A 144,179-nucleotide genomic window follows, 5' to 3' on the forward strand; every position below is an offset into this window, starting at 1 on the left:
GAGGAGCGCTGAACTTTCCACACAATACGCCTTCAGGAAAATTTAGCTGACTCCACTATATGGGGCGCTTATCTTGAAGTAAGACACTCTGCACAGGCTGGGAAAACTTGATCTACTAGCATTTATACAGTAGCAGCCCAAAAAACTACAGCCCGAGACACTGACTGGATTGTTTCACATGAGACTGTTGTATCAGAAATATGAGCAATAACAAAATCATTTAAAAAGGTGTGTTAAAACTCTGGAAAACATAGCTGCCAACAGAGGCACAAGGAAAACCAGATTTGAGCTACTTTTGGCTGCATTTAGTTTTTTAATGAGCATCATCCACGGCCTGTTTTCCTTTGTTTATGCCACAATATATATATGTATATATATATATATATATATATATACATATATGTATTACATTTTCACTTCTTTGTTGTTCACTGCTTTATCTCAGTGTTAGACAGCCTTTTCTGACTGGAAACTCACTCTCAATCCACAAAAGTCCATACAGGAAATCAGCAATTCTACCTCGAGGGGACACAGGAGCTGTTGGTCTGCTGCTGTCTTGTCCGTGTCACTGAGGTTCATCTGAACACAGGATTGCACACACTGGAGTGATAAGACATTTGAACTTATTAATGGAGGCAGCAGTGAATCAACCTTCTCGGCTACACACCTGCAACGTCTCATCTCCTCAGCAGCTCATAGAGCCTGGCCTTCCCTCTACACTGTGTCAGAACATTCTGCTTTCTCACAGTGACCTTGTGCCTCCAGAGCTCCTCCACCAGTGCCACACAGTCCACAAAGCTCAACTGAATAAATCTTGACTAAACCATCCCCCAGTCTTTTCCCCCAGAACAGCAGTTAACTTCACGCCAACGTGAACCTGTAAAGATATTGTATTTTTAGGACATACTGTATATAAAAGCAGTGCTCATGCTTGGATTAAACAATAATTGGAGGAGCCAGAGGCCTAAAACTCAGTCTTCTTCCTCATTATACTATACTTGTCAGCTGCTTCACTGTCGGCCATTAATCATTTGTGACACTTTACCTATGTGATCTTTGCAGGACGTCCAATCAGCAGCATCTGTAGGCTAATGCGTCTGTGCCAGATGTAGAGAAAGAAAGATTTCTTACCCTTCATCAGAAAGAAAGAAAGAAAGAAAGAAAAACAAGAGTGTTTAGATGCCATTGGTCTCATGTTGCCTGGCCTCCCGACCATCCCCCTGAACGTACCCATTCCATTCCCTTTTCCCCTGTATTTATGTGGGCACATTATTCTGTTTGGACTTTTTGTTGATCTTGGACACGTTCGTTGCGAATTACTGATTTTTTTATAATATATAATATAATATACAGAACCAACAAAGTATATATTGATGCAGAACGGAAGATCGATAAATGCACAGACAGATCGAAATATTGTATAATAATAAATCATGACAAAAATATAGTTTAAATAAGAGACAAAGTTACAAAAAAGAAGGTCAGGCAGAGATTTTAGGGAAAAACTTTTCATAATGACTCAGTAATGTGATGCTTTTTTTTTTGTTGTTTATCAAATTGAGATTTGAACAAGGATTTTAGTTCCAGTAAGGATCTCTCTAAGGAAGTCATTTAGCAAATGTTTGTTTGAGAAACATTGGCCTCTTGAGAAAACACTGGCTTATCTGTTTCCATCTGGCATCAGTGCAGGTCGGACTCAAGTGTCTTTTCACAAGTTGAACTAACTCTTGAGGAATAGCACGGCTTACAGTGTTAAATTCTCTGGATTTAAATGTTCATAAAATAGCACATTATCAGTTTCATCAAAGAGATAAAGGGTGTTTGATGTCTCTTTCAAACCATTTATGAAAAAAATAAGGATAAGTTTCTAATAGGAATATTGTTGTTATTCCAGAGCAGAGGTGGTGGCGTACTGATTGACGACATATCCACACGTGACGACATTCAAATCCTGCTCCTCCTTCCTGCTCCCCCTCATATCCGCTATTATCCACTCCTCACTTTCATCTGGAATAGTCCCTTCACTTTTCAAAACTGCCGCTGTCACCCCCATATTAAAGAAACCCGGTTCAGACCCCAACAATTACAATAACCTCCGGCCCATTTCTAATTTACCTTTCATTTCCAAAATCCTTGAAAAAACTGTTGCCACCCAACTTCACTCTCACCTATCCCTCCATTCACTCTACGAGCATTTCCAGTCTGGTTTCCGCCCCCGTCACAGCACAGAGACCGGCCTAATCAAAATCACCAACGACCTCCTCACTGCAGCTGATTCTGGTTCTGTCTCCATCCTCAACCTCCTTGATCTGAGTGCTGCCATCGACAACATCTCACACCCCATCCTCCTCAGTAGACTCTCCTCCATTGGCCTCTCCCACACTCCCCTCAGCTGGTTCCACTCTTACCTCACAGACGGCACTCAGTTTGTACAGCTCAAATCTTTCACTTCAAAACCCTCCCCAGTCACGACAGGTGTGCCCCAGGGATCTGTCCTGGGGCCCCTTCTCTTCATCATCTATCTCCTCCCCCTTGGCCACATCCTCCGTAAATTCAATATCCAGTTCCACTGCTTCGCGGATGACACCCAGCTCTACCTTTCTTGCAAACCAAATTCCACACTGCCACCCCCCTCCCTCACCTCTTGTCTCTCTGAGTTAAAAACCTGGTTCACCTCAAACTTTCTTAAATTAAACTGGAATAAAACTGAAATCCTCCTCCTCGGCACTTAATCCACCCTATCTAAAGCTAACAGCTTCTCTCTCACCATTGACAGCTCCTCAGTTTCCCCCTCCCCTCAGGTAAAGAGTCTGGGCGTCATCCTCGACAGCACACTCTCCTTTCACTCACACATCAACATCACTACCCGCACTGCTTATTTTCATCTCCGTAACATCAACAGACTCCGCCCCTCCCTCATCCCCCCACTCCACCGCCGTCCTTGTTCACAGCCTCGTCACCTCCCGTCTTGATTACTACAATTCTCTCCTCTTCGGCCTCCCTCAAAAGTCTCTTCATAAAATCCGACTGGTCCAAAACTCAGCCGCCCGTATCATCACAAAGACCCCCTCACACCACCACATCGCCCCCGTCCTCCAGCACCTCCACTGGCTCCCTGTAAAACACCGCATCAACTACAAACTCCTCCTGTACACATACATGGCCATCCACAACCTTGCCCCTCCCTACCTGTCTGACCTCCTGCAAGTCATCACCCCCACTCGTTCCCTCAGATCCTTCTCCTCCCTCCACCTCTCTGTGCCCCCTGCCCGCCTTAGCACTATGGGGGGCAGAGCCTTCAGCCACTCTGCTCCCCAGCTCTGGAACACACTACCACCTGACCTCCGTAACTGTGACTCTCTCCACCTCTTCAAATCAAGACTCAAAACTCACCTTTTCCGGACCGCCTACTCCCTCTAACCTCCCTGCTTTTACCGTCACTTCCCTATTTTATTGTGTTGATTTTATTTGTTTTTTGGTTTTCCTCTAATTGTGTAATTTTAATTCATTTTGTTTGTAAAGTGTCCTTGAGTGACCTGAAAGTCGCTTTTAAATTAAATGTAGTATTATTATTATTATTACATACGACGTTCTCCTTGGCAGGTTTTTATTCTTCGTGGCACGATCCACTCTCCATGTTCTTAGGCAAGACGACACTTAACCCCACGTTGCTCCAGGCGGCTGTACTGGCAGCGTGTGAATGGGTATGAAATGTGTGTGTTTAAAAAAACTGCTGCACGTAGATATGCACTGTATGAAAATGTGAGTGAATGGGTGAATGGCAAAAATGTATTAAGTAAAGCAACTTTTGAATGGTCATCAACAGAGCCCTGCAGGTTAACTGTGGTTTCATGAATCGTCCAGCAGATGGCAGAATCACCCAGGCTGTGACTCTGGATGCTTCTGTCCACTGCGACTATGAGGATGGACTCAGCTCTCGGATTGTGATCTGTTTGTTTAGCCCATTATCAGCCTGAGTCCCAGTCCAATAACCTGCAGATAAACAGGAGCAGAGGCAGTGAAAAGCTGTTCTGTTGCAGTTTGCCTGATTATCTCCTTTACTGCAAGTAAATGATAAGGAGAAATCCAATCTTTCTTTCATTTATTGATCTTTTTTTTTTCCTCTTTTGCATACAAAACCAATGAGAAAGTGATATCCTGGTAACTATAGAAACCATAGGGATGATGTACACTTGTATCACAGAAAATACACTCTGCATTCATAATAATACAGCACCTTTTAAAATTTTGAAATGGTTCTACTTTCAGAATAGGGTTTGACAACCATCTTCTGGGTTATTTGGGCTGGTTGTTATGTTAATATGCAGGATTTTTTGTGTGTGTCTCTGCCTAAAAGCTTTTTTTTTTTTTTCCCCTGTCCATGGTTATCTTTTCAATTTCCTCAAAACAAACATATATTTCTTCCACCTCTGGAGTGAAATAATTCCACTTTCCCTGAGTCTGAGGTTTTGAGAAATGTGGCAGAAATGAGACTAAAGAGGCACATTCATGCACTGACATCAGCTAAATAGGAAAATTCAAGATATAAAAGGAGCAAATAAGTTAATACGTTTAACATGTGAAATTACAATTTAAGAAATTAATAACACTGAAGAACAATTTGAAGAACACTTACAGAAAAAAAACTATTAAGTTAAGAGATTCTTAAATTAATCCTCTGCAGAGTATAATTAAAAAATCTCCATTGAATCATATTGAAGCAACAATTTAAACCGTTTGTCCTTTTCAACAAAACAAATTACACAAATGGTAAATAATATTATTCAATAAAAATCATACCTTAAACAAACAGTCCTTACGCAGTATATATACAGCAGCTATAAATACTGAGAGCAATATTGCCATGCATGATGAATATATCACTAATATGGTGATATATTAATCTCACATATTGGAAAATCCAGATTAGGCAAACTGGACACTCAACATGGATCATATATGTGAGTGTGAGAGTGAATGGTTGGCCTGTCATGGACTGGTGTCCTGTCCAGGGTGAAGCCTGCCTTTCGCCCTACGTCACCCTCATGTGGAGGATAAAGCAGTAGAAAATGGATGGATTGCAAAATAGTAAAATGTTTACATACTTGTAAATACAGCACATGTTTAAATACTTTTATACTTTATAATCGCTGTTCCATCCTTCAGTTATATAACTGTTATTGTACATTTTGAAATGTTTGCTTTGGCATTTTCTGTTTATTTTATATTGCATATGTCATTATAATGTACAAATATAATTTGTGTATGTATATATATGATTTAATCTAATCTAATCTATACTGTGTGTTTTCTTTAACTATTAGAAGTACATTTATACCTCTGAATAGATTTCCTTTACAAATTCTCACTTTTTTTTTTTCAACTTTAAATCAGAGGTCTCAATCTCCGGCTGCGGGCCACATGTTGCCCCCCTCCTAATTGATCTCATTGACCCACCACTTAAATGTGGTATTTATAGATTCACTTAACTAATAAATGCGTTTTTTTATTGTGAATTATACAAAACAGTGTAAAAATATTGTCAGAATCATGAACCTCCTCATGATCAGATGTGAAACTCATGTGACCCCATTGTAATCTGAGTGCAAGACCCCTGATTTAAATTTTCCTGAGAGACAGAATGTGATCAGTATAGTAACAGATTTTAGATTTTGGAGGGGATGAGGTGTTGGAGGAGTAACTGAGACAGGAAGACAGAGGGTATATAAGGGTTATATTGAGCCTGACAATACGGGTCCTAAACGGGTTTTTCTGTGCTTTTCATGGTGGCTTCACGCGTGTCTGCCCATAGCCTTTCTGGGCTACCTGGGTACTAAGTGGGTACTGAATGGGCATTATGCAGGCGCATATGGTTTCAGTAACACCGGTGGGGCCACCATGAAAACCGTGGGACCCAAACTGTCAGCTCTAATTTAACCCTAATGGTATCCACACGGACATTAGCTTCGAAATGAGCAGCGGTGATTTGTGACTGTGTGCCCGAGAATGAGCTGTGGCAGAGCCGCGGCGCGCAGCAGCTACCCCGGGTCCTCCCTCCATCCTTCTCTCCTCTGCCTCACACACAGAGCGAGAGAGAGAGAGGGAGAGAGAGAGAGAGAGAGAGAGAGAGGAGGAGGAGGATCTTCACCACGCTGCACCGGTGCACCACGGGGTGCGCATTCAAACTGACCAGCGCGTCTCTCACTCAGCAGCAGCAGCAGCAGACTCTCGCACCTCCACTGCAGCTTCAGGAGAACAGGAGAACAGGAGAAGTGGAGAACAGGAACAGTAAGCAGGTAGGTTTCCATTCTCTTCTTCATTATCTGCACGCGTCCATGCTGTTCAGACTGAGGCTTTCAGCTCATTCCCAGGCTCTGACGCGGTGTTTCTGCTCAGGTCAGTGAGGTTTACTGTGGTCATCTCAGCTGGACTTGTCTACATTCCCCCACAGATACATAACACTCTCCAGCAGCAGCAGCAGCAGAAGCAGCAGCAGTAGCAGCAGTAGTGCTTTAACGTTAGATCACATTTCAGGAGCAACACATCACATCTAAAGGGCAAATGTTGTGTGAGCCGCAGCTGCTGCTGGTGCAGTCACTGGGTTCAAATGTGTGAAAAGTTTGAATTCAGCTTCCATGTGTTCAGGAAAAAACCAAACCGCTGCAAAAATCCTGTAGCTACTGTTGCAATATGCCAGATTATTTCCTGCACATGAGGGAAAAAAGGACACAGGGGACACAGAGCTGATATTTCATGACAACATTTTAAGCCTTGAACTGATTTTTGAATATTCTGATATTGATTTAGTGTTCCTTTAATTGCTTATACTTTTTAAAAAAGAATAATAATAATTAAGTATGTACTCTTTTTGTGGATTGCTGGGAAAAGTGAACATATTTTGGATCAGATCCCCACAAGGCAACAATAGTGCAAGTGTAAGAAGACAATAACAGCACAATGTCACATCAAATATGTTTTCTTTTGCTTAAATAAAGAACTTAATGGAACATTTAAATTTACCAAGTAAGGTGAAACAAGAATAGACCAACCTTAGATGCAACGTTTAAACATAGATCCATGCCTATATGATAAAAGTCAACACCATTTATACTCTCATTTATTTATTCTTTTATTCACATATTATTCTATTAGTATTCTGATTTTTTTGTTTGACTGGATTGACATTTTAAGGACATTTCTGCCTACAGTCATTTGTGTATATCACACTATACTTTAAGTGAAGACAGCAGCAGATGTATAAATATGAATATGAATGACAAGTCGAGTCAATAAGAACTTTATTGTCCTTAAATGAACGGAATTACCATCTCTCCTTATTGTCCAAACTGCAAAGATAAATAAGAAGATGTTAACAACTTGATGAAAGTGGCGCAATGATTTTAAAACCAATAAAATACTTTGTTTGAATAATGTGAATGCAGTCGTTAAAGTAAAAGCATGGCATTGATATGTATTAAAATGTATAAACACATCACTGAAATAAATGTAAATCAAGCCAAAATAATGTCACCAATATAAAGGAAATTATACTATGTTCTTCTTTTTTTTCTTTGTGAAAGCAACCACAAGAGGCAACACATTTAATGGATCAGAATATACATTCATTAACCTTTGCACTTTAAAGCATAGACAAACAACCAGTTTTAAATGAAGCTTATATAAGTGGATTTTCTTTTAATGTAATTTTCTCTAGAAGCAAAGGTGGCCGTCCCAGGATTAAATGTTGTTGTTTCTGCAAACCACTCACTGAAAAATATGGACACAAAATAAGGACATTTCTGTACCTGATGGACTTTTATTGTAAGTCGCTTTGGATAAAAGCGTCTGCTAAATGACATGTAATGTAATGTAATGTACACATTTAGAGAAAGTTCCCTTTATTAGTCCAATGTTGTGCTTGGAGAAGCCAGAAATGTACCTTTTGACAACCAGAAAGGCTCCTAAGTGAATTCAATCAAAAAAAGGAACACATTACCATTTTCACCCCAAGGTTACAGACACACACATGTTTTAGGGCTCTGAACTGTATTTAAAATGGTCAAATTTCATGTGGTTTATTCATGAACAGGTAAAAAATAGGGTATTTGTACCTGTTTATACACACCAGGGCTGCAACGATTGTTTGATTATAAATGGATTACCAAATTAATCGCCACCTATTTTGATTACTGATTTATCAATTGGAGTCTTTTTTCAATATTTTATTCAAGCGTTCTGATTTTACACCTTAAATGTGAATATAAGCTGGTTTCTTTGCTCTATATAACAAATAGATCATTAAAACTGAATACATTCTGTCTGTTTGCATGTTCTCCCCCTGTGTGCATGGGTTTTCCGCCCACAGTCCAAAAGCATGCAATATGGGGATCAAGTAAATTGGTCACTCTAAATTGACCCTGAGTGTGAGAGTGAATGGTTGTTTGTCTCTATATGTGGCCCTGCGATGGACTGACAGACTCCAGGGTGTAGCCCGCCTATTGCCCTATGTCAGCACCCCCCACGACCCTCCTGTGAAGGATAAAGCGGTAGAAAATGCATGGATGGATGGATGGATGCTTGGGACGATATGCAACCAACAATGATATCAGAAGCTATATATAGTGGCGTGCACCCAGCTGCAGAGGTGATTTTATCGCTTCTGTAGTGAAATCTATGCAAAATAAATAGACATAAAAGCTCAGAATGAGACCATACACATTCACTACGCACTATGAGTGTAAATAAATGTAAAAATAATGTAAATAATAATCAGCAATCAGCATTGTAGCTGAGTCATGTTGTGGGCTGTTTATTATTTGTTACACAGTTGGAGAATGATGTCTTTGAAATCACTTGAAAAGAGTACAAATGTGTTGTTAACCGCTATGAGAACACAAAAAGTTGTCTATAGAAAATAATAACTATAGAGGGCAAAAGTGCTGAGGTCAGCTGACTGTTTTAGTCATTAGAAATATATGTTATATATTATATCTATATATTATAACATGAAACAAGATATTGTCTTAGACTTTGGATATTGTCATATCATGATAAGGCATCTGTGATGACTTTTCCTGGTTTCAATCATCATCATATTTATTACAGTGAAAAATACACAAATTTAATATATATTAATAATAATAAAGAATACATGGAATCCACAAAATAAAAAAAAAGTCACTTATTAACACTAATTTAATTTTAAGCCTGATCATTTGTGCTATAGCAGAATTTGACCATATTTATAGTCAATTTCATAGTTTCTAACGCATGTAAATATCCTTCATTTAACACTACAAAGTCAAAGAAATAAACCAGGTATTATCTATGATGTATTATTATTATTATAAGTGTATTTCTGGCATGTAATACAGATCATGAACGGTAGATGTAGATTTACAGTGTGTTGTCACTCTCTGCTGAGAAACACACACATCTCAAAAGAAAACTTTTCATGAGTCCAAAACAACAACAACAACCTGTGTGCAGCTTTATATCCTCATACTGTATATCTCACATATTGCAGTATAGCCGACAGAGCGAGTTGTCTTTCAACTACAAGGTTGTGTGTTCGATTCCCGGCTCCGCTATAGGCTACATGCCGACGTGTCCTTGGGCAAGACATTTAACCCCCCGGCAGCTTGTGAAAGAAGATTAGTGAATGAAGATGCACTTTGAGTGGTCATCAAGTCTTGAAACACTATATAACTACAGACCATTTGCCATATTGATATCGAATGATATAAAAATATGATATCATATGATGATAATACTTTTTTCCCATATTACCTAGCCCAGTTGCAGATATCTGTTAATACATTTTAAAGCCAATATTGGCTGATACCAATATGATGGATGCGTAATATCATCCAATATCAACTTTCACTCACACTCTCCCACCCTCACTCACACATTTTATTTCAAATGCCTAAAACAATTTGGCAAAATGTGACATTCAAACATGTTTTCTCTCCACAGAATGCACAAATTCACCATCACCCATAGTTTGACAAAAAAGTGAGATTGCAACGTTCTTCGTAACGTAAATAAACCGAGAGACAGAGCTGTGATGTAAAAGCTGCTCGTAAATGCGAGGAAAGAGAGAGAGAGAGAGCCTCAATCAGACTGCCTCTCTTCACTTCCTGCATTTATCAGCTGCTCTGCAGACTCTGTGAGAGAAACACTTCAGTACAGCTGGATCTTTGTGCTCTGCTCTTTTCTCTGGCTGGATTACAGATCGGACTTGTGGCCGATTTGATGCAGGATACCCCCATGTTACTGTCTGTCTTTAAGGAGTGTCTCCTCTTCACACATGGACCAAACTTTTGCCTTCCCTCCCAAACTAGATGGGCTCTGTGTTATTTCACGAAACCACAACAAAATAGTAAAAATGAAGTTTCCTCTACTTTCTCCAGGCACTTTTTGTTCAGACAGTACTCAATTTGGACTTTTTGTCATTCTTTTGTTGTAATGATAATAATAATAATAATAACAATAATAATTCATTTAATTATTCTGAGCCCTGAGTCCTTTGTTTCTGGTTGTCTGTTTTCCTTGTTTCCTGCTTTATTTTGTAGTTTTTTTCTTTGTGTTTTACTTCCTGGCGTGTCGTCCCTCTTGAGTGCCTGCCCTGCCCTAATAAGTTTCACCTGTGTTTCCCCACTGTCTTCAGGATATTTTCCTCTTTGTGTTTTACTTTTGCCTTCCCTTCCTCCTTTGATCGCTTTTTCCTTTGTTATGTTCTTAGCCTGCATTTATGAAATAACTGCATTTACCTCTCAATTTGTCTCAGAATTCTGAGATTAATACTTACCATTTTCTCCGAATTGTGACGTTAGTCTCAGAATCCTAACTTTAATGTCAGAATAGTGGCTTTTTTCTATCCTTCACTAAGGTTGTTGTAGCCCGTTAATGCAACATTATAGTTTTATGGCTGTCAATTTCTGTGACCTTTGACATTTTGAAAAAAAAGGATGGTTTTATGGATTAGCAATTTTCCAAAGAGTGAAACTCATTCATACTTTTTTGACTAAATCTGGTATCATTTTTAACTTAATTTATAACTTTTTAACAGCATTATACCTGAAAAGGGTTTTTATCAATATTGCATTTCTAAACACTTTTTTGCACTATACTGTATACTGCCATCAACCTAAATAAACAATATTAAAAGTAAAAAAAATCATATAATGCCGTTGATTATTATTATTATTATTATCATCATTATTATTATTATTATTATTATTAATATTAATAATAATCATAATAATAATAATACTGATAAAAACAACAATAACAATCATAATAATAATAATATTTGCTATATACGTGAATGTCTTAAGTGTAGTTTTTGGCCGCATGTGTCATGTGTGTGTTTCTCTCTTAGCAGCATAATCAAAAATATCAACATAGATATTCTGGGGATGTAGGTTAGCGCCCTAGGAAAAATGTAATAATTTTGTTGGTAACCTAGATACAGATTAGGGATTTAAGTTTTAAAACAATTGTTAACCTTGTGAGATAGATATATAGTATAATTAATTAATCCATGACATAACATTAATTAAACATGCAACTTATCTATTATACTTCTCTGAATAACTCTTTCAGTTTTAGTCCTAGAGGATTTGATTAGATTCCTTGGCTCAGCATTCGATTCAAAAATCGATTTCTGATTCAAAATCATTTGAGGGTCTGCTCTGCTGTTGTGTGCTAAGAACATTTATGTTGTCTTGAAATCAGAGGAAAGTGTTCATGTGCAACATTCGGGAGCTTTTATATTTGGAAAAAGGGCAACGTAAACACAAGCAAATTCAAGAAAAAAATGCATTTATGTATAAGATAACATGTCATGTGAGGGTATGACATTCCTGGGCTCGATTGGAAGCTTTTTTTTCCTACTATGCTGTGAGGGTGCAGGTCTTTAAACGCTGCCAATCAATCTATTTTTGGAAGTTTTGAAAATATTTAGAATGTTTGAGGATAAGAATCATGAGTCAACAAACTCTTTACTTTATATTATAGCAAACACATATAATAAAAGGTGACACCAGATGGTTTGTTGTTTAAGAAACAGCTGAAACTGAAATATTTTCAGATGAAAAAAAAGAAATTCCATGAAAGAAAAGTCTGCAGTGAAGAAATGCTCTGCATTTCTGATTGAGCTCACATAGCATCCATGTCAACCTCTTTAGGAGCTGCTTTACAGTTGTTTAGTGGCATTGTTCAGTATTTTCAGAGGCTTGTTTCATTAGGAGTTCCAGATCCTGTCGGATTAGGATTCAGTTCAAAATATCTGTTTATTGCTAAGCTGTGAGGACAATTATAAAATCCTCTCATCCTCTTCGCCCATTATAAAAGGCAGTGTAAGTAACATTTGCAGACTTCTTTGCACAGGATTAAATGATAACAGTCGCTCTCGGCAGCTTATATAAATAATGCCACAGAAGAGGAAACAAAATGTACAGATTCTATTAGTTTTTTTTTTTTTCAAAGCCTTGGGTTAAACTTATCTCATAAATGCCGAGAGACGAATCTAAATCCAAAACTCGGCTTTAACAGATCAGATAAGAGACAAGAGCATATCAGTGTCCTGGCAATGCAAGTAACTGTAACTGGTTTCAAATTGATTTTAAAAATGGTCTTGCACCTATATAATTGAATTACTTACCGAGCTGCTGCCTACACTCCTCAGACATGACCCTCCTCACTGTTCTTATTTAGTGACTTTTTACATGTTTTTCTGTTTTATCTTATGTATTATTTTTTATTGTGTTTCGGGCTGCAACTAACAATTATTGTTATGGACCACTTGTTTGGTTCGTGAAATGTTTATCAGTGTTCACTAAACATGGAGATGTTGATGCTGAGTTCCAATGATTTCTTTGTTATATGGAGCAAAGAACGTATTCACGTTTCAGAAGCTGGAAACTCAGGAAGAATGTTTTTTATTATTGAAAAAACACTCAAAGCGATTCATCGTTTATCAAAATAGTTGACGATATTTAGTAATTGATCCATAATTGATTAATAGAATAATCATTTGCACCCCTGATTGTGCCGTTTTTATATCGACTGAGTGCACTATTATTGTAACTGTGTGCCATATGAAAAATGTATTATTATTATTGCTATTAAATGCATTTGATAGATACTTTGACTGGATTCAAATTGTGGTACAGTTAGACTGGGCTATACAAATTCTCCCATTTACCAAATTACTTGAAACATATCATTTTCAGTCTGCTAAACCGATTTGGGTTTTTCTATGGCCGAGGCAGATTTAAAAACAATCAGATTTTCATTTTGTCCTCCATCTGATAAAACTAAATAGTTTAATAATGACAAATAATAGTAACCATAACTTAACTTCAGTAACCAGTAACTGCAGTCGATGTTTTGTGTCTGCAAATATTTACAGTATTTACAATAAAATAATTATTTATAAACTAAACCAACAAATGAACAATTATTTAGTTTTTGAGAGTAAAAATCTGTAATTTTAAATAACTATTGCCTATTATTACAAAATGGCCCAAATGATTAAAATAAATAACAATATTTCTCATTAAATTGGATTGCATAATTATTTGGATCAATATTTAGGTCATGATTATTACTATAACTGTTTTGATCTAAATGGCTTTGGTATCCTTCGATGTCATGCTCCTGCTAATGAACAAATGTGGGTGTTACCTTCAAAAGATGTGCAGAATTGTTGATAAAAAGAATCAAATATAAGAAAGTTGTGAGTGGTCCGAAGTTGTTGTTACATGTTCCCGTCGTCCACATGATGGAGAAAACAACAGAGATACATTCAAATAGGCCTGCACAGACCTGCACACACGTTACTGCCTGCACTCCTGAAACACATCCCTGAAGCATGCTGGGATTCGCCTGTGACACACACAAAAGAAAAGCCAGCAGTGTGAAGTGTGTATCTGTCACGTCAGTGTGCTGTCAGCGTGTGAGGTCGCAGTGAATGAGGAATGGAGATGGCACGGCGACATCGCGCCGCAGTCCTGGCGTACTTTGCCAAGAATTGTCGCTCCCCAAATTATCACCTCCTTCTCCAAGCGTTGCTGTCACTGCAGCAGCTCTCCGCTCCGCTCTGTCCAAACTGCCACAGTCTCCCAAAACTCAGCTGCGGTGCAATGTATTAATGGGTGACACACACACACACACACACACACACACACACACATAATGGCCTCACACAGCATGAATGGCCACACTAATAGGAAAACTGACCACCGCTTTTTTTGATCTTTGACTCGTGACCAGCAGATACGATACTCAGTATCGGTTCAATACTGATACTAAGTTTAATATTTGATAGTCAAAATAAGTGGATAGGATATCAGAAAGATAAAAATGTAAAATCCAATACAATCCCTGTAAAAAATCATTCATATCCCATTCTTTGCTATGTACTGACTGTAGAAATTTAAAAGTAAATATAGGAGGAAAATGCATCAACACACAATGTAAAATGATATCGGACTGATATTGGTATCTGTAGATACTGGAGACATGACATCAGTATCTGTAGATAATTGCCCTTGTTTGCGCCATCTTTGGTTGTGTAGTCTACAAAACAATGAATTAGATAAGTAAAAAAAAACTTCAATGATTAAATTAATCGTCATCGTTTTTTTAATAATTACAAGAAGTTAAAAAAGGTAAGAAGATTTTTCAGCTTCTTAAGTGTGACTATTTTTCATGGTTTCTTCGCTGCATGAATCAAAGAAAACACAATAAAACTGTATAATTTTGGTTTGTGGACAAAACAAGATACCGTATCTGAGAGGTTTGGGAATTGTTTTCCAGGTTTGGGACATTTTTTTACACCAAACTATTCATCAATCAATTGAGAAAATGATTGACAGGAGAATTGATTATGTGTAGCGTGAGAAAGGAAGTGAGTCTACTCCTGCTCCTTATCTCTGCTCCAGGATACATTAGCTGCTGCTAATAAGCATAACACACCTGAAAACCGGAGGTTGGTATTAGATGTTATGTTCGTCACAGGAGAGGATAAAAAAAGTGTGTGAATTTAAAAAGACAACATCTCTTCTTCTGCTATAGCACTGATTTCTGATCCATTTCCAATTGAGTGCACATACATTTAGCAGATTTTATTTTAAAATTAAATTATAAGATATTTAGTGTGAAAGCACGAAATGTCATACTGTTGTCTGACTGACTGTCAAAAATGGAGAAATGAACCACAAATGTCAAGCAAATCAGCAAATAGGCAGGAAATGCTCGTGTGAGAATCTGAAAGAGGAGAGTGACTGGCATTTTGTCCCATAAATTACATAAATGTTCATGAATCTTTTTTATTTTATTTTTTTATTTGAACTATTCCTTAAAAAAAACAAAAAAAAAAACAAGCAAGTTTATAACTATGCTTAATGTCAGCTCTTGTCTGTTCTGTGTCTCAGGTGCAGAGAAGCTGCAAAGAATAAGAGTATAAGGAGGAGGTGATGCGACTGTGAGTTCTGTGAGAGTTTGAGTCTGTCACCCAAATCACCAGCAGTAGCAGCTAAAGCACACACCGTCCCCCTGACTCTTTGCGCCCGTTCACCTCTGCTCTGCTCTGGTTTGCTCTGTGCCATGGCCTTCACCCTGTCAGAGATCATGGCGGCGAGGCGGCAGCAGTCACAGGCTCAGTCACACGGTGCTCAGCGCGGCGGCAGGACGACAGTGGAGGTGGACGAGTACAGCACCAACCCCACTCAGGCCTTCACCTTCTACAACATCAACCAGGGGCGCTTCCAGCCACCGCACGTCCACATGTGAGTAAATATGTACCGACTCTTCACACATGCGGTGTCACACACTGGGACTTCATATTGACTTCCTGTCTGTTCAGGAGAATGTGATGATGTTTCCAATGGGTCTGAGGAATATGTGAATGTGGGCCACATTAGGGTTAGTTTTGGGCTGACTATTGAATATTGCTGTGTTTCCTCCAATGGTGTGGTTTGGTTTGGTACAGTTTGGAATGGTAAAGCCCTGGGTCAGGAGTACCTTTACTTGCCTCGACGTCCATGGGATAGTCGCAAGGGATTAGCGTTTATCTGTCGCACAATCGGCTGACTGTCATGGGTGGAGCTGGTCTAATTGTACCGTACCATTTTACTCTGCTAACCCAAGGGAAGGTTACTTTGGTACTTTTCCCTAATAGAAAAGCAAAAAAAAACATACCATACTGTACCAAACCAAACCATTCCATTCAGTGGAAACACGGCTCATGGGTCCAAAGAGGATTTGTCCACGGTTTCCATGATGGCTCCATCAGTGTTTGCATGTTCATGAAACCTTATGGCCCCTGAATAATTTGCCCACTTCAAGCCCATTCCCACTTAGTAGTGGAAAGGCACAGAGTAAGAAAACACGGGAAACTGCGACCCACATTGTCAGCTTGAATAGAACCCTCATTGGGTCCACATGGACATGCTGACTGGGAACTGCTATTATCAGTGTTAATATTGTTCACACAATTCTATTTGACTGACTTCTTAACATGGTTGAACTCACTGGTACTGTTTTGATCCAGTGTAAATCTTATCTTACTGATATAAATGATATCATGAACATTAATGAGTCGACTGTGGAGTAGCACACAGGGGTCCATTTTAGGCGCTACCCTTTATGATCCGTCTTGATGATGTCATCAGGAGACATAATATATAATGCTGATGATACACAGCTTTACATTGCTGTGTCTTCTGACGACCCAGGGCCGATTGATGCCCTCTTTAATTGTTCTTTTGGACGTCAGAGAATTTTCTATACATAATAAGTCAAGGTTATCAGTACAGGAGCCCACAGAGATCAAGTGAGTGCAAAACTACAAGCCCTAGCTTTTAATGCACCTAAAAAAAAATGTTTTTGATGCAGATTTGAAATTTTATTAAAATTTCTTTCTAAAATTGTTTTTACCTTGACAACAGTGGCTCCTGACGGCTGTGTTGGCAGCTTGTGAATGGTTATGAAAGATGAGTGATTGAAAATGCGCTACACAGATGCGCTGTATGAAAGTGTGAGTGATTGGGTGTGAATTGGTGAATGGCAAAACTGTAGTGTACAGCAGTTTTGAGTGGTCATCAAGACTAGAAAAGCGCCATATAAATACAGACCATTACCATTTACTTCCTTTTGTTTCATAAGACTTCTTTCATCCAAGCTGTTGATCCACTGCTGCCTTCATCAATAAGTCCAAAAGTGTTATTTTCTAACTTCAGTTTAAAAAAAACAAAAATAAAAAAAAAAATGCTTGGATTTATCTAGGTGATACAAACTTAATGAGGCAGCAATAGACAAACAGCTCCTGTCTGTCACTGAATTTCTCTATGGAATTTGGTGCAGGAGAGTAAGCAAGATGTCGGAAAACTTCAAAACGAGTGCCCATCAGCTCAGCTCTATGTGTCAGTATCTAATAAACTCACACTTGAAAAAATACAAACTATTACTTTAACTTTAACTGATAGCTGTTTGACATTTCTGATCCTCAAAAGTGAAATTAAATACCATATTTAATTGACCTACAAAGACACATTTGCATTATTCTCCCATGAAGAAGAACCAAGCAGCCCAAATATTCCACATTTTTATTCACATTCTTACAATCCATGCATTGTGAAGTATGAAATTTAGAGGATTTTTGCATTGTATCTGATTTCATATTTTTAATTTTCTGAGGTCTGATGCAGTGGTTTTAGCCAGTATCAGACTGATACAAATTCTTAGTATAATATGAGCTCATTCCTAATTTAACTGCATTGTATTCCAAAGTCTTTGAACCATTGATTTTAAGAAATATATTTTCTAAATTAACTCTCTTATGTATTTTATTTCTTTTCTGACTTCTTGCTGACATTCCTATATATGTGTCTATCTGCTTCCCTACTTCCATTCATTTCTTTCTTTCACTCTTGCTGTGGAGAAGGAGGGGGAGGAGGAGGAGGAGGAGGATGAGGAGGAGGAAGCAGACCTGGGTGTTAACGTACCTGGAGGAAAACTTATTAAACTGGGCCACGGTTATTCACCAGCTCCTCTCCCTCTGGAGACCCGTGGACGTGCACAGTTGCTAGAAATCCCACAGGACTGTGCTCCTTTTCTATATCTGCACTTTATTCTTTCTTTTTTTTTATCTATCTCTGCGCATTTCTCTTTCTGTCTCTTTTGGTGCTCTGCTTTTATTGTGGTCTCTTACTGGCTTCTCGCTGTCTCTTCTGTCTGAGACTATGGGGATGATGATTTTTGCAGGATACTAATTCAACCTTACATTGTCATCCTCTTACCACAGAGAGTTTGCACACAGCCCAGTGTCTCTTTCTCCAGTATTATATTAGTGCAGCGTCCCCCTTTTCCTTCCTTTCTACCTTAACTTTTTTCTCGTCCTCTGTGGTTTTTATTCTCCTCAGGGTGGACCCAATGCCCCATGATGCTCCCAAGCCACCAGGCTACACGCGCTTTGTTTGCATCTCAGACACGCACTCCCGCACAGATGCGATCCAGATGCCGTACGGGGATGTGTTCATCCATGCTGGAGACTTCACCGAGCTAGGACTCCCCTCCGAGGTCAAGAAGTTTAACGACTGGCTAGGTCAGCATCTTTTAAACTTCTCATTCTGGACATCTATCGGTACAGCTGGGGTCAGTGATAGGTTACTTCCTCCCTTTGCAAAATTTCCAAGTTTTTTTAAGAAAAACTTTTAAAAGGAGAAGGATTCTTTGAAGTTGTCAGCATCTCGAGGCTACTTTCATTTTCATTTTTCTCATAATTTAAAGGGTTGTACCAGATTAAGACTCCTCTGAAAAGCATGTCATATGTTTTTTGAATTGATTTCCCCCACTTTTTATATTGAAATGTCTTTACTCTCTGGCGAGTCAAAGAACAGTGGGACTACACCACAAACTTGAGTTGACTTCTGAATAGTACAAAGCAAACTTTTCAGTTTTTTTGGCATCAGAACTCATGAATGCAACGCTTTGAAAATACCTCAAATGGGAGTTATTAAAATGTTTCCATTGAAAAATCCACTTCCACAGATTGAATACTGATAAAACAGATAAACCATATGGAATGATTGTTCCTAGTGATGGACTGGAGTCTTTGTAAGCCTATTTAACTGCATTATGGATGCCTGCAAAGAAGAAAAACTAAGATCTAGGAATCTTAACAGGAACCTTGTACTGCACTGCAGGGCCCAAACAATAGTCCTTTGTGATACAAATGTATTTCTGTGGAACTTCCAGTATGTTTTTCTTTATTCCTTTTACATATGATGTGGTGTGGTGTGAGTCTGGTTTGTGTTACTCTCCTCTTAGCTCTGACACAGGCTGTGCAGAGACTCCCCACTTCATACAGTGTGGTGTAACACTGACAGCAGCCTGAGGGTCGAACAGCAGAAACAAACCGCTGAGTAAAAACAGACTGAAATAAAGATCCGTCTTCGATTTCCACAAATGATCAAGGGGTTGATCAGAACTCAGGGGGGTGCAGTGGCTCAGTGGTTAAGACCGGTACCCTGTCTGCGGAAAACATCATGGTCGCAAGTTGGACTCCATCCCTGGCTGATTATACTCAATTCCATTGCTAAATGACATGTAATGTAATGTAATGATCTTAAAGCTGCCATAGGTGATATATTTTTAATGGGGGCGTTCATTACAGCCTAGAAGCACATCAGTGCACCATGTGATGAAGTTACCATATGGTCCAGCAGAGGGTGCTGTGAGCACAGCTTGGCCTTTGATCTACTTTCAAATGCCCTCTTGAACCATCAGCAAAAACAAGACAGCGGTGTCATGTTGTTTCGCTGTGCAAATGGTGGATTTAAGTAAGTCAATTGGCCTCCTAAGTGTTCACTACACATTCATGACATCAAAGCATCTGAAAATTGGCACGTGGGGGCAAGTATTTCTAAATTCTTAGCAAGTAAATCTGCTGACTCACATGTAAGCTTAGCTGTTAGCTCCACCTGAGTGAGGCGAGCGTGAGTAATTCAAATTCACGTTTGAGTGTGTCGGAAGTGTGTCACGCATTATTTTAAGTTTCTTTTTTATGTTAACTAGTAAATTATTATACCCACATAAACATTGTAATATGTTAATCAAATTGTATTTAAATCTACTCAAAAACCAATCTACCTGTTCTCAAACTTTTTAATTTAGGCACAATAATGAAACACACACAGCATTTAAAACATGTACTGACATATAAATGTGTCATTTTAAGTGCAAAAATAGAAATACAACCATTCAGTGTCAAATTAAAATCCAAATTGAGGTGAAATCATATACAATCCAGAGCAAAGCAAACTTATACATTGATTAAATAAATAAATAAATAAATAAATAAAGAAATAAAGAAAGAAATCAGAGATCAAATGTGTCAATGGAGGAGCAGGAAAGCTGTAGACCATCCATCTTGTGATTTTAGAGCCAGTTTTTCCATCATTCTCTGCAACACTTTCAACGGCCCTGGTCAGTAGATGTAGATGACTTTTAATTCACTTGTTTGTCAGATACTGTATGTTATTGAAACTGGATACAGTGCATCTCTGCGCTCACCGACTGGAAACAAATTGACTTCACATGCCTCGTTAGCAGGAAGCTGATGAATGTGTGACTCTATAGGAGTCTGAGTGAGCGGAGTGGCTCCGTTATCGCTGTCATTATCATCATTGTCATCGGCTTCATCAACACGACGCAGACCTCCCCGCAAAACGGCACATGCCTGTTAGCAGGTGCACGGGCCTTTGTGTGTTTATCTGGGGAGGGGAGATAGGGGGAGAACTTGTTGTTCTTTCCCTCCTCTCTCTCTCTCTCTCTCTCTGTCACTCTCACATACGCACAAGAGCTACAGGGAGTGTGGGCTGCAAATCAGCTAGCCCACACTCCAGCAGCGAGAGAGGCAATGGGAGAGACGGCGAAGAATAGATAAAGCGTGCCAAAAGTGCCTGCTGCTGCCTCTGAAGTCTCCCCCCCCCTCCAAACCCCCCCACTCTGTTATTTTCTCCCAGCAACTCTGCCATCTCTCTCTCTTCCTCTCATCCACTCGTATAAATATTTATAATCCGGTTATTCCTATTCTTCTTCGTCCTATTTCATTACCCCCTGCACCCTCTCTCGCTCTCTTTCACACACACACTCATTCTGTAGATGAGTGTAACTCCTGCTGTTTAGTGTGTACCATGCAGATTTATACAGAGCTGGTTTAGCGTATCCATTTCCTCCGAGTCTCTGTGCAAACTGTGCCTCGGACACGTGACGCCATCTGCTGCCAAACTTCCTGCTCTTTCAACATTATTCCTCTGGCTGAATATTCTCTCACGTTTTAAAAAAACAACTAAATAATGATAATTGTTGGTGGTTAGCACTGTTGCCTCACAGCAAGAAGGTGCTGAGTTTGATTCCTGATCTGGGACCTTCCAGGCTCTCCGGTTTCCTCCCAACTTTAAAACATGTAGACACATTCAGTCAGGTTGATCCATTGTGGCAACACTCTCAGTGTCGCAGTGGCTCTGATCAACCATCTGTCTGACCTTGTTATTTCAGTTGTATAATTAGAATAAAATCCTTTTCTTAATCCTTAATTTTATTCCCATTCTTTGCTCTTCTCTCCCTGTCCTTTCCTCTTTCAACCTCATTGTCCTTCAGCATCCCTTTTCCACTTTCCACTCTTTCTCTCTCCAAATTCTCCAAAAAAAATAAAACACCCCCACCCACACCAATTTACTGCTCTTTCTCTCGTGCACCTCTCGCTCACTCTGTGGCAGCTTGGTGCGATTCTTCTTCCCCCAGCTCTTATTTTTAGCAGGAAGTCACTTGGCTCTTGGGGGCCGCTGGCTGCTGCTCAAGGCTTTGTCAATGATAGCGAACGTTGTAGAAAAGGAGAAGAAAAGAGGGGAGGAATGAAGATGCAGGAAATGAAATTCATGCAGGGAGAAATGAAGGGAGAGGAGCTGGAAAGTGAGACACATGACACATGTGTAACAGGAGGAGGAGGTTTTAAAAGGGAGAGTGTCACTGTTTCTCCCCAGAGGGAAGCTGTCTTACCTGGGTAAACTCGCAGCTCAGCCGCCCTGGAGGCTGATGCCAAACTTCTGCCCTCTGTTGTCATGGTGATCCCAGCAGGTCCAGCTGTCAGTCACTGTATGAGGACTGTGAGTGAGTGAGTGTGTGTTTCATGTTTGTCACATTTGGCAAATTTCTGTTCCCTCCACACTTCTGGAAGGGAAGTGTGTTCTACTTAAAGCTCAGGTCGGTAAGTGTCAAAAAGTAATAATAGCAGGCTACATTTATCACCCACCTATCCCTCCCATTCACCAGTGTACAGACTGGGTATTAGTTATCGTCACCTTTATTTTCATTCAGTAAAAATAATCACTTCAGTTCTGCGTGATATAGAAGGAAATAATGAACAGAATAAAAATAACCCATGAAAAAGTAAATGACACATCATTTATAGTTATATAAATAAAGATACTTCTACGATGAATTCCTCAGAGCCAGTCTCAGAGACTGGAAACAGTTCAATAAAGCCACACACACACACACACACACACACACACACACATTCACCGACTTATGAATATTTATGAGCTTATGGATATTTTTTATTATATTCATATCATTATTTGTAATAATAAATCACATTAATCAAATTGTACAAATATATACCCACACATCAGAAATTTCATCATTTCATTTTATTCATCACAACGTCAACATTTTCAGTAAGCATACAACGTAACTATCATTAACTTCATCAATACGATACAACAAACGATCTAATATTTTAAGCCTAGAATATCATTTGTGAGGTATCACATTTAAAATAATCAGTCATATATAATGTGTCTCTTATCAGAGGCAACAAAGCTTACCTCACATATAGCTGGAAATTAACCTCTTTTTTCCCCCCTGTAAAAGTCTGTTTTGAATATTACTTTAATAAAAGTTTCACATGGAAAATATTTAAAAATAACCACAGTTCTTAATACTGTGTCTGACAAGAACCAACAAATCCTTCCTAACATGTAATGTAAAATTAGCAAATGTCTGTTTTTGAAAAGCACATTACTTTAATGAGATATCTAATTATGTTTCTTGAACTAAGCACAGAAAGAAAGAAAGAAAGAAAGTGTGCTCTCAGCCGCTCGCTGCAGTTTTCTGCACAGTAGATAATAATATCCCTAACATACTGTATAATGTCAACTATACGTCTAATATTAAAGCATACATTAATGTGAATCACATCAAAAATATTTTATATTATTTGTTTGAAAATACACTTTTTGTTTTCAAAGATCAGAATACTGTAGAATATGTGTTTGCGCTCCCTCACTTGTTGTGGTTTTGTTTGTGATGGGCCGTGGGCGGGCCTTAGGAAGCTGCCTGCTGATTGGCTACCGAGTTTTGGAGCAACAAATCAATGGACTGAAAGTAGCTAGTGTTAGGAGTCGCTGTCCGTCTGGAAAGTATCTCAAGTTTAACACATTTTTGAATTGATAAAAATTGTTTTAACACATTAATGAAATCAAAGTATCTTTGGATATTTTCAGATGTCCAAATAGTGTTGAGCTAAAGTTATTTGGTTTTATTTTGTAGATTTGCTCATTTAGTGCACGTTTGCACATTATGTTCTAACATGTTTTTTTTCATGTTCAAAAACACTTCCATACAAAAAGTGCAAATGAATACTAGGCCACTTTTGTGATGTTATCCTTCTCTAAGGTTAAAAAAACAAGAGTAACTCAGGTTTGGTGTAAAGTACACAAATGAATACAATTTATAGTTTTACATTCGTATCAATAATAGTCAAGCACCGCCTACTCAAATTCAGCTGAGGGCCCCCCAACTATCGGATCTTGCAAATAAAAATCAACATGAATCGGAAAATGTTATTTTGAACCCAGTCCTACTGCAAACAGGTTGGAGTAGGAGTGAAAAGACAAAGTAGCAACGAAAAAGTTTCCGAAATGATTTATTCTGATTTGACGGGATAAACTCCTCTTGTCTCCGCCCATTAACTGACAAAATTGTTGCATTTAACTGCATTTTGTCAGTTAAATAAATGATTAATCGAACCTCTAAATTAATCATCAGTTTGAATAATTTAAACATGGTGGTTTGTGGACAAAATAAGACTTTTGAGAACTTGAGACTTTTTTTCATTTTGAGGTTTGGGAAACATCTGACATTTTATTGACCAAAGTACTCGATTAATTGAGAAAACAATCGACATGCTAATCCATTATGAAAATAATTGTTAAGTGTAGCCGTAATACACACAAATCGTCAGGTCAGGACTCAGAGGAAGTACTTGGTCATGTCCAACAATGCTACGATAAACAAAAAAAACACTCTCAAGGAGGCTAAAGACTATGAAAACGCTAAGAGCAGAAAATCACTCTCAAAGGAGGCTAAACTACAGATAAAGTAACAGGTTCTAAGTGACAAAATTGATAGACAAAAACTCACAAATGCTGGAGTGGAGATGCATCACATTGTCACTTCTATTCAATGTAATCACGATGCTTTCCCACCACCCCCTGAAGTGGTTTATAACGATCCATCCTTTATGGATCGTTATTTATGGATCGGGTGTATTTGCAATCCAATCACAGAAAAGTTACTTTAACATCAGGTGTAAAGGGGGATACTGTTGCAGAAAGAAGCATTAGATTGTTGGTGATGAATGCTGACAGCATGGGACAGGTCAGAGGAGCAGGAGACGAGAGAAGCTCAGATCGGGGAAAGAAAAGGAATAGGTTAGTGAGGGCAAGGAGCAGCAGCACTTCATACCAGTTCGCTCCTATAATGGCTGCTTTGATCAGGCTCTCACACACACTGTGTGTGCGCGCGCGCCTTTGAACACACTCACGCGAAACATGGATTTCATAAGCCGAGGCAACTCTTTCCTCAGTGTTTGCATGTTTGTTTGTGAGCACCGACTTCACTGTGGACACTGTGGAGTGGTGTCTTTGTTCAGATCATGTGAAAGTGTGAGTGGTAGGGCAGAGGAGAATGCTGTGTTCAGATATGGATCACACTGTGACCTAGAATGTTCTCAGAGGGCAAGAGAAGAATTCATTCTTAAAAGCTTCGTTCACTTCCTCTTCTTCTTTTGACTTCCACTGAGCCAGGTTTGATTCCTGGCTCTGCTAGTCTACATGATGATGTGTCCCTGGGCAAGACACTTAACCCCATGTTGCTCCTGATGGCTGAAACGTGCGTGATCGTAGGAATGTGTGAGTGAAATGGCAGCTTTGAGTTGTCATCAAGGATTGAAAAAAAAAATATTCTCGTTTTAATATGATATTAAATCAGATTTACTCATAATATAAATCCTGGTGATTTGGAAACATTCCTTTTATTTCATCCAGCAGCTTCGGCATGCAGTGTGATTGACTGGATGCCTTGTCTATCATATTCAACTTGTTGTCTATTTGTTTCAATATTTATTCATTTCAGTGTATTTATTTTTTGATGTTGTAATTGGCTGGTTGTTTAATGCAAGACTACTGGACCAGGCGGGGGGCGGGGGGCGGGGCGGGGATGGACAGAAGAGAAAGAGAGACAAAAAAGACAAGCACCAAAGGCAGCCCAGGTTGGACAAGACAACATAATACAATGACAGTAACAATGTCAGAAATAATATTCATAAAAGAAAGAACAATAATTGTTAACAACCACATGGAAAAAGGGTAACCGAGCCTACAGCGGCTGTAGAATCATCCCTTTTGGCCGTTTAATACCTCACTATGTACAGGAAATGAATATTAACAATGGAAATATTCACTTTCTGGCACCCAATGTGGGACTCTGCTCCAAAGTTCTGCACACCTTGGTTGTATCCAGTGTATATGGAAGTTTATGCCTTTGCACCTGGTCTTGTTTGTTTGGTGCAAATTTGAAAACTGGTAGTAGACAGACCATGATGCGATTATATTCCGCTAGTCCTCATAATTTATCATTCCTTCGCATTGTGCTTGATGGGAGAGCGTCATACATCCAAATTATCCGCACGTTTGTCCCGTATATTCACGACGCGTTCGGAGACCTTTACAGTTGCCTTTCTACATTCTGTTAGAGAGGTCTGATCCTTCTCTTCTGACCTCTGGCATGAGTTGACAACTGCCGTATGTTTTTCTTTTTCATTCGTCATTCTCTGTAATATATATTCTCTGGATATTGTTGTGCATGAAAATCCCAGTAGATTAGCAGTTTCTGAGGTACTCGTACCATCAACCGTACCACGTTCAAAGTCATTCACATCATTTTGGTTTGAGCTTCAGCAGCTCATTTTCACCATGTCTTCATGTCTAAATGCATTGAGTTACTGCCATGTGATTGGCTGAGGGGATATTTGCGTTAGCGAGCAATTAAACCGACGTAACTTATTCTTTCAGTTTGTCTGCCTCTATTTTGCCCTTTCCTTTCTGTCGGCTTCTGTTTCACCAAATGTCCATGAACATCCATGAAACCTCTGGGCTCTCCCTCTTTTCCAAACCATCTCAACTCTCTTACTTTATCTCCAAACTGTTCAACCTGAGCTGTCCCTCAAATATGCTCATTTCTAGTTCTGTCCACCCTGGTCACCACCCTGGCCAGTTCTGACAGCGAATTTTAAATGTAGTTTTAGTTATAGTCTTATGACAGCACAACAGCTGAGCTGATAAGATAGCGTTAGTGAGCACACTTTACCGAACCTTTGAATGGTTTCCTGGATCGCCCCCAAATGTCGCTTCGGGTTTGTTGTGTTTTTCCTGGTTTACAAAGGCTTTTGACTATCGTAACAGTCATCAGTCAGTCATCATCTACCGCTTCATCCTCCACCAGAGGGTCGCGGGGGGTGCTGTGCCAATCTCAGCTACATCGGGCGATAGGCGGGGTACAACCTGGACAGTTCGCCAGTCCTTCGCTGGGCCACACACAGATAGAGACAAACAACCATTCACTCACACTCACGGTCAATTTTAGAGTGTCCAATTGACCTAATCCCCACATTGCATGTTTTTGGACTGTGGGAGGAAGCCGGAGAACCCGGAGAGAACCCACGCATACACGGGGAGAACATGCAGAAAGGCCCTTTTTCCAACCGGGGCTCGAACCCGGGTCTTCTCGCTGCAAGACGAGAGTGCTAACCACTACATCACCGTGTAGCCACTATCGTAACATTGTACGTGAAATTCGACCATAATGTCGTCTCTTCATTCATTGACAAAGGTAGTAGTTTTTGTCAAAATGATGCCCTTTCACATTTGCTGCTATCCTTCTGTCAGACATCCCCCTCCCGACGCTCAATTCAATTCAATTCAATTCAATTCAGTTTTATTTGTATAGCGCCAAATCATAACATACATTATCTCAAGGCACTGTACATAGACAACATCACTCCATCCTGCATCCATTCTGTTGAGTCTTGTTCGTATACTGTAGACTCCAGGCGTTTATAGCTGAGTTCATAGGGATGTTAGAAATGATCATATGTATGGTCATTTTCAAATGTAAACCATATGTATACCCTATGTGAACAAACGAGGTACAGTTTCACACTTTGCACATGAATTCAGTGTGACGGTGAGGCACATGAAGAAAGGATAAATTGTTGAAACAAGAGTGAGCCCAACTTTTGCTCTAATAAAAACACAACCACAGGCATCTCTCTCTCACACTCTCTCTCTCTCTCTCTCTGTGTGTGTGTGTGTGTTGCAGGTCCACAGCCTTTAGCTTCTCCTCTTCCACTCTTTATTTAGTACCTGCTCTGCTCTGTTCCCCTTTACTGTTGAATAATAAATAAGTGACAACCATGATGCGATCGCCGTGTAGGCACTTTAAATGTGAGTGTGTGTTTGTTTCTTGGCCCAGGAGAGGGAAAGTGTGTGTGACTCTCCTGTTGCCTTTGCATCTGTGTGTGTGTGTGTGTGATTTCTGACCCTCTCTCCTCTGTCAGTTCTTGTAGCCCTTCGACTCCCCTCTTTACCCCAACTCCTACCTTAGCACCCCTGCTCTTCACCTCCCAGTTTCCCTATCTCTCCTCAAGGCTTTTGCTGCCATTAGCTCAGTAACTGCGAAGGCATTAAACTTTCATGACTGCTGTCTTTTTCTGGCATGCTCTTCTATCTTCCTTTGTTCCCTCTCCTTCTCACCTCATTCCCGGGTTCCCTCGTTCCTTGCCTTGCCACCTCGCTCTCTCTCTCTTCCTCTCTTATATGGCCTTACATCCCAAATTTTTATTACGTTTCCTCCATCCCTTTCTCCACTCTTCTCCCCTAAGTTCTATCCTTCATCCTCCTTCTCTTCTGTTTACTCTGCAGTTCTTTTACGTTTTTTTTTACACCGTGAAATGCGACAGAATTTCAATTGACTGTAAATTGAAGCAAACCATTCCCCATCTGACACTCACTGCTTTTGTGTCTTCTATTTGCAAACTCGAAGGATTGCGTTTCTTGTCTGTGCGTGTGTGTAAGATGTGACAATGGTCTCATGATAGTCTTCATCATACTTTTCTCTTTCTCGCTCTCTGTCACAGAGTGGTTTTCTGGGTCAGCATCGGTGCGGATAATCCACTGCATGCAAACTGTTGCTGAATCTGCTCTCGCCACCTGTCTTACTCCGGTATCACACCGGATACATGCGCAGTGCACGGCAACAGCTTCTGTTATGTTTTACATAGAGTTTGCCTCTCTTGGGGTCGCCACAGCAGATCATAGGTTTAGGAATCACAGGTTTCCTCATGATACGATCAGCGATACATGGTCCATGATACCAATAATTCAATTCAATTCATTTTATTTGTATAGCGCCGAGTCACATACATAATCTCCAGGCACTGTACATCGAGATAATAATATCGCGATACATGATTCTGTCATAATCAATATATTGCCAGACAATCATATGGTGATACATCACAGCATCTGTCTAACTGAAGAAAAGAAAACGTGCAGGATTTCTCAATTTATTCACAACATAGAGAACAAAGTGCAGAAACATCTCTTAATGTAGCTTTCACTGCCATCATCCTGCTGTAAACTTCCTCTTCTTCAGCCACATTCATTTGAGCAGCACCGCCATGAGGAGACAGAGCCCGGCAAATGAAACTGGCAGCGACTGTTTACTTTAGAGCGCCTTCATTGGTTAACTTATATTACTAAATATACTTTATAGTATTTGCTCTGACTCACATATCAATTCTCGTTGAACGAGAAAGGACAACAAATCACCAAACTGATATTTTGATCCACCCTTAGCAGATCACCTGCTCTGTATGTGTATATATATACGCCGCTACTGTTTCATGCGCCCTGCATTGCTTGATGTACAAAGACTAGGCCTACGCAGAACAGACGTAGTGTTGTGGCCACTGTACACTGACTCTCTCCGCCGTTGACGTGAGAGTCCATGCAGAACAATGAGCGACTGACGTTAAGCAAATGAGAGCAAATTACGTGATGCCTGAGAAACGCAAATTCCAAGATCTAAGGCTTACCAAAGAAAATGACAAGACTGACTTGCCCAAGATCCCAAGGACAAACTTGACCAGATGCAGAGCGTCCAGCAGATCTATAAAGGTGCCCTCCCATCTATAAACTATAACTATAAGAAGCATGCAAGTGTTGATGACCTTAGCAAAGTTTTTGTGACAGAACTTACACAGTGGAGCTTTGAAGCAACATAGCAGACAGAAAAAACCCTCTTTTGTGGGCTGTGGATTCTGTGGAGTACTGGACTGGATTGTACTAGACTGGAGTGTGCATTAATAGATAAGGCAGGGAAATAAAAACAAACTATAAATAACGTTCACTTGCACAGCAGACAGTCATATAGAGGCTTTAATGGAAGCTGAAGTATTGGATGTTGATGAATGGATGGCAGTACTGGATGCTACAGTGTAGTTACTGAAGCAAGAAGAAAAACTCTGTTGGAAAAAGGAGAGGGTGAGGAGGAAGAGGAAAATGATAGACCATTTGAAAATAAAGGAGGAGGCTGGGAATCACTAACTTAATCAGCCTGTGGTGGAGCCGCCCCGAGGGTTGCTGGAAGAGGCTTGTTTGCCGCTGTGTGGGCTGTGAAAGAATATATGGCAGATGCCATTTTTTCAGCTGAATGAAGGGAAGATGGATAGATCTCATACACAGAGGGAGCGGGCACTGGAGGGAGATACAACATGCCCCCCATCAGGGGAAGCTGATGATGCAGACTGCTCCTGTGGAGGCAGCAGAGGCCATTTCACAGAACTTGTGATGAGACTGGCTCTGTCCTGTAGAGGAGGCTGGAAATGTTGGAGCTCTGTTGGACTATTGATGAAAACACAGTAGAGCAGTTTTAATTATTGTTGTTGCAGGTGAAGTGAATGGCTTTGCTCTTCAGGAGAAAAGATGCCATGATTTGGTCGCTGACGTTCAGATGAACAGGATATGATTTGAGGAGTGGTGGAGGTGTGGCCTTGCTCCCTTACTTTATTTGACTAATTAATGGGGTACTTCAGGTTGCTATTATACAAGGCAATGGCACATAAAAAGCAGCTGACTGTGCCGCGTGCTCCCGCTGTGACCAGTAACAGCATAAGACAGACAGTGAAAACATGTTTGCCAGCTGGGAGACAAATAAACACGGGTTTCATCCACTTAGAAAAAGAGACACCTAATAAAATCTATGCCTGCTTAAATCTATAACATCGTAAGAATATATCAATTGCTTTAAACGGTCTTATCCAACAAGAAAGGGAGTTTTGTTTTGCTTTGTGACCCGCTCGCTCTCCTGCACCAAGTGCCATAGAGAGAATCAACGTTTCTAGCTGGAGTGGCTGGTTTACTGCTACCTCGTTTGTTCATTTAGTTAAATAATTGTCTCTGTTGGCTGTCTAATGGTCAAATTAAGTAGGAAACATATTATAACCATATTGTAGACTTAAGCCATTCAGGCATTTCTTTAGCTAACACCTATATTGTCCTGGTGTCCCTGCTGGCAGCCATGTTGTCACTCGGCTTCAGTCGGCTTTTTTGTTGATACCTCATATAACCACACCTAAAAAAAACAGAACTTTAATTTCATACATGCACCCACAGTAAATGAATTGGGACTGATATTCGGTTTTACACTATTCACTTCACATTTTGCACTATTATACATTTACGCTTCCCGTCCATGCACTGTCAGTATTTCTTCTTTAGGTTTCTTATTTTACAAAAAAAACAACAATTTATCTTGCAGTGTACAATGACAATAAAGGCTTTCTATTCAATTCTATTCTTATTTTTATTGTGCATTCACATGGACCACAAAGTCACCTTTCACACAATTGAGGCCCCGTCACTTGCTTGTCATGACCTACAACCTGCAGATACCCAGCACTAGCTATAGTTAGTGGTATACAATAGCATACAATAGCTTAAATCATGTGAGGCATACACTTTTTGTGAACTTACTGGTTAGGGTTCCTTGTCATTGCTGTTCTCGCCCACCTTTAATGTGCTCATACAGCAACAGTCCTTTTTTGCTTCCATTTCTGAAACAATTATTGTCAAAGCTGGTTGGATCTCAAATCAACATGGATTTGTACATTTAAATATTTTAATTTGATGCAAATGTGTCATTATTTGCACATTTTGGTTTGCTTGGTGCAAATGATGAGAAATCAGGATATTATACAATGACACTGTTTTATCTCTGTGCATCAAATTTCATACTGGACTGCAATGATTGATCAATTGCTGAATTCATCGTCAACTATTTTGATTTATTCGAGTTTGAGTTCTCACTGGAAAAGAAAACCCTCAGTTGAAAAAAATCTTAAATCTCATCTTAAAACTGTTCCTATATGTAGATATGCACTCGCATATAAAGTAGTTAAGAAAGCAACACAAATGTAATGTAGTGCACGAGGGTTGTGGTTTAGCACTGGCTGAATGTGGCGTCAACAGGAATCCAGTTTTACATCAGACATGGGACGGATGGCTGGTGGCCACTTCTTAAATCCATCAGGAGCCCACGTCGTCGCTTTTCCGAAAGTCGCTGCTTAATCTTCAGCCACATTATCCCGGAGGCGACGTCGTCACAGTAGATGTGGAAGTGGAGCAGACAGCATGAAAGAGAGGAAGATGATGTGTAGGACAGAGGAAGAGGAGAGGGAGAGAGAGACCACCTACAAGGAGGCTTTATGATGTGCTGATCTGTCTTTGTCACTGGTTATGTGTGTGTCGATCCGTGTGTGTGTGTGTGTGTGTGTGTAGTGCATTATCCTCAGTGAGGACATTGTGAGGTGTGAGGAAAGCGCTGCTGTGCGCAGATAAAATGTGTGTTTTGGATGCGTTTAGCTCTGTAGGTGGTGTTTGTGTACGCTGTCTTATAATTGCCGGTTGTCTTTGTTTAGCGTCTGCTCATGTAAGTGTGTGTGTGTGTGTGTGTGTGTGTGTGTCTGAGATGAGACGTAGCAGGGTGTGGGCGGTGAGTTAAATGAAACAAGTGAGACTTAAGTTTAAGCTGAAGGTGGGAAGACAGAAGTCTTGATGCGTCTCCTTCTCCATCATTCATCTCCACCTCATCTCTCATCTTCCCGTTTTCTCCTCTCTCATGTTTCGCCTGACACACACGCACACACACACACACACACGCACACACACACACACACACACACACACTGTGAAGGAATTAGGACTGATCCGAGCTGAGTCTTTAGCCTGTCTGTCTTTGAACATCAGTGCTCATGCTTTTGAAGCTTCTCTGTGAATTGTTGCATTTCTGTTTATGCTCACATGGATAAAGGCTGACGCTGACGCCGTGCTGGGTTCTGTACATAAAAAAGACATACATAAACTCTGTGTGTGTGTGTGTGTGTGTGTGTGTGTGGGTGTGTGTGTGTGTGTGTGTGTGTGCCCACATGGCCCACTTGTGAGGACATTATAGTCGCTCAGAAGAATGTTGCAATTTCCCTTTTTGCAAATCCTAAGGAAGGTTCCATTTGCCAAAAAAAAAACTATTTGAATGTGACTTTTATTTATTTTTAACAACTCATGTTTATCAAATGATGTCATATGTATCAACATTTTTAAAGTGGAGCAGCTGTTAGTCAAGTGGGCAAAATACACATGATATGGACACAATTATTTGGCCACACATGTTAAGTATTGAATTCAGGCTTTGGACATTTCTATTCATTTCTTTTTTTATACATCTCTCTCGTGTGCTCATGATATGTAAGTAGTATCAATCGGAAACCAACCCATCATTGAGCTTTAAAAGTGCTAGTGCTAATGATCTAGAACACTAATAATCAGGAAGGTCATTCATCAGCATTAAGACATCATACAGCTGTGTGGTATGGAACGGTTCATTTCATTAAAATGGGACTTGTCATTCTCTGAGTTATCCTTATTATTATAGAAAGTTATGGATACTGTTTTCGCACATAATACTGTATGTATGTATGGATGGATGGATGAAGAAAATTGTAATTTCAACTCTAAATCTAGACGTCTTCCATTTAGACCAGAAATCTGAAAATAATATCTGGTTTTTATTATTAACTTTTTCACACGGCCCTAATCCCGGCATGCTTGCACTCATACTGACACACTCTGCTATAAATTTCATCATTTTTGTGTTGGCAGGAATTATTGGCTCCCTGTTTTCTGCAATTACACACACACACAACACATTGACTGGAATTAAGTTGCTTGGCAGGACATTGTGGGTACTAGGTTTTGGTATCTACACACACACACACTCTCTCACACACACTTGGGAATTAACTTTGTTTTGGCAGGCGGGACATTTCTGGCTTTTTTTTTGATTTTGCATGTGCACACACACACACACACACGCACACACACACACACAATAGGGGGCAATCCCTCCGTACACGCCAGAGCTTTCAGCAGGGCAGGGATTTTCCTCTTCAAAGAGCAGACCACCCATCAGCAGAACAATTGTGGCTGAACTGTGGTTCTCTCTCACACACACACACACACACACACACACACACTGCCTCGTAGAGGGAGGATGGATTTGTGTTGACAGTCAGACAAACATACACAGAAACTGACATTCAGGCAAAGCAGAAATCAGAGAGACGGTCAGAGGACTGGAGGGGGGAGCAGGCACTTGACAAAAGAGCAATGACACTGAACCTCAGTGGCTCTGCCAAGCAGAGGACTTTAAAAAGATGAGGGGACTGTGGAGGAAAGACTCATTTCCACTCCTGATGGCAGCCCCCTTCCATCCACAGACAAGCTACAGTTGTATGGTGACCATGCCGTTTCATTGTCCAACTGTCCTTGTCCCTCCTGGATACAAGCACTAGCGGCAAATCAATCTCTTGTGCGACACTTGGTCGCAATATGCCCCTTTTCCAGCTTGTTTGCATCAGGGTTTTTTCCTGTTCACCTGTTACATCACCAACCAAAATAATGTCATCTAGTTGTTAGCATGTTGATCATCATTCCTTATCTTCCTACCATCCATTCAGAATTTGTTCAGGTTTTCACACTGTTGTCTTCTTCCGGTAGCTGAATGCAAACTGGTTACAGACTTGCTAATTAACTTAGATATAGGGCTCAATTTTATCGATTCATTTCAATTCGTTGTTTCGGGCGATTCGTTTTTTTTCGTGAAAATCAGAAAATCGAATTTCCTCATGCCACTGCCGACGCTCTCCTTGGGCTCCCGTGGTTCACAATGGGCTGACTCCTCCCCCTGCTTCTCCCAAGACTCACACAGCCTGGTAACAAGAAGGGAAGCATGACAGCCAGCAAGGAGAAATGTCGCTCTCTGTGAGAGATAAAGCACTATAACCCACAAACACTCGCTAAAAAAAACAATCTCCAGCAGTAGAGTCCCGTATGACAGGAAAGGAACACAGTGGAAAGCTATTGTAGACGCGGTCATGATGCATATTGTTAAATATATATGGTGCCCAAAGATGGTGTTTATCCACATGCTGCAGATGTTTGGCTTCATGTATGTGCTACACATAAGTTGCCTTGCCTTAAGTGTACAAGTGCACACGGGCGAGGACAGACCTTGTGGAGGTGTTTTTTTACTCCACCACAACAGCATTTCTTCGCTCTCAAAAGTGAACATTTTCTCACAGTTTTTTTCATTTTCAAATCTAGTTGGCAAGGTCCCTGAGTTAAGACATCTGGACTAATGTCCGCTCATACACGTTGTGGTGGGAGGAAACCCATGCGGAACATAAAAAGTCCACACAGAAAGAGGGAATCAAACCCAGCACCTTGTTGCTGTGAGGCAACAGTGCTAACCACTAAGCCACCATGCTCATTAAAATACAGTAATGGTAATATGTATTTTAATTGTCTTGTTTTAGTCGGACAATAATTGAATAATTCTAACATCAGGGAACAGCCACCATGTTGTCCTCAGGCTTCCCCTTTGTTTATTCACTCCCTCACTCACTCACTCCCTCACTTACTCACTCCCTCACTCCCTCACTCACTCAGTCCTTTTGTTTTTGAGTTATTTAGTTTGACGTTGCTATCTGCCTCGTGCTGCCGCGCTGATTCACTTCCATGCAAATTAAAAGTATTTGTCGCTTTAAAGCAGCCTTTTGAATTCAAAGACAAAAAGATGGCCGGGTGACAAAAAGCATCCCGCATGTTGTGTGTGCATGTGTGTGTGTGTTTGAGACACACACACACACACATGCACACACACACACAGATGTACACATGGGTCCACCCACATCCTCTTCCTTTCTTCTTTCCTTTCTTGTGCCTTTTGTCACAGAAGCAACAAATTCATTTTTTTATTCGATGGAGAAATTATCTTGTGGCAAATGATTTCTTCTTTGTGGAGACAACAACAGACTGCATTGTTGAGTTCCTTTCATTTTTGAATGGTTATTATTTTCATATTGACAGACAGCAGTCTCAGACAGAGAATTACAATAAACAGATGCACTCACTGTCTGCGTGCTTTAAGTCTTATTCAGCCAGTTGGTATTCACACCTTGTCACTTGAAACTTTATTCAGGGGGGGGAAACTTTCACTAAATTCATCCATGAAATTTAAATCTAAGTCTGCAAAGTGTGTGTATTTGTGTCCAGCTGGTGGATTTTTATGTTTCTCCCTGCAGTATTTTCCATCAGTTTACATTTAGCCGTCAAACATCCTGAGTGAGAAACTGCATTTCGCATAATTTCAGAGAAGAGCCAGGGTTTATTTTTCTGTTTAATATATGAGCATCTTTTCTTTGTAGCCTCTCTGTCTCCCTCAGGCTCACACACTTATGTATTGACACTTGTGAACAGTTTAACCCCCTCTTCTTGACTGTGTTTGACTGTTTCTTTGCATATTACGCATTGCCGATTGCTGCTTCCTAGTTTTCTGTCTCCTTCTTGAATCATTGTTAATTGGTTTTATTTGCAAATGAGAGCAAATCTACAAAAAGCTTTTTACTGTTGATTGTACGTCGCCCAATCTTAGTTCGGATGGACTTGAGGGATGTCTATCAGTATCACCTGAGTATCATAGTGTATCTATTGAATCTGACAGCAAAGATGTGTAAACATGCAGTTGCTGCTATTTAATCCACGTGATTTGGACCGGCATCAGACGATGGACGCAGCCTCACTTCACATACAGTGTGTTCCAGGTCTTCAGGTAGATGTTATGCTCCGTGTGCCGCTAAGGGTTCCTTTCCTGGTGAGATTTGTCATCATTAAAGATACCGAGAACATGTGTCTAAGTTGGAACTTGGCAGTGAAATAAACCAACTAATTATCTCAGGTACACAGCTGATAACGTAGTAAATACAAATACTACATAGGGTAGTTCAGTGTGTAATATTTAGGGTAAGGGTAAGTGGCATACATGGAAAATACAATTGTTTGGTTAAAGTTTAGAATTGCTTTGAAAAAAAAAATGCTTAGAATAAGCATTTTCTATGTATTTCCGGGCAAGGTCCTTGCTTTAAGTCACTTAAATCACCTTTCTTCTTCATTCTGATGCTTGATTTGAACTTCAGGGGTTCATCTTGACCATGTCTGCATGATTAAATGCATTAAGTTGCTGCATTGTAAATGTCTCATTACACATTTCCACACTTACCATGTAGGTAATATTTGTTTCCAGAAGGTTGGTAAGGTAGGTAGGTAACCTACCTGGTTAAGGCAGATTATATCCCATCTTGAAACCTTCTTTTACAGCTAGATATTCAGTGACCACCTCTTCACTTCTCCTTTTCCCTAATTGGCAAAACATATTGAGAGGAGAACAGAGGAGAACTTTGGACATAAAGGCCATTGAAATGTGAACTAGCGTGATTATATGCCATTCACTATTCAGCGAATAGGCTCGCAGTGAAACTAGTAGTGGAGTACTAGGAGTACTTGTCCTGTGAGCTTCAGTTGGGGTTTGGTAAAAGATAATGACTAGATTTTTTGTTTGGACATTCCTTCCATCTCAGTTTATGAGAGGTGTATGAGCAAACACTGCTTGAGATGCCAAAGTCTGATGAAGAGGAATCAACAACATATTTTGATTGTGCAGTGACGAGTGTGACCGTGTGCCTTTGTTGAGGTGCAGCCCCTCATTTAGGAGACTTCTCTGTTGTCTGCTTGACAACTAAACACAAGTCCTTCCGCCAAACAAATGGGAGCAGTGCTGGGGAGAGGAGGAGGAGGAGGAGGAGGAGGAGGAGGAGGCGGCCTGGGCCCAAAATGCAGAGATGGGCACTCTGTGACAGCTGCTTTCATCTTGTTATTATTCCTCCTTCACACTCAAGGATTTTTGGGCTTCCTAAACTACTGCATTTTGGTCCCTCTCTCCTCCAAACCTCCTCTCTTTCGCTCTATCTGTCACCAGGCTGTGATTGGCTGTTGTGACAGAGCCATCGCCAGGCTGTCAGCCTCCTCTAAAGCTCACTTTAATTAGTCCTTTTCACTCACATGACACTCATGCACAGATGCATGCAAACTCACACACATTCTTGTGCAGCGTTATTAGTGAGGACACCCACAGGCATAATGGCTCCCCCTAGCCCCTTACCTTAACCTTAACCATCCCAGCTACATGTCTATTCCTAACTCTTAAAGCCCCTTAAAGTTGCCAGGACCAGCTGAAATTGCCTCACAAGGTCAAAATGTCCCCACATAAAATTTGAACCAACATTTTCCACACATCAGTCCACACTGCTAACATTGGTAAGGAACAATTACTAAATGAATCGTCAACTATTTTGAGTGTTTTAAAGAAAAATAGAAAACAAATGCATATTTTTCAGCTTCTAAAATGTGAATATCTTCTCGTTAGTTTGCTTCATATAACAAAGATATCGTTAAAACGGATTTTTGGTTTGTGGAAACAATAAGACATTTGAATACATCATCATTTCCATGATCGACATGTTTTAACATTTTATGGACCAAACGATGAATCGAGAAAATAATTATATAAAATAATAAAATAATTGACAGTTAAATTGTTGATGAAAATAACCATTAGTTGAAATTTTATCTCATGACATTGCAATGACTTCCATTCATTTGTACACCCTAAACAAAGCCTTATTTCTAACCTTAAACATAACCGAAACCTAACCATAATTAGAATCTTAGCCCTAACATTAAGCAGTTCCTCAGAAAGGAGATTTTGCAAATAATGTAGGACTATAATTATAAGACAAGGATTGAGTTATGGATACAATATGACAGTGATTACAGTATATGGACAGATAGGGATTAAAGACATTTTACATCACATACGTTGTTTTGCACATTATTAAAAGCTTAGTTGGAACTCAAAGAAAGAGCCATGTTTTAGTCGATCACAGTATCATCAGCACAGAATGAGTGTTTTCATTGGACACATTCTGATTCAGTCTGTTGTACATAACAAATAGTTCATGCCTAACCCTAACCTTAATGTAATCACAATACAAAACTTAGCACTACGTCTATCTAGAAATGAGACCTCACAAATCAGGTTCCGCCTCATTAGGACCAGGATTTGGTCTCCATGAGGACTACATGCCCTGACAAGGTCAACATTTATACCAGAAAAAGGGTCCTATAAAGGTAACAGATACAAAAACACAGAGAGAGAGAAAAAACCCTCACAGACATAAATGCTGACACTTAAATCAGCACGCTCAGCTGCATGCCATGTGTTCCTTGTAAAAAAAACAAAAGCCATCTTGACTCTAATCTCCATCACCAACCTTGTCTCACAAGTAAATTGCTCTATTTTTTTTTTTTTTTATAAAGATGTTAATTAGTTTTTGAAGGGAAAAAGAACAAAACATATAGGAAAATGAAAAACAAACACATAACACACAGAACATAGCTCATCTATTTTTAAAACAGCAGCCCACAGTCATGGTAAAATAATACAGCAGAGATCATAAGAAGAGTTAGGAAAAAAAAGAAAGGAGATGTATGATCATTCTGCAGCTCAGTACAGGGTCCAATAACTTAATCTCAATCTCTTAATATGTGTTTTTTTTTTCTTGCGGTCCTTTTGGCAGAAATGAGAAAATCTTGTTGTTATGAATGAGGTTCTTTTTTTAGTCTTCTGCAAAGCATGGGATATGTCGGATTTCAATGTTTCAGGTATTTAAAGGATAATTTAGGGTAGGTGGTGGTGTGTAACAATAGGGAGTAATTCATTAGCAGAGGATCCTGGCCAAGCTTATGATAACAAAATAACAAATAACAGTGTAATTTACGAAGACAAAAAATAAGAAAAAATATTTAAAGAAAATAGAACAAATCCACAAGCAGCATAAAATACAAAATGACTCTTTTGTTATGTCAAATTCATTTAGAATTGTTATGTGAGACCAGCGCTTCAAGATTCAGCTGATTTTGTAATTAGTTCCGAGCTGATGAAGCAGCAAAGTGAAATGTGTATGGACGTAATAAGCCAAGGATTGCCTTATAAATAAAATTTGATCTGCAGACAGATGGAGCAGTCATCCATCCCTGTCTTACAAAAAGCAGTGGTTATTAAAGATTTAAAGATTTCATCCATTGATGTAGATGCTGAAATCCCCCTTGCATGTACAGTACAGTACATCACGAGAATCAAACACAGACGTGAACGTTGCAGTAACAAGTCACTTTTTTTTGGCTTAGAAGAAAGACAAAGCCTGATTTTGAAATTTAAAAAATAAGTTTGTGATGAGCTAACAGGGGCAGCTAACAAGGTGCATTCAAAGACCCTGGAAAATTCCAACACTTCTGCGGGATCTTCAGCGTGTTGAGCCTCATAGTTAATCAAATACCCTAATCGTAACTATAAAAACACACGTCCTGATAACACATCAACAATCTGTAAGTAATCTTCCAACATTTGGTGTCAAACTGTTCTCTAGCATCATCTGTTGTTTGGCCCATTTCTCACTTTGTTATACGTACACATACACGGACGTGTTGTGTAGTGAAGGTTCTGCCCCTGCTGGCTTTGCGAGGTGCCTGATCAATCGGACACCACTGTGCCAGGTTCTGAATAGCCAATTAAATCCGCTGAGACAAAGAAGAGGATTGCTGGAGATGTGGAGGAGAGGGGTGATGAAAGCGTGAGGAGGAAAGATGAAGCAGCATCAGCTGCTGAATAAACGTTTTAATATTCTGCATTCCAAACTTCACAGCGATCACTCCGACTGCTTCCCCTCCTCGTCGCTCCTCCAGATAAAGATTCCCTGATGGATGCGCTCAGCTATGCTTCCACAAACAGAAGACAGCAGTGCAGTGGGTTGTGGCCTTGACTGATGGAGGGAAGCTAAGACAGATGTACAGATTTGCTAGAAATGAGGGGGAACAATGAGAAAGCCAGGCCGTCTGGGATGGGTTTCATGTCTTCCCTAATTTCCCTTTTCTTCCTTGTTCTTCCCCATGCCGCCTGTCAACCCCTCTTTTGTTAATTTCTCCGTTTTCACCACCTCATGTCTCTTTGTCCATGTCCTGATGTCTCTCTCCATTTTCTATGTCCTCCTCTGTCTGTCCGTCATCTTTCAGTCTAGCCTACTTCTCTCTCTTTGTTTTCCACCCTCCCCCTTTTTTTTGCCTCTTTGTTGATCTTCATTCCACCACATTATCTTTCGGGTTTACCTCATCCATCTTTATTTGTCATCAAACATCTGCACTTCACTGTATTTGTCCTCCCAATCCTTACATTACATTTTCCCAAAGTCTCCCAAGTCTTATGTTCCTGCAATGACTCTTTCCCCTCCTTCTCCCCCTGCCTTTTCTTTTACTCCCCTTCCTCCCCCTCTCCTCTCCTGCTACTGAAGGTACCCTGCCCTACGACATCAAGATCGTAATTGCCGGAAATCACGAGTTGACCTTCGACCAAGAGTTCATGGCTGACCTGATCAAGCAGGACTTCTACTACTTTCCCTCGGCATCCAAGCTGAAGCCGGAGAATTATGAGAATGTCCAGTCGCTGCTCACTAACTGCATCTACCTGCAGGATTCTGAGGTCACTGTACGGGGCTTCAAGATCTACGGCTCCCCCTGGTGAGTCACCACTACTACTACTACTGCTGCTGCTGCACCACAATCACAGGCCAATGTGCTCTTATTGATGAAGTACTTAGATAATTCATTACATCAATTCCACAACATATTTTGTTGTGGTCGTCCAAGACTTCACTTTGGTTTGGATAACATCATCACAACAGGGATTGTCTTGCTACTTGGCAGCCATTTTGGTTACACTTTCTCTTACCTAAATGACGCAATGTTGTGTGGGACATTTGGAATAATCAGTCAAATCTGATACTTGAAATAATTGGGGATTTTGTCCCAAAATAAGATATTCTTTTACTAGACTACATGGTTTCACCACATCCAACCTTTTTTATAGCTAAATCCAGCGATGTGATGCCTTTGACTTTGGCTCCAAATGCTACGATATGTGAACAAATCTCTTAAGCTGTGTCTCAGCTGAAGGGCCAACACAGTGAGCTTTCAAATCCAGTGAATCACTTCAGTGCTCCAACTTTGCGTCAGTACAACAACTTTGGGCTGATTGTGGCTTATTAGTTTTATTGTACTATATAATATTGTGCAACATGTAAACTGCAGGAAATGTGTATCATCGCTGTTGTGTTACGCGAGTGGTCAGTTAGACCTCAGTATAGCCGTCTCTGCTGTTGTTGAAGACAGAATTCTATTTATTGAGAACTTGCTCACTGCTGCTGAGAGATGAATGATGTTGCTCTTTGGCTTTTTGCTTAGTGTCTACAGAGAATTTCCGACAGGTGAACACAAACAAGTCCTGAGAGAAATTCCCCCACTCAGGTCAAAATGTATTGGCCATGTCTTTCCACACAGCATCAGTTGGTGTACGTCATTTGATTACCGCATAGCAGACAGGCCATGTAGATGGATGCACTTTGACCCTGGAAGATACAAAATCATGGATAGAAAAGCAATAACCCCCACAGTGTGTTGTACACCACTAGTCATGTGTTATTTTGAGATGAATCAATTTATCATCATAAATTACTGATGTACTGTGTGCCATGATGAAAATGCACACACAATGGGATTTGGTGTGGGGTGTGTGGGGTTTACAAAGCAACACAAACTTTGTTGTCAAGTTAAAGTTGCAAATATGTCTTTAAGATGGTGTGCAACTGAGCCGGCAGCTGTGCTGTCTGAGAACATCCCTCTCCATCTCATGGCAACTAGCCCTTTAATGTAATAAATTCATGACAAATCTGAGCTTTCATGTTGTTTCAATACAGAAACGGCATCTATTAAATAATGAGAGTGCCAAGTGGCGCCTCAGTGCATCAGTAGGTCATTGCCCCAGGCCTTGTAAAACAATAATCCAGCTGTGACTGAGGTGAAATGTTAGTGTTCTGACACAAAGCTTTGCCATTTCAAATTAATAATAAATCTGCTTTTTAATTCAGCTTCTGTGTGTGTGTTTAAGGGTAATTGGTTTGCTGTGATAGCAGGGTCCCCAGAGTTTATTGCCGAGGTCACAGTAGAGAGCTGCCTAAACTGGTTCAAAAGCAGGAGATGGGAATAAAAGAGCAAGAGCAAAAAAAGAAGTGAGGGAAGGGGAAAGTGAGAGAACCTGAGAAGGGAATGAAACAAATGAGAAGTCTAGGGAAGAAAGAAGATGTGGCAATGGATGAGAGAGAGCGGAATGTAGAGAGAGGCAGTGAAGAGGACGGTGATTGAAGAAGACATTATTATTTGTGTGTGTGTGTGTGTGTGAGAGAGAGCCTCGGCTCCACAGGGATTTAAGTTCTCCGTCAATGGTAAAAAAAAAATGAAAGGAGAGAAAACAGCTGCACATGTTTTTGTTGTGGTTTCATTTTGGCCATTCAATCTCATCATCTTCGAGGCATTAAACTGATGCGACTCTCAACCAACGAAGCTAGTCAAAGCCATGGTATTAGCCAATCAGAAGTAAGGCAGGCGGATCAGTTTTACCAAGGGTGGACTTGTGTGACTGCAAGGCTTGTATAGCTATGTTTGTTACGCTTGTATAGGCTTGTATAGCTACACCCATACATCTTGGCTTGTAGCTGGTAGGTCAGTGGTAGAGCATGTTGTTTTTCAACTCAAAGGTTGTGGGTTCAATTCCCTGCTCCACTAGTCTACATGCCTTGTGTCCTTGGCCAAAACACTTAACCCCACGTTGCTCCTGACGGCTGTGCCAGCAGAGTGGTCAAGACTAGAAAAGTGCTGTATAAATGTACCATTTAACTGGCAGTCAATGTGTCATGGAGCAACTCTTGTGTGAACAGAGGTGCTTTATTTTGGTACAGCAGAGCAAACATGTCCCACACAGACCCTCTGAGTTATTATTGCTGCTGTTACTTAGGAGTGGTAAGAGTAGGAGGCCATGGTCGGGACTATAATTTTCTCAGTCTGTTATCTCAAGATCACTATTATCCCATAATAACAAGAAGAATTAGTGCGTAATCACAAGATAAGAAGGCTCATTTTATCGCAACAATGAGATAAATGAATGCATTATCTTGAGATAACAAGGCACATTTTGTGTTAGACCTTGACTAAAGTACAACATTTTAAACTACTGGCAGGTGTCAGAGCCTATATGGTGTTGCTGGTACTCTTCACTGAAAGAAATATCAGTAAAGAAGGAACAACGTTATATTTTTGTTATCTTGTTATCAAGAGAAACAGGCCTTTTTATCTCAAGATAACACGTTAATGTATCTCGTTATCACAAGAAAACTAGCTTTGTTATCTCAAGATAACACATTTATCTTATGATCACAACAAAACGGGTGTTGTTATCTCGAGATAACATACTAGTTTATCTCATTATCTCGAGATAACATGTTAGTTTATCTCATTATCTCGAGATAACATGTTAGTTTATCTCATTATCTCGAGATAACATGTTAGTTTATCTCATTATCTCGAGATAACATGTTAGTTTATCTCATTATCTCGAGATAACATATTAGTTTATCTCATTATCTCGAGATAACATATTAGTTTATCTCATTATCTCGAGATAACATTAATTTATCACGTCATCACAAGAAAATGGACCTTGTTATCTTGATATACATTATTTTATCTCATTATCTTGAGAAAACTGACCTTGTTATCTCGAGATAACACGTTATTTTATCTCATAAACTCGAGAAAACATAATTTTATCTCGTTATCACAAGAAAACGGGCCTTGTTATCTTGAGATAACATATTATTGTATCTCGTTATCGCAAGAAAATGAGTCTTATTATCTCGAGATAACACATATTTTTTTTCCTAATCTCAAGAAAACGTTATTTTATCTCGTTATCACGAGAAAACTGGCCTTGTTATTTCGCCATAATGCACTACTTTATCTAATGCATGTGTGCGTGCAGGCAGCTCTTAACCCTGAGAAAAGCACTTTAAAGTTGTGGGGCCCCTCAAGGTTAAAATGTCCTCACAAAGATATGAATACAAGTGCACACACAAGCCACATTCTCGAGCAGAAGTAATGGGACAGTGTCTGTTCTGGTACCTCTGTTGCCATGGTGATGCCAGGCTGGCGCTCCTTTATGCCACCTAAACACATTTAGATATGTATATGAAATAAAACACAAGTCTATAACTGAAATAACTATGTCTGCTATAAATCTACTGATAAATAGATAATAGCAATACATTATTTTATAAATAATTCAAAGCGTTATTTATAATACAATATTCTATTATATGTATATGTGTGTAGTAGTTTTTTTCTGTTTTGCATATACACCCTTCTCAGATCAGTATTAACATTTTCAAAACCACATTAGAAAGTCCCTTGTTTACCACACCCCAGTTGTTTTTTTAAAAATGGCAAATCCTGTGGCTTATTCATGAAGCCGATTATTTACAATTACTTATGTCATGTTGCTCAAATATATTATACTGTTTCTCTATGGAATAGTCTTACCACCCAAATCAGTAAGGCATTTATTCACTATATAAGTCAACACATGGAAAATGGTTGTCATAATTTCCCTCATGTGAAGTACAATTTGTCTGCATTAGGCACATTTTCTATTAAACTTCCTTTTGTATAAATATGTCTTGAACTGATTATTTCCTCTGTGATGAAATAGAACCAGTCAGTTAAAGATTTATATATCTTATTTCTGACCGAGGGTTTAGACCACAATCTCAATGGTTTTAATAATGGTAAATCATATACATACATTTCTCTTCTTTGCATCAGATTATAAAGTAGTTCATATTTCGATGGTGTATCATTTTATTTTCTGTATCTGTGTATTTAAATCTCACATATGGACACATGTATGGACAATTTAAAATAAATAGATCACATATCACTGGGTTCACGACCCGGCTTGGAATAAGGATCTGTCTGCATGGAGCTGCATGTTCTCCCCATGTGTGTGTGGGTGGGTTTTCTCTGGGTTCTCTGGGTTCTTTTCTCAGACATTTTGTTTTCTTCAGTTCGACAGATATTGTGATGTATTGCTATATGATTGTCTTGCAATATATTGATTATCTCAGAATTGTTGTATTTGGATAGTATTGGTATTGTGGACCAAGTTTTGCGTATCGTATAATGAGGTAACCTGTGATCATATTATTGTTAATATTGACATCACCTCCAGAGTTTGAAATGATGTGGTCAGCACACGTAACACAGTCCACTCAGTCATGAAGCTCATTCATAAAGATCATGTCTTTTTTTATACTATTTAATCAACATGGAATAATTAAAGCAGACACCAGCCATATTTGTGTGCTCTTCAGCTGTAATCTGTCCGTCTGTCTGTCTGTCTGACTGTCTGACTGGATCTCTCTTTCTTTTCTGTCTGTCACCTCTCATTCTGCATTCTGTTGTCTGCCAATACAGTCGCAACTTCCCCTCTCCTTTAATTTCTCCATCCCTCCATCCATCTGGCTTCACGCCCCGCTTATTTCCTGTCTTGCCTCTCTGCAGAGGTATTGCAAAACCATGTGCTTCTCCAGTCCAACACACACACACACACACACACACACACACACACAAAGGTTTATGCAGCTAGTCCTCTTAGCACACTGCATTGACTCCCAGTCATTTGGACAACTTAAACAAAGCATTACCCGTAACCCTAACTATAACCAGGTAATGTCTATACCTTAACCTAACCACAATTCAAATCTTAGCCCTAACCTTTACCAATCCCTCATAAATGAGGTTCTGCCTCATTAGGACCAGGTTTTGGTCTCCATGAAGACTGACAAGGACAGTGTTTATGCCATCCAAGGTCCTAAAGAGGTAGTAAATTCAAATACAGAAACACACCTACACTTAACCTGAGATGCAGATCCATCATGGTGCTTTTTTGTTAAAAACCATCCAATTTGTCAAGGAAACGGCATTGGAACCTTCCTGTGATGCTAATGTGAATTTACAGGTTATTTGTCACAGTCGTATCTCTCAGCCGGCGCACTCTGAGAGTGAGAGCGATGATGGGACAAGTCACACGCTCTCTCTGTCTGAGAGCAGGTTCTGTGAATGGGAATCAGTGTTTTACTTTAATTACAGAGCACACTGCCAAAAAATACCTTCCCATATGAGTAAACTATGACGGTGGGCTGAACTGTTTGTGTTGTGGCTCCAACACAAACATTAGGAAACATTCAAGAAAACCAGCTGGATGTGCCTCAAAATGTCCCAGGTTCTCCTGTGACATGACCAGTCTGGTTTGCTTTTCATCGGGGATCTGTTGCACCCACCGAGAGGAATCCTTTGACATGCTAAGTTCATTGCGCGGAATGTTCTCTACTCCTTCACAGGAGAACATTCCTCTGCCCACTATTGCGCAGTTGATAAACCTGGAGCATCATCCTCTGATGTAGCATCCATGTCAGTATGAATTTCCTTGGGGACTAACCCTCTTTTCTGCAGTTTGGTAACACATTGGTGCCAAATTTTGCCCATGTTTACGAAATGTCTCTAGTCCTCAGCTATCAAATGTGGGTTTATCTTAAAGGGAACAATGCACTTAGTATCAGGAAAGTTTGAATATAACATCATTTTTCCTAAACTCGATTTATTATCAGTAATGATGTATGTCACTGAGGCAAACATTGTTACTGGCAGGATAAGGCGTAGACATGTCACAAAAACAACTCATCCACCAAGCAGTGGTCCACAGACAAAGACCAAATGTCTTGAGTTTTGTTGCTGATGTTGCAGTGTTATGAGGACACTCAGGTGTTTGGACAGGATGTTACAAAACCCAGGAAAAACCTGGTCCTTTTTTCACCCTATCAATCAAGGCGCATATTGTGCTTATAACCACATTCATAACCATGGTTACAATGACCAACTACAATTCCACATAAGTTATACTAGGACATTATTCAGGCATAAGCATGTTTAAATAAGGAAGGGATGTACATATCATTATGGAAACAATGCTCACAGTTGTTTAGATTTATACTCCAACCTGTTTGCATGACTCTTGCTTTACTTTTAGAATGTTGCTGTGGCCTCCATCTGTCTCGACATAAAACTAGATACGAGATACTTTTAATTTGTCTTAAGCTCAAAAAGGCTAGACCCCATTAGCATACAACAGCAGATGTACAAGGTGCAAACATAAAAGGATAAAAACGACATCAAATAAAGGCAGTGGCATGAAGTCAATCCCAACACAACAATTCCTGTGTGCAGCACGGGTGGGGGATGTTCTAAACACTATCATACAAAGGAACAAAGAGAGGCAGAGTCATCTGGAGCTGATATGCTTAATCACCATTGTGTGAACTCATTTTACAATGATTTGAATGTAGCACAAATGTGCATATATTTAAAGTTTAAGCATTATTTTGAGTTCTGGACTCACATACTGGACTCTGGCTATACTTCAGGCCCAAAACATGTGCATGCTTGTTCCTATTCCAGTCTTCCACCTTCGGAACATTCAGGCTTTACTCCAGTTAGCCTCTCAGGAGTCTATGGATAAGATTGTGGTGTGTAATTGTATGTCTGTATTAAAAGAAATCTGCTGACTAGTACAGAGCCCTTCCCACTCCTCTTCCTTAAAGTTACATTCTAGCCCTTCTTCCCAGGTGTGTTTCACATAGCGTTCTCCAGCCAATAAATTGAGATATTGAGAAGTGGATTAAATAAAATAAAACCTTTTAGTCCATCTAAAAGTAGCCATCCTTATAGTATAAAGTATAAAGGGTATGCAGAAAATAGTTTGACTAAGCTTGCAGGGCCACAAGGCAAAAAGACGTAGGTCTGACCGAGGGCATTTCTGGGTGGAATTTGCATGTTCGCCTCATGTGTGTGCATTGGTTTTCTCCAGGTTTCTTCCCACAGTCCAAAACATGCAGTGGTTAATTGAACATACTAAATTGACCGTAGGTGTGACTGGTGACCTGTCCCAGGTGTTCCTTTCCTTTCACCCTGTGTCAGCTGTGATGGCTCCAGCAGCCCTGTAACCCTCATGTGGAGCATAAAGCCGTAGACAATTAATGGTTGAATTGACTCTTTCTTTCCCACACCTCCTCTCTGTGCTTTGTGTTGCCTTGATTGTGGGAATTGCCCCACACATGTGGCTCATCTTGTAGCCAGGCATCCTGAGGGTTACAGATGTAGCTGCAAATGTCTGGTTGATGGTCTCCATGAAGTTGTCAGGGGGTTCAGGTCCTCTAAGTATAGGGGATTTTGAGTTCCTCCAGGCTTTCAAACGTGTTACAATGTTATGTCTTTCTTAGGTCAGCTGTCCCTGTGCTTATGGGCAATGTTGTTATTGGGGCTTGGTAGCCAAATATTGGAGTGTGGGAGTGATGATGAAATCTCCCTCTTTACCTGTCGTCCTGGCTCCTTGTTGGCGTAGCCTCCTGGATCTGTAATTATGATGATAATGAAATATTCCAGTAGCCCACTTTCATCAGGTTGCTCTCTGACCTCTTTGACCTCGCTGGCAATGTCTTGGCTGGTATAGACTTGTTAGTTGGGCTCACTCCTATCACATATAGCAAGACCAGCTGCTGAGCTATCCAAGTAAATATATTGCTAAGTCAAATTTGCAGAACTTGTCCACCACCTTTTATTCAAGATTATTAATGAACACATACATAAAACAAATTTGTGATTCAAACAGATATATTGGAAATGGCTGGTTTATTGATTGAAATAGCCAGAAAGTTAATACTCTGCGCAGACTGGCGCACATGATTTTAATTGTGAATTGGATTTGTATTTTTTTATTTTATTTTTTTTCAAGTGCCATGCATGTTTTAGATATTTCCCTTCCCCAACACCTGATTCAAATGAATGGTTTATTACCAGGCTGTTGCAGAGCTAAAATGTTGACACGCTGACCATTTAAATCAGGTATGATGAAGGGAAACATCTAAAACATGCAGGCCAATGGGTCCCCAGGACCTGGATTGGGAAACACAGGATTAGATCAGTATCATATCCTGCTTCGACCAATTCAGCAAACAATAATACATAATTTTCCCTTGGCAAGTGATCATCATTCTCTGCATTTGTGTGACCAATACCACGAATAAGAAAATTTTAAAAAAGCAGTTGAGTAGCTGGATGTAAAATAGGAATAGGAATATGATAACATTTGTGTATATAATTGCATGCCAAAAGTGTCTACTACAAAATCAGAGTTGGTGAAAATAAATAAAAGCTTCTGCTATTTCTGTGGTGTACAAATGAAAAGAAAAAAAGAAAAATTAAGTGCAAGCAAGGGAGATGTGCCGAAGCTTTGATTAATTTGCTAAACAAACACAGCCCAGGAAGTTAGAAATAACAATAAACAACAAAGAGCTAAGCAATACATAAAAAATGTTCCGTAGCTATAATTAGGCCACCATTTTTTATTAGAGCGTCAACTTCCTCCAACAAAGGAAATCTCGTACGTTTACTAGAGTATTAGTGATTGTTCCAGTAGTGAAAGTTGTATAAATGTGCGAAAGAGAATTATGTTCTCTTGGATACTTTTCCACACATTTCAAAGACCTAGAAATACAATGAATCATGTCTGGTTCAGTTATTAATTAACAAATGAGCTAAATCTTACAATAGCTGGACCGAAAGTTTTAAAAATAAATTTTTCAAATGAAACAATCACATAGACAATAGCTTCGCCGGCTGGTTTCACAAGATCTCGGGTGCTTAATATCTCAGAACTACTCACTGCTCATAATTTAGCAACTGAGATTCTCGACGGCATAGACCAATCTGGCAACCTTGGCAGATGACATCTCAGTCATTATTAATAATGAGCTGCATGGCCGGGACATGCAGCTCTGCACATTCATGGATCTGCTCCATATACAAGCGCAAACACACACGCGGCTGTGTTATTCTCGTTCTATACTTTCTTTTTTAATCAGCGGCTAATTAAGACGGTGGAAAGATGAGTGAAAACATCCTCCTTTTTAACAAAAGCCTTCATCACAACGATTAGACCTTCTTTGAATGTGCTACATTGCATTGTAATTAATGTGATTGTAGTAGTAGTAAATACTATGTCTATGTCTTGCTATGTGGAAAATCTTCACACACAATTTACAATCTGTTTTCCTGTTTTTTTTGGGTTTATTTTGTTTTGAAGGGTGGCCGTATGATGTCCCCATGCACCCGCTTCTGCAGGACCAGCATGAGATAGGCAGGTGATTAGTGAAACTATGGCAGCCAACAGGGACACAAGGAAAACATTTGAGCAACTTAACAAAAGGCTCACCTCATAAAAAATCTACGCTAGCTTAAGCCCACAATGGACCCCTTTGCATCTGACATTAGTTTTCTGTGAGCGGATTGCTGCTGCTAGAAATCTGACGTAAAGGTGGATGACCTGGATCGGATCTTTGGACACCGGGGACACATGTTAATACTAGGTGTAAGTGCATATGGTGACGCGCTTTCCAATTGCTTTCTGATCACAGAAAATGCATTCTAACGCCAGTTGTGAAGGGGTCAGTATTATTATTATGGTTGTTCTTCTTCTTCTCATCATTATTATTATTATTATTCCGGCTTCTCCCTTTAGTGGGCTCCACAGTGGATCCTCTGCCTCTATCCTGTCCACTCCCCTGTGACCTTTTCTGTTACACTAACTGTTGTCATGTCCTCCTTCACAACATCCATGAACCTTCTCCGTGGTCTCCCTCTTTCCCTGATGCCAGGAAGTGCCATCTTTCACATCCTTTGTCCAATATAATCACGATCAGTCCTCTGTACGTGACCAAACCACCTCAACCTTGACTGTCTTACTTTATCTGCTTGAGTATGCTAATTTCTAATCTCAGCATTTTCAGCTCAGGGTTTCAAAAATGTGTAGCTCTACACGACAACGCATGGAAACCGCATCAAGTGCTTTGCTCTGGAAGGACAGTTTATTTATAAAATGATGCCACTATCATGAGGTCTGTCCCGACCTGGCCCAAACCCGATGTCGGTGTTGGGGTACAGATGGTGGATGATGGCAAATAGTGTGTGAATGAACGCATACAGGAACAATGCTTTATGCAGAGTCACAATGCAGGAATGTAGCACTTTCCATCCACACAGAAATGGTGAACTAGTGTATGTTTGTGTGTGCACATGCTTTGTCTCTCTCTCCCTCTTTCTCTATGTGAGTTTGTGTTGTCTCTCTTGCCCTCCCTGACTTGTGTGCGTTTGTGCGCTCTCTTTCAGTGTCCACCAGTGTTTTCTGTGTGTGTTGTATTTCTCTCTTGTCTTTCTCCCTCTCTCCCATCATGTCTGATCTTTAATCTATCACCCACCACTTCGATCTGTTGTTTTTTTCTTTTGATTCGTGTAGTGCTTTGTTTCTTTTGTATTTCTGTTTCTCTTTAAAGATTTACTAACATGTTTAAAACATCAAGATGCCTTTTTTTTGTGCCAAATTTGTACTTCACAGGAGAGAAACTGTGTTTAAAGTTCAAATAATTTAATTTAAATATACTTTTTGTGCTGAATCAACATTCATTCCATGATTTTATATAAATAAATATCTGTTATAAGATTCAGGTTTATTTTTGCGATTAATCGGGATGATTACAGAAAATTGTGCAATTAATTTGTTATTTTTTTGATCAATTGACGGAACTATTTCTGGCCAAGATATAAGACTTTAATTGACTATAAAAAACATTTTTAAATATTTAATATGAAATATACAATATCAACATTTAAAATATGTATATTTTTACCTTTTTTTGTAATAAGCAAGATAAATGCTTTTAAGTTTCTTTACAAACACATGTATATTTGTACCCTTTTAAGTTACGTCAAACGTCAGAGTTTTGGGAACCTTGTTGAGAGAAAGAGTCGTGGAGATCATTCCCAGTCTTAATCAGGTCGGATGGGCTTCAACAGATTCTAGGAAACTTGAAGTTTGTGTCACTTTGTAAATAGCATTTTCTCACACCAAAGTCCACAGAGTAAATCTGTTTTAAGCTCGCAGGAACACAGGAGCTGCTGGTCTACCGCTGTCTCATTTAGTAAGCTTGTATCACTGAGTTAAATCCAAACGAAGGAAAAGTCAAAAAATAACACATTTGAACTTCATGATGGAGGTTTTTGCAAAGCAACACTAACTTTGTTTTCCTGTTGTAAAAAAGCTGTCTAACAGCAAGATAAAGTGTCAACAAATATTCTTCAGATATCGTGGACTTTTTAATAAGGTGTAGAGTGAGCTAAAAATCTGTTTTCAGCCATGTTTTCACTGAAAATGAGCACGCCAGCTTAACACATGAGCACAGCAGAATCACCACTAATTATGTGTCAGTCCCTAAAACAGGCATACTTAAACTTGGGGTTCCCAAACTTATCCCAGTAGTTTAAAATGATTAGGTAATTCACCATTAGCTTGTGATAATCAATATTTATGCCAAATCGTAATTGAATAGCACTGAGTTATTAATTGCTTGTTGGAGAAAACAGGGAAATGTGACAGGAAGTGCTGATCATGAAATGCTTGCATAATACTGTCCTACTTTTTCTCCGCTTACTTTGAAAAAACTTTTACACAAAGTTGCCAAAGTAATTCACAACTTATTCAGAAGTTGCAGGGTATGTCTGAGGTGAGAGCAGTTTTTTTCTTTCTTTTCAACAGTTTGAGTGTCCCAGGAGGTAAAGTCTTTTAGCACTTCTGAAGGAAGAAGTTACCACTTTTCTCATGGTGTTCAACATATTTAGGTCTCTCACTTTTACAATGAAACCTGGTGACTTATTTCTACACATCCACAGAGAGAGGATTAGATCATGAGGAACCTTTGTGGGTATCTGAGGAAGGGGTTTGGGGGTAATATTTGATTCTTTACAGCTCTTTCATAATAGATTTGGATTGTTTTGTGTGAAACAGAATCACCAAAGCTCTCCTTTAAACATTTAACCTTGATGCGAGACATGGTTTGAATTACGGGGAGGCGCGGCTCCCCCAAATAGTACACAATCTCCCCTGAAAGCCTACTTAACCCATTCATGGGAGCTCTGAAATATTGTGCTCATTTCATACCAATTTCTGAACATTTGTCAATGTCTTTTCTAATAAATGTAATGCTATTCCTGCTAACATCACCTCCATTTTAATGTTACGTTCCATCTTGAACTTTTCCACCGAGCTGCACAGTGATGTCTGTGGTGTGTACAGGAAATGCTATAGGGGTTAGGAATCATATCAGATTAGACCGTTTTCTTTTTCTGATTCAGTGTTGTTTGGACCATGACATTAAGATCACCATGAGTGTTTAATTTTGGGCATCTTTGCTCACGCCGCAAATGTTCAGTGACCTCTGCAGATATTTTCATTTTCACATAGGGCCTCTGTGGATAATCTCCGGAGAATCACCTGGACTTAAGTGCCTTTCGGAGTCAGTCACAGACAGACAGACAGAACAGAACACACGGGGGTTCAGATGAGGAGAAAGGAACATGGTGCTAAAGGGTTAAATCTCTTTAAATGTTTATAACAATGGTCCCAGAAGAGTTTGAGACAGGCAGGGAAGAGGGACAACTCCTTCACTAGCACACTAACACGCAGGGATAAGAGAGACAAGCTAGTGTGTTTGCATGTAGCGAGGGGGGAGAGAAAGTGAGAGACCCTCTTTTTTTTCCCTTTCTTTAAATGAAAACAGCAGAAATGTATCTTTTCCCCACCGCTCCGCACGGAATAATTAAGGATGGAGATGCAAAAGACTCCTTAATTAGATTTTTTAATTATTGAGGATTCACTTCTCCTTCTATAGTGGCCCAATTAAGAAAGCTCATCAAAAACTAAAGAGATGAAGAGAGGCCGTTTTTGTCTTCCTCCTCCTCCTCATCCTCTCTTCCCTCCCCCCATCCCTCCTCCTCCTCCCTCTCTTCCTCCGCGCTCTCATTTGACAGAAACAAACTACCTGTGCTGTGTTTGATAGCCTGGCCTCGTCGTTGAGTGGGAAATACAAGGAACTCTCAGCGATTAATTAACTTACTTTTCTTCCCCAGTCTCGGTGAAAGTAAAAGGAGAGAGGCGGGAGGGTGGAGGAGTGGAGAGGAAGATGTTAAAATGCAACTGCCAAGTTCTGCCTTTTAATGATAATGAGTCTGATAATGGTGGAGATGCCATGAAGGTAATTTGACCTTCTTTCTCTTCACCGAGCTTCAAGAGTTTGCTTTGTTCTCTCTCTGATGAGCAGAGACTTCACACAAACGCAACTTTGAATGATGGAGGGATAAAGAATGAAGGAGTAACAAATCCAACTTCTTAAAGTCACTCAGTGTTCCCACACGTTTTAGCCCATTAACTACAAACTGTATTCGGTTTACATTACGACCAACCATTCTCCAAAGCAATCGCAATCAGGTTGGGGAAGATTCTCTCGCCTCCAGGCGTCAATAAGTTTCACTTCAGGACATTGAGAGAAACAACCTGGAGAAACTTTAATAGATAGGTAATCCTTTGAATTGAACACTTAGTTTTACACTCATGCAGTAATAGGGCTGGATACAGAACATGGTATGGTTAATGGTTTTGACTTGGTACTGCAGAGTACAGGTTTACATCAATTTGGCAATTCTAGCTTCATGAACCGCAGACAATCATGCGACATCAGGATAGCAAAGAAAGTGCTCCCACTGTGTGGTCACATGACAATGCTTTGTGACACATTTACTCAGGAGGAGCACAATGGGATTTTCAGTATGGACTGGATGTTGTTGGACTACTAACTAACTAACTATAACCATAACCTACAGGAAATGCTTCTCGAAGCACAGGTGTAACACCAATGTCATGTGATGTGGATGTGAGTGAGAAACGCACGTGTGCCAGGCTTCAGTGATCATGTGAGCAATGTGGATGCATTTTAGGATAAAATGAGAAAATAAAGCAAAACAGACTATATTGTATTGGTATCCTAGATATCATATTGGTATCGGCTGTGATATTATTACTATCAGACCTGGACGATAGTAATAATATGGTGTGTAGAGCCACTGCATTGACATCATGAATAGGGTTAAAGAATAATTTCAGATTTCCACTTTTTCTTTTTCATATCTGATCTAGTGGTTTTGACCAGGATTGGACAGATACTGAGATTCATACTGGCTCATCCCTACTGCTAAGCCCAAGATTATCTTGGGTCTTGAAGAGTACAAACCAGCCCAACCTATAACTGACCCTAAATCATCTTCTTTTTTTTTCTCCATTTTCACCATGACATAATTAAATTTTAGGGGTTGGTCAAAATATTGATTTGTTGATATTGTCATCCTTCCTCATGCAATATGATAATCAATAAGCCAGGGCAAATATCTATATTTCAATTAACAAATGAAGAAAATCAAGTAAACAGTGTTGCTACTTGATGTTTCCTCGCTGTGACGCTGAAATGAATGAGGGAAACGGGTTTACGGTGGCAAAAGCTACATTAACAGATGCCTCATCCATGTTCAATACATAGACTTTATGCACTTTGTTCTATACATTGAACAATCCTACACTTGTTATATCATGATATTATTGGTATCATTAAACACATATCGCGTATCGTATCGCATCGCATCATATCTTGAGGTAGGCCTATCCCACCGCTATTCAATTTACCATAATATCTTTGTCCTATGTTATATTTTTAATTACTTTACAAAGCATTAATGTGTAGTGGGCGTTTTATATAATATTTAATCATTGTGGTTCACACAAGTATTAATGCAGGGTTCTGTAAGCGCAGATCTTCATACAGTTTTAATTTTAATTTGTGTTGTATTCAAAGCATTGAATGTTCAGTAATTACAGTCATGATGTTAAAATGGTTGTCTAGTGATGACGACAGTGGATCAGTGGTAGAGCAAGTTTTTCAACTGGAGGGTTGTGGGTTTGATTCCCAGCTCCTAGTAGACATGCCGATGTGTCCTTGGGGATGACACTTAACCCCAAGCTGCTCCTGAAGGCTTTGCCTGCAGCATGGTATGAAATATGTGTGCATGAATGTGTGAGTGAATGGGTGAATGGCAAAAGTGTAAAGCAGACCATTTACAGACCATTTACCATAATTGGCCAGAGTGTTAAATGACTTAATGCCATGTTTTTTTCTGTTGTGATGTGTAGTGCCATCTTATTTTCTACAGGGTTTACATGGGTCCTTAAAAGTCCTTCAAAGTTTGTGAATTTAAAAAAAAATTAAGGGCCTTGAAAGTTTTTGAAAATTGCCCTAAATAGACATAAAAGTGCTTGAATGAACTGAACTGATGTGACTTGAATGAAAAGATGTTGTTCTTTTTCTGATATACTCTGATTTTTAACAATATGACAATTTAACAATTATTGATGCATACGCATTCATGCAATATTTGAGTCAGTTCATCAGGTTTATGCTGCTCAATGATGGTCGAGTCAACTCTCTCTCTTGGTTTTCATCGAGGAGGATTTATCACAGGACTGTTGGATTAAACTGCGTCATTTTGATCCACTGGGACCCAATTAACTGGCAAGTGAGTGTAAGTGGCTGCTGAGCTGTTAGCTGTGAAAACAGAGCAGAACCATGAGACACACATAGCTGTGAACAGAACAATCTGAACCAGCAATGACTGAATCTACTGAATCTGCTTGTGAATGAATGAACTGTGGCCAGAGGCATTAGGTTTAGATGGATAGATACGTTATTGTCAATAAATTAAAAATGTATAATCTAATAAAATAATGATAACCTAAAAGCTTTAAGTCTAAGTAGAATCAGTGAAGAAACTATCAATATATCAATTGCCTCCCAAGTTTTCTTTCACATGTATGACATAGTCATTATGGTAATTATGTGTGTTTTTCACCCACTTGCTCCTAGACATAATGTGATTAAAGTGAGTTATTACAATCCAATTCACATTATTTTATTTATCTGATAGATATGACATACAGTGATCAAATCACATCAGAATATCTATTTTATTTTGTGTGTTTTTTTCAGCTTCTGCAATGTGAATACTTTGTGTTATATATATATATATATATATATATATATATATATATATATAACATTTGTGGACAAAGGTACATTTGAGATCATTATCATTTTTATGTTGGGGAAACACCGATCAACATTTCATGGGCCAAAGAACTAATTAATTAATTGAGAAAATAATCAACAGATTAATTGATTGTGAAATGAATAGATAGTTGCAGCTCTAACTGTAATTTATATTCATAATTTAGTTTTCTGTTGTGTTGACATGGGTCATTTTCTTAAGAACCAATAAATATGCTTTTCTGTCAGGAAACTACATACAAATATACATCATTCGGTGACAGATTCCTCATCTTTCTGTTAATTTCTGCAGAGAACTGAACTAAAATCAGATATAAATTCAGCGGGACTAGTATATCTGACTTCTGGCAGGACGCATGTGTACCTTTGTAGGTTATAACATGCGACACCACTTGTGTGCTCCTTTAAAAGATGTAAAGTGACAGAGACGCATACAGTTGGGAGTTGCTGCTTTTCTGGGCCTCCTCACCAGAGCCTGCTCTAAATTAACATCCAATTCACCGAGAGACTTCCAAAACTCCCTCTGCGCCCTGTCCTTTCCTCCCTCCCTTCCTCTATCCATTCACCCTCCATTCCCCACCTCCATCCCTGCAGCACATGCGTTCCCACAGGAGCCAAATGAAGTAGCCGATGAACACTGAGCATTAATAAAGGAGGTACTGAAGGGAGTTGGTGGAAGAGAGGAGGGGGGAAAAAAAATGGCCTACTTTAACACTTGTCACTTTCTCTATACCCCCCCTCCTTTTTTCTTCTTCTTCATACTCCTCTCTATACATTTTCATCTTTTTCTCCTCCTAAGTGCTGCCAGTCTGCAGCCCCGTAGCTGAATAAACAGTTATGGAGGGAGTTAGAGCAGACGTGAGGACATTTACTGTGTCGTTTCCCCGGAGGGATTTCTCTTTAAATTACCTGTTAAATGGCCTCCAGGGGCAGGATGTGTGTGAGAGTGTGTGTGTGTGTGTGTGTGCGTGTGTGCATGTGTGTGTGTGTGTGTCAGCATTTGCATGGAGCTTGTGTGTTATGGCACACTACGGGGCATTTTTCTTTCTCTATTTCACACATGCCTTCCTCCCCTAAGGCATGTGGCATTGTCGAGGAGATGGGAAAAAAAAATCTGAATTAAAGTGATTCTGTCCTTATGTTCCTCTTTGCCTCAGTCTTTCCTGTGCACGCACACACACACACACACACACACAGACTAGCTGTTGAGATGGTGAAGCTGATAGTGCGTGTGTGTGTGTGTGTGAGAGAGAGAGAGACCACAGAGCTGGAGAGAGTTGGGATGCTGAGGCTGGGACAATCATATCATCTCCGTGTGACTAAATGGCACGATGCTGCTCCCTCTAAATGCAGCTCCGCTTATTGCAGCAATTTTGCACAAACAAATGTGTTCGATGTGAAACAAAACAGATTCACTCGTAGTGATCCACTCGCATTAGAATGAGGTTTCTTTTGTTTTCTCGAGTTCCACCTTTGCATTCACTCGCTCTGTTTGGATTGTTCCTCCATAATTCCAAGTTTTATTTTGTTTGTTTAGTTGTTATTTATAAGTATTGACTTCTGTTCCACATTTACATGAATGCCTTTTGATGATTTGTTTAGGGACGGCACTTTTCCATGTCTGATGCTGATACCGATATCTGAAACTCGCCAATACCAATATCAGTGTGATACAGTCATGGTAGATCTTTCAAACCATGAAACTGTTAACAATATATTTGTGCCATTTCAACATCAAATGAATCTATACTGGTTTAGAATTGTATTAGTAATGTGAAGCTTGGTTAAATCTCACCAGACATGACCTTGATCTTCACAATGCGTCCACACGTTCCCACAATTAGAGCAGATTTGATCTTTTCAAGCAGTTCTATGCCACAAAAATGTACTTGAAAACACTGTGTGAGACACGGAGACTTGCCACATTTATCAGATGTCTCTTTTAGTATCATAATGGGGCTTATTAGACATGTGAGGTGTGAAAACAAAACTCAAATGTGTAAATGAAAGGAGGTCGCACTTATCATTCCAATTCAACCGCTATTTGCATCTGTAGACGTTTTTTAGTTGACTTCCTGCTTATCTGCAGATTAGTTTCTGCATATGCTGCCGAGCAAATTAGAGCATATTGATCAGTGTCTGCACAGGTCCGTTCCATTATTGAGTAAAAACAAAGGCCTTTTGGTCAAAGGTCAAAAGAACCAAAGTTGTACCAAAGTGCTTTACAGTACAATAGAAATAGAAAGCATACTACAAGATACAACACAACAATATAAATGCCACGAGATCTTGAAAAAAAAATATTATTTGCACAATGAAAAAAATATATGTATCTGCGTCTATCACAGTGTGCCAGGGAATTGGCAAACTGGCGACCCCTCTGTTGTGCAGGCGCCCCTAGGCTGCTTGCTAAGGTGGTGCCGCGCGCACAGAAGCAGCGACAGGGGAAGGGGAAGGGGGAGGTAGGGGTGGAGAGTTCGCCACTTGGTCAACGACTATGGGAGTTACTGGGTCTCCCTACTGGAATGGGCAAGGGGGGAACGGGGGATAAAGCAATAGGCTACTCTATACGTTGCAGACTCCAGGAGAACTACATCCAAATCTCCCCCGAAATTAAAATCAACTTAAGGAGAGTCAGGGACAATCTCCACACTGTGCGCTCTGAATATAGGCTGTAACGCAGCCAGCCTCGCCAGAACAGACGAGTTAAAAAGCCAAGCGCTGGCTGCAGCTCTGAAGGGTGAGTCCTCTGATAAAGTGCCACATTTCATGATTAGAGACATTAGAGATAATAAAGGCAAACTGCAAACGTTTAGTAACCAAGTCTGGGTGAATGGGAGAGTCTGCTCTTATTGTTGTGTATTGTTACCAACCAAGCTGGCAGACCACCTCTTAAGTGTGTTTTTACATTGTTCTGATAAAGGATTTGTGCAATTGAGAAATATTTTTATCTATTTAATTTTTATTTAAAATTCTATATTTTTTTTGTGTTTTTTTTTTATATTTAGCATATATATTTCAGATGTCCTTGTGGACATATAATAAAACATCACAGTTTGCTTAACCCTATTTTTTTGTTTGTTTTTTTCGGGGGGCACTCGAGGGGAGTCTCGCCCAGGGTGTCATTCCAGCTAGAACCGCCACTGGTTCTGACGACACAGCAGTCAGTTTTTAGGGCCATATATCCAAAGCACACAGGCAAATCGTTTTGCCTTCCTCTTTCTCTCTGGCCTGCACTACTTAACACACATGTCATTTGCCGTTATGCAAATGACATGTGTGTCCCCACCAGTCTTGTAACCAAACCTATGCCCTTAATAAAATGCACTAGTCAATGCAATACAATACACACAGTAGGACCAGGGACGTATGTTTTCACAAGCCTCAAAAGCCAAAGAAAGGAAGTGATTCTTCAGCCGTGACGTGAATATTTTCTAACATGGAATATAACAAACATATAGTGGTCAGCTGTTCCACAGCTTTGGGGCAGCAACCACGAGAGCTTGGTCACCTTTTGTATCACGCCTGGACCTTGGGACATGTAATAGTACCTCATTCAATGACCTCAGCTCTAGTTGGATTACAAACATGGAGAAGTTCAGCTAAGTACTGAATGAGTTCAAACTCATTTATAATGACCTGTAATTTGTTTGAATTAATTTGGCACTCTTCTTGAGCATACGTCAGATGATTGTCTGCTCTGCCAGAGTGAGGAAGAGTTAAGATGAAAAGTAAGAGCAGGAAGTTTTGTTGTCTTTTATATTTAAGGGTCTTTCTAGAAATTATTTGGCAGGTTTTTCATGTTTTTTTTTATTTTCAACATTGACAGTTCAGAATACTGTGGTCTTTTGGGGTTTGTTTTCTGTCAAAAATCACCCATAAAGAGATTGTCTCTGTGATACATTGAAGCTTCCTTGGCCTGGACTGATCAAACACCACAAGGCTGTGTTGCATATTCTGCTCTGTTGAGTGTCTGCATCTGCTGTTTGTGTTTCATGTGATGGATTTCTCCCCAGTGATTGTTGAATATCAGTGTAAAATGGCTGCTCCAGTTCTGCTCGTGGAGCTCTACTGGAATTGTCTCAGAGGAGTGTCACATTTTTCACATTTTGCCAGTTAATCATTTTTTTTATTTATTTTTTTGAAGTGGTTTAAGTTTTTTTTTTCCAGGGATGTTCCTTTAAATCTGACCAAATAATCTGCTGAAATGTTTTGAGTTTTTTTTCCAAGAGCTGATTTGCATTTGGAAAAAAAAACAAGAAGAAGAAGCAATTAACTCACCAAATGGCAAACAATTTACTGGTTTGTAAGGAGATTATTAAAATACTTTGATTGTAATTAAATATCAGATTAAGATGTACATTGTCTTGCAGATTATTATCATTATTATTATTATTCATAATACTTTGTATACATGTTCATATTAACATGCTTAAGTCCATGATGTTGTTTAAAGATCGATGTCCTCCTTCCTTTCCTTGGGGGCAGCTCATGATCCTCACCCCAGTGTGTCCCTTCTGCTACGCTGGCACCAGGCTCAAAGTCCTTGCCACTTAGCCCCCACCCCATCTCGTATTCAAGAGAGGAAACCCTTGCACCCGTCCTTCCACCCCGCTGCCCACCCAACCACCCGCTGCCCACCCACAACACCTCATCCATTCCCCCCCTCCCGCACAAGCCACCAGCTCCAGAAGATGTGCATAATCTCCACGATTGACACACTGAAGCACAAGAGACCAGAGGAGACAAGACACAAAGGGGGTGGTGGTGTGTGTGTGTGTGTGTGTGTGTGTGTGTGTACCTTCTCATCTCCGCCCTCTGTTTCTTTCTCTCCACCGGAGAACTTTGAAATAATTTGTGTCTCATGGGTTTTTAACACATTATAATTTCCAACTAAATGGGACATCTGTTTGAGAAAAGGAAGATTTGCCATGGTTGCCAAGGCAACTATCATTCTGAAAGGAAAAGAGGGGTGGGGGGTGTGTTGGTAGGAGGAAAGAAAAAAAAGAAGTCCAACAGCTTTTATGGACAGAATTAGACTTTGGTGGAATATTATCCCTGCAAGACAAACTGTAGCAGGACCTGTTCACTCCTTTTTATTTCTTTATCTTTCTTCCCATCCATCTTCACATTTCATTCCACCTTCCACCATCTCCCACAGTCTGTCTGTTTCTCTATTCATCTTGCTCACATCCTCATTTTACCCTCCTTTCCCTTGTTTTGTCCCTCTTCCTCTGTCCCTCATGCTGCAGCATCATCAGAAATATCAGTGTGAAATCTGCCTCCAATTAGAGCCCCCGCCCCATTCAGCCGCCCACCCGTGACAGCTTTGTGCCGACTGAAATGTCTCCTCCATGCTGAAGCCCACCTCACGCTGCCTGATAATTGGTCATTATTTAGAACAGGAAGGGATAAATATGCTTCTACTAGTGTTTTCTAAATGCAAGTTAAATGGCTGCTCATTACCCATGCTCTAACAGTGAGGAATACTTGGGGGGTGGGGGTCCAGGCTGTGTGTAAAAATGTCAGATTCTGCAGTCCAGACATGACCAGACATGGTGGGGATTATTTAAAAGTAGAAAGTACCCAGGTGTTTTGTAAACAGGTGAAGTGGAGCATCAAAATCCCAAAGTGAGAAGTGAGCTGAGGGAGTTGAAGAAAAAAAGGGACACTAAGAAATGGGTTGTATTCAGCAGTCGAGCATAAATTGTCTTAATCACTGTCAATATAGTGCTTTGGTAAACAATTGGTAAAGTTTTTGCACTGAAAATAAACTGCTCCCACACAACCAGCGCTTGATTGACTTAAAAAAGTTATCATATCATTAGGTTTTTGCTGAGGAAATGTTATTCTGGTTATTCTCTATCATATATTGGTGCGAGGGACCACCAAGAGTATATTGGTGCTTTTCCAAAAGTGTGCCTCGCCTGGCCTGGCCTGGCCTGGCCTGGCCTGGCCTCGGCACAGCATGGCACGGTTATCTTGTTTTACCATTAGCACAGTACCTGGTAGCTGGTACTTTTTTTTTAGTATCTGCTCTGGTGAGGTTCCAAGTGAACTGAGCCGATACTATGCGTGACGTCGTCAGACTGCCGGCAACTGATTGGTCAGAGTGCTGTCACTGGAAGAGGCATGAGCAAAAGAATCAAACCGAACAATGCCCAACTGTAGGTTGATTAAAAACACTTGAAAATCCTCAAAACGTGTGCCAATCTCTCAATATTTAACAGAGGAGTCTGGTGTATTTCAGTACACAGTTCAGTGTTACAGTTACAGTTCAGTGACTGTGTCACTCATGCAGGTACTGAAGGATTCTGTGAATCTTTTTAATTAACTGTATGTCAGCTGAGATTGGCACCAAACCCCCCTTGACCCTCCTGTGGAGGATAACATGGTAGAAAATGGATGGACGGACGGATGGATTCAAATGTTTCAGGGCCACATGGTTGGTGTAGTGGTTAGCACTCTTGCCTTTGCAGTAAGAAGACATGGGTTTGAGCCCCGGTTGGAACAAGGGCCTTTTTTGCATGGAGTTTGCATGTTCTCTGTGTGGGTTTTCTCCGCGTTCTCTGCCTTCCTCCCACAGTCCTACATCCTACATTGGGATTAGGTAAATTGGACACTCTAAATTGACCGTAGGTGAAGGTGAATGCTTGTTTGTTTCTATGTGTGGCCATGTGATGGACTGGTGTGCCTATGTCAGCTGAGATTAGCACAGCACCCCACGCGAGGGTCCAACATGATCACGGAGATCTTAGTGGTCATGTTGGTGAATATGGTCTCAAGAGTTAACAGCTTTAAAGAACAGTAATAAAATCTTACAATGTATTCTAAAAGGAACTGGCAGGAAGTGAAGGGAAGAGGACAAGGCTAATGTGTTCCCTTTTCTTAGTCCAAGTTAAAAGCCTCACTGCTGTGTTTTGCACAGTCCGAAGATGGGCAACAGCAGTTTTGTTAAAACACATAAAAAAGGGTAATTTAAAGGAGACAAGATAAAAGCATGGATGACCATTTCAAGTTCTGGTGTTAAAACCATAGACCTTAATTTTACTGTTACTCAGATGAAAAAAGCAAAGTTTTTAACTAGTTGCCTACTGTCCAGTGACATCAAAAAACAACTCCCAGGTTTTGTAGGCTGGAATAGACAGAGGAGCCTTAAGAGGCCCAAATGTCAGTGTTCTTTTTTTAATTATTATTTGTTTATTTGACCTTTATTTACCCACGTCAATTGAGAACCAATTCTCATTTACCATGACGACCTGGCCATGAGGCAGCATAGAAAACAGAGCAGACAAACAACAAAAAGCGATACATCACCAACATAACAATATTAAACCATTCATAGCTTTGGGGATGAGTAAGTTAATAAGGCTGAGCACGACTGATGCTATGGATACTGAGTTATGAGGGAAGATAAAAATGGAATTTACCAATAAGGGTTTTATATATTAACAGGAACCAATTTGTTTGCCTGCGAGAGTGAAGAGAGGGCCAATTGACCAGGGAATTTAGACTGCAGTGGTGGGTGTTAAAGAGAGCCCTGGTGACAAAAGAATTGTGGCGTGGGCATCCGGTTTATGGAGGAGAGTTTTAGGAACAGATCTGTGAATTACATCACCGTAATCTATGATTTATTGTAACATTCATTTTAACCAGAAGCTGTTTAGCTGAGTGTGTTAATGAGGATTTGTTATGATAAAGGAAATCAATTCTAGATTTGACTTGAGAGAGCAGAGTACTTTTAACAGTTAATAAACTGAATCTTCCAGAGATAATATTGTTTGACCATTTCTTGATGGCAGACAGGCAGGAGGTTAACTTGAAAAACTCATTCAGCTATTTTGTTTTGAAGGACCCGTAAAGCTGAATGTCATCTGCTTAAAGATCTGCGTTCATCCTCTGCATGTCCACCTACACCTGCAAACTTGCACCTTTTAGATAGTAGTAGTTTAATTAGATCAACATTTACTAAATAGATATCATATGGTATGGAAAAAGATGTGTCATTTGTGGCCATTAACTCTTAAAAAAAAGTTTACTGCTGTTATAAATGTAAGAAGAAGGTGCATTTTTCCATACAGTACAGTACTGACACATTGACTTCACTTTCCAGACTCAAAGACTACATCCATTTTTATGCAGTTTATGGGCTGTCCTGTTGCAGTATTGACTAAGTGTAAGAAGAGCTGTACAACAGAAATTGTGGGAATGGACAAATGTACTGAATATGAATAAGTATGTGAGGGCTGTGAACATGGGAAGACTATAGAGGGAGCAAAGGCTGAAGCTGTAAGCACTGGAGGCTCAGTAGTTGTTGCTGGAGACTGCGGAGAGATGTAACACAGTGTGGTCTGTGATGTTGGGACTGCCTTGGAGCGAGGCTCTTGGCTCCCGCAGCTGTGCCTGTGGCGGCCGTGCATTTCACCCTTGGTTGACAGAAGAGATCTACTGGGAGTCAGAATGATCTCATTAGGAAAGCTTGAGTGGAGCTGCCGGTGGGGCCAATGTATGTTAACAACCAAACATAAGCGGTTCCACTGGGATGCTCGACTGTTGCCTGACTGCTGTGTCATGGCTGGAGGGTAACTGGACTGAAAAAATAGAAGCTGCTGACCCAAGAATTAAGATGGCACTGAAGGGTTTAGGTAATCTGAAGAATGGTTTGACTGCCACATCATGATGGGTTGGTCAAACTATTCATAAATACATATATTTGGTAAATTTGTACGTGTTTTTTTTTTTTTTTTTTTTTCAAATCCATCAGTGGCAATCCTCATTAGAAGGACTTCGCATTACAAGACAATTTTTAATTCAAAGTGATACGTAAATCAAATGTGGACTTAGTGATGAGTGGTCTCAAACTAAAAAAAATGCCCAGGGGACTCCAGGAGGTCAAGAGTGGGCTGGTCAATTTAAAAAAAAAGTTCAACTATGTGGGAAAACAACTCTACAGTAGGGATTGACAATATGAGCATAACATTATACAAGGATTGTCTTTTTAGACCAAGGGTCTCAAACTCAAATGACATGGGGGCCACTGAGCATGTATTCTGGTCAGGAAGGGGCAACTTCAAAGCTTAAAATTATATTAATATTCCATCATGATATCACAATAAAAATATTTGTGATATGTCACCACATTTCAAAATAAGTGTGTGTTGATTGGAACAATATTGTTCACAAGAAAAACATATTTATAATGCAAAATCAATCTATTCATTTAATTATAATTTGTTGAAATCAATTGGAGTGCTGCAAGTTTGAGACCTTTTAGACCTTTAAACTATGAAGATGTTTACACCTTTGTGCTTCTCAAGCTATTTGACAGACATCATTATCCAGAGTTTTATATAAAACATGCACATTGTAGGATTTTTTATTGAATCAGATCTTACTTTTCTATCTGTTCATATCCGATCCAGTGATTTTGACTGGTATCGGAGCAATACTGATACCAAGTATCGCATAAGCTCACCCGTATGACAAATCAAGAAAACAAAAGATATTCCTATGACACTGAAGGAGAAACCGTGAATCATTAAAAAAGCATAGATATTAAAATAGTCAGTTCACTGATTTTGTAGACTTTGGTGTAGGGAGTTGATCGGTTTGGGTGACAAACCTTAGTTCATTACGGGACTTAGAACATTTTCTTTAAAGTCTGTGATTCCTGTGTGTGCTTACCACCGCAGGTACCTCATTCCACATTTCATTTTAATTTCAATTTCCAAAAACTTTATTTGTTCCCAAGGGGCAAGGATGGTAGGGAGTTGAGGAGTTGAACATCCCAGGGAACAAAGGTTGCTCTTCACTGTGTCCTGCAGCCAGAGTAGTGGAGCGGGCGTCCTGAGGGAAGACACTCAAATGCTGGGAATTATTGGATGAGAGCTCACACATGGTGGAAAATGCTCTGACTGGGAGTCCAATAATGTAACTTTGCTCTTCAGACAGGTCCTGTTTCATAGACTGATGGAGTGGCACCAGCAGGTAATGGAGAATGTGATGATGAGTGATAAAATGAATTCAGGATGTTCCTGTTGAAGAACATGTTTGACTACTTTATTTTGCGGTTGGAAAGGCTTTTCCAACAGGAAACAGGTTTGTTCAGCCAATCACTCCCCCAGACCAAAGTCCATTGAGAGAATTATGGGTTTTAGGTCATGGGGCACAGGAGCTGCTGGTCAACACCTAAGTCACAAGATAACACATTTGACCTCACTTAATGTCACTGCTGACATCTCCTGAAAATCTTACATTTTAAGTTCATATGGCGCTTTTCCATTATGCAGTTCTAGCACTACTTCATTTTACTCCAGCCGACTCTACTCAGTTTGGTATCAGGCACATCTTTTTTTCCATTACTTCATAGTACTTCCTCACGTGAACGGGGTTGTCATAGAACGGCTGCGCAAAACTGATCTACAGTTCAGCATTGTTCAGTTTGATTGCACTCATGAATCTTCCATGCCGGCAGTCTGTTAACGTGATATTTTAGTATCAGCTGAGCTCGCTTGGAAACCTCGCCAGAGCATGGTACCAAAAAAGCACCAGGTACCAGGTACTATCCCTAATGGAAGACCAAGTCAAACGGAGTAGTGCTAGAACTGTATAATGGAAGCGCGCCAAAGGATTGTGGCCAGGTATTTGTACTGGCCTGTGTGCCCTCCACCTGCGGTCATCTGAAAATTCCTAGAAATAAGCATGTGGTTGATAGTACACATTGGTTTCTAGAGGTCGGATTGAATCACCACCACCACCCACATATCTCAGTCTACCACTTCCAGGCTTCCTTTGTCATCTGTGGCTCCAGGTGTCTTCTAATGACACAGCAACTCCTCCACCGGCTCTGTAACATACACATACACTGCACCTGCTGTACTGAGGGAAGCCATGTGATCTGATCCAGCCTGTCCTTGTCCTTTGTGCGTCCAGCTCACACCATCTGCATTCTTCTCCGCTCCCCCTCCTCCCTCTCATTATCAGTTTTCACACGCTTTCTTGAAAAGGTATTTTTCCTCCTTTTTAAATTTATATATATATTTTTTAAAGTCTTTACACACTCCACTTCGGCCGATTAGCACATTGTTAATGTTTTTTCTTCGTTGCCATTCCCTCCCCTGTGAGAGTCATCTCCGGCAGGAGCTCATTATCGCTGGGTATGAAGTTGACTGCAAGGGTCCCGACTGACTTGTCACATCCCAGTTCCCTCCTGCTGCTGAGCCCAGCAGATTTGGTGTGTTGCTAAGCGGTGTGTGCGTATGTTTGCATGGAAGTAGAGTTGGTGGTGTATGGGATTGTCTCAAACTTGACTCTGGGGAACGTTGCAAAGCATTTTTCTGCAGTTCCTCCTTGTTACTGTCTTGTTTACTGAGGATGAGCGTTGTCGGCGGTGAGGGATGGCAGCGTTGCTTTGAGAGTGTTTCTATGTGACATTTGTCATATCGCCGGTATTGCTGACTGTGATTTATGTAGTTTTGTTTATGGCGTTGAATTGTGTTGTGAAATGGAAATGGGGCTCTGGCACAGAGTCATCCACTTAAAGGAATGCGAGAGATAGGCTGGAGAAGGGAAAACGGTAATAAAAGCAGAGATTTATGGCTCAAAGAGACATTTTTCAGCACGTTGGTCTCATCAGAGTGTGCATGTTAATTTATCTAGAAGCACAACCACAGTTGTTAGCATGATACAACAATGAAGACATTTCCATTATGTCCTTTTTATACAAAAGCTTTTTTTTTTATTTCATCTCCCGGCATCTATTGTTTTTATAGCATACTGCTCCAGAGACCTTTAAAATATTGTTAGATTTGGCCAGGGATGCCACCATATCACTTTTTTATGACTGATACGATGCCAATATCAGTCTGATACAGATCTGTTGTTAAAAAACTAATTGATGTAATTTCAAGAAATTTTAAAGATGTAAGTCTCCAATTGGGGCCACACAGTTGGTATAGCGCTCTTGCTTTTGCAGCAAGAAGACTTGGATTCGAGCCCCAGTTGGAACAAGGGCCTTTCTGCATGGAGTTTGCATATTCTCCCCGTGTGTGTGTGGGTTTTCTCCAGGTTCTCCGGCTTCCTCCCACAGTCCAAAAACATGCAATATGGGAATTAGGTTAATTGGACACTCTAAATTGACTGTAGGTGTGAATGTGAGACAGTAATTTTGCCCAGTAACGGACCAATACCGATTTTATCGGCTCATTCCTAGTATTCCTATAGTATTCATCCCTCCAGCCCAAACATAAAGACCTCTCTTCCTCCACACACATGGCAGAGAGTCAACTTTGATGTGCACCTTTAAAATATTCACATTGTCAGTTAATGAGATCAATAAAACAGCTGGGATAACCTATTGTACATATTAAAGGCTACTGATAATCCTGTCAACCCAAACCAAACCTAAACAATTGAATTACTATCATTAAAGGGATAGCTTTGGGTTTTTTCAAGTGTAGTTGTGTGATGTACTTCTGTGCACTCCATGGCGTGGGGACATGTCAGCAAAACAGAAAAAGAAAACACATTTTAGCCACAAATAAATATGTTTCCTGTATCTCAAGAAACCCTTTTCTGTCAAGAAGCCACTCACTCCCCGAGACGAACGTCAATAGAGAAAATTGTGAATTTTAGCTCATGTGGACACAGGAACTGCTGGACAGATGGAATATTTGGTTCCAAAATGTGTAGGTCTCAAAACAAAATCTGCAAACACATCACACCCCCTCCCTGTTGGGCCCATGAGTGAAGGGTGTGTGTGACATGAAACCCTTAGGAGGCCTTTATGTTAGTTTGTTTATTTTTTTCTCTCTGTACATGATTAGAGAGCAAACGTGACTGAGAACGATGGAGAGAGGGAAGATGGGATTGTCAGATAAGCAGTTAAGAAAGGGAACAGGGGACACACGATGATTCATCCTCACTAATCCTGACTACCTTCCCTCTGCTTGTGTGGTGACATCACATATCCCCCTCTATATCTCGCTTTAACTCCTCATGTCATTGTGTAGCAGCGTTATTCTTCCTGTCATTTCTACATACAAGCCCCATGTGGTTGTGCGACCCTCTGGTGGAGGATAAAGGGGTAAATGATGGATGGATGGATGGAGGGAGGGATAGTCTTGATGACCACTCAAAGCTGCTTTTCAATTCACCCATTCACTCACACTGATAGATGAGAAAGATTTATACTTAAATAGATTAAATATAGAATAAAAATCCCAAACCTTAACAAAACACTGCAAAATAATATGATTTAATATAGTAAAAAAAAAGACATAAAAACTGTGCAATGTTCATAGAATCACAGTGAAACAACCTTGAATAAGTAATTCAAGTGTGCAAATATAAGCAATCATTATAACATATTACACCAATGAAACTTTGTAGTGAGGCACAGTAGTCTTCATCAGTCTCTCCACAATTTGGAATGGCATCATATCCTTAGCAATGAAGAAGGAAATGTCCCTATTGAGGTCACTGGATTTCTGTGATGAGGGCAAATAAGAGGGCAATATGTTTTTAAATACTTCCTTTAGTGCTTGAGTTACAGATGTTGAATGTGCTCGACCAGCAAACCCTCTCTGTGAAAAAAGAAATAGAAAATGTGGTGGAATTATAAGATCTACTTTTAAAATTACAACTAATAAGCAGTTCACATAATGAGCCAAATCACAGCTAAATTTAGACAGAGAAAACTCGACATACAACATGCACTTACCTTTTTTTCCATGAGGCAGCTGCTCTTATGGTAATTACAAATTGGAAACATGAGAAAAATACATCACTAGAGCTGTATGCTGATGAGCTGGACAGGATTTTCATGTGAAATATCCACGTTTATCTCCATTCATGATTATCACAATAATAGCAATTCACCAGGATTAATTTATTATAAGTGATCTTTAACATGATGAACAATAATATTGTATATTATCCCATCACTGTGGATTAGTGCTGAATGTAGACGTTGACCATGAGGCTGTCCTTACATTTCATCTCATTATCCATCATTCATTTTCATACTTTTTTTCCCAAAACACACACAAACATATACACACACACTCACAGCTGGCAGGTCTCAGTCTCCCTGAAGTCTAATGTTTCCTGTTTTTAATAAAAGAACGTCTGACGGCAGACTTGGTGTGTGTTTCGGTGTGTTACAGCAAGTAAAAAACTATATAGAAGAGGTAGAAAGTGGTGCTTTTTTCAGATAGAAACCTGGATGTGCAACTATTAGAGAAAATAGGGCGGGGCATCTAACAATCCCTGCCTCATCCAGGGCACAAACCACATTGTTACTTCACCCCACGGATTGTGTTTAGTGGCTCTGTGTGTCTGTCTGTCTGTTTTCCGCACTTGCACTTGCCAACAGGACAAACGGAGGCCAATAGACGCTTGTTGCGTGAATGGGGTGAAGTCTGCCATCTCTGATTGCCTTGTTGTTGATGTTATTATCCTGCCTCTGGTTTTTGTGAACAGTAACAATGTAATTTGTATGCTGAAAATGGCCTTCATGGAGCCATAATATCAGACATGACTGGGGGAGCATTTGTGTGTATACAGCAGCAGAGCAGGGGTGGGCAGGGACAAGAAGAGTCCGTCCTGTCAAACTGCTGAATGACTTTGTGGACGCCTCGTTGTGTTTTCAGTCATACAGCTGTTTTGCTTTACTAGCACAGTGTTGCTGTTGTCTCCGTCTGTTTGGACATCAACATTTAATATTTAAAACAGAACTGTGTAGGATTTTTACCTTAATTTAACAGCTTCAGAGTCATTGTGATGGTTAAATGTCTTGTTGTGGGGAGATTAGGGGCTGTCTCCACACCCCCTACTGTCTATTAGGGGAAAACCAGCCTTGCAAGATCAGGGCCACCAACCCAGAGTCTTCAAATTCAGGAGATCTCACAATGAAGAGATTGAAAAACACAGAAGCATGCAAAAAGGCTGCCGACTGGCACGGACATGGCTCCGTGGCTTGTGTTCGCTGGCTCCATTGAAAACAAATGCACATGGCCAGGAGAGGGGATGGGAGGGGGGAGTGTCAGCGGTGAGTTTTTACAACAGTGAGGCAGTAGCAATTGCTATAAGACAGCAAGGGAAGCTCAGCTTCCTCTAAAATGTTGTCAAATATGTACTGTGTGGTATTTATGTTTTAATTAGAAAATGTCACAAGTTCATTCAGAATCAACTGTTTATCATGGATGACGGATTGTTTTATGTGACTTTTGTATTCCCGTAGTAGCCTCTGCATTCAAACCTCTTGAAGCTCAGCTTCAACTGAATAGAATAGGTTTTTTTCACTGCCGTGAGCTAGACAGTTATTGGACACATGCTGCAAAAACGTCACTTCCAGGGAAGCTCAGCTTCTCTCAGAGTCAATGGAGCAGTGGGCGGGTGCAGACCCGATTGATAGCGTTGCAGAAACATACACCACAGCGGAGCCTTTTCTGCCTCTGTGCGGATTTTGTGAGGGAAGTCTGTAGACAAATAGCCGTCATTGTGTTTTTTGCTCTGCGATATAGACCATTTTCATTTGTACATATGCACTGTAAATACGTAGCATTTCAGTTTTACATAATTATCGTGTTCCCTTGTTCATTTGCAGAAGCTATGTAAGAATTAATGTATAAATAACTGGGCCTGATAGAGTTTCTGCGTTGTATGAAAGTCTGTTCGAGTGAGGAACTTCACTGTGTGATTGTCTAATTCCCACACCAGAAGTAAAAAAAAAAAAAACTAAAAATAAACAGTGTTATTTTCAGCTGATACTCGCTATACACTGTTGCATTTTATAGATGCAGAGTTGTAGAATAAAATGGACAGATGTCCTCACTCTCTGTCCCACAGATGGGCTCTGTGATGCCACACTGTCCTTGTCCAGGAATCACACAATGATTGCACACACACACACAGTCTGGTTTCTATCACTTCATAAGGTTGTTACATTGATTTACATCATACATTTACATTTTTACTACTGACTTTACCTTAACCTTAACCTTAACCTAACCATGCAACATGTCCTCACCTTAACCTTAAAATGTAATAACTTGCTTTAATGGGGACTTGATGTTTGTCGCCATGACTTGTCGGCTCCTCACAAGACTTGTACCCTGACATCGATACGTCTGCTTCACTGTTAATGCCCTAATTTAGGTCCCTGCAACATATACAAATACAGAAACTGTGTATTTGTGTGTAGTTGTCAGTTTATCAGACTATATATTGTATATCACTGTGTGTAATTAGCCTGTTGTATTCATATCAGGAGCCAGGTCAGCTTTATGGAGTCATTTTGGTGCACCAAGAGCCCACAATGGACAAACTAAACCTTTTTTCGAGTTTTGATGCCAACTAAAGGCTAAATAGATTCTCTAACACACTCAGTTGGGATTGGTTAGGTATATTCAGCTGCAACATGTTACTTCCAAAATGACTATCTTTAAAGTGAGTAAGACATGCCTATAACACCCACATGCTGACGACCAGACCTGACTGTGTGTGTGTGGGTGTGTGTGTGTGTGTGTTCTGGGACCTGCTGTGAGTTACATAAGTCACACTGAGGACCAGCATGTCTCCAATCTGCCTCTCTGCAGAGAGATGTGGGGGGGCCAAGCCAGTCAATGCCACACAGGTGGAACCAAGGCCACAGGAAGGGCAGGATTAAAGGAGCAGGGGAACCTCAAATCCAAGACAGTTATCCAGTTCCCAGCTCCTGCTCTCTTTCCACATAGATAGATAGATTTTCCTCTTGGCCACAGGCTGCCATAATCATTATTTCATCTTATGCCTAATCCTGGGTTGTAAACTAACGGCACTCGACTTGTTTTTTTCCATTAGGGAAAGTACCTGGTACCGGGTGCTTTTTTGGTACCTGCCCTAGCGAAATTCCAAGCAAGCTGAGCTTATATTAAAATGTCATGTCCAACAGACTGCCGGCCACTGATTGGTCACTCATTGAGTGTTGTCACTGGAAGAGTCATGACATCCAATACAAAAATCAAAACAAACAATGCTGAACTGTAGATCAGTTAAAAAGACTTAAAAATTCTGAAAACATGCTTTAATCTCCAACATTTAGCAAGGACATTTCTAAAATCTCAATATTTAATATTGAGTCTAATCTATTTAGCGACAGTGCTACTGAGAGCCCGCGATCGTGAGCTGTGATCGTTCAGTGACTGTGTCTGACCGAGTCTTTTAAATGAACTGATTCTAATGTCGACCCTCCTGTGGAGGATAAAGTGGTAGAAGATGGATGAATGCATGGATTCTAATGATTCAGTACACTGAAAAGAACTGCATCATGGCAGTTTCACACAGCTAAGACGATCCCGCCCACATTGAGGAGGTACTATGAAGTAATGGAAGACAACGTGCCTGATACCAAAGCGAGTAGAGTCGAGTAGAGTAGAGCCGAGTAGTGATAGACCTGTGAGTGATTTGGTGTTAGGATAACACAACACACACACACACACACACACGCACACAGTTACAGTAAGCAGGGTGCTGTAGGCGAGACTGTCACTTCTCTATTCCTCCTTATTATCACAGTTAGATATTTTATATGCCTCCCAGCAACGTATTCCTCACCTTACTCTATCCTCCTTCCATTTTCTTTTCTTCATACTATAAAGAATGGATAGAAAGAATAATTGTTCCACTTAGAGCAGCGGTAGGAGGCATCACTGGTAAAACAGTTGTTGATTGTTGAGTTTTTAAGATACTGGAAGTAAACAGCATAAAATTGGGACATAATGCACTATTATTGTGCATTATCTGCATGTAAACTGCTGTAAAACACCAAAAAAGAAGAAACATTTTGGATTGAAACAGATTTGCATGCAACCAATGACCTGAGGCAATGTCTTCATTGTTGAAACTCTCCACTGATGCTGATGACACATTTTTTATTGCATTTATAGTTGAGGTTGCCTGATAGTGGTAGTATAAATAGTTTGAAGCATGAAAAAGCTGAAAGATGATTAATTGGAAGGCACATAAGGTCTGTTTTGGTTTTTAAGCATCAGAAGAAAACCAAGTCAACAATCATTTTCAGCAAAAGTGGCCGTTAAATGAGCAACGGCGACTCAGTAAGTTGTCTTTTAACTGGAAGGTTGCAGGTTCAATTAATTTTTTTATTTTAAGTTATTTTGACAAAGTTTATTTTTTTCTTAGTTTTACGCTTACAATACTGCAGACCACATAAGCGATTATTTGAGATAAGCCAATTTGAGTCATGTTTGTTATTATTAAACTGTTGGAGGAAAGGAAGAAAATCTGCATCATATACCAGTCCTTGTTTGCACTAATTTCAAATCGGTTGACTTCTAATCTTTGCATGCAGCACCATGGTCTGCAGTCTGCGATCACTGAATCACTTCTTTGCTCTTTTCGAGCATTACTGTTGTCTGTTGAGTAATTGAACAGAGCGCTGCTGATCCCATTGTGTGTGCTCGGGGTGGAGTAGTGGAGGTGGGAGGAGGTACGTGCACGTGGGAGCTTCTGCTTTTCTCTGCTTTCACAAAAACTTTTAAGGAATGTTTAATTAATGTTATACTTTTGTCTGTGCGGCTGTTGCTTGTCTTGTCATTCAAGTCTTTTTTTTTTTGGTTGATTCAATGTCAAGTCGCTGTGGTTAAGAGCTGCAGCTGTAAGCAGACTGCTGAATGCCGTGGCTAAGTTTGGAGGCACAGTGTTGTAGTAGGTGGGCTCCTCTAATTACTTTGTGTTTGGATCAATACAACAGCCTTGTGGCTGCGATTTCCCAGTTGGATTCAAAGTTGTCAGCTGGGGCAGACAAGTGAGATGCAGTGCGGGGATTATCTTTGTCTTCTGCAAATTGCCCAAAATTCCCAATCTAAAATATGTGTTTTTAATGGAAATATATTGTATATCTCTCCATAAATGTCTGGCAACCCTGATAAATTAGATCACAAGCTACTAACGTGAAAAACAAAAGAAATTATATTATCAGATATTGTTCATTAAAAAAAATCAGTGATCTGCATCATTGGTAAATACATTGTTTGTCTCTATGTGGGCCTGCAATAGACTGGCCAACTGTCCAGGGTGTACAACATCTGTCGCCCTATGTCAGCTGAGATTGGCACAGCACCCCCCACGACCCTCCTGTGGAGGATAAAGTGGTAGAAAATGGATGGATGGATATCATTTAAAATGGAGGAAATCATTATTATTATTATTTGTTTATTATTCAGTACAGTGCTTTGGGTTTAAAGTGCTTTACAATTAAAGTTGAATTGGTTTGTGGACAAAACAAGTCATTTGAAAACATAACAATTTCCAGGATTGGGAAACACTGATCAACATGTTCTGACATTTTATGGACCAAACAACTAATCGATTAATTGAGAAAATAATCAGTTGCTTAATCGATTATGAAAATAATAGTTGGTCGGAGCCCTAGAATGTATTTATGGTAGAGTAGATCGTCTTCCAGCTGGAAGGTTGGGGTAGAATTCTCTATGAAGAAAATTCTAGAAAAGTTAATACAGACCATTTTTTACTAGATGTTATTTAACACTGGTATCCTAAGTCAGATCTGATGCTGACTCTGTCTGAAGTCACGTTTTCTGTATTTTTAGACTGCTTCAAGGTCCAGTATGTAATACGTGAGCACCATTAGAATGAACACCCTGCCTTTGCCCTATGCCAGCCTCCTGTGGATCACAGGGCCCATATACACAGACAAACAACCATTCACTCTCACATTCAAACCTTTGGTCAATTTAGAGTGACCAATTAACCTCTGCATGTTTTTAGACTGTGGGTGGAAACCATAGAACCCAGAACACGTGCACATGGGGAGAACACGCACATCTCACACAGAAAAGCCCTTGGTTGAACTGGGATCCGAAACGGTGACCTTCTTGCTGTGAGGCAACAATGTGAGTCACTGTTCCACTGTGGGTCCCTCTCTATATACTCCTCTATCCATGCACTTTAGCTGAAGCTTTTTGTCTATAAGGTTTCCTTAATGAGGGAGGCACTTCGCTCCAAAGGCTGTAAAGATGTTAGGTAGCATATAAACCAAAACAGGCAAGGATGCATTAACAAATAAACAAAAATACTCATGTGCAGCATAGCAAACAAAGGAGGAACGTCTTTTATGTTGTAATTTGTGCTTGTGTTCGTGTGTGTCTGCTTCACTCCCCCAATCTGCCTCTCAGGGTCATTAAGTCCTAAGTACTTAATTAAATCTAGCAGAGGTGATCACGGGTGGTTGTTTTCACTATGTTGGAGCATGTAATGAATAACAGGTCCAGCATTAAAATGGACCCTGTTACAGTCATCATCTTTAATCCTTTTTTTTTTCACTGTGAAATCCCCACAGTGTTCCTCCGGCTTTTCATGTGTGTCCATGTATTTGCTGTGCTTTACAGTTTGCCCTGTTACAGATCCATGTTACATTTAAGTCCCATTTTTAGTGGATACATTTTCTTAACTTCAGTTAATGAAGAATATATGCAAAATGATCTTTATTTTGTAGGACCGTTGTTCACAGAGAAGTCACGATGACATTAAAACCTCTTTTACTTGTCAGCGGTGTCAGCTCAAGCCTGTACGAGCCCGAAGCTGAATTTAATTTGGGGTCCCCCTCCCACCACCAGTAAAATCACAAAAGTGACCTAGCATTCATTTACACTTTCATATTCGAAGTGATGCACTAAGTTTGCTGATACTGAACTTGAATTAAACAAGTAAACTAGTTTAATGACTTTGGTTTATAAAACTTAGAACAGATTCTTCTACATAAAACAAAAATTATTTAAGATAAATACAATTTAGATATCTAAATATATTTTGCATTTAACCCTTAACGTAAAGGCATGAGGATTTTCAAGATTGAAGCTTGAAATGCTATAATTTATAATAATAAAAAATAAAAAATGTACATAGACCAACATACTGTCTCACCAAAAATGTACATAGACCAACATACTGTCTCACCATGTCATGACAATGTCTATGATTATGTTAGTTTCTATCAACAATGTAAATCACCTTAAAATACACATTTATTACCTAAATGTTGTCAAATTCAATTTGCAAATATAATTTCCATATGAAATTAAAATAAAACTTGTTTGTTTTATCAACCCTCAGGGCAAGATTAATTTAACTACAGTATATTACAATGTGGGTCTTTTTCATATTGCTAGAACAATGTCAGATGTTTATCTCTTTTGTTTAAGAGTAAAGCATTATTTTATTCTTAAGGATGAATGTGATATAAATGAACTTAACTTGCATTGCAATAAAAAAAGAAACAGCTGCTCATACACCATTGTCAAGTCAATTGTGTTTGCATGCATAGAGCCCAACATCCATCCATCAATTTTCTACCACTTTATCCTTTATCCAAAACCTGGTCCTATTAAGCCAGAACTTAATTTCTGGTTAATGTTAAGGCTAAGATTATATATATGTATATATCTATATATAGATATATATAGTAAAGACACACATCAGTCATCAGTAATTTTAGATGGAGAGAGAGTGAAATCAGTATGTACGTGAAATGTGCCACTCATAGTACCACATCCACAGATGTAGATGCAGATGTACCAGCAAAATGCTCTGAATGCAACACAATGTATGATTTCAACCTTCAAACAAGATTAAGAAAATATTATTTTGGTAAGCTGCCTTGGCACTATCTAACTTCTGGTTTCGGATCAGTGCCACACAAAGAACTACAGCATTCTACTTAATGGCATATGTCCAGATTCCAGTGTCCATCCAAATGTTCCACTTTCAAAACTGACAGTACTGAGAAATAGGAACGATTTTGACAAAACCAATGTGCCCTCAGTCTTGTTAAAAGTCCAATAGTACTGTATAAGTTACGCTTCACTGACATTTTATATTTGCGCTACTGACCAGAAATGTCATTCTGAGAATATTCATATTTAATTTAAAGTGTTGTTTCATAAATTATAAATTGTATCAATAATGTAGCAGTAGCAAGCGGAGCTGAAATTATGGTTTGATTTGCAATTTCAGAAAAGATTAATTGGCCACAATTTGAATGTATTGGAATTTACCAGGGTCTTTGAATGCATCTCGTTAGCACCCATTAACTCAATACGTTATGGAACATGCAGAAGTGATGCAATTTACCAGGGTCTTAGAGTGCATCCTGTTAGCTCCGATTAGCTCAACACAATATAGACTCAGCAGAAGTGATGACATTTACCAAGGTCTTGAGATGCATCTCGTTAGCTCCCATTAACTCAACATGTTGTGAACCCTGCATTCATTTCACTTGCTCTCATGCGTGAATGTTCAGAATATTCGAATAGTAGGCATTGAAATCAGTAAGCAGACACATTTTAGTTGGCATTAAAAAGAGTTAAACTTTGATACCCTGGATGAATTCCTCCTGACCTGTCACTGAACTGTGTTCCTGACTCTCCTCACTTCTGGACCTCAGAACACCTCCAGTGCTGATGATGTCGGTTTGAAAATGATCCTAGCAAGCAGGTCATTCCCCTTGCTAACAAGGAGAGTGAAGGGCCAGAATGACAGAGAGATCTAAAGAGATGGAGTCGAGTGTGAAGCACGGAGTGAGGGGGCAGAGGGGAAACGGACAGAGCGATGTGATGAGGGGAGAAGATGAAGACAGGGAGGGAGAGAGGCAAGCACAGGCAGTTCACAGCCCTCGGTAGAGCCATTCAATGATACATGTACTTACTCCAGTCATAAAAGTGGGAACACATGTACACGCGCATGTACACACACACTCGCACACACACAAACACACTTTTCAGCCTTTTTTGAAGTGTGGTTTCAGTCAGTGCATACCCCAGCACACCCCCTCATTTCCAGTTGGGAAAGACTGTTTAACAATGAGATAAACTGGCAAACAGATTGTGAAGATATAAACTTAAGCAAGCATAGTTTTATTTGGTGATTCTTGTTAAGTGTTTAAATCAATTTTGCCTTGTGTCTCTGCTGGCAGCCATGTTCTCACACATTTTAAAATTTGGATTTCAATCTGATTCAGACAAGAATTTGTTTTTTCTTAATGTCATGTAAACACGTTAGTCTAGACTAAGATCAAGCTAGTCATAGTCAGACTAACATACCTGGATAATGCAATTTATAGTCTCATTAATACTTGGGAGTGAAGTATAGTTTTTGGTGGCTCTGTCTGTGCAGCCAACAGAGGCTTGTTGGTATAAAGTAGAATTTTGACCATGACATGGATTCAAACACACAACCTTCTGATCTGGAGTCCGACACTTTACCATTGCGTGAATGGGTGAAGTCTGCCATCTCTGATTGCCTTGTTCCTGCATGTATACGCTTAGTCGGACTGGAGTCAGACTTGGCGTTCTGACCATGAACCAAAATGTCCTATAAGGAAGACGACTAGCACAAGAGCCATGCTCAATCTAATTTATATCACGATTAACATGTAGGTACAAAACATACAGAACCACAGTAGGATCCATCTCACCATCCATCACACCCTTCACTGTTTGGTTTCTATGACATAACGCACTAGAGAGATACAGCGCCACGGAGGCAGAGTCAGACGTACACGGTCAATACATCGATTTTCTCCTTCACATGTATACTCGGACTTGTTTCTCTCCGTCTGACACTGTGACAGAACTCAAATACAGCGGTAGGGGTAGTGATGCGGCTCGCGATCACCGCTTTAATAATAATAATAATAATAATACATTTTATTTGGAGGCGCCTCTCTGGGCACTCGAGGACACCGTACAATACATAAATAAATAAAAACACTAAGAGAAAAAAATAAATAAAATTAAATAAAAATATATATATAAAAGTAAAAATAAGAAACGACAATGTAGATAGTTAAGTGGGGTAGGCAGTTCGGAATAGGTGAGTTTTAAGTCTTGTTTTGAAGAGTGTGAGCAGTTTTGCTTTATTGGGGTCATCTGGTCAGAAAACCAGTCAGTATCTGGTGTAACCACCATTTGCCTCACGCAGTGCAACACATCTCCTTTGCATAGAGTTGATCAGGTTGTTGAGTGTGGCCTGTGGAATGTTGGTCCACTCCTCTTCAATGGCTGTGCGAAGTTGCTGGATATTGGCAGGAACTAGAACATGGTGTCGTATACGCCGACCCAGAGCCTCCAAAACATGCTCAATGAGTGACATGTACGGTGATTCATCCGCGTAGAGAACAAGTCTCCAATGTACCAGACGCCATCGAATGCGAGCATTTGCCCACTCGAGTCGGTTACAACGACGGACTGCAGGCAGGTCGAGACCACGATGAGGACGACGAGCATGCAGAGCAGCTTCCCTGAGACGGTTTCTGACAATTTGTGCAGAAATGTTTTGGTTATGCCGGAACCTGTGGTCTGCTGACCTCGGTCTCCTCTCTGTTCCCCTTTGGCAAAAGGGCTTTTAGTGTTGCTGCTCCAACCCTCCGGAACTCACCCCCTCTGGCTATTTGCCAGGCACCAACTCTGGAGTCATTTAAATCACTGTTGAAGCGACACTTGTTCCTGCACGTTTTTGATTGTTTGTTTGTCAGTGTTTGTGTTTTGGATCTGTCTTTTTCTGTTTTCAACTGTACAGCGACCTTGGGTTTCGAGAAAGGCGCTTTATAAATCTAAGTTATTATTAGTAGTATTACTATTATTATGAAAACCGATTGTTGCAGCAGCTGTCCTGGTGGCTGGTCTCAGATGATCTTGGAGGTGAACATGCTGAATGTGGAGGTCCTGGACTGATGTTACATGTTACACATGGTCTGCGGATGTACTGCCAAATTGTCTGAAACGCCTTATGGTAGAGAAATGAACTTTCAATTCACGGGCAACAGCTCTGGTGGACATTCCTGCAGTCTGCATGCCAATTGCACGCTCCTTCGAAACTTGTGACATCCTGTGCAATATTCATGCCATCTAATCAGTATCTTGATATGCCACACCTGTGAGGTGGGAAAGGAGAAGTACTCACTAACACAGATTAAGACAGATTTGTGAACAATATTTGAGAGAAATTGTGATTTTGTGTATATAGGAAATGTTTTAGATCTTTGAGTTGAGCTCATGAAAAATGGGAGCAAAAACAAAAGTTTATATTTTGGTTCAGTGTAAACACACCAGAACATTTCCTTGCTACATGTTGGAGATTAACGCATGTTTTCAGGATTTTTAAGTCTTTTTAACTGATCTGCAGTTCGGCATTGTTCGGTTGGATTCTTGTGTCGGACGTTGCGCTCATGACTCTTCCAGTGACGACAAACACTGCCAATCAGTGGTCGGCATTCTGTCGACGTCACATTTAGAATCTGTTCAGCTCACTTAGAGCCTCGCTAGAGTAGGTACTACTATGGAAAAGCAAAGAAAAGGTGCCGAGTCGAGCCATGCTGCAACTCCATATCATATCAAATAACAGCCCCCATATCTCAGGATGGCTCTTGATTCAGGGTCTTCATGAGGACTACTTCAAATACCTTTCAATACCTGGTCTCCCTTTAAACAAAGGCATATGCATTACCCTGTTTGTGTTAAAACATTAAATGCATATTGGATAAAGTTTTAACTTTGATTTTCCCCCCAGTCATCGAGAGAGAAAAGCAGTATCTGTAACTCTTTGAACGCTGCAGTTCTTCTCCCAGTGTGCAGCCTGAAGTTGTGCCTTTAGGGACTGAAAGCTCAAGCACAAACATCTGTTTTCCCTTTCTTTAAAACGCATAACAAGCACAAGCTCACCACGTTCACGGAATTTAATATGCCTCATATTTTGGCCGATCCTGCTTCTCTAAGTGAACACAAATCACTTGCTTCTTTGTAATGCCTGTACCTGATAAAAATGTCATTGTTCCAGAACAGGGACATTATCCGTGGAATTACATTCGATTAGTCTCGGCTTTGCTCAGCAAATACAGGCTGGTTCTGTCACACAGAGATGCTGTGGTCACTTCCTGCAGGCGATAATCTCTTTTTAGTACCTGTGATGCAGACGCCAGCAGTCATGAAAACCTTCACTTACAGAATGACTGACACTAAATTAGAACGTGCTGCAGTGCTTTTTTAAAGGATTCTGTTATCATCAGATGACAACATCATAGACTGGAGCATCTGCATTTTAAGGAAAGTGAATGACTCACTTTCATTTCTTTCTCAGACGATTACATTTACCGTTTTAATGTTTTAATTGAAGAAAAATCTACTTTTCAGAACCTTTGACGGGATCTCTAATGTGACACTGATCCACAACATGTATTGAGTGTTAACAGTTAACAGTTATTTCATGATCCTGATGAAATATATGAATGACAGATGTGAAGGGGAAAAAAGAGAACAGCACTTCAAAGAGAATCTGACTCGACTTACATGAGGCATTTGTTTTTGGGGTTTTTTTTGTACCCAACATTATCTATAACGTTGAAGTAGATGTCGAATGGAGATGTAGATACTTACATCAAGTTTATGGTGTAAACCTACATTTAAAACCTGACAAAAAACTGACAACTGATATCCTAGAACAATACCTTAACTTTTCTTAACCTACTTTTCGTCACACATAGTACTGGCTCAGCTGACTCGTACAAAAAAAGTACCAGGTGTCGTGTCATGCTGAGTCACATTGTGCCGAGTCGCCATTGGTTGTGATGATTAAGGTTAGATTGGGAATGCAGTCTATGAGGTGTCCTCACGAAGAAATAAAAAGAAGCTTGTGTGTGTTTGTGTCCCCTCTTGAGGATCTTTTCTGGCATGAACACTGACCTTCTCTAGTCCTCATGAAGACCAGAATATGGTCCTAATAAGGCAGAACCATCATTTCTCAGGAACTGGTTAAATTTAAGATTTGAATTATGGTTAAATTAAGATTAGGGTTAGGACCTTGAGTAAGATGTCTAAATGAATGGAAGTCAATGTAGAGTCTTAAAATGGATAGAAATACAATAATATTATTACTGGTACTCTGAGGTACACTCGTGTTAGTTTCATTTAGATTCATTAACCATATCAAATGGACACTGCAACATACTTTTGTTGGAAACTTGCTAATTAGGCCCCATGACACTACCTTGTATCCAAAAGTAGTAAAATTTCAGAATGAACTCATAATTTCAAAATAAAAGTTTATTACCCATAAATGTGTTTTATGGTTAATTTACAGCAGCAAAAAAATTGACAACAGGTTGTCACTTAAATGTTCCCATCAGTAGACGAGCTTCTGTTTAAACTGTCAATACACTAACAGATTTAAAATTCAGGATCATACTTTATATTATCATCATGAGTTAGAAACAAAAATACATTTTTTAACATAGCTGACATATCTGAGCAATTTTGGTTAAACTGAGGAAATGAGGATCATAGCAATTTCCTGTAAGCAGCATTAAACTGTTGGACACCAGGGCTGCAACATGTCATCTGTTGATTCATTTCTCAATTAATTGTTTGGTCTATAAAATGTTGAACATGATGATGTAAGATGTCAAATATCTTGTTTTGTCTACAAACCAAAATTATTGGTTATTAATGATTTCTTTGTTAAATGAAACCAAAGAAAATGACAAAGACCTCAAGGACAATCACTTGGACAGAATGTGCTGCAAAACAAAAAAAGTGGACATCTCCTCTCTTAAGATGAATCAGCACACTTGGCCCTTGAATTTGAGGGTATTGGTCCTGGAAAGTCTTTGAAAAATGCTTTAATTTGATCTGTCTACCTCTCTCTTACATTTACCTATACCATTAACCATGGATTGACGAAAAGTAAAAGCAATATTTTTCTGGGAGACCAAGCTGGACGATTCCCAAAGAGTGATTAAACCTGATGGAAACTTTTTTTACAGTGCTGATGACACACTGCTGGCTTGTCGATGGCTCAATGGCAGCTCTGATTCCGACACAAAAGACGCCAAAAGTAGCTCTGAACAAGCAAAAAAAACCACACAAGATTGTAAAATATTCATGAACAATCTGCCAGAACTGCTTTAATCACCTAGAGTTTGGTTGTCACAGCAACCGTTTCAGCCCTTATTGGGTTCAGCTTTACATGTAGGACGTGGTTGCCCTTCTAGATGAAGTGTATAAGTCAGTTGATTGAAACTGACAGTGTTACTTACATGATTGAAGAATCAGGAATGTGCTTTAAAAAGATTTTTAATCCAGTTACTGTGTCTTCTCTATGCACATGCATGCTTCCAACTCAAACCTGCAGAGAAGTCACTCAGTCAAACAAAAAAGGATAAATCGTTTTAATGAGCAGACATGATTACGTAGGCAAGCCAAATCCAGCTGATTGTAAAACTGCAGCTGAGTCCAAGCAAACAGGAAATAAACTGAGTCTGTCCTCATGTGCTGGAGGGAGCTCAGTTGGTGGCAAGATGATGTGGAGGAACACATCCCAATCCTGGACGACGTTCCAGGCATGAAGACAGAGATGTGGATGCCCAGGTTTCTGTGTTTGACTCAGTCTCAGGGATCATATGTTGCTGCTGTACCACAGATAAATGGGAGCTCATGTTTCTGAATCCAAATTATGTAGGATATTTACATGTCCATGTGCTGGTCAATGTGATAGTGTTTTAACCACGTGGGTGCTTTTGTAGCCTGGGTGAACCCAGCTGTGTCTGCCAGCAATTTCTGCAGATTTTCCTGGCAAGGACGCCTTTTTGGCCAACTACAAAATCTCCCAAATAGCAAGGGAACCAATCACAAATGTCTTTTTCCTCTAGAGGCAGGCTTCACAGGATGACAGCATAGAAGCAACATCTAGCAGCTTTTGTATACATCATAGATCAGACAACATATTGGATGTCTTTCGATTCCACTCAGGGCAAAAGTCTTTTGACTCAATTACTCTATTGCCATTCCTAGAAAACAACTACGACACATTTTCTTGAGGAAAAATTAGCCGGGCTGAAGTGAGCAAATCACGCTGACAATAACCTTTCACTTGTCAAGGCTAAGAAAAGATTGTAGCATCAACATCCTCTCGCTAAAAACCCAAATCTTGTCCTTGTAACTGCATTGAAATATGTGTTGTCATTGTGTGAAAATAGACCAACGTGTGTGACCTTTGGTCTCAATCTGGTCTCAGCTGTGGTGTGGTGCTTTGCAGATTCCGCTCACTATTTCATACAGTTCTAGCACTGCTTAACTCGACTTGACTTGACACGTTTTGGTACCAGGCACATCATTTTCTATAGCTTCATAGTACCTCCTCAATGATTAGCAGACTCTACATGTTTGTGTAAGTGGTGAGTCATGGGTTCCTTGAAATGTGTCACGTAGCTCTGTAAAGTTCATTCCCTCTGGGTCTGTTACTTTGCAAAGTTAAACCGATAATCCCTAGCGCTCTGCGGTGTCATGGCAACAATATCCTTGATTTTGCTGACAGAAAAAGTAACTTTGTAAAACACTAAATCTCCCATACCAAAGTCCATATAGATAATCTTTGAATTTAGCTTGTGTTTGAAATGTTTTGCTGCTTTTCCTGATTTTCCTTTCAGCCATGCCTTGTGGTGTAGTGGAAATGACCCACTGTGGACTTACTGAAAGGCATCATGGCATCAATATGCCTACACACATCTTAATCCTTAATATACTGATGTTGCGGATTTAAACTTTTGATATACCAAGGAGCCTACCACCTGTGAAATCATTGAGATCTCAAAGTAACACCATTATCTTGTCACATTAAAACACAGTGGCGTAAATGAGTCAGATTTATTCTCAATAAGGTAATTTATCGCTCATCATTCCTCACATGTACGACACTGGAATGGCAAAATTTGATTAAGAGGGAGGGACAGATAAGCTGTCTCTAATAATTATTAGTATTAATTATTGTTATTATTTGTATTATTGTTTAATTTTCTACACACTCTGGTCAAAATTCCTCAGCTCCATCACATACCCAGGTCTATACAGTGGAACAGTATTTCTGTTTTTCCTCAAAGTACAACCAGAGGACTCTCGCGTACCACTGGTGGTACATGTGGGTACCCCCATTTGAGAACCATGCACAATAAAACAATAAAACCTGTGTACCGACCCAGTACTCCTTCACCAGAGACTGGTAACTTGACATTATTCACATACTTCACATGAATCTGTGCATTGAAGCAACTGCACCGTCTCAAGTTAGTTTCAATATGATTTTCAAAGTGGATTTAAAAAAAAAAAAACTGAAACCACTGACTGTTTGAGAAGAACTCTACATCAACATATCGAATATGCTTTGGAAATGGTCATAAATAATGTGTAAACTGCTGGTAGTCAATGAAACATGCAAGAGTATAATATGGTCCAATCGTAAGATTCAGTCCATTCATCCATCACTCTTTGCCTCTTCACCGCTCTGTGAGGAAGCACCAGGGTCTTGCTGGTCATTATCAGGTAAAAGTCTCCTCAACACACTTTGTCCTTTGCTCCCTCGTCAACCCTCCATTCACACTGAGAGAGTCGGCAGCATCAGTCGCAGCGCTGAGCTCATTCCATTTTAATTGAGACCTCTATGATAAGATGGACATGAATATTACATGCCACGGGCCTCGTTTATATGCAGAGGCCAGTCTAAATGTTTTAATATTTGCTGTGTGTAAATTATTCAAATTATGTTCTCAGGCAGCGTCGGATCATTTCTCTGAAATGTTTTGTCTCTGATATTCAGGAGGAGATGTGATTCTAATGGTGTGTATTTATGTTCAAATGCTGATTTCCCAGGATGCACTGCTATGTAAAGTTGCCCACCCTCTCCCCAAGCTGCTGACCTCAGGTTCACTGTGTTTGCCTTTAATAATTATACCCCATTCCCAGTGGCCTAAAAACTAGTTTAATCCCTGGTTTAAATGGGTGCATGTAAACCCGCAATGCAAGCAGGTTTTTATCTGCTTTAGCTCTGATTAGCATGGTGGGAACAGAGGGTGAGTGTAGAAACGAGAATTCCAGAGATGAAAATGTACTTATCAGTGAACATAGAGTGTATTGAGAAGATGGAAGGAGTACTTTCATGCCATCAAAGATTAGAAGGCCAGAAGGAGTTGCACTGTGTCTTGGTGGACCTAGAGAAAGATTATGTTCGGGTGTCAAGACTGTGTGTGCCAGAGTGACAGATGGGTTTAAGTTAAAGGTGGAAGTACATCAGAGATCAGCTCTGAGCCCCTTGAGCAGTATGACAGATTAGGTCAGCCAGGAGTCTCTGTGCACTGTAGTGAGATTAGGGTATTGGTGGAAGAGAGCCTGGAGAGATGGAAGTTGAGGGTCAGAAGGATAGCAACACAAGTAAAGAGAAGGTCTCCAAGACGGTAGTGAGACCTGCTATGATGTGGCTTGGAGACAGTGGCACTGTCTAAAAGACAGGAGGCAAAGCTGGCAGAGCTGAAGATGCTGAGATTTCTGTTGAGACTGACCAAGATGGACAGGATTAGAAATGAGCATATTCCAAAGACAAGCTCAGGCTTGGTGGTTTGGTTTGGAGATAAAATAAGAGCGTCAAGGTTGAGATGGTTGGGTCATGTGCAGAGGAGGGATAGTAATTATATTGTACAGAGGATGACGACTACAGAGAAGGTTAACGTTGCAGGAGGGCAGGAGGACAGTTGGTGTAACCGAAGAGGACACAAGGGATAGGGTAAGATGGAGGCAGGAGAAGAAGCATAATTGGAACATAACACCTGGGTGAACAAGCTAATATCATCTTCATCTGCTTCCTTTTTTCCTCTGTTTTGAGCAAACCCTACTTTTTACAACTTATATTTCATTTTATTTGCGCACTCTGTTGAGTTTGAACAAAGGACCAAAGTAAAAGATGCAGAACTTGTTCCTGAGCTCTGGTGTCGTTTCTCTGTTCTACTGCCTCTGACTCTGTTTCTGTTTCATTTGGGACATAAGATGTAACGCAGGCTCCCCCAGGTTTACAGATCCCACGTAAACTTGCTAATTTTAGTGTGAAAGAGACTGTAGAGAGAAAGAGAAGAAAACAGAGGGTGTGTGTGTGTGTGCGTGTGCCATAGGTATTTCTTCCTATCTTCAGTCCTGTCTTTCTTTCTGTCTCCCCATCTGTTTGCAAAGTCTGCAAGCATGTCTCTCTCTCTCACACACACACACAGGAAATTATTCCTAAAATTCCTCATCTGATGTTCCACTGAGCACAGACGCATCGAGTAGCAGTCATGGCGATAAAGTTGGCGTTTCGAGTGACTGCACTCAGCAATTTAAAAAAGCTGGCTGCACGACGACGGACGTCGTCTGCTGCTTTTGCAGGAAAAACACACACATATTCACACACACGTGTGGTGCGTTGAGAGGAAGATGGATCGGAGTACAGATTGTAAGTGACATGTTAATTTCTTCTCCGTCACTCAACTCACGACCGAGGCGTCCGCTATCAAAGTAAAGGGACACGAGCCCCAGCCATCAAGGCTCGTCTTCTCCTTCTTCTTTTTCCTCTTTGTTTCCTTTTCTTTTTCTCTCTTCTTCTTGCCTGTGGGATGATCCAAGGCTGACGTCGATCAAGGATGTGCTTAGTTTATCCCCCCCTAACAACTTCCTCATAAGGAGGAAATTGACAACTGAGAGGTCACACTGTATCTATGATCTTGTATTTTTTCTGAGAAAAAACATATTTAACTGAATTTCTTGAAACTTAGTCAGAGAGTGCAGTTTGGGAATCTACTCATTTCTGGAGTATATCTGATTATGGGGTTGAATTGAGGATTTTTTTTAAATTAATTTTCAGATTATCACAGTGATACTGGACCCTAGACTCCCGTAGCAAATCAGTGACAGTTTTCACCAAGTTTAAATTATTCCCTCAAGACATTCTGGAGACATCTTGTCTCACGGTGGACAGAAGCCCAGAAAACACAAATCCCAGTCTAAATCATCAATAATTAAAAGATAAGAATCACAGAATTGTTCTGGATTTAGTTTTGGTGGCAGGATGTGCTGTCTGAGCACTTTCTAGTTCATTGTGTATTCCAGCAGTAATTGCGTGTGATTTTTAAGCTCAGACCAGATCATCATCAGAAGTTTTAGCCTGTAAGTTTAACATTACAGTACATATTCTGTCCATATTTGTTGTGTTCATTCTGTAGCCTTACCACACCATTTTCAAAATCAAAAATGCTTTACTTCCTCCTCACATTATGGGGAAAAAAAGTGTTCTTCTTGACATTGCAACTTGAATTACTATACTGCATTTCATTTTTGAATGTTGCCTCCAATAACTGTGTTTCAGATCATTTCCATTGCTTGTGTCAGAAGATGTAGAGGGCATTGATGCTTTCCAATGTGTCACATTTAACAGATCTTCCCTTCCTTTTTATATTCCTCAGCGTGATCACTCTTCCACATCTGGATGGAATGTAATCGGTTCTGTGTTGCCATCAAATCCAGTCTCATTTGACTGACCAGTATTATTATATTTCATTGTGTGTGTGTGTCTGTGTGTGTGTGTCTCTACAGGCAGCCCTGGTATTATGGCTGGGGCTTCAACCTACCACGAGGTCAGGCTCTGTTGGACAAGTGGAACCAGATCCCTGACAACACAGACATCCTGGTCACACACTGCCCCCCACTGGGTGAGACACAGATTACAACACACACACACACAAGTTTGCACAGCTATTCTTCTTAGGACACTGCACTGACTTCATTCATTTGGTCAGCCTAAACAAAAGCTTTACCCTTAACTTTAACCATAAGCAGTTGTAACAATTAAACCTTTAAGTTTTGTTTATGTCTATAAAAAAGCACAAGGGGTTCTTTTGAATGAAACTACAACCATGAATAGTTTCAAGAATGCAAATCAGCACAGCTATTCAGACAGTGTGGATCACAAGCAAAGAAAGATGCACACAAAAGAGATCATCTGTACGTCCTGCACAGCACACTATATTATGTAACTCTTCAATTCCCCCCTTGTCTCAGTCCACAAAATAAAACTGAAAGTACTGAAGGAAAACATCAAGTCCATCCCAAGATCGCACTAAAGAGTCTCTGAAACCAGGCAACAGAAGGCCTCTGCCTCTGAGATTTATCCTGTGTCGGAGCGCAATGAAAAATAGAATCCACAAAAAAACAAAAAGGCAAACGGTGATCGCTTTCTCTGTGGTATACCACACAAAAAGTAACATACAAGAAGTGAAATAGATCTCACCACATTTATCCTGATCTGGAGTTATAATCAACAGCACAGTTGACAAGTTTCTCTTCGTTCTTCTCTCCTCGGTAATAGCAGTCACGTGTAAGAACTGCTAAACAAACAAAAGAGCCTCCTTTTAACAGCTAACGTAGCTGCGGCTCTCAACACTGACGCCACCTATTCATACCACACCTGATGCAACCACCAAGGTAAGCTTGGGTGTGCGGTGATGAGGGTTAAAAGTGAGGGTGTCACACAAACTCAAATCTTAGCCTTCAACTTAACCAGTTTCTCGGAAATGGGGTTCTACCTCAAGAGGACCAGGTTTTGGTCTCCATAAGGTCAGTGTTTTTTGCCAGAAAAGGTCGTAAAGTGGTAATTTTTACTGTCCAAGAAATGTACAAATACATGGCATACTTTAATGTCCAAAACACACTAATAACAACAAATGCTTCACATAGCAGTAGATTCACAGGAAATGAGTCAAATGATGACAACATGGATCAGTAACCAATTTCTTTATTATTCTTTGCTTTTTCGCGGACGGGATAATTGTCTAAAGTGCACAAAATTGTCTCAACAAATTGACTACACACACATGTCCTCTCTCCGGAATGACTTTTCCTTTGTGAGATTGAGTGGATACTTTTGGAAATGTGTCCACATTTGAGGAATCAGTAACAAAGTGAACCTTTTCTGCAAATATGAAAGGATTCACTCAAAGTGTTTGTGACATATCAAGTCAAACCAGATAGCACACAGTCATTCCTCCAGCCCTAAATAAAGTCAGAATTATATATGTAGTGAGATAATGTCTATGAACAGGTAAAACTTGACACAAACCCAGCCAGTATGTCCATGTGGGCCACATAAGGGTTATATAATCATAGTGACAGTAGTGGTCTCAAGCAGGTCTGTAGTGGTGTTTGCCCACATGGACTTCCCATGTTACTGAAACCATATGGGACCTGAATACTTTTGCCCACTTATGGCACTTATCCATGAAACAGTTCTAGTACTACTCGTCTCTACTCGACTCGACTCGACTCGACTCAGTTTTTTGTATCAGGCACATTGTTTTCCGTTACTTCATGGTAAAGTGGGCGGGGTCGTCATAACGAGGCTGTTGTTAACAAACTCAAACACAAGCTAGTGACAAGCAAAGCAGTTCTTCTCAGTGTACTGAATCATTAGAATCACTTCATTGTCACTGAATCGTTCATGACGGGAGCATGACACAGTCGCACCGTGACGACACCAATCAGTGTCCGGCCGTCTGTTGATGTCACATTTTAGAGTAGGAGTTGGAACCTTGCCAGAGCAGGTACCAAAAAAAGCACCAGATACTAGGTATTATCCCTAATGGAAAAGCAAGTACAAGTAGAGTCGAACGAGTAGTGCTGGAACTGTATAATGGAAAAGTGCCATCAGTACCCACTTAGCCTTGAAAAGGGTAAACACTGGTGGGGCCAGGGACAACCCTCCTTGAGACCCATATTGTCAGCCCAAATATAATCCTTATGGGGTTAGGTTCACCTATAGTCAGCACTGCTTTCATCAGTGTGAGCTGCTGGTGCTGAAAACCAGCAATGACATGAGGAACAACAGAAAAACTATGAATGAAAAGAGAATGTGTTTGCTGCTTTATCTCACAACTTCCCTCACAGAGAAATCAATCTTCTTAGCTCATGGAGACACAGGAGATACAGGTCTTTTGCTGCCATATTTGTCAAGTTTATGTCTCGAACAGTGGATTTCGAACATCAAAGTCACAAAATAACCCATTTTAACTTTGTAACTGAGGCAGCAGTGAGGAAATAATTCATGTTGGCAGTGGTGTTAAATCGCTGTTGTTGTTTTTGTATGGACTTTTTTTTACAAAGTGACACCAATTCCATTTTCCAGTCAGGAAAGGCTGTCGAAGAGCAAGATAAAGCAGCAAACATATCATTGTTTTAGGTTAGCCTTGTGGTAAGTGGCTAAAATCTACTTTCCTTGTCTTCCAGTGGCAGACATGTTTTCACTTTTGCCATTTTCGGGGTATGGGTGCAGGCACAGTGCAGTCGACCACTGATTATAGAGATTATTTCTTGGAGGCACAGATACAGAAACGTCACTTTATTTGACCCCACCTCCTGCATTTGTCCTCTGTCATTCTCCTCCACATCATACCCGGTGTCCTCTATCAATCCACTTCATTGACTGCGTCCCAGAGGGACATCAGATCATAAATCATCCACCACCGTGTGAAGCAGCTGATGGAGGGGAAAAAAAAATGACACCACTGGTCTTCAAGAAAAGATAATACCTGCTCAGTATTCAATGTATTCAATGATTTGAGCTTATTTCTGTTGGTTACAGATGTAGAATTGAACAGAAAAGGTCGTCAAAGCAGTGACTGACACTGTCTGGTCAGTTCGCCCTGCCCTGCCCTGCCTTTACTCTCATTACACACTAACATCCCATGATTCCGACTTCCTCAGACACACTGTCACTTCCCTCGCTCACTGACTCTCCCTCTCACACACACTTTCACACCTCGTCTCTTACTGCAGCTGTGAACGTGTGTGTGTATGATTGATTTCTGTGTGTGTGTGTGTGTGTCTCGGGCGACGAACGCAGCCATTTCTTTTTCATTCAGCTTAGCCAAGTGTCTCCAGCTATCTGGTTGTAAGCCGCCAGCATGTGGAGCAGCTAATGCATGAGACGCTCAGACAAAAAAAAAAAGCAGAAGGGAATGAATGATACAAGACAGGAATATTTGAATAAAAAAAAAAATGAATTGAGGAAAATAACATGGATCTTTGGATATTATGGATTTATTGAAGTGCGGTTGTATGGAGTATTATTAATGGAGTAATATTACCAAATAAAATGAACACCCGATTAAGTCTATGATATCTATAGAACATGTTCTCTGCTCCCCACACCAATGTCCATATTGAAAACCGATTTTTAGAACACGGCACACAGGAGTTGTTGATCCACTGCTGCCCCCGCCAGTAAGTTAAAAAGTGTTATTTTGTGACTTGAGTGGTTAAAATCCCTTATTCAGTTTAAGGGACACAAACTTACCTGAAAAGGCAGCAGTAGACCAGCAGCTCCTGTGTCCTTATGAGCGAAAAATGCTGTTTTTCTCTCTGGACTTTGGTGTGGGACGGTGAGTGGCAATTATTAAGAAAGAGATGTTATTATCTTTCATTAACAAATAATATCACTTTACATGCTTAAAGTGAGAAAAGATGTAAAAATGTAAAATGTCTGGCTATTTTGGGTTTTTTAAGAAATGTAATACAGACAACAAGGTGAAGGAAAGAGGAGTGCAATAAAGATGTTTTTGCACCACGGCAATGGCACATCTTTTATGAGGTGTGATAAAGCAGCAGATCGGTGGCTGGAGAGGAAAAATATGGCTGCGTTATCTGGCTGTAAGCAAGACTTTAACAGCGGAGAACGCGAGACAACACGAGGGAAAACAGGTTCAGAGCCCAAAGCGGCAGCTGCTTTGAAGCAAGCGGCACTTTAGAGGAAACTACCCCGAGACACAAAAGTCCCTCGTAACTTCTTACTTCACGTCCAGCGTCTCCCAACGCGTTATATACTGAGTGTGATACTAACACAGGTACAAACATTCAGTCAGACTGTATCATGTTACCAGTGTGACTGATTCACTGCCAGCTCAACAACTGAGAGGTTTTTATGCCTGTGTTATGTACGAGAGGCTCCATTAACTCTGCCGCAGAGATTTTTAGCACTCTGGTAATAAAAAAATAAAAATGTAGAACCAAAGTCATCCTCAGAGACTTCTGTTGTTCCTTCTTTTCCTTTTCTTTCTTTTTTCTTTCATTCTTTCTTCATTTTTTCTTTTTTTTTTTGCACTACTGAAGCAAACAAATCATGATTTAATATTTCTGGAATTGAGACCTGACTTTGACCTAAAGAGCCAAAAAGAGTCAGGAGGAATGAAAGCTGTATTAGGCAGGCTTATTGGAAAAATATTTAGAGTTTCTGCCACAGGTTGTAGCAGGGCTGGTCCAAGCCTTTATGAGGCCCTAAGCTCAATTTGATTTGGGGTCACCCTGCCACTTGAAGTTGTGTTTACTCCAAACCAGTGTCACTCTTGTTTATTTGTTTTTTTTAAACCTTAGAAGACAGTACAATCACAGACGTGGCCTAGCATTCATTCACACTGTCATATTTAAAGTGAAGCATTATGTGTGGTGATACTGAACCTGAATTAAACGAGAAACCCAGTTTAATGACTTTGGTTTTTAAAGCTTGGAACAAATGTGCACTAAATGAGCAAATATTCAACTACAGTAGATGAAGATGAACAGTATTTAGATATGTAAATATATTGAAGACGTCTAGATTTTATTTAATATGTTAAAATTGTGGGAGCTCCCTGATCGCCAGGGATTTTTATGTAGCAGTTCTCAAAGTGCTTTAAATTATCGTCTCACATTCATTCATTTTAATGCACGTTTGTCACTCACATATCCCATTTATTCACTGCCTCTTGAGCCTCAGCTGCCTGCATTTGCTTCAGCAACCACGTTTTTAAGGCAAGTATTGAAATTATGTTGTGATAAATGTCTCTTTGGTCAAACACCAGCTCCTGAAAATGAATGGACAGATTATCTTGAGAGCAGATTTATTCTGCACGGAGGATGAACCTGTCCTAATAGAGGTTTTGTACTTTTGGTCGGAGGCTTATAATTAGTCTTGTTTTGACCTATTCTTTGTATTTTATAGAGAAAAACGGTCAAAGACTTTCTGAACAGTCCTATATTTACACTTTAGGATGATTTTCATTTGTTCACTTACTTATTCCTGTATGGAATTGAGCGACAGAAGGCAGGAAAGATGGCGACACGATCCCCTCATTCATTTTCTTTTCTCCGACTTGATGCTTTTATTGACTCAGCATCGGCAGCCTCCCTCCTCACAGAGCAGCCACTAAATCATACACACTCCACGCTTCATCCTTGTCACACACACACACTGTGAAGTCTACATCTGCGTGTGGTGGTGATTGATCTTTATTTTCCGTGGCTGCCTCCTAAGAGTCACTTTTATTTTGTGCTGGATGTGCAGTTTGCCATTAGACGAGGAGTTTGTTACTAAAATGCGATGTATTACTTTTTGGAGGAAGATGGATTTTTAATCTTTGTGAGCATACTTTCAGCCAAAGAAAAGCAGAATACTGACAGGCACTGTTGCTCATTAAATAAGCACTGGCAAAAGAAAAATTCCATGTGAAATAATCATTTTGAGAGGAATAGATACAGATAACAGTTTGAACTTGGACTGAAATTACAGTGACGGTATTTCCTTTTTCTTTTCTTTTTTTAAACCTCAACATTTTACACAATGCAAAGAAAGCAAATATGTGCAGCATCTGCCTCGGCTGGTTGGGGTGAAATGGGGGACAAAAGGGGGGAGAGAAAAGAAAAGTTTAGTCAGGACAGTTCTGAATCACTTGTGATTTGTTTATAGTTATAGTACATAGTAGTAAAAAAAAATGATACTGATATCAACTTAAATCAGCATAATAATCAACATGAAATCCTGTCTTTGGGCTTCCTGTTTTATTTTGGCAACACTTGTCTTGTTCCTTCCCACTTCCTGTCAAGTTTCCCTCTTGCGTGATTGCCTGATTCTCTCTCATGTGTTTCACCTGTGCCTTGTTGTCTCTGGCTCTTCCTCATTCTTTTGCTACATCTTTGTTTAAAGCGCTGAGTTCCAGCATATTTCCTCAGACATCTCTGTGTCTCTTTTGAGATGAGTCTAAAACAGAGTTTGGCAACATTTTTTTCCAGAGGGCCACACTGATATGAAGCAAGAGAAGGGCAAAGAAAAGGTTTTAAAGAAATAATAATCATTTTAAAAGTAAAAATGCTTGAAAAATACAAAAAAAACATGTTTAGCTGTAACTTTTAACCTCACTGATACGTTTCCTCGCCTTCCTTTCACAAGTTAAATACTATTAATGTGAAGGAGCAAAACTGAAATTATTGGTATTTGCAGTGACTTCCTGAGCATTGTCTCATCATATGTGTCATTATCTCAGACTTTGACTCCTGTGAAAAAATGGCTTAAAAATGTGACATTCCAAGGCAATTTTTCTTTTAGTGAGTATTGTTTCTCATCTCATTTTGTCATTGCACCTGCTAATATCAAAATGTTGATCCGTCACTTGAGCTGAGCAAAAGTCAATAAAACCGTTTTATGCAGCCCATGTGTGATCTAAAACCAACCTAATCTGGGACACAATATGTGACTTTTACTATTGCTATTGATTTGTGTGGAAACATAATTTGTGGAGTAGAGTTGAGTTGATATCCATAAACTGTAGTGTTTGGGCTGCAACAGCTGATTGGGTCAACAATTATTCAATCTAATCTAAAATAATAAGCTATTTTGATCATAGTTTTTTTTTAAAATAGAAACTTTTTTTTTTATTTCCAGCCTTTTAAACATGAATATTTCCAGGGTTTGTTCCTCCTCAAACAAACCTGTGGTTTGTAAAATAAATCTGATGCAAATAAAATCGGATGCATTGCATGAACATGAATATGATATGAATGCTCCATTAAACACAGACAGCAGGCTGTGCAGAGAAATGGCCGCCACTGGTGTCATGTGACCATTAGTGAGAGCTGCCAGAGAGTTGGTGTATTATGTTTTTTAAATGGCTGGTTATAGTTGCAGCACAAAGCAAATGCGAGTCCTCCTCACACATAACACTGTATATGTTTGAAAATAGTGGCTGAAAATAAAAAGATAGAAAAAATAATTTACAGATGAATCAATAATAACAAACAATTGTTATTTATGTTATAATAATTATAGTGGGAAGCAGACGATGCCATGTCAGTTTGGTGAAAAGTGTGTTTGATTTACATGTCTTTGTGTGCAGGTTTCTTGGACTGGGTCCCGAAGAAGATGCAACGTGTCGGCTGCATGGAGTTGCTCAACACAGTGCAGAGGAGAGTCCAGCCCAAATACCACGTGTTTGGGCACATTCATGAAGGTACGTGCACGTGTCACACACAAGACGGCAACACACAGCATACTGTGTTTACAACAGAGAGCAACATTATCAGTTACTGTTGTTTTCCGCTGGAATAATACACAACTCCTTATATGGACATCCTGGGGTGTATGTTTTTAGGTCACATCTTCAGGCTTTACAAAAGGCATTTTTCCATGTTCTTATGTGTTGTTGAGTCAAAGTTATGATTCATTTTATAGTTATGATGGTTTTTTTTTGGTTTTTTTTGGTTTTTTAAATCAGGAGTAGCGATAAATAGACTGTTTTTCTTTTATTTTTGTTCCTAAAAAACGACCCAAGGAACTAGGAACTGTGACATATTTCCGAATTGCACAAATTAAATCCGATTTTAAAGATGTTAAGTACTTTTTACTTAAAGAGGATATAAAGCCTCTTTAAGCTCCTACACACCAACTAAATGAAGTTACACAGACAACTTCAGTCAATGTGTTGAAATTATGATAAATGGGAACTCTGTATTTATGTATGATAACATCATTATGGCAGAGTTACTTCTCTCATCTCATCTCATCACTACTACTGTGTTATTACTTAGATATTGTACAGTATACAAATCCATGCTGCTGTAGTACAGGTATGTAGGGGAATCATAAAGTAAAGATGCTGCCATCATCATTAATGTGTTACAACTACAAATGACCTTTTTTAGAAATTGTGTTTGTAATGGTGACATTAAAGTGATAGAGTGTGGTTTCCAGCTTATGCCAGTTTAAGTTAAGTGTCACTTTGTAAAACAGTCATTCTCCTGCACCATAGAGACATGTGATGCCGAAACACAATAAATACTCTCAAAAGATGATAAAGACATAAAGTTAACATACCGGTCCAGTCAGTCTTTTTCTTGGCAGTAGCCTTCCCGAAAACCTGCTCTTTGCACCTTTTCTGCCATAACTTTGTGTCTCATTGGCGTTGTCTAATGAGCATGCAAGATTAATGCACGAGGAGGGGGGTTGATGGCAGTTTGATTGATGCATCACAATCCAATTTGATGATGATGATGATGGGTTTAGGGTTCGGGATGGTGTTTTTACTGGCCTGTCCGTTCCACAGGTCACTGACATTTTTCATTTTTGTGACAATTCATTAATTAATTGGTTACAATTAGGGTGTGAATAGGATTTTAAGCAATACAGTAAATAATGCTCCAGAAAATGATGCCCCACCCGACTATTATTATTATTATTACCTTTAAGCTTGCACTGATTTTGTTTGGTGAGCCCCATACCTACAATCCTATACCACTTTTTTCAGGTATAAACCAGCGTGTATGTGTATCTAGTAATGTTATTTGCTGATCAAGGTGCAAATCTTCACAGTTTAGTGAAAAGTATTCGAATTGCTAATTGCCAAACAAATCTACTGCCTCTCTGGTCAAACACCAGCAACTGCATTCAAATGTTGCCATTGGCTTTCTTAGTCCATACTTGCGTGACTTTTGTCCCTTTGTTGTCCAACCAGTGTGAGGCTCATTGTCTCAGACTCTCCTCCCTTTTATAAACTTTATAAACTGACTATGTGTCAATACCTCATACACGACCACTTCAAAAAACCTGAACTATCCCATTTGTCTTTGTGTTACCTCTCTCTCCAGGTTATGGCATGATGACAGATGGCACCACGACGTTCATTAACGCCTCCGCCTGCACCGTCAACTTCCTGCCCATGAACGCACCCATTGTCTTTGACCTCCCCAACCCCAGGACCACCACCACCACATGACTAGAGGAAGCTGAGCCGCAAAGCCTCTCCACCAATCAGGAGAAAGGAGCCCGGAGGAGCAAGTGAGGTCAGCCGGTGGAACTAAAGACTGTACATATTAGGCAGGTGAGTTTTCTTTTAACGTGACACAAATGGAACACACCACTGCGGTGATGTCACATTGTGGAGGAAGCTGGATGAGGCTCAGAGGCTCGCTCACTCGCGTCATTATTATTAGTTTGTGTGCCGTAACATTCTTCACCAGTAACTGCATCTGTGAGAGCAGATGAATGAGCGGGAGAGACGCTTACGCTAACCTGCGCACAAACGGGACATGTCTGTGTTCCCATTTTACTGCACTGACAATCTCATGTGGCTCTCAGAGAGACAAAAGAGAAGCACTGATGTCCCCACTGGCCGTTAACATGAAATGGGCTGGAAACCTTTGGACGATCAGTGAAATAATCCAACGCCTCGTTTGCAGGAGAGCTTCAGTCTCCAGGGGAACTTTTTTCTTCCTACTTACTTAAAACAGTGAACGTTCATTTCTAATTTTTTGTGTGTGTGTTTCCCCCACTGTGTGTGTACGTGGGAAGTGGGTGGGTAAAGGCAGTGAAAGGCCATGAGAGTCTGGGTGTCAGGCATGTTGACGTCACTCCACTGGGCCTCATTATTTTACCAGGGTTGCCAGATCCCACAGATGCAGTCTAAGTGTTCACTCTTTCAAATCTGTACAGATTGCACTAGTAATTTTCTATAAATAAAACGAATAGGTGAAATAAGAAATGTATTACTCAAATCCTGAACAAATTCTAGAGCAGTATGCACACACACACATGCACAGATACAGCTTGGCACCCTCAATATTAACTCTTGACCCTTGTGTTTTATCACTCGGACCTGGCAACCCTGAATACAGGCTCCCCCCTTGAAGAATATTTTTTTTTCCCCTCAAGTGTTGTTATAAAAGATACTGACACATAATCAGAGCTGACTACCTGAACTGACTGAAAACATGGCTGCCAGTCCGAACACAGAACAACTGATTTTAGCCTATTAACAAGCAGCTCACCTGATATTGATATTTATTTCTGCTTATATTTATAATACCTTAGGAAAATATCTGCAGCCTTATCTAACTGTTAGACAGCCTATTTCAACAGGTCATTGAAGTATTTCATTTAAATGTGCCTCTATGACACAATCCTACCCAACATGTCAGCTTCCTTGTGTCCACACTGGCCTCCTGGGGTCACATCCACACATCCTATACAACCTCACTTCAAGAAATCTGAACTTTCACTTTAACCATTTGAGGAGAGGACTCATACTTCTGTTCTGTCCACTCCTTTTCAGCCATTTCTCTTCCCTTTTTGTTTTTGTCCCTTCCACCTCCTCCTTCATGCATTGAATGACTCAGCTTCTTAGTAACGACTGCAAGGTCAGGCCTTTTGAACTTGAGAAGAAGAGCAGGTGACATGCGATGTAAAGGTGCTTGATGCTCAGCAGCTGTGGTCACTTCTTGGACTTACCTGTGTTTCTCATGGGAGAGATGGAACTTTTTGTCCTTTTTCCAGAGGAGCAAATCTGTAACTAATCGTACTGTAACTGGTCTTTGTAAATGTTCTCTGTCAATATGACAAAAAAAAAAAAAATCTTTTTCTGGATGATTTCCAACTTGTTGCTATGCTTTAAAAGAAATGTAACAATGTGTTTGTGTCTAGAGATGTATGGTTTGTTACGTTTCATTTATTATGTTGTAAATGCTTATTATGGTATTCTCTTTTCTGTGCCCAGCAGTTTGTCTGTTTAAAAAGATTTGTTTGTTTGTCTGTTTGTTTGTTTTTTACTGTGTTCTCCATTTTTTTGTGATTTTAGAAAAAAATAAGTAAAAATGCATAGGGAGCCAGAGTGTGGGACACTTTTTTCTGGTTTGTGTGGTCCACCAAACTGCAACCAAAACACACTGATGTTTTTTTTTTATATATATATATATACATTTTGCATAGTTTATTTAAAGGCACAATATGTAAAATTTCCTTTTTGCAAAAACGACAGAAAAAAATTTGCTCATTTTTTATGCGACAAGATCCTGGTCAGCGCTATATAGATGCCGCCACATAGGTTTTCCCACACACATAGAAGGGAAGGGTGAGGTGAGGGATGCTGCTAAACTGTAACTTTATGCTGGAGGATGGAGTGTGTGGGGCACACTGGGAGGCAGAACTACTTGATAGGTTGAGGACCCTTTAAAATAAAACCTGTCAATTGTTGCATTTTCAAATGTACTATTCACTATCACATTCATGAACCCCAGTGTTTTTGCTCCAACGCAACAGTGCTAGCCACTAATCTAACATGGCCCGATTTCTACTGTTCTCCTGCATTATTCACCCAAACATAACAACAACAAACAAAGTCGACGCTCCACACATTGGTGCCCTTAGTCAATCACCTGTCGCGTTTGAAGCCTGTCATGTGACCTGTTAGACAGCTAATGCAATTAACACTCAGACAGACGTTCCTTGCATTTACATTATAGTTATTTTGGTTCAGAAACATTAGCTCACCCATATCTGTGGTTTGCAGAAACGTATGATGGCAACACACACAGCCAGGACCAAAATAAATCACATATTCTTAATTCAATTTCTGGTGGGCAGCTTTTGGCCAAGCGGAAGGGATTTGGGCTTGTATCTGGGCGGTCTGCCGTTTCAAATCCCTACCAGGTCGAGGGCTGGGGGTACCCCTGAGCAAGGTACCCAATCCCCATTGCTCATTGAGTCAGATTATCACAGAGTCCAGATTCTTAACTCCATTGAGAATATTTGGGGTGTGCTGGACACAGCAGTCCATCATCAATACAACATATTGGCACAGAATGCCACTGTGATTTGAGATGCCTGTGATATTGCATAAGGTGGTCCAACAAAATATGTGTGTGAGTGTGTGACTTTGTTTTTGGCTGGGCGGTGTATGATCCTGGAAACTGAACCCACCTCTGCCAAGCACCTACATTTGTGATTTGTGAAAGTTGGTGTTATTTTTCTCGGGTGTTTCCATCCAGGATTTCTCTTGCACTTATTCAAAATTACCATGAATATAGTTGGATGGAAACATAGTTTCACACTTGTCTGTGCTTTACAGAATGGCAGCATATGATCGTGGAGACTGGGTTGGTGATCATCCTTTTTTGAGTTGAAGGGTTCAAAGTAATGGTTTCACTGTAGCCAACACACATCAAGTCTGTGTGAGTATTTCATGTAAACTGTTCAGTCATATAATTTAAAACTCACATTTAATTAGTGTCTGTGAAGGAAAACAGAAATAAAGAAAAAATTGAAAGCACAAAAGATTGGAGAAAGAATTTCCTCTGACACTTCTCATTTAATTATCTCTCACTTTGATGCTCTTCTGCTTCAGTGTAGCTGTCTTCTGTGTTTCCCTTTTTTTTTCTGAGACAAAAAAAAGATTGTTGTACAATTTCTTGATTTATTTTGTCAGGCATGCTTGAAAGTGTTAAAAACTTCTGCTACTCAGACAATCTTCATATGAAGAGTTTCATTCCACAATGAAATACACGCCATTTGAAAGAAAAATGATTGACAGCAGTTTTACTTTTTGAAGGACTTTTATAATTTAACAACACCAAATGAAGTTGTATATCTTGAAATATCCTTTTCTTTTCTTTTTGTATTGGAAGTATAGCATTTTGGAATGAAAGTGTTCATATTTCGCCATCACTGTTGGGGACTTTTCTGCTTTTTGAAACTGTAAAATAAGGAAAATGAAAACCCAGATGTAAAGTACCTTTTCTTTCTTAAAACCATAAAGATTCTGCTGGTTCTTAAGGAGATTATTCACTGATTGAATAAAACCTTATCTGTGACCTGTTGTCCGTGTTTCCTGATTTTCTCTCCTTTTGTCTCTCCTCTCCATTATGTCTTGTTGCGGAAATGTCTTCTTCTTCCCTTTTGTTCAAATCAAAGGTATCTGTGTCTTGTATCAATTGTGGAGCCCAGAGCAGTGAGTTAATTTCCAGCAGCTAAACCCTCACCGCTCCGTCTCTGTCTCCCATTTTGTTCTGCAGGTCTTCCACACCTCTGCACATCCTAATGAGAACCCTCGTTCAAATAATTACATTAGTAATCCCAGGGGGAAGCTGGGTAATTTATTCACGCTTGGCTTTTTTTTTACTTTGCCATTAATATAACGCTTTCATATGCTCTCATCTTCCTCCAGCTACTCCCTTATCTCTTTTTTTCTCACTCTCCTCCTCTCCAACCATAATATTGGGCACTTTCTCCTCACTTCTCAACCTGTTTTCCTTTTCCATCTGTCCTTCCTTTCTCACCTCTCTACATTTCTCTGCAAGTGCCACAACGTGTCTTGCTGCTGTTGCATTTTCCTTTATGTGAACGACAGACGTCCTCTATCTTCTTGTCATCCATCTCACTTCACACTTCCCCGTACGCCCGATAACTCGCGTCGCCGGCGTCATTAAAAACGTGCTTCACGAGACTGCTCCGTCTCAGTCAGCACACAGATCGTTTATCAATCCTTCCTTTGTTAATCTTTATTTTCCATGATTTTCACTTCACTTCCCGTGATGGATCTATTGTGGAATCAGTGATAAATCAGATTTAAAAGTGTTGGCTGCTGTAACTCTGCATGAACACAGCAAGGATGTGGAGTTAAACATTATCTCCGGTTGCGGTAACGATCTTTGTCTTTGTCGTTTTGAAAAAGTTCATCAAATTCAAGGCAGTCCATCGCAGGGCCACACTGAGACAAACACATTCACACCTGTGTTGAGCTTAGAGTGTCCAGTTAACCTCTGCATGTTCTTGGACTGTGGGACGCACAGCTAGCTGAAGTTTCAGCAAGGATAAAGAAACAAAGGCCAAGCGGAGCGACAAGCATTAGACACCGAAATTATGAGACTTGACAATGAATGTAAGATTCCAAGAAATAAAAATACAGTAAAATGATTCAATTACACAAGCAACAGTCCAACCGAGTCGTACCTGAAATGAAACAGACTGACCTTAAATTCAAAAGAAATAGCTGAAGCATTTGCAGCCTATAATAAAAAAGTTGTGTGATTGCCAAGAACTAATAAATAAAAAAGCTACTAGACTCTGTAACATTAAGCAGATCGACATAAGAAGAAGCAGAGGCCACGGTTTCCCCCATTACTGAGGAAAAAATAAAGGCCAGTATAAATAAACTCACCAGGAACAGATGGCTTGTCTGGAAAATAGTAAAAGTAAAAAGTATTTGTCAACGAGCTATACCAGTTCTCTGCCGGGTCTATTATTATGCATTAGATAAATGAGACCCCCCGCTGTCATGGTCAGAGGCAGTTATTTCAGTTATTCACACAATGTTCAGGATATCGACCTATAAGTTTCTTGTGCCAAGATTTCAAAATAAAAAAAAAAAACATTGATCCTGGTTAGTAGAATACAGATATATGCAGAAACTGATGAAGCCAGACCAGACAGGCTTTATTTGTGAGCACCAGGGTACTAATAATGTCAGGAGAGCCCTCATTTTACAATACATTACAGCAGGTAAACAGACTCCATCGATGCAAGCATTCGACAGGCGAGATTGGATGCACAGTACATGGAACACACTCTGATAACTATTGGTTTTAATGAGACCTTTGAGAGGTGGGCAGGTGTTTTCTATATGAACCCTAAGTCAAGAGTCAGGGTTAATGGACCCTGCTGAGAATGTGTCGGTTGGGACATGGAATTCAAGTTGTCACTGGTCTTACTCATGATCAGCATCGAACTACTGGCAGAATTTCAAACAACCCTCAAATACAGGGGATAAACTGTAACTGGCTGATGGACTTAGCTCCTGTCCAATTTACTGAACTATATTTTATTTTTTTCAGGTCCTCTCTCATAGAAGTGCTCATATTATTACAAGTGATTCAGGGTGTTGTCATGGATTGCTCTGTTTAAAAGGAAAAATTAAAATAAAGTTCCAAAAAAAAAAATCCCACGTACTCACAGGGAGAACATGTAACCTCTATGCTGAAACGCCGTTGTTCCGATCAGGTCAGGAACCCAAATATTTTCGCTGCAAGGCAACAGCTCTAATGACTCCACCAACCACGTTGCCCCACAGAAAAGATAATCTCCAAACACAATAGAAGGTAGATGACTAAGATAAATTGATGAGATGTAGTAAGTTATTGTCACTGAGGTCAATACAAAATAGGGATTTCAAACACCTAAATCTCAAGATAACATATTGAAACTTAAATATGGAGGCAGTGGGTCATTTCAACAACTTCTGTGGAGAGACAGGTTTCCATCGGAGGACAAGAATCAGCGAATATGTGAGCGTTATGTTAGGATGGCTAAAATCTGCTTTTCTTGTGTCCCTGCAGGCAGCCATATTGTTGTAAAACTGAATCTCACATGGCGTGAGGACCATTTATAGTCAATTTTCACTTCAAGGCGACGCACTTGTTGGCCTCCACTTCGATGTCCAACCACTTCTTCTTGACCTCAGCAATGGTCCGGCCTTCTGAGGCAGCAGCACTGACGGCATCTGCCCCAAAACAGTTTTGCCTGCTGCCACCTCCTTCACAAGCACTTCAATTTCACATTGTGTTCCTCTTATTCCCTCTTTTCTCTGCCATGACTATCATACACTTTTGACAATTAATATTAATTCATATAGGCAAAGATAGGTATTACCTAAAGCCTACCAAAGCTGCACCACATTAGGACTTGCGTGTGCATGGTTTTAAAAAAAGCACTTTCAGTGTTTGAAATGTACACCTATGCATACCTATGAACAGTTTAATAAATGAGGCCCCTGGTCAGCAAGTGTAGAAAAGCCCACAGCTGCAGGCTACACTTTGACAAAATGCAAAAGTGCACTGTCAGCCCTTTGTTCAAAGCTCTGCCCAAAAGCACTCATTTGTGATGTAAGTTGTGTTTGTTGTAATATTACATTTTTGGTTCCACTGTTTTCTCCACAAATACAGATATGAACCAAGTAAAGTATGAACAAGTCTCTACCCATTTCTGAATCTAATGGTGCGTTCCATCGGTAGTCGGAAATGGAATGTCCTAGGTCATGGGACGCTCCTGAACTCAGATTTCCAACTTGGAAATAAAGAATATGAACTTAGAAGAACACATTAACACAGCTAATGTTTAATCCTTGAATGTACTGATCATTGACATTAATAAGTAAACATGAGACAAGAGGGTCTCTTGGACACATGACAGTCAGACCATACGCTTTACAATAAGCATCCTGTATAGGACAGGAAGCTTGAGGGTCTGTCCTGGATATGGCGTGTTAGGAAGTATAGATGTCTCTTGTTTGACTAAATGGTGATATTGTCCAAACTTTATAGATCATGGGACAGTATGATATGGCCGGACCCGACTTGTTTTTCAAGTACGTTGCACCATGCAATAAAAATGCTAGATATTCTATAAAAGGTTAGTTTTGCATTTTCTGGGGCACAATTGTTCGGAGATTCAGCAGGAACACATTCTCCCGACCTGCTGCAGAGCTTGGTCTGATGCCTGACTTCCTAACCAAATCAAATCCCTTTGTTCGGTACGAGTCCTGTTTCAGAGGAGTTCCTTTTCTACACCATCATCATCACCTATCGTTCGTAAGAAGAAGGAAGCCTGACAGAAACTTCAGTGGTACACAGAGGCCCCTGTTTCATTTTTAACCATTGACATGATAACACACTTGTGTCTCTGATTATTCAATTGCATTGCAGTGAAATGCATGTCAAATCTAAATCTTTATTAATCCCCTTAGGGTAATTATTATTTCTCTGCATTTGACCCATCCTAGAATTAGGAGCAGTGGGCAGCTACACCGAGTTGCACCCAGGGAGCAATGGGGGTTGGGTATCTTGCTCAGCGGTACCCCAGCCCTTTTGACCTGGTGGGGACTGGAACCAGTGACCCACCAGTTAAAAGCCCAGTTCCCTTTCCACTTGGCCACGGGCTGCCACGAATGTGTGTCGAGTTCAACTTCAGGAGCCAAGAGGAAACGTTAGCTGCTGACAATTTGTTTAATATGTATAACACAAGTGCGTTGCTAGTTATGCTAAAATGGTTCATTCCCTCATTTTAAAGATATCTCTTACGGCAATTGATAATAGTGTCATAGCTCTTGACGTGTGTTGAAGGAAGGGAAGTGTGTTGGTGCGTTCATGTCATGCCTGTCGGAGTCTTGCATGCTGTATGCTGTACAGCACCCCTTGGCAAAATGATATTACCATGCACATGCTTCTCAGTCACCATCATGAGAAGCCCTCTACCGTGCTTCTCACAGCTGCTGCCGCTCTGAGCGAATGAAGGTCAGTGAAGGACCGCACACAGGAAGCTGTTACAGCACATCCTCCCTGAGGGTGCTGACATCAAGTATGATCTGAAAGAACTCCGACTGTGACAGCTTCACATTAATGTAGTGCGTGTGTGTGTGAGTGTGTGATGTCATGTGTATTAGGTGAGGGTTTAGGAGAGTCATCCCTAACCAGGATGCTAATTGTTTGTATTGATTAGTTGAGGGATTTGCACAATTTGTGGACAATACAACAAGAGTGTCAGCTGCTGTTCTCCTGGGCCAGAATATCAAAGTGCTCTTGTTTCAATCTTCAGCTTAATCAAACAATTACAATTACTGATTGGCTGTCAAGTGTGTGTGTGAGTGTGTGTGTGTGTGTGTGTTGCCTGGACACCTGAGTTTTATGGATTTCCAGTAACTCCAAATAAATGGATCTCACAGTCATATAACACATGACGTTCCAATTAAACTTTGAGTGAGTGACAGAGATGGGTATGGAGTGCTGCTACTTGCTTATCGGCAAATATCTGGTGCTGATATAAATATTTTATCATGACCATGGTACCACCTTGGTTCTCAGGACTTAGTTTGCAGCAAGTTGAGAGAGGACTTGCAGTTCATATTAATGAGGTTAAGGGTTTGATTCCCAGCTCAGCTAGTTCACATGTCGATGTGGCTACATGCCGATGTGTCCTTGGAATGAATGGGTTGGAAAAATGTGCTGAGTGAATGGCAAAACTTTAGTATAAAGCAGCTTTAAGTGTAATCAAGACTAGATTACAAAGTGCTTTGTAAATACAGAACATTAAACACTCTTCCAGCCTTTATTTTTGGCTATTGCTTGCATCTGTTTTGCATTGTAATATTTTTTTCATTAAAAATTCAGTTTTGTTTTGATCTGTGCATTTGGTTTCACACCCTGCACTGTGATATATTTGTTATGTACAGTATACTCTATCTAGTATATTTATTTCACCAGCATATTCCAATTCCTAACGATGATGAAGTTGTCAGAGTCAGGTAATTGCATTTCAGGTTGGCTGCTAAATTAAAAAAACAACACAGCAGGTATTATGTAAAAAGAGAGTTGTCAGTAAATGGGTTACCACTCGCAACCTAACAAAACACAGTCAATTACAACAGTTTATGAATGATAGTCAGTGCAATGTGTTGGATGTTCTGCTGCTCCTAACATCACTGCGGTGTTCTTGGTCTGACACTGACATTTGGCGCTGGTTATGGTTAAATGTGTTGCTACACTGTTAGCATCACTTCCAATATTTGCTAAATAGTCCCATCGACATTGCCAGTGTAGCAGATCATATTTGACGTTACACTGTAGGCGTGATACTGTATTGATTCTTTGAAGCGCATGCATTTAAATGTTCTTGACAGTGATTTTGTGTTGTATCTCAGACACTGTCCCCTAGTTCACAACAGGTGAATGACCATTTGATTTTATCTCCCATTGTTAGACAATAAGATGTTGTTGTACCTTGTTTACAACTATAAAATTAGGTTTACAACCGGGTCATGGACCCAGTTATTCTTGCTGTATGGGCAAGAGTGCTAACCACTACACCAACCATGTCACCCCACAATTCTACTTGTTTTTCATTAAATGTGTAGATACTTATTCAGGACACTGTTAGTCTCACGTGTGATTTATGTACTAAATAAACATTGCAACAACTGTGCCCATTCTCTATTACTAAATGAGGGAAGTAAGTGAGGTGGACTGGTTTAAATAGAAGAGCCTGCCCCCTGTTGGTTAGGTAAAAACGACATTTCTCTTGCATCTCTCCACCACCAACCTCTGCATTCAGGCATCCTCAACATCAAATTATATAGTAGTATAAATAAGCATCAATAAGGAGTATCGGTATCAGTATTTGTATCAGTACCAATAAAATGCCAACAACCATCCATATGATAATAAAAATAACAATTAGATACCTCATGCCATGCACTGACATCTCCTTCCTGAAGCAGTGCACTGACATTTGATGGAGCTGGACCTTGATCATACATGCGACAGGCAAATCTCTTCATAACCATGATTCTGAACCTTGTCTCATATGGACCAGACCAAACAATACAGTAGGAAGTGTCAGAAAAAAGACATGAATAGGAAGAAAGTAAACAACTAAAGCTGAGAGCTCATCGTTATCAGTAGCATTTCAACTCTTTACAAGCTAACACTCTGAACAAAGTGTTTCTGTTCAGATAAAGAGGTTTTATTTGTTATGTGTATACTCATGTACAGACACACCATTGAATCAAGAAGACACAGGGGGTCTCTGCAAACGCACACAGATGGTAGGTGCACGCAGTTCACCCACCATCACATCAGACAATGCAGGTCTTTGTGTTTTCAAAGTTGGTTTGGAGGGTTGCAGCTCATGGGTTGCCAGATTAGACCCTCACCCACATGCTCCATAATTGAAGCTTGGGGCTCGGCTTTGTCGCTCAGCGGGGGGTTCGTTCAGATCGTGCCCACCCGTGTGTCATTGTTCGAAGCTTTGTGTCTACCTCCTCATGCCAAAAAAAAAACAACAAAAAACACAGCGAATCACCAATTTTGGAAAGTTTGCTCGTGATAGGTGATAGTCGAGAGCCTGAGGGTGGGAGGTCCCTGCTGAGTTTACAGAATCTGGCAACCCACTGTCGCCCATCACCACCCCCTCATGTTCCAGAGCCACCCATGTTCACGTTACTGTAGCCCAGTTTCAATTTGCAGCCAGTAAAGCTATAATAGATCAGCATTTAAATAGAGGAAAGAAAGTTAAATGTGTTACTGTGCTGCTCAGCAGGAGCTAAAAGCACATATCCTATTTCATAATAGCAAGCATGACAAGAAATGTATATGTATAATATGTATAATAATATATGCAATATACATACAGTCCCTGATGTCATACCTTATTGCACCTTGTAAAATTACACATCTTTATACCCATACATACACTGTTGGCACAGGCCATTGGGGGCAACTTGGGGTTAGGTGTCTTGCCCAGGGACACATCAGCATGTAGACCAGTATGGAGTCAAACCCTTGACCTTATTGAAAGATGACTCCCTCTAACCACTCATTAACCATAAATAAATGAGTAAAAATGTTAATTAAAAGTAAATTTTTATTATTATAGCCTCTCATCAGGGGCGCATCACGGGTCCCAGTGCACATGTGCATGCATTCCGCTTTACGGTTCACAGCATGTACACAACGAGAACGCCATGGCAGAGCCAACAAAACCACAGTGGATACGTTCAGAAGAAGCCAAGAAACGAAAAAGAGTTTGTTTGAGCAGGAGACAAAACAAGAGAAGGTTTTCAGTCGATGACTGCCAAACAAGACGGTTGTCGAGTTTAGCTTCTTCCTTCTGCATTGGTAATTACGGCGTTGCATCAGAGCTGACCATCAGAATTCTGCTTGGTTTATACGGTTTTGCTTTGTGGAAAAGGACTTCAGGAGTGCTGTTGAAAGCAGTGTTGTTTTCGTCAACGATGACAAAATTATTTCATTGATGCCCCTTTTTTTCATGGCGAGAACGAGACGGTGACGAGATAAACATGGATCTTTGATGACTAAAACATGACGAGACGCGTGTGAGTTTTCGTTGATGAGACGAGAATGGACGTGAATGTTCGTGGGTAAACTGTCAGACCTTGTCCGTGGTTCAAGACGGGTCGGGTGGGTTGCGACATTGCCGCCTACCCCTGGTGCCTGACTTACGTGGGCCACTCCCCGCCCTGGTGACACAACGCAGGACAGTCCTCTCCAATTGACAGTCGTGCTGGGGGCAAATGGACCTCGGGTCTACCGACAACCCCAGCTGGTGGGCGGTAGAAGGTGTGACACTCTTGTATGATGAAGTAGGCATCAATTCATGAAAAAAAAAAGAGTTGGAAAAAAAGTTTAAAGTTAAAATATAGAGATAAAAGGCTTCTGCCCAACAGCTATCTCCAATACTTTTTGACCTAAATTAATTTGTTAAGAGACTATGCTATACCTTTTTGAGTTTTCGTCAACTAAAACTGGACTAAAACTATCACATATAGAAATAACTCAAATTTGACTAAAACTAATAAGCATTTTTGTCCAAAAGACTAAGACTAAATCTAAAATGGCTGCCAAAGACAACACTGGTTCAAAGACCTGATGACCTGAAGACACCTGTGTCCACTATCTACTGTCACACTGACACCACACACAGCTGAACATGTCAGATATATAATGATATACATTTACTGGCTAAAAGAGTTTTTCTACATTAGTCAGTGCAGCCTGAAGCCAGTGTACGTGTCACTTGGAATGACCACCTTCACCCAGGTGACCATGCGGTCAGTAAACAAAGTGTCTGTACTGCTGCCGCTTGAATCCAGGCTCAGGGTTGTGGTCGTTGTCTCTGCCTCTGAAGAGCTTGTGCTGAGAGGTGAGGAGTAATCCTGTGATAAAACCACGAGTAAGAAAACATGTTGTGAAAGATTCTAACCACTGTTACACTATAAGTTATTAAGTACAAAGTATTCAGTCTTCTCGTCACTTGTTTTTACAACAGCTCACCTCTAAACCCAACCACTTTCTCTGTGGTGAAATGACGTGTTTTCAGTGAGTCCACGACTCAAATCTGATTTATTTATTTTGCATCACCTCCACAGCTACAGGTCTGGGGTTAGACGTGCTAGGGGGAAACTTCCCATAGATCCTGCATGCAGGTGACGCAGAAGCATAACCCTAACTTGTTCTTTAGGCGACAAAATGACGACAACTGTGTGAGAAGTTAGATTCCTGGAAAGCGTGGAAAATGACTGTACCTCCGTTGTTTTCTGCAACGTTGTGCTGATCTGAGGAGAAGTGGAGGAGGTGGCGTGTAGCGGTGTCTAAGTGTTATTTATTTACTGTGGGGATGCTTGTGAGGCGAACATCTCAAATGTTGCCCTGTATTACTTTAATTGGGGAGTGAAATGACTGAATAAATGAGGCTGCAGCTGTTGAGAGACAGTGGGAAATAATTCTGCTGCTTCTCTGCGTCATTGAATCACTGTGCCTGTATCAGTTCTGACTGTTTACATGTATTAACACTGTGCTCCTCAAATCAGTTCAAAATTGATGATAATATTGTCCTGTAGTGGGACAGAAAGTTTCTTTCCACAGATTTGTTTTAAAAATGCCATTTCACGAACTCTCCTGTCACTTAAGATCATTTCCTCAATGCAGTCAACTCGTTGCCCCCAACTGGTGTTCATCTCGCCTTCTCCTCACCTGCAGCTCATCCAGTTTAATAGTAAGACAGTATGTATCACTCCAACTTCACCTTACCGCTGACAGACTTGGCTCTTCAGCATTCATATTTCAGTTTGGTCTTCCTGATCTGACCCAGATTCTTGCCTGTTGCTTACCTGTCACCTGACTAATTTCCTGATTAGTTGTTTTAAACGAACTTATGTCTTGTCTAACGAGTGTTTTATGTCACTGAAAACGGAGACCTTAGAAAACCCAAGTGGAGATTTTTTTTTTAAAAACTCTGTGAAAACTGTGTTTTTGCCTTGTGCCACATTACAGTGCGACCACAAAGACGCTGTTGTACATCACGTGTGTGACATATACTGTATGTCTATCCCACAATGATGAATGCTGCCAAAGTAGTGTTTTTGTACGCTCGGCTTGATGTGGGATCGTTCCAGAAAAATGGAGTGGAGGCCTAGTCCACACATAGGTGGGTATCCTTCAGAGATGTCAAGTCTTTTAGGGGCAAGTCAAGTGTCAACATTTCGGGTTAAGTGTTCTGCACCACAGATGTTTGACTGTGTTACTCATCACTTATTGCTAAGCTACTAATCTTGCTTCATAGTACAGCCCTCGGTTTTTAGAAGCAGATAAAAATAATACTAACAATAATAATAATACTAATAATAATAATAATAACAAAAAAAATAACATGTGTAGGCATGTTTAAAGGTGCAGACATCCTGCAACTGAAACCTCTTACACAGGCAAACTCTTTTCTCTCAATTCTGAGAAATACAGTTGATACCTTTGAACTACACTGCTGGCACAACCGTCAGGAGCACAATTCACAAAGTCACAATTATGAGATAAAAAGTTGAAATTAAGAGATAAAAAGTCATAATTATGAGATAAAAGTCGAAATGATGAGTTCAAAAATCATAATGATGAGATAGAAAGTTGAAATTATGCGATAAGAACGGCAATGTTTGTAATGTCCCCTTCATCCATCGCCTCGCTGGCCTAACCACTGCTCACAATATGCAATCTTAAATAAGGTAACTATAATAGGTGACTTTAATTACATCGGCTCATTATTTATTTAAAAGACTTAACAATTGTGTCTAATGTCCTATGTAACTTAAGTCACTTGTTATAGTTTTATCTCATAATTTTGACTTTGTATCTCATTATTTTTGACTTACTTTGAGGATACTTTTATTATCAAGGCTATAAGTTATACCTCTTTTTTTTCTGGTGGAAATGTGCTTCCATATTTCAGAGACTAACCCATGTGTGTATGATCACACAGAATGGACAAAAATAACTACGTTATTGTTTATATCGTTTAAAAAAGTTGTGTTATTTCATAACAGGGGCTGTTGTTTTCTAGCCCTTTATACTCGTTTGTTGTTTGGTACCCACTGGTGAGGACAATTAAATCAAAAATAAGACTTTAGTCACATAATAATTGAATGCATTTTTAATTATTGCATGAAATTGAATAATAAATGCATCTCAAACAATTTTCTTATAACTTACGCATGAGAGGTTTAAAGGCACAGAACACTGAGGATTCTTCTCCACACTTGCAGGCACACGCAATTCCCACTGTGGGTACTAATGCCCCAAAGAGAGTTACACAGCATGTAAATTGGCAAATTTACAAATGACTTACTGTCTCACACTGTCAATAATTATCAACAAAGATAGATTAGATTCTGATGAGAATAATTTAAAAAAAAAAAAAGGAACAAATCTGGTAAATGTGGGAACTTTTACATTCATCTTCTCATTTGTAAGCATGGACTGAGGCCATAATGTGCTAGTTCAGCTTGAAAGCACACGGAGAGTTGTTGAGAATGTTCTGTGAATTACAATGCTCGGGATCACAAGCAACATAAAATGAGTTATGCATGGGTTTCACTTATCTGCTAGACCACGCATGGGCAACACACAGCCCTGGGGCCAGTTCCGGCCCACAAAAAAACAGTGACACCCTCATGGATTATCTCAAGTTGACTCTTGCTCAGCTCAAGTGATAGATTGTGATACAGTGATATTAACGGTTGTGATGAGCAGACTGGAGCTAAGAGGAGCGCCTTGTTAATGTCACATTTCATTGAACATCACAATGGAGGCTCCGTCACATTCATTCATCTTTTATTTTCAAATCTGGAGTTTCCTGTCACAGCCAAAACTGTTATTTTTTTAATGTACTGTCCACCACTGCATCCTTGGCTGCCTAATGGAGGCCTAATGCCTTTTTGTTATTGTTATTATTATTCCTCTCTGTTTTGATCTCAGATGTGGATGTTTTTTTAGGACGGTTCCCAAATAGAGCTCATTGAATTCCAGCATTTTTACTTTAAAAATGTAAATCCTATGCATGTTGCATATAAAGATGGGTTTAATGATTATTTCTTAGATCTGAAGCGTCATATCACAGATACAAGTGGGCACACTATTTGGCAATCAGTGTTATCACTTTTTGTCTAATGTGTTGTGGCATTCTATTAATGATTTATACTGTAACAACCTAATTAATATTCCAATTGTCTGAAGAGCTTGAAAATCTAAGCAACCACATCACTCTTTTCTATTCTTTTTCGATACAGTTTTCATTAAATAATGTGAGTTCCTCACGACATGGACGGCCTTGTTCTTAATGACAGCTGGATACGAGGATGGACCCAAACCATTACTATCAGGTGGTTAATGAAATACTGTATCTTAATTTCCACTCTTTGTGTGGAATATACTCTTTAATTATTTGTGTTTTTGTCACTTCAGTCAGTCATGTTTGGCACTGTATTTAAGTGAATTCATTAGAGATACACTTGTACTCACAAGCTTGGATGAATTTTAATGCCACAAAAACATGACTAACTTTACATGGTTTGTTTAATTATTATTCTCTGCTTTTTTTGTCCTCTTCTTCTTCCCCTGTGTGTGTGTGTGTGTGTGTGTGTGTGTGTGTGTGTGTTAAGAGGATATAAATTAAAGTGATGCCCTGCTGCTCTGTTTTCTGCTTCCAAAGCACATAATTAGCCCAACAAGCAGATATGAGAATGATTCTAGACGTTTGTGCTTCCCTGCTCTGCTAATTAGAGACAAAAGGCTCTCTCTTACTTTGTTTATAATCCAGGATGATTCCTCCATCGGTGTTAAGACAGACATAATTTTGTGAGAGGCAGGGGGCTCATGTCTGATCACTGTGGGTGGGGTAGGAGTTGCGTACAAGGCATGATGGAGTGTGGTATGTGTGTGGGCTAGAGGCAGGAAGGGATTAATGAAATCTCTGTTTAAGCATTGAAAACCCCTGCCATGTGGAACTGATGCGATTGCTGACGGGGCTGGTCAAGACGTTGTGGCAGCCATTTTCCCTGTCTCACATTCATAGTGTGTCTGGAACAGTGTTTACATCTACAACCATGAGTGAGAAGGGAGACTCCAAGGCAGGTCTCCTCTCTTCGTACGCCACGGGCAAACGATTTAGCCGAGCATCATCATCCCGAAGTGATGCAAAATTGCCAACTCGTCGCTGTTTGTTACCCTTGGGCAGGAGGATGAGAACTAGGGCAACCAGCTGAAAAATTAAACAATGTTTCAAATTTGCATCAGATGTGAACCAACAAAATGGTCTATAGGTGTGAACACACCCTTACTCTCATGAGAATGTAGAGCACTTTGTTGTTTATTCCCATGGAGGTTATGGTCACTAAGACTGCTGTCCTAGTCCCAGTGTACAAGCACTTTAATTCCATGAATTGACTTAAGTATGTGTCCACCTGCACTCATCTTGCAAAATGCCCTGTTTCAGCTCATTAGTTGTTCCAGTTCCAGTTTGAGCAGCATTCCAAGTGTTCCTATGATCCATTAACGTAAAAAAAAAATCCAATTCTTTAAGTTGTCAGGGATAAAAATCAGTCTCCTCACCTCCGTTTCTAATAGCAGGGGGTGGCAATGATGGCACATGCAAAGAGAGCCCAGGCCAGCTTGAGTCCTGAGATTAAAAATTCTCAATATAAAGTGCAGGGGTTGGTAGAAGCATGCAACAAAAGTGAGGAAGAGTGAGTCTTTTTTTCAGTTAGTCATTTGTTTTCTCAAATGTTTGCTTCATAAACCAATTGTGTCATGGACATTTATTCTGTTTTTGTTGTTTTGCTTTCTTTAACTGACAGTTTTTAGTTCTCTTTCTGTTTTTAGGTCTTTTTTTCTGTTTTATTTGATAGTTTTTCTCTTGTGTGTAACTTCAACTTCAACGTCAGGTTTTATTTCCTGTCCTGGCTTCCCACTTGACTGTCTCTGGCCGACCCTAATGTGTTTCACCTGTGTCTTATTAGTCTCACCTGTGTTTGATTAGCCCCGCCTCACTAGTGTATTTAGTGTCTGTGCTCCCCAGTGTCTCGCTCACTCTTCCTCTACTGCTTTATAGGGTTACAGGGGTGCTGGTGCCAATCCCAGCTGCTACCCAGTGTCTTTCTTGGTTAATTACTTTGTTTAATTGCAGTTTGTTGCTATAGTTTTTTTTTTCCATGTGTTCCCAGTCTTGGGTTAGAGTTTTTTGCCTTGTTGTTTGTTTAATAAAAAAAAAATGTTTTTGTTATTTTTTGCAATCTGGCTGTTGGGTCGTCCTTTTTGTTTTGCACCTTGTTAGGCGGGAATACTGGCCACATCTATGAAAATAACAACCCTGTACAATACAATGTGATTAAATCCTGCACAGTCAGAATCTCCAGAGGGTGAGTGATGATGGGAATCAGCTGAATGTTGTCAGGCTCACGTGTTGTATGGTTCACGGATTCAACCTTTTGCTTGACATTTAAGAAACCGTTTCTAACAATGTGTTTATCTTTTATTTTTAGCACCTAATTGTGTGTATGGCAATAGTGTTCTTCTCTTCAGTGTGTTCCATTTCTCTGTCTCTGCATGTACAAAGCTTCATGTATGTCTACATCCCATAATACTGCAGCTTAAGGCTCTCCACATGCTGGCTGTTGTTTCTGCTGTAAGAGTTTTCAGGTGAACATACAGTGTGTTCTTCATGTGTCTACACACTACATTAATGCTGCGTCACACATGGGTTGGTTGTAAATGATTTACATGTGTTGCAGACATAGCTGCACTTTTAAAGGCATAGTTCAGGTTTTTAAATTGTGGCCGAGACAAAGTCAGCAGTAAGGTAACATAGACTTAGTAGTACATTAGCCTTTTTCTCTCACCAAGTGGCTACAATTATTTATTTTCTGCTGCATTTTCAATTTCAGTGAGATCAAGCTTTTAAATCTGAGGATAATTCCTGAAAACAAGATGATTTCTTTTACAAATGAATAAAAAAAAAAAAAAAGAAATATGCAGCTGAAGTGGGAATCTGATCCCTTCAGCATCGTTTGGCCAAACCACATTGGAGGACTGGGCTACAGCATGCACAATCACTCAAAACTGTGTGCACGTTGTCTCAAGTCGAGTGTGGCGTCATATGTAGAAATATAGAAAATTATTATATAAATATAATATAAATATTATTAATGTAATGTAATAAGTGATGTAAGGAAATGTGTTTACAAAATTATATATAGTACTGGGTTTTAAGATAAGAAATAGATATTGTAGAGAAAAGGTGGTCTATTTGTATTTAAAATATGCTTTGAAGGGATGGATAAGGTTAGAGTATAGAGTGAGGGAATGCATTATTTCTATAGGTGTCCTCATTAAGACTACACAGGTGTGTGTGTGTGTTTGATAATGTATGAGTGTGTGTGAGAGAGAGAGAGAGATCAGTATGTCACGACAGTTGAAGCCCATCTTCAGATCTTCTCGTGTGCTTCACAGCTGCCAAGTCTCAGCTGAGCTTCTCACAGTTTGTCCAGAGGCAAACTTTTCACCTTTGTATGTCTATCACACACACACACACACACACACACACACAGCGGACATACACAAAAACAACACAAACATAGCATTAATAATAAACCCTTGTTGTATGTTGGATTACATGTGACACATATTGTGCTTTTCCATGATACAGTTCTTGCACTATACCCAGCTCTACCCTACTCAGTTTGGTATCAAGCATGTGGTTTTCCATTACTTTCCATTAGTTCATAGGGCCTCTTCAACGTGGGCGGGGTCATCATAGCGAGCTGCACAAACTGTGAACGACTCATGGTCGTTCACAGCAGTCTCTGATCGCCCAGCCCGCTGGCCACTACCTTACTCTAGTTGTTCTTATAAACTATATAAAAGACTGCAACTGGAAAATTAATTATAGGCTGAACTATGGTGTGTGTATTTCCAGGCAGGTCCGTTTAGATGACCATAGTGTGGTCCAGATCCAGAACACTGAGCAGTTTTGAGATCTTATTTAAGACAATCATCAGTAGTATAGCAGTTTACTCATGGAGAGGAATTTCCCCCTCAGTTACCCTTTGTACTTTGTTTGCACTTTTATTCTTTGTCAGAATACTTGTAGGGAAATGATTTTATGCAGTCATTTAAAGCCCACATAGACCGGAAGCTCCAATTAACGCTGCGTTTGTGTGTGTATCTGTGTCAATACCTCGTTTATGAAACCCTAAAGTTTCAGAACAAACAGTTCAGCCACTGCTGAGAAAATAGTGTTGTATTGTTTTCCTGGGCTCTGCGAAGCGGATCGGCACTTCCGTAATTTGATGTCGTCATCAGAAATCCTCACCACTCCTCTCACCACCGTAACGCCTCCCGGTGCGGGCACTAGTCCGGGCACATCCGGTTGCGTACATTCAACCGCAGAAGAAGAAGAACTACTCTCGTTGTAGCTGCTGAGATGCAGAGCATCCAGCATGCCAGAGGGGGAGCTGTGTATCTTAGAGCTGGCCTATCTATTACGTCACTTCCAGGTACCTGGCCAATCACAGGACAGTGGGAAAGCTCTCGTTGGCTGGCCAATCACAACACAGTCCACGTTCTGGGGGTGTGGTTTTGGTCTGAAACAGCGCGGCTGACGAGAGCGTCAGTGAGGAGATATTTTGATCGGCTCGTTTGCAGCGATTAGGAGGTTTTTAACCATGAAAACAAGTTAATATATGTAAGTAGACCTCCATAACTAACATATATGTGTGATACAAGCATTCAATGACACCTTTAACACATCAAATGTAATAAAGCCTTTTCAGATCAGATGTTTCAAATAAGGACAATTCCACAAGGGATGACCCCTTCCAAAAGGTCGTGCAAAAGACCTGGAGGAAATCCAGTTGTTGGGTGAAAGAACAGGAGATGTTTGCCCAGTACACATTCACTTTTGACCCCGTTAACACTTTTGAGGTTGTCCCCCTGCCTAAGCTCTTCCAGAAACAAGTTATGTTGATCAACACTTCTCAATTGAAAATTACTAACTTCCGTGGTTGCAATTTGGCCACGACTTATCAAACAAAACTGACAGAAATTTTGAACAATAAAACTTTCAGAAAAGCCTGCAACACCATGCGCACCAAGGTTATCAGCACATACACAATATACAGTGCTTTTAACAAACTCACCCACAACTTCAATAAAAATTCCCTCTTGTTCTAAGCACTTTATATCTTTAAGCAATGGCTCAAGAAACTTTTCATAACCATATTGTTTGATGTCTACACTTTTACCCAAGAGAGCGAGCTGAATTGCTGAGGTGCCCAATGGGTTGCACACTTAAAAATCATCGATATATAATCCCAAACTGATTCATATGTTTTGTTCTCCCAGTATCTTATTCTCCTTGTAATACTTAATAAGTGTCCAAAAAATCTGTACACCTAAGTAAAGTCTCAAGTACCTTAGTGGCAGACAGATATATATATATATATACATATACAGAAGAGTTTTTATGGGCTGTGTTGTACAGATACTCTGTGGGTTCGATAACGGGAAAGTGCTCTTTGAAATATATATATATATATATATATTCCTTCTGTGATCTGTAGATAGGGAACCTTTCTCTGATATTGTTAAAAGGAGTGGATTAGTTAGAGCTATAGCACTAGAAATGTCTTGCAAAACACAATCATTTACTTCAATTTTATGTTTTGAAAGGATCTCTTTGACACTGCTGAAAGTTTGAATGTTAGAGAAAGACAGCAGGTTATGCAAATGTTCTACAATCTTTTGTGTTGCACTTGGAGAAACGTGCAACACAGTTTGCATAGACAAAAAGAGAGAGGCTAATTTGTGCTCAAGTGTCTACATCCTCCACAATATCTTTAACCTCGTTTAGTCTCACAATATCATGAGCTGATGTCCCTGCTTCACTATCAGATTGTTCACCATCAATTATATCATCTTCAGTAACAGTTCTTTGTATTGTTCGAAAATCCTTAAGTGTACAATTTTTATGGTTTCTACTTTTGTGAGAACTGAAGGTTGGGCGAGTGTTCGTTTTAAAGGTACACCTTAGAAAGGAACACTGTACAGTTTCTCTGTTCTCGAAATGATGTCCGAGATGGTTCCAAAAAGCTTTTTCACTGCAAATCTCTTTAAAATCACACTATTCACATTGAAATGTTACATTTTCATGGAGTTTCACTGTCGAGTGTGATCTTAATGATCCAAGTGTTTTAAATACACAAACACAGTTGGCGAGTGTGCAAGGCAAAGATGTTTTAAGAGGGTCGCTTGACTGGAGCTGGTGAATTTACAGAGCCGGCACTGCATGGAATTCAACACTGAAACACAAGCGACACAAACATGAAGACAGTTTTGTTAAAAGCACTTTGTAATTTGTAAACATAAAAACACACTGTACTGTATATGTATATAATGCATTTAATTGAAGCCATGACAACCCCATCCATATTCAATGAATGAATAGACAACAGCTGGGTTTCAATAGTTTGTGAAAGTAGCGAGTCATTGTTACAATTATTATTATTGTATTATTATTGTTATTGTGGCAATATTAAAAGTATTTTGTCAAAAATAGATACTGATATGAAAAAACGTCTGATAATTAATTAATGCAATAACACCAAGCTCTACTGAATACATCAACAAGCCAAGAACAGGGACAAGAAAAAAGTCTGTTGGGAATCATCTTTCATTTATGAATGTAATCGGTAAATGAATTTTAAAATGTAAATTTGATTTTAAATTATAACCATATGACAAGCAACAAAAAATGCAAACATTTGTTTTTGTTACTATGATTAAAACAGTAACTATGAAAAAATAATGATCTTCTTGAATCTTTCTCATTCTGTAAAAGGCTCTGAAAATGTAGCCTTACGTCTGACGGAGCATGAAACACAACTTTAATTTGTATGTGACATTTGTACACAAGACAGTGTCATGCCAGTAGCCAAACTGTCCAGCATTGTAGATTACTATCAAGTAACACTGCAGCCGATGACAAAGCATCAATTCACGTCGATTAGAGCGCCCCAAACAGGAAACCACACGCACAGAGCATCCGTTACATCAATACTTACAGCATAAATCATAACTTTGTCAATATTAGTTTCACCCACTGGCACAATTTACAAATTATCAATCAGTCAGGGACCTGAAGCTTATAGGACGTCATGGATAAAAAAAAATCAGAAAAGGCGCAACGGTCCGCCATGTTTACAGGACTCGCGATAAAAACAGCAAAAAAATATAACTTTTTTGCTGTTGGAAAAAGTTACCAACAGCAGACAATGACATACAGTAAAAAAAAAAAAAGTCAGTCTGCACTAATTCAGCATGATGAAAGTATAAACACGCTTGGGCGCACACCTTCAGCACAGAGCTGTTCAAACCGGTTCAAACTGGCTCAGGCTTGCGTGTGCATGCGCACATGAGCAATCGATGGAGTTAACCCAACTTAACTCAAAAATCTGCTCAAACATTTACAAATTCTTGTTGAGCTGATTTAAAAATAGTAGTTAAGTCAACAATGGGCAGACAAGAGTTTATAGATTGCTTATTGCAAAGCCATACTTCCGAGTTTAATTTATAAACTGTAATGAGATCAACAATTGCTAGTTATCATTTTTACAGTGAGGAAGATACAGAAGAGCAGCAGCAGATATGAGTCCTGTAGGGCTGTAAAGTCCCGGTCGACTGGTCGATTAATCAGTCGATACGTTCTGGTTCATCTAAAATTCTGAGAAGTCGACTTTTAGCCGTGTTAATTTCATACAGTCTATGGTTAATTTCATTTCATCTGGAGGAATGTACGGAAAGTGCTAATGGGGGTGTTTTCAGAGCAGGTAACAGCGTGTCTTCAGAGAACACGGCCCTTTGTTTTCAGTATTTTGGATTAGCCCAACCCACAGGAGACAGAAAGATTACAGAACGTCTGGTGGTTTTATTTAATGTTGAGCTCCAGTCTGTCCTCCTCTAACATCCATGTCAAAGACATCGGCAGTGTGGCAGTATTTTACAAAAAAAGATGGCGATAAAAAAAGTCAAATGCAAAGTTTCCCATCAACAGTTTTCATATCCCAGCTCGACTACAAACATATCATATAAAAACACTAAGCTAACTTGTCTTCATTATGTTGCTCCGTCCGTTTTGAGTACATGATCATATCAGAATTGGCATATTTCAATGTTTTAGTCTAATAATCATTGATTTTGTTTTATAACTGCAACAGCAACGATCTATTTGTGTCTCAGCCGCGAAGCTGAGCTCCTGTTTTCAGTGTCGCTTTGTGTGAGGACATGCACAGAGACTAATCATCTAAATATTCCTCAACAGTTGATATCGCGCTGATATCAACATAGTATAGTATATTTTCGTAAATCATGCGCTGTGATATAGTCGACTAGTCGATTTTGAGTCGAAATGTCAGGGCTTCAGTGGACCATGAATTTCTTTGGTTGATTACAGCCCTAGAGTCCTGTAACCTTGCCGTTGACATCTAAAGGATGCACCTGTGTGTCTGTGCGCCTTTACGCACAGAAGGAGGCTGCAGTCCCGGTAGCCAGCAGACCCCTGCACTCCTTGGCCAGTGGACCGTCTGCCTCCTCTGTCTACTGAGCCGCTGTCCATCAACATCTTTGGACTGCACAGAATAAGGAATTGGACTGGCGCCACAGAGTGCCTCTCTCTGTGTGTGACAAACAGAATGTGTTAGCATTGTAAACTCGCGCAGGCGTGTCTAATGCGCTGTTTAAACAACCAAGAAAACACCGTGCCATTGATTTTTAGACCAGGTTTTTATTGGCCTGCCTCATGATAACAATGCCTGACCACGGCTGATTTTAAGACCAACACACCCACGGGCGCTCTGGTGAACCCGAGTGCATTTAATACATACACAGCGTGAGTGCCCGGAGTGAAAGTAGCAGCTGCGTCGACTGGAAACCAGCAATGACAGTTCTGCGCTGACAGAGCTCCATATCACACTTATTTATAATATTGAGATGTGCACGCTTGCCTCACTACCAGGCAGTGCAAGTGCTAACTGCAGGCTGGATAAAACTGGTTCACGGGCCATAGTTTGCCCGTGCGTGGCTTAGACTCTGCCTAAGTAAAAAAGCTAATTATTGGCTGGCAGTCTAAAGACAGCCCTGTTTGATCTCCCACTTTCTGAATAGATTATTGAAAGAGTTGATGGAAAGGATGTTGTTGTTTTTTTTCCCATGCCATTAAAAACAAGGAGATTTTGGCAGACTGATGCACACCCAAACACATACATGCTTTACACACAGACTTGGAAGCTGGTTGTTGTTTTGTGACTGGCAGTAGCGACATCAAACACTACTATAAATTAATGGAAAATCCCCTCACATCCTCTCAAAGTTTAGTCCAACTCCAAAGTTTGATGGAGCTAAGGAAGACTGATTTGAAATTAAAGAGGCATGACTGAATGTGGAGGCGTGTTGAAGGGGACGGCTGTCACATGAACATATGGCTAGTGACTGAGTGACCATATGCAATCATGTAATCATGTTTATGGCCATCAGAAAGCTGCGGATGATGACTGGCTCATCTGTAAAGCTGTCTGGCATTTAGATTTAAAGCACACACCTGAGCATGTGTCTTTGTCTCTGAGCTGTCGGCTCAGATTACTCTCCGGTGAGATGACATTCAAAAACCATCTCTGTCTGGACTTCTCTGGTACATGTTCTGTGTTATTTACTGTATCTCATCGTCCCATCGTTTTATTAACACATTTGAACACTAACGTAGGAGAATACAATTTGATAAAGCTGGCGACATTAAGCAAATTGCATCTTTTTAATATGTGACAAGCTGACAGGCTTCTTGTCCTTTACTTTTTAATGTCCGATTATATTGATTATACTGCAGCTACTGGTGGACGTTATTCAAGCATGCTGTTAGTTGTTTCTGAAGCTTTGCCGGGTGTTTTTGCCCTCGTGTGGATGACGTCTGGAGGGTCCTCGTGTGAGTGATCAAGTGTCCAAAAAAGTGGCACCGAGAAATGTTCACTTTTCATGATTTATTATTCAAATGGAGCAATGAAACCAGAAAATATTCACATTTAAGAGGCCAAAAAAATCAGAAAGCTTGTTTTATTTTTTGAAAAAAAAACTCCAAATAACAAAATAATCAATTCTCAAATTAGTTATGATAAATGTAGTAATAAAGTCATTGCAGTCCTAGTGCCATGGTTTGTGTCACCATCTTTAACAAGATCATAACTATTATTTAACAATTAAGACAGGGAGCAGCCCAAAATATTATATTAAAATTCAAAATATCATATTATTCCTAAAATGTCCATCAAATATCATCTATATAATGTAAAATACAATACAGAATTAAAATAGAACACAGAATTGTTGAATATAAAAATAACCACTATAAAATTGTCTCTAGAAGTGTTTGGGTGTCAGACTCCACGTGTATATACTCCCTCATGCTCTGTACACGTGCATGAAAAATACATGACACGGAATAAATGACGAGTAGATTTACAGATTTAAGCAGGAGAGGGCAGAGGGTTTGAGGCGGACTGGGATGGTCAAATAAGAATGATAAAATAAATAAAACATTTCCCTGCTGACTGACCGACTGTCTGACTGCTCAGTGCCTGTAAGGAGTTGATGGGAAACACAAAGCTGCCTTGAGGACATCCTGCTGTGCAGGTCAGAGTCAGAGGCCTACGGTGCTTTTCCACACTGGGGTCGACAGGTACAAGAACACACTGATACATGCTTCATTCTTCTCTTTTCTTTTTTTTTGCTCGTTCTGTCCTTGTTTAGACCAAGAAGTGAGTCATCTCTGGTTTCTGTTGCCATGGAGAACATCCCAGTGTGGCTTTCAGATTCGAGACATTAACCGGCTCGATCACTGCCACCTTTCCCCACAAATTAGATGTGATTAACACACTAACTCAGGAGCTGATTTTTCCGGGCAAACATTTTAATTAGAAGTGTTCCCTCTGCCGTTTGCATCCTGACACGCCACTTAGAGCCAATTTAGCCCTCCATCTTTAAAGAGGATAATGCAGCAGAGAGGGCCAGATGGTGACATACAAACATGCAAACAGGAGGAATAAAACACACAAAGGCAATCAGATGAGTCTGTACCTTATCTTAGATGTGTGTGCATGCGTGTGTGTGTATGTGTTTAAGGATTCAGATCCTGCTGTCTGCTTCCTTTGTTTGATTTGAACCAAATATTTAGATGAAGCTGCAGTGCGTAACTTTTAACCTCTGTGTGGTGTTCAGGTCTGTGGGACCATTTCCAGTGTTTGCTAAAATAAACATGATGCTATTTATTTTTTCGCCCTCATACTGAGAGAGAGAGAGAGAGAGAGAGAGAGAGAGATCCCTGATCTACGTTAGCTCGTTCTATGTCGGGGCCTTCGGCAACAAACACAAACGCTTCAGTGTGTGGACCGAAGATGGACAGGAAGACACTTTAAGTGCAGTAATGATATTTGCAACACAGCTAAAGTGATGCAAAATTGACTTAGAAAATCATCAGTTCCAGAGTGAATGGACAGAAAAATATTTATTTACTTTACCAACAAGTACAAGCACCACACCGGTGTGTGTGTGTGTGATCATGCATTTCTGTGCTGAAAGAGCACTAACTTAAAGGCGACATAGACCGGAAGCTCCAATTAACGCTGCGTTTGTGTGTGTATCTGCGTCATTACCTCGTTTATGAAACCCTTACGTTTCAGAACAAACAGTTCAGCCACTGCTGAGAAAATAGGGTTTTATTGTTTTCCTGGGCTCTGCGAAGCGGATCGGCGCGTATGTTTATGTCGTCATCAGAAATCCTCACCACTCCTCTCACCACCGTAGCGCCTCCCGGTGCGGGCACTAGTCCGGGCACATCCGGTTGCATACATTCAACCGCAGAAGAAGAAGAACTACTCTCGTTGTAGCTGCTGAGATGCAGAGCATCCGCCATGCCAGAGGGGGAGCTGTGTATCTGAGAGCTGGCCTATCTATTACGTCACTTCCAGGTACCTGGCCAATCACAGGACAGTCCACGTTCTGGGGGTGTGATTTTGGTCTGAAACAGCGCGGCTGACGAGAGCGTCAGTGAGGAGATATTTTGATCGGCTTGTTTGCAGCGACTAGGAGGTTTTTAACCATGAAAACAAGTTAATATATGTAAGTAGACCTCCATAACTAACATATATGTGTGATACAAGCATTCGATGTCACCTTTAAAGAGGCACTACAAGTGAAAACATGGCTCATTTTCTGACAGTTTTCCCAAGGGCAGGGAGGAGCGGGTGAGGCACATCCAGACCGTATATTTGGTTACAAGACTGGTGAGGACGTTTTAGATCTGGCCCTAAAAGGCCAGCATATCTGTTCTGTATCACCTGCACTGTCTCTTTCTCTCTCTCTCTCTCTCTCTCGTCTGCTCTGTGACTCGCTGCTATATTTCTGCTTGGCTGTGATGTGCTCACTGTCGCTCTCAAGGTCCCGGTATACTTCCACTCACATCGCAGACCCTGGTATACTCGCGTTTCAAGGTCCTGTAGTTATCCCATTTCACCATCAAGTGGCGAAGAAAAGGAAGAAAAGAAAATGTGTTTAATTTACCTAGATCCTGAGTTCAAACAACTAAACATCAATAAAGATGAAAAAACTTGTTTTATATTTGTTTTTCGTTACTCATACCTTGATATAATTGATTTTCCTTTTTATTGCATTTTCTTAACGAAAACATAAGATTCATAAATGTGGAACTAAATGACCAATATTGAAAACACATGTAACTGGACTAAAGTAAAAAGTATTTTTTACATGAATAGATATTACTGCCTTGATTTGAAAACCCAACAATGCAGTGGGTCTGAGTGAGGTAGAGAAATATGAACACCACACAATAGAAGGGTTTTGATTACCTTGGCATGTTTCTTCTTCAGAAGGGTCACACGTGACGTGTCTTGCTTCCAGTTTTCTACAGGTTTGTCAAACAGCAGGGGATGACTACGCCCTGATTGTTACTTTCAGAGCAGATTACTTTGGCCTTTTTCCAGTCCATGATGTGATTTTCTCTTTTGCCGTGGTCAGATATGGCTTTTTATTTTGTTGAACGATTTGGACTCATGCTTTGTCAAGCTGGGCTCAAACAGATTGTGGCGTTTTTAATGAGTTTCATTTGACTGTGGAAGTTATCAGACAAACATTGTTCCAAGCAGAGTATTGTAATTGACGTAAATACAGTGTGTGTGATGCAGGTGTTTGGCATGTCCTACTGCTTCTAAATTATGTTCAGGGGCCACATGGTTGGTGTAGTAATTAACAGTGTTGCCTTTGCAGTTATAAGACCCAGGTTCACATGGAGTTTGCATGTTGTGAAGGTCACAGGGACGCTGGGCAAAACGCGGCCCTGTGACCTTCACAACATGCAGACTCCATGTGAACCTTCAGTAAATGATGAATAAATTAACGTTCCCATAAAGATCAGTCAATAAAGCAAGGCAAATATGAGTGACAAATATTGACAGCTGGAATCATAGATCAGCTGGAATAGGTGTCATCTGTGAACTTCTGGTTTCAAAAACTGACCTGGCGTCAGTCAAATCACAAAATCTCACGGTTTCAAAATGGGAGTGAATTTTGTAACCGGAAGACACAAGGTGACACAAGGTGATGCGGGGGGTACGCAAAAACAAAAACCAATGAACAAACATGATTTGTAAGCCCCTGATTACATTTTGAAACTGTCCAACCATCCATTTTCTAGAGACTGTCCTCCAATGAAACGTACATATAGGTCGTATGCAGGAATTACGACCTATGTTTACGTTTTCAAAACATGCGCACCTAGCGGTTGTATACATAACAGCAACCACTTCCGCCTTAGACGCCGTATCTAGTGGCTTCGCCAATGTCGGCCCTGTCTGTCGGCTCAGTAGCGAGAGCGCTGCGCCCAAGCACGGTCGACAATGGTTCAGTCCCTTATTTTTACTACCTAACCCTGTCTTTTTGCCCTAACCCTACCCTCAGTAACATCTGTGCATATTCGAGTTGGAAAATACTACCTTTACGTTGCATTCAGGGGTTTGAAAAAAACAACCCACAGTCACGTTTTCAGGGGTTGAAAAAACGACCTATATGTACGTTTCAGGAGTTGAAAAAACGACCTATATGTAAGTTTCAGGGGTTGAAAAAACGACCTATATGTACGTTTCAGGGGTTGAAAAAACGACCTATATGTACGTTTCAGTTGGAGGACAGGTTGATTTTCTACCGCTTTATCCTCCACAGGAGAGTCGACATATAGGGCGATAGGCGGGAACACAGACAACCAACCATTCAACCATTCACTCTCACACCTATGGTCAATTTAGAGTGTTCTATTTACCTAATCCCCATATTGCATGTTTTTGGACAGTGGAAGGAAGCCGGAGAAAACCCACGCGCACACGTGAAGATCATACGAACTCCATGCAGAAAAGCCCTTTCTGAAACTGTCGTACAGTCAAATTCAGTCAAACGTTGCAGTGCATTGTTTTTCAAATAAAAGGAGGGGGTGAGTGGGGAGTGCATGGGTGTTGCTCACTGATCATGATGGTATTTTTTAAATCTATTTGGTGAGAAATAATTGACTTGGAGAGATTCTATTTCATGTGTGTTTGTGTGTGTGGGGGGGGGGGGGGGGGGTCCTCTGTTTACTTCAGTTTCTTCATTGGTCCACAAGGAAACAGGAAACATGAGCAGAGCTTAATTGGACACTCTAAACTGACCATAGGTGTGGATGTGAGAGTGAACGGTTGTTTGTCTCAATGTGTTTGCTCTATGATGACCTGGCTACCTGACCAGCATGTGACACTGCCTATCGCCCCCTATGTCGGATTGGCACCAGCACCCCCACAACCCTCTTGTGGAGTATAAAGCGCTAGACAATGAATAAACAAATACATAAGAAGGCATACTGTATATCCATGTATTTAGCAAACCCAGCCACTGGAGGGCCACATCCGGTGTCCTCCTTGTGCGAGTCCCAAGATAAGAAGAAGAAGAAGAAGAAGAAGATATTAAGTGTTATCCTCTTGTTTTTGCTATTTGGTTTGTTGAGTGAGTGTTTATTCAAACATACTTTCTGTGTGAATAGATGCCATTAGAGGTGACAGAGGAAATAGGGGGGGTCAAATGTCTGAAGGGGTACAGGACTGTGAAAAGTTTGGAACCACTGGTCCACACGCTTCAGAATTATAACATCAACGATATGCTTGATTGGTATCAGTCTTGGGAGTATACCAGTTAAGTCATCAGGAAGACTCTGATGCATCCTATGAAGATAAAATGACGTCTTTTAACACCTCACACTGCAGGATCATCTGTTCAAATCAGCCTCAAATCAGAAGGCACCCAAGATTGTTGGAGGGGCCAGATCAGGACCGAAATCTGGCCAATTATCCTTGTGTGTGGGGCAGGCTTAAGTCTGTGCCAGAGTGTCTGGTCTGTTTTTCCAGTAGTTCCAGTCGTGTTTTCTGGTGTATGACTCAGTTTTGTTGATTTGGATTTAGCCCCTTGCCTCAGCATTTCATTGGATGCCTGGACTGACTTTTCTGTGTACTTACCTTAATAAACTGATTTATGGACTTGACCTGTGTGGAGTCCTACTCTTGAGTCCTTTATCTGAGTGTAACAAAATGTTTTGCAAAAAGTTGAAGGAACCCCTGCTCAAGACCATAATGATGAGCTGAGAAAAAGAGGTCATACTTAATGCTTGGCTTTATCCAGTGTGTGTGTGTATTTGTGTGACAGAGAGGATGCTGAGTGTTAAAACCAATTAAAGTCATTGAAAATGAACCTGTCACACACAATCCTCAGGAGCCGTGTCAGAAACGTTGAGCAGCGTTTCTGGAGTGGATTTGACTGCAGGGCCCAAAGTTTTAAAAGTCAATTAGCTCCCACTCATCCTGAGACAGAGTCCGACCAACGACATTAGCACGAGTGATCTCGTCCTAGCTGACAGACAATTTTATCACTGCAGGGAATACTGGAAACGTGTGTGTGTGTGTGTGTGTGTGTGTGTGAGAGAGAGAGAATAAGTGTCATGTTATAGCAGAGTACAACCAAATATTAACATCTGAACACTTTCAATCACAGAGTCATTGCTGTCAAATAATCTATTGTAGAGTAAATCTAAATATCTAAATCTAAATCTATTTTTTCTTTGTAAAGCTAAAAATGTATTTTTAAAACATGATCTTAGTTTGAAATGAATTATTGAACTATGCAGAACCTCACAGCAACAAGGTTGCAGTTTCAACATATGCATGTGGGTTTTATGTGTGTTCTCCAGTTTCCTCCCACAGTCCAAAAACATGCAGAGGTTAATGTGTGTCTTGGCCCCACAATGGCCTGGCAACTTTTCCAGGGTGTACCCCACCTTTGGCCTAGTGTCTGCTGGGATTGGCTCCAGCTCCCCGACACCTTCATGTGGAGGATAAAGTGGGAGATGATGAATGAGTGAATGAAAGTACGTCGTAGTAAATACGAATAGTCTCTGATGCCATTATTCCTGGAAAAGTTTTAACATTCATATTCTGTTTCAGAATCTCCCTGTCCACACATTTGTACACATTCCATTGTATACATTCCTGTTGTTGTTGTTGGGTCAAAATGCATCACTTGTAAAATTCTAATTTATCCTGTGACACTTACGTCTGTAGTCAATATGAGTCACCACCTCTGAAAGGACACGTGTCCACCTTGGGACCAGTAGGATATTGTGTTCTTAATGCATCACTTGCATATGAAAGCAACAGAAGAGATACAGGCAGAATGGAAAAGACCTGCAAATGGTTGTTGAATGTTATTATATTATCATAATACTCAGTCAAGTGAGTATATTTATGTGAAATACCTACATGCATCTGTAATGTTCAAAGTCCGTTCATGGATCAGCCTTTTTTCAGATGCCTCTTATCCTTAATTACAAAAGTGTGTCACGATCCAAAAAAAATATGACAACTTGACAGCTCTTTAATTGCTGTGCTAATGAGACTTTTTAGATCCTCAAACTGTCAGTCAAAGATTAGCTTAATACACCACAGCTTATATTAGTTTTTTATGTTAATTGTAAACCATTTACTACCTGCACCAACGTCCTTAGAGACAATTGGGGATTTTATAAGTCCATACCTCATTTAGACTTATTTACCCAGGTTAACACTCCGTTAGCATCAATCATTGATTTTTAAAACTTGCCACAGCATTTAGAAAAATGAATTTCATCAACCAGATCATTTAAACCCCAATGGCTCTCAAACTGTGGTACATAAGCGAGCTTCTTCTGACGATAAATGTTTAAAGAGAGATTGCTTTATTAACATTATTACTGAGAGCTATGGAGGTTTTTTTTCTATGTCAAAAAAAAACACCACAGGGCAACAAGAATGGTGTTAATCACTTTACCGGATTCACCCAGGTTTGAAAATCTCAACCTGTCCTCTACATTAAACGTCCAAAAAATGTACATATGGGTCGTATTCAGGGGTATACGAGAGGTAAGTTTGTATCGCACCAGTATTTTAGTGTTAGAGAGGTTAGGGTTAGGGCTAAAGAAAAGACTAATAAGTTACAGACGATGACATGAAAAAAAATGTGCATGTCATTGTGTGTAACAGTTGAACGTGGGAGTCGGACCGGTGTCGATCACTCCTCATTGAAGCTACTTGATGTCCGCACACCCAAGATACCTGATTGCTGTTATTTATACTAGGGCTAAGGGTGCCTATTTTTAAAATGGGTCGTAACTCCTGCATACGACCTATAGTTATGTTTTGTCGGAGGACAGTCTTGAAAATCTTGAGTACCTGCTAATTTTATTTTGAAATGTGATTAATGTGATTATTTCGTACATTCAATTTCAACAACCCCCATAAAACCTAAAGAGCTAGTGATTTGCGCACTTAAAGTCATTGTACCATCCATCCTCCCAAACATCACACAACCTACTGTAGCTGCATAAAAAAATATGCTACTTTCTAGTGGATTTTGGCAGTGCATACAGACAGTGATGATCAAAACATTGTATAGGATAGAATAGGAGGTGTGATCCTGACCTTGCTTTAGGGCAAACCAATATGCACTATAAACACGAGCACAGCCACACACACACAAAGAGGTTCAATATGTGTGTAATATGAAAAACCCTCACACACTCTGGGAGACTGAGTGATGAGCTTGGTTTGGATCAGGTTAACATTGTTACAGAGCTCATTCTGAGCATGTGAGCAAGGCAACCCAGCCAGCTCCAGCCCATTCCAATGTTTCCAGCGTGCACCAGCTCATTTCATAGCTGCAGGGCACTGTGCTAACAGCGGAGGGACACAAGCAGAGATACTAAATATACCCCCAGTGACTCTTGGGTAATCAGAGTATTCTGTCGCCCAGAGAAGTCTCCGTCTAATTGCACTCACTGATTAGACGAGCTGCCAAGCGTCTAAGTGAAAGGCGTGGAAGGAGCGTCCCTCATGTGCCGTTACACTGACATTGTCTTCATGCTGAAACTCAAAATGGAGCAGCTGGAGGAGAGTCAGGCAAATATTAAGCCTCTGTCACACTAAAGTTAGCAGGTATACAAGGGATACTTGAATCCTGGTGAACCCTGTCAGACATGGGCCGGAAACAAAATGAGTCGGAGGTAGAAGAAAACAACGGCAGCAACATAATGAAGCTACGGGTCACAACAACGATCCTGTATACAGTTAATAAAAGATTGAATTAACTGTAAATGCCTTTATTAGTTAACATTTTTTAAAGTTTCTGTGTCAAAAATTAATTTCCCTTAAGTAACACTTAATTTATGGATAATAAAACTAAACAAACTTTACTTAATATACACAAGCATGACTTAAGCATAATTCACCGTTAGTGCTCCTTGTGACCCTTAATGTAAATTATAAAACATTTTTCCCTTAAGTATGACTACATAAATGTTTGGAAGTACAAAACAGGCGTTACTTAACTATCATGAAGCATGTATTAACAATTATTGTCCTTTAATAATGGCCATGTGACCCTCAATGTAAAGTTGGAAGTGTAAATAAATGATAACAATGGTTGCTACATGGTTAATTGCTCATGTAAAGTGTATTTAGCCTGCTTATGTCTTTGTGAAGGGATACATGACCCGCTTTACAATAAGGGAACATTAATAAAGGTTAACCATGGTTAATAAATGCTAATAAATTATAGTTAAAAGTGGTGATGCGTATTCAGTACTCCTAATGTCAGTTAAGTTACATCATACTAATGATGTGTGTTACTGTGTTAAATTACATTATTATTATTATTAGTGAATAAATTATTTAATGTAATGAATAATGTAAACATGAATTAACTTACTTATTATAGCTGGAAACATTAAGATTAGCTAATGGCCAGAACATGAGTTGTTTAATATAGACATGTTGTGAACTTTGAAATCTCAGTATCTCCTGCAACGCACCACACTGTCTTTATATATAATTCCACTTGGAGAAAGAAGGATTTTTATTTGTTTTTTTTACCTATGAGCATAACAATTAGCCCCTGCAATCACATCACCTTTCATTCTGCCACAGTCACGGGGGGTGGATAGAGAAAGAGGCAATCCACAGCAGCAGACCCTGTGTTTTAAAAAAAGATCAAATGAAAGTGAATTTATTAAAGTCAGATATAAATATGATTCCAACCCCCAGCCCCTCTCCCCCCATCCCCATTTCCCATACCCTCTCCAAATTGGAGGATTCTGTGCTAATTAGAAATGTGTTAAAATCACAAAGGAGGGAAGAGAAGGAGATCATACGGTATTAATGAACAGAGACAGAGGGATATCATCCAATCTCAATCTCCATCTCATATCTCCCTCTGCACCTCACCCCCACCCCATATCTGCCTTTGTTTCTCCCTCCTCTCAATTCCCTTTACAAACTTTGTTTCCGTTTCTTTCTTTTCTTCTTTGTCCTTTTTATTTCTCCTACAAATTCTTTGATTATTTAATTTTCATCTCAGATTGCTCCCTTTCATCCCCCCCCCCCTCTGCCTTCTCCCCACCCCTCGCTCTCTCGGCTCCCCTGTCCTTCGGCGGTGCCAGCACTCCATTAGGCAGCTGTGTTCTGGTTGGCGTTGTTGGAGGCCTGGCACTGTGCCGCGCTCGGAGTGTATCAGCGGCCCTCGCTCATCCGTCTGCCCGCTGCTCAGCCCTGTGGTCCTTAATTAACCAAAGTTCTGTTGTTTTTGTTTACCGGCCTGTGATATCCTAATCCAGCGAGCCCTGCGTGTGCATCACTGTCTGTTTGTACCCTCTCAGCTGATTAGTATGATCCTAACAGTTTTGCCCCAAAGTCAGCGCTCTGATAGATATCTGATCATTTTGTATTCTCAGCATTTCTTCTCCTCGTCACACACAAGTTGCTCATTTAAACAAAAAGAACATATTTCCTCTGTCACCTCTAATGGCATCTATTCACGCAGAAATAAACACTCACTCAACAAACCAAATAACAAAAACAAGAGCATATACATCTGCTAATCAGATTGTTATCTAGATCCAGAAAGGGAATGTCCCAATTGCTGCGAGTGACCCGGAAATGATACCATGAGTTTTATAGGCGTCTCTTTTACTATTGTGGTCAATGGGAAAATTGCTTTTTGGGCTGCATGAGTTTTTTTGCTGCAGTACCACGAGTGGCCACCAGGAAAAATTTTTCGCTCTGAGCGAACTGAGCACTCACGGTATCATTTCCAGGTCACTCGCAGCAATTGGGACATTCCCTTTTGCTGTTTTGCATTTGTAAATGTAATTTTGTTTTGGAAAATGTAAATTTGTTTTGGAAAATTTGTTCTAACTTTTGTTAATTTGTTTCTGTTTTTGTGAATTTGTTTCAAGTTTTGTAATACTGGTTTTTCACTTCCAGGCCACTGTAGATTCCTGATGCAACCCTTCCCATTCATCCAGGCATGGGACTGGCACAAGGAGGACACTGGATGTGGCCCTCCAGTGGCTGGGTTAGCTAAATACATGGATATACAGTATGCCTTCTTATTTATGTATTTAATCATTGTCTAGTGCTTTATCCTCCACAAGAGGGCAGTGGGGGGCGCTGGTGCCAATCCGACAGGTCGCCAGGCCATCATAGAGCAAACACATTGAGACAAACATCCATTCACTCTCACATTCACATCTATGGTCAGTTTAGAGTGTCCAGTTAAGCTCTGCTCATGTTTTTTGGACCAATGAGGAAACTGCAGTTTCTTCATTGGTTCAACACACACACACACACACACACCCAGCACTGTTTCCATTGCTACTCCTTAAATCCATTCCACTTAATCATTAGGAGAATATCGTACCACTGAAAATGTACTCCAGGTTTTCCGTGTTACCTGCACAGCCTGCTGCTACCACTGTCTGTCTGTCTGTCACACACACACACACACACACACACACACACAGGCAACGGGAGCGACACAGACCTTCTCTGACTGAATCACAATGGAGTCTGGTTATAATTCACCAGAATCTACGTAAACAACAGTATTCAGTAACGGATAAATGGCCAAACAGAATTATAACCATTTTTCTTTATTAATTTTGTTCTACATAGTTATTCAATCTGGTTTTCCCTCTGGCAATGATAGTGTGTTTTCCAAAACATGGCAAATTAAAAATGTTTGTAAACAAACATTTTATTAACAATAAACTTCAAAATAAGTGCTTTAAAATAGCACTGTTTCAGTTCTCCTAAATGTTAATAATGGGAAATATAAAATGTTCATTCTTTACTAATTTTGTTGAATATCTTTCTCCTAAAAGGAACCAGTAAGATTACTGTTAATGTCCTGGATCAATAAGCAGTATTATTCATTAAACTTATTGATATCCATCCCTAACTGCAACAGCAAGTGAACGTCAGTGCAGGCTGCTCAAAGTTGGATGAGGTAACGTTAGCCTCAGCGCCATCTCAAAAGAGAGGTCACGTTAAATTCAACTAAACAATGAAAAAAGTCAGCTTTAACTTTAATTTACAGTAGTATAGAAATAATCTGTAAATGTTACTGCCGTACAATTTTTTTTTTTTTTTAATGTGTGTCACTATTGCTTGACACGGAGTCATTGTGTGTTATGAAGGCTGTTTGATACAGTGCCATTTTATCAAGATGTCACTAAATAAAGAAAAATAAATCAAAGTGCACTGTTGGTGATAAATTGTGTCAAACTAATTTCATTATCTTGGCCATTTAAAAAAAACAAGCTGATGCATATGGACGAGTTGGAGGAAGACCTATTATTGAAACTGTCTCTGAATTAGCTCAATTGTTATTGCTTACTTGTGTAGATAAAAGTATGTGTCTAACAACCTGATCAAATACGCCAGAATGACATCTACTTCATTAAAACATTTTTTGGGGAGGACCCCAGCAGACATGCTGGCTGGGTGAGACATCACTAAAGAGATAAATACATTAAAACACAAAATAAAGAAGACATAACAAAAAAATAACATAAGTAAAATGATATGAGTTATTATTCTCTGTGTCATAAAGAAATAAATGGAAATGCTTTGAAATACACTCTCTTACTGTAGTTAAATTCACTATTAATAATATAGTGTACATATTAATGAGATGAACAAGCTAGAAAAGCACTCAGTACCTCACATACTAAGGCCTAAATGTCCTCTTAAATTCATTCACACACCCGCAACCTTACCCATCTCCTCCCACAAGTCCTTCAAGTGAAAGTCCAGTTTCTTTAAGCGTGGATGCGCGAGGTGCTGGCTCATAGTCAGCACTGTTTACACCTAATGTGTCGCCGATGCATCGTCATGGCCAAGAACCAGCCTGAGACACAGATGCTCAAGAAAAACATCGCTGCCAACAGTGAAACAATAAAAAAAACAGATACTAGACTCTTAACAAAAGGCTCACCTTATGAAATCTAGTCTACAATACCTTATGTTCATTGCTTTATCTTGTCACTAGACAGCCTTTTCTGACCTGAAACTCAAGTTTGCATTGCATTGTAAACTTCATTGTAAAAATCTCTCCCCGCACCAAAGTCTAAAGAGAATATTTGCCATTTTACATCACTGCACAGGAGTTGTTGATCAGCGATTGCCTCCATCAGTGAACTGAAATGTGTTATTTTGTGACTTCTGTGTTCTAAAACCTTTCTTCTGATTTAGACCAGCAGCTCCCTTTTCCTAGTGAGCTGAAATCGCTGTTTGTTTGTTTTTTATGGGCTTTGGTGCTGGAGAGTGAGCAGCTTAGAAATGTAAAGTCCCTGTAAAGTGACATAAATATACTAACCACCCTTGCTAAATTTGAATGATTAAAAAGTCTGAAAGTGTTTTTAAAAAAAAAATAGGTTTCAAGAGTCTATAACACACACTTAAGGCCCTGGTAGACTTCCACACACAGCACACAAGGACCCAACGCGCATGGTGCGATATACGTCATCAACACACAACGATTCTGGGAACGCACGCAAAGAGCGTGTTGGGTGCACAGCACGTGCACAAACTGAACTTTGTGAAGTATTAGCAGAAAAAAACATTTCAACAATCGAAGAAGTTGCCAAGGATAGTCATCCGAGCCAGTCATCCGACAGACCTTTCAGCTGATGAGCCACTCGAACCAGACGTGTCCAAGGGAGCTGTAGCATCGTTCTCTTGTCAGATACTACAGGACCCTGACATGCGAGTATACCAGGGTCCGAGGACTTCTGAAGTATACCATGGAGGTCCACACTGGCCTTTTTGCTTATGTGGGAACCAAAGTCCACAGACGTCGCTGTTTAGTTCTCATAAAGCTGCAGGCGGCAGGATGATTAGAGAAATTGTTGACTGTTGAGTTTCATCATGTTTCATCCCAATTCGAAAAGTGTTCTCGTGCCTGCTGTACGTTTAAACATGAAGTGACACCGTGTTGATATAATGAAGTGCCACAGACAGAGCTGGGTTACTGCTTTTTTTACTGCGCTGACTTGTAAACACCATGTAATGACAAGGCTTTAAAAAGACACTCGACTCCCCTCTCTGTGTGTCACCACCAGCTCTGACCTTTCTTGTCACAGTGAATTATGGGAGGGAGACGAGCAGACGCATGGGACAGCTCCCAAGAAAAGACAATGAAAGAGGAAGATGAGGTGAGCGAGAGAGAGAGAGAGAGAGAGAGAGGTGGAGAATACGAGGGAAATGAAGGGAGACAGATCGCAATCAGCAGCAGAGGAGGATGGAGAGGGTGGAGACAAAAAGAAAGGAGAGGATCAGACAGGGATTACCAGAGAATCGAGAGATGAACTTCCCTTAGTCTGTCACTTACTGGGCTAATTTCTCTTTGGTTGGGCTCCAGTCATCGTTAGAGAAGAGCTCAGAGGGATAAAAATGGGTTGAAGGACCATTCTGCTGCTGCATGTGGTTCTTCATCCAAACATGAGACAACTTAGCTGTCGATGCTAGGATGTGCCTCTGTGAACACCAGCACAGCTTGCACACCTTCTGCACGTCTTCTGGTTCTCTTTATTAAGATACGTTTGGCAATGCCAATGCCTTCTTTTCTTCTAGAGTGCATTATTGCTCTTAACCCCCACTCCCAGCACTTTATCTTATATGTTACTTAAAGTATAAAGCACCCCTCAACCACATTTTCCCAGGTGAAAACCAGTGTGTATGAGTATGTTTATTAATCCAGGTGCAAATCTGAGGAGTTCTGGCTGCTGATTGGGTAAAGTAAGTGGAAATCTCATTGAGACGTTCATGCGACCATTATCCCAGGACTGTGGTAAATAATTTAATGATTATTGAGTTTGTACTTTCCATGTGGGGGTTTTCTTTTTCTTTTCATGCTCTTCACCTTGATGCTGGTCTTCTCTGCTGTTTGCTGCCTTGTGTCTTCACAGCTTTCTGTTTTATTTTGTAGTTTCTTCCTGGTGTGTACTTTGCCTTGTTTTACTTCCTGTCCATAGTCATTTTCTGCTCTGCACCTGTGTTCAATTACACCTGACTGTAAGCAGAGATGCAAGCTAGGGATGGATTTTGATGAAATGTGATTTTGGTGGTGATTTGGACACAGATCCACGGTAAGTTTTGTTTAACAATTGCTGTCCTTGCAAATAAGGGGATTGTATTAACACTGTGGGAAACTGAGCTGTCCTGGTTTAGGTTTGCACTTTCTAAGTGCTTTCTACATGTGACTGGGGAAAGTATTTTAATTATAACACCTGGGGAATTTCACCCCAGGAAATGTATAAAGGAGGACTGAGGGCAGAGGACAAGGGACTTCAGGTTTTAGAAGAAGAAAGTGATCTCACCGGAGCCTCTAACAGAAGAGAGGGCATAATGACGATTTAATAGAGAATAAATGTGGTAGTAAAATTGGCAATATTGGTCACCTGACATCCACTCAGCCAAGCCACAGCACGGCCCCACGGACCACCAGAGGGAACCTCTCACCACATACAGTTGTCCATTTTGTGGGTGTATTTTTAAGTAAGTTTGAATAACAAATAACGGAAAATGATGGATTCAGACAGAAAAGGTTTTTTTAAACCTTAAATTCTCTTAAATTGAGTTATTCAGGGTTTCACATGTTGGTGTAGCGGTTAGCACTCTGGCCCTTGCAGCAGAAAGATCCGGGTTCACGACATACGGTCATTGACCATAGGTGAGAGTGGGTGCTTGTGTTTGTCTCTACATGTGGTCCTGTGATGGACTTGTGATCTGTCCAGGTTGTGACCCTGCCTTTCCCCCTATGTCAGCTGAGATTGGCACAGCTCCCCCTGTGACCCTCATGTGGAGGATAATAGAAGATGGATGGATAAATGATTCATTTGTTTCTGCCTCTTGACTTTATATTTGACATATTTCATGCTTAAACAACACCTTTATGCATAAAGCTGTTGTTTCACTATAATGGCTGAACTGGACACGACGTTTTTGTACTTACTGTACATTAGGGTATACCACATATACTGCATTGCATACAGGTTCTTACACATTAAAAGACACATGTATACGGGGGTTTAGTGCCTTGCACAAAGACACTACAGTGCAGACTGAAGAGCCAGGGATCGAGCTGCTGCTGATCTGCTCTAAATACTGCAAATTTATGGAGAAAAAAAACAGATGATCCAGACACAGATGGAGTTAATAGACATCCTTCATTCAAGCCTTGGATGCATACTTCAGATCATATGTGTTTGTGTTTGTGTGCGTGTGTGTGTGTGTGTGTGTGTTCTTAATTGAATACTGATAAGTGAGGCGAGCGCATGGGGTAAACAGCTGTGACTAGTACTTCATCATATGTGTATGTGCATCACTCATTATCAGGCCCAGCTGCTCCTCGAAAACGAGTCATCAGTCGGTGAACACACACACACACACACGCACACACACATTACAGTAAGTGACAAACAGTTCTGATGGAGATCAAAGTCATAAACTGCACACAGCAGAGAGGGAGTCCCCTATGGCTTTGTTGTTTGTTCAGTAAACAGGCTTCTGAATAACTGATTTATTCATCTGAACTTTCTCTTACATGCTCTATTTGTCCCTCAGAGTGCTCGCTACACAGGTAAGACAACATCTTCCTCCAGTTTCCGTGACAACTGTTTGCCTTAGTAACATAAGTCCCAAGCAGAGCATTTATGGAGATGGATTTATGTCGTAATGACTGGAATTTGTCCGTAAGAAGAAGTAATGCATGGTGCGGTTTTCGCATTTGTGTGACATGTTTCCTAGCAACCACGGCAGGTGCCACATTGGAGAATTTGTGAATTAATTTCAGCTAAATATGTTGATAAAAGAGGTTGTTTGTCTCTATGGGTGATAGACTTGTGATCTGTCCAGGTCCTGTCAGCTGAGAATGGCACAGCACCCCCCGCAACCCTCATGTGGAGAATAAAGTGGACGGATGGAAAAATGGATGGATGGTGCAAAGTTAAAAAACACGATAACCTCTTGTCTAGAGGTTTGATTCACTTAGATGAGCCAACTCAACCCAGTTAACTACAGAACAATTGCTATGTTTAACTTGCATAGCCTTATGACAAAAACAAATTGGAAACATTTTATTATGAATGAAACGACTGTCTCAAATACAAAAAACAATAAATTCACTTCATATGAACCCAAAAGGATCATGTATGAAATTCATTTACAAAGACTAAGCACATTTTCAATACCATTTTAGTTTGTCTTATTGAGTTTTGTAAGCACACAATTCAGTTTCAGTTAGTTATTGAGTTAATTTTAGTTTAATTGTAAACTGTAATAACCTTGCAAGGAATACTGAACCACCTTCGATGCTTTTTATTGTGCATT

At 40.1% G+C, this 144,179-nt stretch overlaps 1 protein-coding gene across 3 annotated transcripts; it reads left to right on the forward strand.

The window, feature by feature from the left end:
• Positions 1–6,128: 6,128 nt before the first annotated feature.
• On the forward strand, positions 6,129–104,775 carry mpped1 (metallophosphoesterase domain containing 1). Of its 3 annotated transcripts, XM_058626096.1 has the most exons (8): positions 6,129–6,296; positions 15,447–15,496; positions 15,638–15,800; positions 18,435–18,616; positions 41,276–41,501; positions 91,432–91,547; positions 99,033–99,146; positions 100,780–104,775. In XM_058626096.1, exons 3-8 carry the CDS (start codon positions 15,643–15,645, stop codon positions 100,905–100,907), a joined length of 924 nt encoding a protein of 307 aa, XP_058482079.1. In that variant the 5' UTR covers positions 6,129–6,296; positions 15,447–15,496; positions 15,638–15,642; the 3' UTR covers positions 100,908–104,775. The 3 variants fall into 3 exon arrangements, with proteins under 3 accessions (XP_058482079.1, XP_058482078.1, XP_058482080.1); XM_058626095.1 differs by having other exon boundaries at positions 15,447–15,800; XM_058626097.1 differs by lacking the exon at positions 15,447–15,496.
• Positions 104,776–144,179: the final 39,404 nt, after the last annotated feature.

This window comes from Solea solea, chromosome 3, assembly GCF_958295425.1.
Source record: "Solea solea chromosome 3, fSolSol10.1, whole genome shotgun sequence".
Classification (NCBI taxonomy): domain Eukaryota; kingdom Metazoa; phylum Chordata; class Actinopteri; order Pleuronectiformes; family Soleidae; genus Solea; species Solea solea.

Excerpts from the sequence above, each read along its gene's own strand:
- mpped1 (XM_058626095.1), top strand. The coding sequence starts at position 15,619 with ATGGCCTTCACCCTGTCAGAGATCATGGCGGCGAGGCGGCAGCAGTCA. Across the intron at positions 18,617-41,275 it reads GAAGTTTAACGACTGGCTAG|GTACCCTGCCCTACGACATC; the intron begins GTCAGCATCTTT and ends CTGCTACTGAAG. Across the intron at positions 91,548-99,032 it reads CACACACTGCCCCCCACTGG|GTTTCTTGGACTGGGTCCCG; the intron begins GTGAGACACAGA and ends CTTTGTGTGCAG.